Raw genomic sequence first — 130,184 nt, 5'->3', positions numbered from 1 at the left:
ATTTCTTTCTTGCATTTCCAACATTTATTATCATTGTTGTGGTAAATCTTTGCTAACTTTTCTGGTGTAAGGTACCATCTATACATCATTTTCATTATATTCTCCTTTAATAAGCTACACGCAGTAAACTTAATATTTTCCTTCCACAACTTCTCCCAATCCTCTATCATAATATTATGTCCCACATCCTTTGCCCACAAAATCATAGCATTTTTAGTTTGTTCATCTTTTGTATGCCATTCTAGCAGCAATTTATACATTCTCGAAAGTATTTTCGTCTTAGGTTCTAACAATTCTGTTTCCACCTTTGACCTCTCAATTTGAAAACCAATTTCTCTATCCATTTTAAACGCTTCATTTATCTGATGGTATTGGAGCCAATCATCCAGTTTACCTTTCAACTCCTCATATGTTTTTAATTTAAATTGGTCTCCATCTTGAATCAATAAATCTCTATATTTCAACCAACCGGTCTCCATATTTAATCTTTTACGAACCTTGGCCTCCAAAGGCGAGAGCCAATTTGGTGTTTTTCTTTCTAATATATCTTTATATCTGGACCAAACCTTGAACAATGAATTTCTAACAATGTGTCTTTTAAAGCTTCCATGGGCTTTAACCTTATCATACCACACATATGCATGCCAACCATGAACATTATCATAACCTTCTAAATCCAAAATATCAGCGTTTTCCAATGTAAACCACTCTTTCAACCAGCAAAAGGCAGCTGCTTCATAATAAATTTTAAAATCAGGTAGAGAGAAGCCTCCTCTTTGTTTATCATCAGTCAATATCTTATATTTAATTCTTGGCTTCTTCCCTTGCCATATAAATTTTGATAGCACCTTTTGCCATTCTTTAAAACAACTCAACTTTTCGATTATTGGTAATGATTGAAATAAAAACAACATCTTTGGCAATACATTCATCTTAATCGTTGCTATACGGCCCAACAAAGACAATTTCAGGTTGGTCCATGTTTCTAAATCCTTCTTAACTTCATTCCATAATTTCACATAATTGTCCTTAAACAAATTTAATTTTTTTGCAGTCATATACACACCAAGGTATTTCACTTTTTTAACAAAAGATAAACCAGTTGTTTCTTGCAATTTCTCTCTCTCTTCCTTATTCAAATTTTTATCTAATACTTTAGTTTTTGATTTGTTCAGTTTAAAACCTGCTACCCTTCCAAACTCTTGAATAACTTCCAGAGCCCTCTGTACACTGGACTCTGGATCTTGTAAAGTTAACACCAAATCATCAGCAAAGGCTTTAAGTTTATATTGTCTCTTCCCTACAGTTACACCTTTTATTTCATCATCTTTTCTAATCCTGTCAAGCAGGACTTCCAGGACCGATATAAAAAGCAAAGGAGAGAGAGGACACCCTTGTCTTGTACCTTTCTCGATTCTAATCTCATCTGACACCATATTATTCATGATTATCTTAGCTTTTTGGTCTGAATAGATTGCTTTTACTCCATTCAAAAATCCACTGCCCATTCCCATTTTTTCTAAATTTCTTTTTAAAAATAGCCAAGAAATATTATCAAACGCCTTTTCCGCATCTATAAACATAAAAATGGCTTTTTTGTTTATCTTCTGCTCCAGCATTTCCAGAATGTCGACTATATTCCTAATATTGTCTTTCAAATGCCTCCCCGGAAGGAAGCCGGCTTGATCTTGATGAATAAAATCTTTCAAAACCCTTTTCAATCTGGAGGCTAAAATATTTGCAAAAATTTTATAATCCACATTAAGTAATGATATTGGGCGGTAGTTCTTAACTTGCGTTCTATCCGTATCCGGTTTTGGTATCAGAGTGATATAAGCCTCTTTCCAAGATTCGGGGGCCTCTCCTCCATTCAAAATTTCATTGCATAAATCTTTCAAAGGTTGTACTAACCAGTCTTTCATTGTCTTATAATATGCATCTGTCAAACCATCCGGTCCTGGGGTCTTGCCCGACTGCATTTGTTGTATAGCATATTCCACTTCTTGCGTTGATATCTGTTGGGAAAGTAGGGATTTATTCTCTTCTGGGATTTTATGCAACCCAAATTTGTCCAAAAATTGCTCCACTTCCTCTTTATTTTGATTTTCTTGTTTGTACAATTGTTTAAAATATTTCTGAAAAGATTTTTGTATCTCTGTCGGGTGTTACAAATGACTTTTAAAAGTTATACTAATGTAAAAATCTGTACACGAAGCTTTAAAAATATGCACTGAAAATTTGTCCTGCATAGTTCAGTCATTTATTTTTCCAGTCTTATTCTTTATCTTATTCTTTATCTTCTTTGGCCAAGGCTTGTTCCTTCCATAGGGGCTGGCTGGTCTTGGCCTGGCATCCAGTCTTGGCATGGCGGAACATAGTCTTTCGCTCAAACAAGCTATTATGTCCTGTACATCTCAATATCATAACACCACTTTTTTTTAACAATCATTTCCCACATTTTCTTCAAATCTTTATATATCTTTTCTCTGGGGACATTGCTTGTTGCTGCTGGAATCATTCCATGCGTAACTTAAGGGTTACTTGAACTTACTTCCCTTCTCAGTATTAGCTAACTACCCATAAACTGCCTTGAGATCTTATGATGAAGGGCGGTATAATAATAATAATAATAATAATAATAATAATAATAATAATAATAATAATGGTGAGGTGAAATCTACTCTGATTGGCTGCATATCTCTGAGGGAGTTTCCCCTTTCCTATTTGGTGGTATGTCTCCCTCCTGTGGAGTAGGCCTGAAAAACAAAACCTCTCTGTTCCTTTCCCTCAAATTATATACTGTTTATGCCCATCCCCCAGGTTTCCCTCAGTGAAGTGTGACTGGGATTTTTCTTATTTCATTTTTATTCTATTCATTTCATGCCGTTCGTATACCACTTGATCTTTAAAAATCAACAACAACCCCACATCGAAGTGGTTTACAGAGACTCATTCTAGACTCAGTCTGCATCATTTCCCAGTGACTTTGCTAACAGTTGTATCTTCCCTTCTCGCAGCATGGCACCTTTGAACTGACATACCTGAAATTAAATCTGATGTTTTTTTTACATCCAAGCTGGGTTGTTTAGCCCTTTGGCGTGCCTCCTTTTACATTCGCATTTTACCTGGCCTTTTGCTGTTTTAAGCAAATTGGGATCTTTTTCAAGAAGTTGAGAAACTAGCACCTACAGTTCGGTATCCACAATGATGTCACTCAATGATGTCACTCAGCCAGTTTGTCCTTGGTCCGAAAATGTGCTGTTAAGTTGAAAACTCTCTCATAGTAGTTATTGGCATCCATCTGTGAAGTCAACCTTCTGCGCCAGCAGCACGAAAGTGACCTCATTGGAATATCACAGAAGACCATTGACATTTTGAGTAGGTGTCATGTGGTACAAAACAATTCCCCTCACATGCCAAAGAAATCCTGCAGGGCTGGGCCTTTTAAGTGGCAAATTACATAAACAAGGAGTTTATTGTGCCTAGTTTTGAGATGGCACTGTGTGGGGATTTTTATCATTAAGATAACGGTTCAGCTGACCACTGGCAGTTATCTATCTTGACTTCCTACCACATGTCAGGAACAGGTAGCCCCTTTGTTGTCTGGGAGCCCAGCAACTCGGAGCATTAATCCATACCAACTCATAGAAGTGGCAGCCACTGAAATGTCTCACATTCGGTACCAGCTGCAGGATCCGAACAGTCTCCAGGGGGCAGTCCCATGTACAACACATTGCAGTAGTCTAACCGGAAGGCGACTAGAGCCTTGATAACTGCCCAGGAGACCTGAAGAAGAACAGACTTCTAATGCCCTCAACAATTTCTCCATTGCAGATGCTGACAAGAGAGGTCAGGGATATTCAGCTAGTTTGAGACTGGTCAGCCGCTATTGTCACCACAGCTTTCCAGCACTACCCCTCCCCAGGTTTGGCTTGTGGGGATCGGGAGCAGAGGACACACCCTGACTCTCTTCCATGTGTGGTTCATCTTGATGAGCTACCTTTGAAGGTGACCCAGAAACTACAACTAATCCAGAATGCGGCAGCTAGACTGGTGACTGGAAGTGGCTGCCGAGACCACATTGGTTCCCAGTATGTTTCCGAGCACAATTCAAAGTGTTGGTGCTGACCTTTAAAGCCCTAAACGGCCTCGGTCCTGTATACCTGAAGGAGCGTCTCCACCCCCATCGTTCTGCGCAGACACTGAGGTCCAGCTCTGAGGGCCTTCTGGCAGTTCCCTCACTGTGAGAAGTCAAGTTACTGGGAACCAGGCAGAGGGCCTTCTTGGTGGTGGTGCCCACCCTGTGGATGTCAAGGAAATAAACCACCAGATGTCAAGGAAATAAACAACTACCTGACTTTTAGAAAACATCTGAAGGCAGCCCTCTTTGTTGTTGTTTAGGCGTTTAGTTGTGTCTGACTCTTTGTGACCCCATGGACCAGAGCACGCCAGGCACTCCCGTCTTCCACTGCCTCCCGCAGTCTGGTCAGACTCATGTTCGTAGCTTCCAGAACACTGTCCAACCATCTCGTCCTCTGCCGTCCCCTTCTCCTTGTGCCCTCCATCTTTCCCAACATCAGGGTCTTTTCCAGGGAGTCTTCTCTTCTCATGAGGTGGCCAAAGTATTGGAGCCTCAGCTTCAGGATCTGTCCTTCCAGTGAGCACTCAGGGCTGATTTCCTTCAGAATGGATAGGTTTGATCTTCTTGCAGTCCTGTTTAGGGAAGCTTTTAATGTTTGATGTATTTATTGTGTTTTTAATATTGGGAGCCGCCCAGAGTGACTGGGGAAACCCAGCCTGATGGACGGGGTATAAATAAATTATTATTATTATTATTGATACTATTACATAAGAGGCTGCGTTTTACAAGATGTTTTGCTGTTCCAGCTGCCCCGTTATTGTCACTGCTTTGGCACGGCAGGCAACCAAGCCTTCCATAGAAGGCCTCATTTCATGCCATCAGTTATGATTATGGGCCGACCGCACTTTATAAGGCTTGCCTTGCAGCACTCGATAGTAAACGATTGTCATCAAAGGTCTGTAGTTTGCAGTTGGCCGTCCAATCTGATGGTTATCAGACATTCTTCCGAGTTTTAGGGGCCTGGCCAATGTCATGTCAAAGAACCCAGTATCATCTGATCTGTGCTTCTCCAATTTGCTTCATGCCCCAGAGGTTCAAATCAAACCATTTGAATGCATTCCCAACCCAACTGTTTCCAACAGCCAGCCTCCCATGGCATGGGGCAAAAGCACAGGGCCAAGCCAAATGGATTGGTTCAGGCCCTTCAGCCACTTTTCTTGTCCAGCATGTAATAGATGCGGAACCGTTACCATGTAAACAGCAAATAAACACCAAGGTGCAGGTCCTGTTTTAGAGTAGATGTGCTATTCTGTGATTTAAAAGGTTCACTTTATAGAGACCACATATTCCATTTCATTTCACGCTGGGTTAATATTCATGGGGAAATGTTCTTGGTGCAAAAACAGGGGGATTTTGGGTGCAACAAAGGACTCCCACCCCCCAAAGAAACCCTGACACACCTCGTTTCAATTTTGCTGCTTTGACACACAATCCACACTCCATGATCTAGTAAATCAGGGATCACGTAGCCAACACAATATCAACACATTCTGAAGGTAACCAATTAATTTTGGCTATTTGAAAATGCTTCAAAGACAGATGAGGGAGAGAGAGAGAGCAATATCCCTTTCAATAAGATAACATTTCTGCCCCACTTTAGTCCCCCTGGAATTATCCAAAATGGGAGAAGTGACACATTTCTCTGCGGTGAATTTTCATGAAACAAGTCTCTCTCCCACACCCAATTTCAGATCAGCTTCCCCCCCTTTTTTGCTACAGTACCATTCCCCCCCCCCCAATCTTCTCTTCTTGGCAGCAGACTTGGTATTGACTTGGCCAGAGAACACTTGGATAACATTATTCCTCTGAAGCATGTATATTCATGGCCACCGGTGGGTTCTACACCCAGTACAAATCACCTTGCTTCTGACAAAGCGCTTTATATCATCTAATATAAAGCGGATTGTGGTAGGGCTGTTAAGAAATTTAGCTTAGGGTTTGGTTTGTGTAAGGCCACAGCTAATGCTGAGTAATGGGGGGCGTGTGTATGCAAATTCCTTGGATCTGATTGGTTGTTGGGGCCCCTCTTAAAGCTGCGTCCACCATTTTCTGGTCACATTTTTGCCTGGCGTTTGAAGGACGAGTGAATAACCAAAAGCCTAAGCCAACACTCGGATTAAAATTGTGTATTTAATAAACTTGTGGCGCTAAATTATTTGCCAAAAACCAAACCATAATTCTGTTGTCAGTTGTGAGTTATTTAAGGTAATTTTCTGGGAAGCCTCGACACACAAAAGGATAGCTGTTCGACTTGCACTGATGACAAGGTCATAAGCAATGCGAAGCATAGCAAGTAGAGCTAACCACATATTCAACTTTAAAATTTAAGTTTCTCGGGTCAAGAACCCCTCTTCTAGCTCTGTAACAATTTACGTAAGTTGACGGGTTTGTGGGTTCAGTCTGGATGAGTCCCTTCCAGTTCTTGGGTCCCTGTGCCCATTGAGGGTTAGATCCTAAGAGAAGAGGTTGCTGGACTGGTCAGACAAGTTTAAGACAATGGCCTTAGCTGGCCACTTAAGTGTCCTCATCAGCATCCCCAGAGAAGGAGCCAGGTTGCAAGAGCTGCAAGTAAACGATGGTGCCCTCCAGGTTAATGGGCCTTTCTTTCACCCCACCCCACTCTAACTGCTAGGTAGGAGAACAATAGCCAGTGTGGTGTGTGTGAGCAGAGCTGAGAGCAGGCTGGGAGCTGGAGGCAGATCTTAATGGTGTGAGCCCGTCCATCTTATGCTCAGGTTGTACAGATGCATAAATAAAACCATATAATAACAAATGGGGAAAAACAAACAAACTGAATACTCCCCATTTTCAGTTTTTGGATTGAAGAGAGGAATTTTCCTGTCTCCTGCTGATTTTTCACTGCTAGGTTAGCGCTATACAGCCCAGCCAATTAGAGTGGGGCAAGAATGCAATGTGGTACATGGAACTGGCTGAAATGACCGGGAGACTACGTGACTGGGGAGAAGAAGCGACAGAAGAAGAGTGGAAAGATTTTAAAGTTTATTTTTAAAAATATGCTAAATTTGTATATTGAGATTAGATTTAGAAGTTCATAGAAACTGCGGGTTTGAGAATTATGTTAAATAAATTGATGTATGAGAGATTTGAAACTGGAAGGAGTTTTAAATAATGAATTGGAAATTGCTAAAGATGAATGAGAAATGAACCGCAGACAGGGGGAACTCGAGGACGTCCCCCTTTACAATGTTAATGGAAAAGGATTATGGTATTTTGATTTTTGTTTTTTCATTGTTATTTTTGTAATGTTATTTTTTCTTGTTATTTTTGTATTTGTTGTTTTTAAATTGTTGTGTTTATTTGTAAAACCAATAAAAATTATTATATATATATAAAAGAAAGAATGCAATGTAGCCGGTCAGATTCAACTGCGTAAAGACATCACCGAGAACAATTGAGAGTATGGCTAATGATTAGCATACCCTCCAACTCCCAGACTGAAAAATCTGGGATCAGCGGCGGCGCGGCACTGGAAGTCGCTTCTACCCATGTCCAGATATGTGTAGAGGCAACTTCTGGTGCCGGCACAGCCCGATTTCCAGCGCCCAGACACGGGCAGAGCGGCACCGGAGTTGCTTCTACGCATGTCCAGACATGCGTAGAAGCGACTTCCGGTGCCAGGCTGCCCGTGTCTGCATGTCTGGGCACCAGAAATCTCTTCTGCACAAGTTCAGACATGCACAGACAGCCGGGAGCTGGGAGCTTTACAGGATATTTACGGGATATAATCAATTTGGGATAACAGTGGGAAAGGGTAACAAAATACGGGGGTTTCCCCGCGAAAAACGGGAGACTGAGCAGTTATCGGCTAATGCCTCCTGGATCAGCCATAAAACCGACCCATTCGACCCATCCCCAAATCTGGATCAGGCACTGAAGCAGAAGTCATTGCAATATTACATAACCAAAGAGTGTTGTCAGCGATGGCAAGTGAAGTTGACTGAGAGTGAGAGCCAATATAAATGCAGCCAGCCAATATTGTTATGGGGTTGGTCTGGATTATACCCTTGGGTCGCTGCCAAACTTGTGATCCTGTTTGGGTGAGGGTAGAATCTATAAGAAAGGTGTTTCCCAATCTTTTTGAGAGCATTTCGCAGCCCCCATCCAAAACCCTAAACATATCCCAAATAACTGAAGGAGAGTCCACCGCCTTCCCAGGTTGTCCGTTTCCCCGTCAAACTCAAACAGCTCTTCCTGTCCGAAAGTTCTTCCTAAAATTCGGTCGGAAACTCCTTTCTTGTAATTTGAATCCATGGATTCAGGTCTTCTTCCCCTCTGGAACAGCAGAAAACAAACTCCCTCTATCTCCCATGAGCTATCTGAAGATTGGTGACTGTCATATATAGCCATATAGCCTGCTATTATAACTCTGTGTTCAGTTTTATATATGTGATTTTTTTTTACAATGTTTTCAACTGCAATTGTTAATTGTTATTAGATGTTAGAATGGTCTGTCTGACTGCCAATAAAGAAGGTTGTCCTTTTGAAAAGGGTGCTTTCGGTTTGCTCCTGACTTCCCAAATCCTCTTGCCTATATTCCACCCTCTGTTTACTTTCCCTTGCCATTTATTATCGTGATAGTTATTGCCAAGGCTTCTGGAGAGAGAGAGCAAATGGACAAACTGCAACAGCTGGTTAATAAAGCACCCTGTTTGCCATGGGTGGGAAGGAAGACTTTCCCACCTACATATCAAAGTCTGGGGGACGGCCGCAACCCGCCTCTTCCTGCTCAACAGTAACGTTGACAGCCGTTCTCTATTTAAGGTTTTGGTTGTCCTGGTGATAAAATCCCACAACAGCGCTGCAAATAAAAATTGATATAATCTAATATAGACAACCGTTGCATAAGGACCCGGGTTTTGAGAGCCGGTTGTCAAAATGAAGCTTGTCAACCACTGCCAAATTAGGTAGCTAGCTTTTCACAGGTTCTTCAGTGGCAAGGCCATATAGTACAGTGAGAGCACATTCATTGCCTGTAGAGGGTCCCAGGTTCAATCCTTGACTTCTCTAGGGAATGTCCCCTGCCTGAGACACTGGACAGTCACTGCCAGTGACATCAGCTTCGTTGGACTGGTCATGTTGTGCAGATGCCCCATTAAAGCCTTCCAAAGCAACTACTCTATTCCGAACTTTAAAATGGTAAGCGTAATGCTGGTGGCCAACAAAAGAGGTTCAAAGACTTTCTCAAGGCAAATCTAAAAAAAGTAGTATAAACACCGACAAGTGGGAAACACTGGCCTGTGAGCACTCCAAGTGGAGAACAGCCTTTACCAAAGTTGTCATGGGATTTGAAGACGCTTGAACTCAGGATGAAAGGGAGAAACGTACTAAGAGGAAGGCACATTTGGCAAACCCCCTCACCATGATCAACTCCCACCCAAAAACCTATGTCCCCACTGTGGAAGGACGTGTGGATCCAGAATTGGCCTCCACAGTCACTTATGGACTCACTGTGAAGACCGTGTTTATGGAAGACAATCTTACTGGGCTATGAGTGATTGCCAAAGAGACCAGAGGTGGGGAAACTCCAGCCCACAGGCCAGATTTGGCTTACCTGGCCATTTCTCCCACACCACGCCCACACCTGATGTGATCTGTGACGTCAGGTGCGGTGCAAGTAAACATGGATGGATTTTTCGCTTGCACAGTTAATCCCTGCTGAAAGCAGGATTGAACTCCCAGCTAAAATGGTTGGTGTGTGGGCCTGGGGAGTTCAATCCTGCTTGGTGTGGTGCACCCAAACCCTGCAGGGTGCAAGGGAAGTTCTATTTGGTCCATGCCTCCTCCCCAGCTCCCCCTCCTATTCCCCTGGTACCCTTGGCTGTGCTTGTTTGAACTATATCCCTGCCTCTAGCCCCTGTCCTGGCCTCAGTATCATTTAGCAGGACTGCACCCTTGTCTTGGCAAAAAAACAACCACCAGGAGTGTCATGAGAAGGTGCTTACAGTGTGTCAACAGGTTTGGATCTGGACAGCCCAACCCGAGGGGATAAATCAGCCATCCCCAAACTTCGGCTCTCCAGATGTTTTGGACTACAATTCCCATCATCCCTGACCACTGGTCCTGTTAGCTAGGGATCATGGGAGTTGTAGGCCAAAACATCTGGAGGGCCGCAGTTTGGGGATGCCTGGGATAAATCCACCAGCTGCATAGAAGGCACCTAAGAGGGAGCCTCCGCTTCCCAGTCACTGGCCAATCTGACCTGGAGGAAAATGCTCATCTGTCCCTTGAATGATTGCTGTGGATTACTGTTGAGTGACGCATCTCCGGATGTGCCAAGCAAATAACTCCCGTTCAAAAGCATATTTACTGTCCAGGACCATGGATTTGCTGCCAAAGTGTACTGGGTGTGTACTTATGCACTTTTCCACGGAGAAGCTTGGAGTGAAAGACGAAAAAACAAATCCAGCAGTATCCTCAAAGAAAAAGTAATATCCACAAGTATTATTACTAGGTGTGTCCTCAACCTGCAACTTATCCTGTAGCTCCAGCTAATACTGCAAACCCTAAACTGTGTGTGCTAGGATGGGCACCATCACGTGGCTTGACTCACCATGAGAAACAACATCGTTACATAATTGTTGCGTGCCGAAATTGCTCATAACCGGATCTGATTGCTTTTGCAGACCGACTCTGTGTTACAAAGATGTGTGTAAACGTGACATGAAGGTTGGCAACATCAGCCCTGGCATGTGGGAATGCCTTGCAGAGGGACACACTTAGGTTGGGTATCCACAGCAGTGACCAGAGAAGGAATAACCGCTGGGAGGAGAGCAGAGAGAAGAAACGCCATGGTGCACCTGCATCAGCCCACCCGGATACCTTCATCTGCCCCAGTTGCAACAGGACATGTCTCTCCCCTATTGGTCTGGACAGCCACAGCAGGTGCTGTAACTCTCCAATGGCCCGGACTTTACCCCTGAAGGCGCAATCCTCCATTGTCTCCCAAGATAGATGGATACCAATCTCCTCTTTCGTGGGCTACGCTTGCTGCTGCCCCCAGGGGGTTAACGAAGAGGGGAATGGGCCCTCATGCTGAAAATCAACCCTCTATCCACCTCCGATTTTAGTGTCTTGCAAGCTGCCTTGTGAATGATAAAAAAATTCCTTCCAGTAGCACCTTAAGAGACCAACTAAGTTTGTCATTGGTATGAGCTTTCGTGTGCATGCACACTTCTTCAGATTCAATGAAACAGAAGTCACCAGATCCCCACATACAGTCATACCTCGGTTTAAGTACACCTCGGTTTGAGTATTTTCAGTTTAAGTACTCCGCGGACCCGTCTGGAACGGATTAATCCACTTTCCATTGCTTTCAATGGGAAGGTTCGCTTCAGGTTAAGTACACCTCAGTTTAAGTACTCCACGGACCATCTGGAACGGATTAATCCACTTTCCATTACTTTCAATGGGAACGTTTGCTTCAGGTTAAGTATGCTTCAGGTTAAGTACAGACTTCCGGAACCAATTGTGTTTGTAAACCAAGGTACCACTGTATAGTGAGAGGGTGGGGAAGGGCACCACTCAAAAGGGTGGTGGGAAACCGGACTGTTTATGACTGCATTTGGTCTTACAGGAAGAATTTACGACTGTTTACTACTGCAATTGGTTCCACAGGAAAAGCCAGGGGTGAGATGGCTAAAGATAGCTTTATCATGTATAATGAGATAAGAATCCAATGTCTTTATGTAGACCAGGTTTCTCCGTGGTTTTAAGTTTGGTGATAAATTGCAGTTCAGCAACGTCTCTTTCCAGTCTATTTCTGAAATTCTTTTCTAATAAGACAGCTACTTTGAGATCTTGTATAGAATGTCCTGGGAGATTGAAGTGTTCTCCTACTGGTTTCTCTGTCTTGTGATTCCTGATGTCAGATTTATGTCCATTTATCCTTTGGCGTAGGGTTTGGCCTGTTTGTCCGATATAGAGAGCTGAAGGGCACTGTTGGCATTTGATGGCATACGCAATGTTAGAAGATGAGCAATTAAATATTCCTGAGATTAATTTTTTAATTTTGTTTCGACTACACCAGACCAACACGGCTACCTACCTGTAACTAGAATTGTGAGTGATAAATACACTTGGGTCCCAGAGCAACAACTCAATCAGCACCACAGACAGCGCCAAAGGACCTCTGCATGGGGAAGGTGTCCCAAGATTGGGGTGTTTTGCTGAGGTCTTCCTAGTTGGAAAATAGCCTCCTAACATTTCCCCTGCTAAAACTAGAGAGACTTCCACTGCCACTCTTGACTCTTTTCCTGGTTCCAGCGTTAGATTGAACCAAGGAGACGAGAGGGACTGTGATGGGAGTGCTGAGAATTCCATGTATGATAAATGACTGTTATTGCTATTGTAACTTATTAGTTGCTTTTCTTACAAAATTCAAAGTGACTTCTGGTACATATTGAGATGGAAAGGAGTAAAATGGCACAGACACGACCTTGCAAGAGAGGACTGTCCACCCAGCAGTTCTGCTCATGCAACCCATCTGCAAAATGCATCCGCTTTTGGGGAACGGTTAATTAAATAATTTGTTGTTGTTGTTGTGAGTTGCGAGGTCTCACAGAATTTAGATGCTGGCAGATGGTGTCTTGTCTGTGTCTGGGTTACTTTAATTAAATAACTGAATAAATGGGTGCCACCCTCTCTCTCGAACATCTGCCTAATTCTCCTTGACTCTTTGTCAGTCAGGGCTCCCATTGGGTTGTATAAATTTGTTTATACCTCTCTCTCTTTTTTTTACTTTATGCTGTTCGCTACAATTGTCTGAACAATGGCGTCACACCATCACAACTAGGAGAGCTTTTACAGCCCTTTACTTAATCTTTTCTAAGAGCAATGATATTCATTTGTTGAATTGTCCCATAGGTTAGCTAACCTTTAGTTTAAACCAGTGTTTCCCAACCTTGTGCCTCCAGCTGTTATCGGACTTCAATTCCCATCATTCCTGACCACTGGTTTTGCTAGCTAGGGATGATGGGAGTTGTAGTCCCAAAACATCTGGAGGCACAAGGTTGGGAAACACTGATTTAAACAACTATAGTCTTATCTTGGGGAAGTTTATCCCTGACTGCTGTGTAATTTTCAATTCTTTTCAGAGCTTACAGCTCCTGTTGAGTTTTGATTATAAGGAAACCTCAGCCCCTTAACATTTTCCTTCTGAGGAAACAGATAGAGATTTTCCAGTGAAATGAGTCACTTAGCCAGCACCTCGTCAAGGTTTACTTTATTTAGAGGTTATTTTGAGATATTCATGTCTTTTCTATATCCTAGTTCCTTTTGGGAAATTTAAACCTATTATGTTTCTTTGAGTAATCATTAGTTGAGTTTTAATATTATTCACCTTGTCAATATCTCGTTTCAGGGATTTATCACGGCATAGTTTTGTTTTTGTGCAGATTATACATTTCCGTGGTTGTCTTTTTTGCCATGTTCGCTACAATTGTAGCATTATTATTGCTTATTTTTATCAATTGGCTTGGATTTTCACTGTGGTTAGCATTCATTGCCTTGTGTAATCTGTGTCTGGGTCTTCCCCATCTGACTAAAATATTAAAATGCCAACAGAGATCAATCACCTCGACCGCAAAGGGGGTGGGGGAGGGAAACACACACAAAACAAAGCCAGAATGTGAAGAATAATTTTTCTTTCTGTTTCTTAAAACAACTTTCCTGAAATCACACACAGTTATCTATAAAGGGTTTTCCCCCCTCTCCAAAAAACCTCCATATTAAAATTTCTTGAATACATTTATATATTAAATACAGTAACAACATTTCATGCAAGAATTTTTTTCCCTGTACAGCAAAACCAACTCAGTAGTATATTCAAGTCTGTACACTCCCAGAGACCTGATGATGCTCCCAATTATTTAATTAACATCTTATTTTATACAATGCTGGTGATAAAGAAGAAAGGGGTTGCCGGATATTCAATCAGCATATTGGAGAATTGTCATTTTAAAAAATAAAACAAAAGCTGCTTAAGCAGGTCCAATATGTGTGACTGATCTCTCTTTGCCTGTCTCTCTTAAAACAAAAACCAAAAAACGGTATAAATCCACAGATGAACTTTTCGGGGGTACCTGTCAGATTTTAGCCTGCTATAACTACACTGAGAATATTTCAACCTAGGCAGGGCTGGCCTAAGACATTTTTGCTGCGGGGCACCATGCATTTAAAGCATTATGATACCACTTTAAACAGTCATGGATTCCTCTTCCAGAACGACAGTTCCCACAGTGGACTAACTAAATCAATCCCTCTTCTCTGGGAACTGTAGCTCTGTGAGGGAAATAGGCGCCTCCTAGCAACTTTCAGCACCCTCAAAGAACCACAGCTCCCAGAATTCTTTGGGGCAGAAGCCATGACAGTTCAAGGCGGGATCACGGTACTTTAAATGTATGGCCAAGATGGCCTCCTTTCCATTTCATGTCCAGAAACCAGCTAGATCGGCAGCTGAATCTTCCTTTAAACACAAGCAACAGGATAGCATTGTGCCCTGGGCCTTAATATAGGGGCTCGGTGGCAGACACAGCTCTGCTCCCCAAGAGAATGGAATGGTCAGGGGGCTCTGGGGGAACATCTGTAGGGGGCTGTCACTGCCCCCTACCCTCCACATCTGGAGCCTGAGGTGATTCCCTGACTTTGCCAAAAATTAGGGCTGCCCCCTCACTCACATCCTTCGACAAAAATGCTAAAGGGTGCAGCGTTACCTCCAAGACAACAAAGGTAAATACTACAAAATCAGGCTGGAGTCTGGTTTAGGCTTTCCCTGAGAATTCCAGTAGTTGTTTCTTTTATTATTATTTAAAGGGGTCGCTACAAACTTCATAGAATTATAGAATTGTCTAGTCTCAGCTAAGATATGAGATTGGAGTCAGCCTTCCAAACTTGCCCTCCAGTACAGCAATGGGTCCAGGATGATGGGAAGAGAATTCCAAAATATCCGGAAGGGCACTGGAGCAGGGAGAATGATGCAAAGAGGCTGGATTGGGGCTTTAGAAAAGATTCTCCACTTTTAGTTTTCAGTAGAAATTGGCCATTGGTACAGCAGAGATCCTTCCCCACCAGTTTAGAATATACAAATTCGTATCCTGTTTCCTGGCCTTTGTTTACCCACTTGCTGCTTCCTCTGCCTTCTAGGATTCACCCCAGGGAAAGTCCAGCCAAGCAGGAATCACGCCACGAGAAGGTTGCTGCTGCAGTACTGTGCAGCCTATCATGCTTTGCTATCTCAGGAGCAGACGGTCTAGTACAGTTGCTGTTGGTCGGCTACAACCCCCCATCATCGCTGACCATTGGCTGGGGCTGATGGTAGTTGTAATCCCACAACTGCTGAAGGGCATCCCATTGGCTAGCCTGGTCTACCTGATGACATCAGTAAGGGTAAGTGAGAGAATGAGGGCAAGGTAAGCTGGTAAGTGAACAGCTTTGCAAGAAAAGGCATCAAAAAGTTTATTTGGGGGGGGGGAGCAGTTTCAAACTCACAAAAGAAAAACAAACCTTTGCATCATTTTTCTCTAAATATTCATAGCCTAAAAACTACAGTTCTGAGATATCTTTGGGTTGGGAAAGATGACAGATAAGTAGGTTTAAACAATGTTTTAAATTTAGCAATGGATTTGCATGTTATATTAAGCCTGGCTTAGCACCAACATGTGGAATCCTAGAGAATGGGACCCTTTGGCCGCTGTCCCATGCTAAATCAAACCATAATTTGGCTTAGCATGCTCTCTGAACCTGGACTCCTGGTTTAGCTCTCTACAGGCTAAACGTGAGCAGTACCCAAGGACTGTCCTAGGAGTTATGGCTTGTTCTTTGTCCAGGAGAGTTAAACGACAAGCTCAGGTTTGGACAACAAGCTAAACGAAACCATGGCTTAATTCAAACCAGCAGCAGAACAAACCAGCAGCAACTGCAATCTCCTCTTCGGGAGCCAGGGCATTCACCGTAAACCATGGTTTGCCTTAGCACAACACATGGACCAGGTATCTATAAATAAAGCAAACAAATGCATAGCCCAAGTTGAGACACAGAGGGGCTGAAACTCAATTAGCAAAGCAATAACTATAGGAACGTGACACACACAATGGGTTGCCACCTTCTTTCCTGGCACTGCTGCTGTGCATTTAACAATATGTGCCTGTGACTTAATTTGTCTGTGCATGACAATCAAGAACATCAAACAGATCCAGCGTTTGTTAGCCTGGAGATATAAGGAAGTTTTTCCCCAGCTTGCTCAGCCCTCATTCACCTTCAGGGGTTCCCCTCAGATTTGGTTAATGCATTCTCAGTTCTGCAGTTGCTTATTCCAAATGGTCCACGGAATTTCTTCTTGGCTTAATGTGACCAGTTTGAAAGGTAAGACACATGGGTTCTGATATGTGTCTCAAGGGTCATGGAAACCCTTAACAAGAAAAAAGGTGGCAGGATAATGTGGCAGGATAATGCACCAGAATCCACCCCACCCTAAAAAGATTTTGTAGCAAATTAAATTGTGCAAGAATTAGTCACGGCAAACACTCCAACTTTTGCGGCGCTAGGATGAACCTAAAAGTGCCACAGTAACATCCCTGAGATGAAGGTGCAACACCCACATTTTTAAATGTTATGTTAGTATGGTGGCAACAGTGCCCCGTTGATAGCATTCACTGCCCTAGTGCAAAGCAGACCTACCCAACCAAACGTGGTTGAAAACAGCTTAAACTGGAATTGCATCTCTCACATAAAAACAGCAAATGAAAACACAGCATAAACACAGAATCCTCAACCTTAGGAATTGTAGTTTTGTGGTGTACAGACACCATTCAGCATTCAGCCCCCCACAGGACTCCCAATAATTCCCAGGGTTGTTAGACTGAAAGGCAGGATAAATGAATGGGACTGAAATTAACTCAGACCTTTGGGGTTGCAATTACACCCCCAGGGCACTTTTCGCTGCAGAATTTACACAAAGATCTACAGCATAGTTATGCCCTTCCAGGTGTTTAGGACTTCAAGTCCCATCTGCCCGAGTTAGCGCAGCTCTGCTGGTTGATGGGGGTTGTGATCCCAAACATCTGGATCACAACCAGGTTGTGCAAGGCTGACCTAAGACAATGTTCAGTAGTAAATAATGCCCACATATTTCAGCCACTTACCATTGACCGTTTTCTTTCTGCGTTCCAAAGAAGCATCTGGGAGAAGATTAAATATCCCAAGTTTTGCCATTGCCCCAAATTATCTACAACTCTGGCTCAATTTATGTGCCCAGACAGTTTTCTTTTGGAGAGTCCAGGGGAAATTTATCCCAAGAAAATGATTTATTTTTGCTACTGGGATTATTTCCTTTTTTTAGTCCCAGACAATGTTAGTAACAAAAATGTCCCACAGCATTTTTCAACAAAAACTGATCAAAGGAAACAGATTCCTTAAGAACTTAAAACATCATTATTTACTCAAGCTTTCCCAGTTCTTGGGCTGATCTGACTTCTGATGGCTTTAAAACAGATTGTGTTAAGCCAATTTTGTTATCTTCATTGCCTAGGTATGATTCCCCCCATTTGATTCACAGCATGCAAATTTATAAAATAAATACATAAAAGAATCTTCTTCTGATAGCGCATTGTTGATTGGATTTAGGGGTATTTGACTACCTTGAGATACATTGGAATGCAACTTGGGGTAGGGGAAAAAAATCTCCAAAGCAATTTGTGTGATTTTCCCCTTATGGGTTTCAGGTGAGAGTTAAATTAAGTCAGAGCATCAAGGGTAACACTTAATGCTACCTTTTCCTGAGCAGGGGTGGCGTCTGTCAAGAACTCTCCCTGAAACTACCACAAGCTCACTTCTTTTCCGAGACAGAAAAATACAGGTTTTTAGGGCACTGAAGATTTGGAGGGTGGGGAAGAAGAGAAAATTATAGGGGGGGGGAGATTACATTTTGAAGAAGCAGACCTTTAAGGATCTGGGCTCTCCTGCCTTCATGACATTGCAAACTTCTACCCCCTAAGCCATAATTTAGCTGTCCAGTCTTTCCACCACTATGTACAAGGGTGGAAGGGGAAGCTATGTAAGAAGAATAAAAACAAAACTAAAAATAAAACCAGGTTGTTTGTTATTTTCCTTTTCTTTAACGATTCACCCGCATTAAGTCCGACACTTTTTCAAAAGCATGCATATTCCTCGTTGGCTTCTGGTGATGTTCAGGCATGCAGATTCTTCAGTCCCAGTTAGGAGCTGAGGGTTCAATTGCGGAGAAATTGAGTTCCTTTTGGTGTCGTTTCATTTCTTAGTATCTCTTCCTGGTGGTCGCGATGAGAATGAGTGGAAATGAGAGACAGGAAATGATTATCGGTTTTCCTTTTTTTAAAAGATAACATATTTCCCCCTACCTTTACCATAATGCTATAACTCAGGATGGAGGGAACCCCACGAAACTGATGGGCAGTTGAAGGAGGGTCCCCCCGAAAAGAAATACAAGTCATTCATGCAACAGATTGCTGCTTTGTGCAACTAACTGCCTCATGAGACTTATTTATAAAAATATGTATATACTGCTACTAATTAAAAACATCAGAGCTGTTTACAACAATAATATGTAAAATCATACCATAAAATCTGAAAAAGTTAAAATCAGAAATCAGCTAGTTATTGTGGAAAGATGTATTCTTAATCGGCTGCATAATAGAAAAACTTTCAGCAGGAGTTTAAAAGTTGGCAAAGAAGGTGCCTGCTGAATCTAGTGGCAGAGTGTTCTACAGGACCAAGCCAATGACACTAAAGGCTCAGTTTCTTGTTGTTGTCAAGTAAGCCGTGCCAACCTGAGGAACGACCAATGAACTTCCTGCAGATGAACTCAGGAATCAACCTGGGATACAAAGGTTCAGGCAGTGCCTAAACTACCCTTGGCCTAAGTCGTTCAGGGCTTTGCAAGGTTCTTTAACTTGGCCGGATAATAGATGGAAAACAGCCAGTGCAGAGGCTTTAACAATGATGTCACAGGTTGTCAGCTAGATGCCCTATCAGCAGTCTGGCTGTCACGTTCTGGACCAGTTGACCTTCTGAACCACATTCCTGGCAAGGACCACAACCTCAAATAGCTGGGAAAGGGCCATTAGACAAAAACTGCAGTACAGGATAGACCCCATCAATGGCCCATGACCGATGAATGGAACCTCAGGGGCAGTGTTACTTGCTGCAATAGCAGGAGATAGCTGTTGACTTCGTGCTCTTTAGCTGTGTCCCATTCTAGGTTCTGCAGCACTTGCTGAAACAAGATCTACACTTGCTGAATCGTGTTGAGCGTTGGTCCTGGCCTTCCCCTTCCTAGTAGCCCATATTGAGACATGTGGGTCTCCAAATGGCATGGGGCTTGCTCTGCGTTTGTTTTTTTTGGGGGGGTCTCTCTAAGTGGCAAGTGGAGCATAGAATTATAGTGCTGGAAGGGACCTCAAGGGTCATCTAATCCAACCCCTTGCAATGCAGGAACCACAGCTACAGAATCCCTGACAGATGGCCAACGCAATCTTAGTTTAAAAGCCCCCAAAGCACGAAAGCCGCCTTCCGGACAGAAAGGCAGGTAGCAGACAGAATTTCTCTTTGCTTAAAAAGCAAAACAATGCCAGAAACCCTCCTGGAGGGGGGATGGGTTTGGTCTTCTCGTAAAGCATTCTCCCCCCCCTCCTTTACACATGTCAATTTGGCTCCAAGGTAACAACAGCAAAAGATTACCCTACAAGGCCATATTATGACAGGGGGAATGACAGGCTCTCAGCATCCAAGGCAGACACAAAGACTCTGTTCTATGCCACCGGTAATGAGTCACTATGGAGATCCTGCTGTGCTCCAAAGGGGCCTTTTATGGCCTCCAAGAGAGCAGGTTACATTGGCAGGCAAAAAGAGAGAAAAAACGCCACAATCGATTTAAGAGGATTTGTAAATTCCTACAATGCAATAGCAGGAGTGGGAAGCCAAGAGAGAGCTGGTACCCAACCTGCTCTGAATGGGGTTGCATTCTCCCCTAAGGATCAGATTTACACTTTGTGTGCTGTCTCTGTGTGGGGATAGAGCCAGCTCTGTCCCTGGAAGGCCATGCGATTTATCTGTGGCACTCACAGACCTTCTAGCAGCCAACTACGACCCCACCTGGACAGGAGCAGCTTAGTCACGGCTATGAATGCTCCAGCAACCTTCCATTTAGACTTAATTGCATTTTTTTAAAAAAATTAATTCATATAATTTAGATGCTGCTTGATTGCAAGGGGGAAAAAACCCAGACTGGATTTCAAAAAGATTATAAAGCAGTACAGTAACATAAAACAGTTAAGAACAGCTATTTATAAAATAAATAAAACCAACAATAAGATAAAAACAGATTAAAGCACATGGCAACAGTCTGCATATGTGGACAGGCTTGCCAAAAAAGAAATGCTTTCTTTTTGCAGGTACCCAAAAGAGTAGTGTGAAAGTACCTGCCTGAGGCCCCTAGGCAGGGAGTTCTAAAGTCACTCAAAACGACTTCTAAAGAACGACATGTTTCTCATGTAAACTGTCCATTCCTACAGAAGTGAACCTCACTGAGCTCAGCAGGACTTACTCCCAAGGATCATAGCTGTCAAGTTTTCCCTTTTCTCGTGAGGAAGCCTATTCAACATAAGGGAATTTCCCTTAAAAAAAAGGGAGAACTTGACAGCTATGACAAGGATGAGTCCTGTTTCAGAAACTTGTTAAGAGTTCTACAAGTGTCAGCAATCATATAGGTCAGGATTTCCCCAAACCTGGGTCTCCAGCTGTTTCCAGACTACAATTCCCATCATCCCTGAACACTGGTCTTGCTAGCTAGGGATGATGGGAGCTGTAGTCCAAATTTGGAGACCCAAATTTGGGAAACCCTGATATAGGCAGAGGTGATCCAGCGGACAAGGTGGACTTGGACCTTCAAAAAACATTTCAACAAGGTACCTCACCCAAGACTCCTGAATACCAGTTGCTGGAAACCAAAGGGGTGCGGGGAGAGTGTTCTTGTACTCGTGTCCCGCTTGCCGGTTTCCCACTGGTGCATCTGGTTGGCCACTGTGAGAACAAGATGCTGGACCAGATAAGCCACTGGCCTGACCTTGCAGAGCTCTCCTTATGCTCTTAACCAGGCATCCCCAAACATCGGCCCTCCAGATGTTTTGGACTACAATTCCCATCATCCCTGACTACTGGTCCTGTTAGCTATGGATCATGGGAGTTGTAGGCCAAAACATCTGGAGGGCCGCAGTTTGGGGATGCCTGCTGTTATCTGTGCTGATACATTGGCTCCCAGTACGTTTCCAAGCACAATTCAAAGTGCTGGTGCTGACCTTTAAAGCCCTAAACGGCCTCAGCCCAGTATACCTGAAGCAGCATCTCCATGCCCATCGTTCAGCAAGCCTCGGACCTGAGGTCCAGCTCCGAGGGCCTTCTGGCGGTTCCCCTCACTGTGAGAAGCGAGGTTACAGGGAACCAGCCAGAGGGCCTTCTCAGTGGTGGCTCCCGCCCTGTGGAACGCCCTCCCATCAGATGTCAAGGAAATAAGCAACTACCTGACTTTTAGAAGACACCTGAAGGCAGCCCTGTTTAGGTAAGTTTTTAATGTTCGATGCTTTATCGTGTTTTTAATATTCTGTTGGGAGCCACCCAGAGTGGCTGAGGAAACCCAGCCAGATGGGCGGGGTATAAATAATAAGCAGCTGTTGGTCTATTATTATTATTATTATTATTATTATTGATACTATTACATAAGAGACTGCGTTTTACAAGGAGAGGACTGCCAACCTCGCCACAGGACACACTCACCATCTAAATGATTGCGGGAAAGGTACTTGAGTCCTTCATCCAGCAGGATAACCGGCAAGGAGATTTTCAGCACCGTTACCCATTGGGGCCAGCTAAGTGGTGTCACCTGGAAGATCAGCTGGGAAGCAAGGAGAAGATACGTATCACACCTGTCCTTCGAGGCAAGTGCCGATCATTATGTAACCAATATGGCACTGTCCAGGCACAGGAATCAGCAGACTTGCAGTGGTAACCCTGAGGTTTATACCACTGCATAGTTTTTTTTATAGAAAAAGATCCCCAAGCATGGCGACACTTCCAGCAGCTCAATGAGGTTGTTGAGTGTCTGCAGAGGGAAACATTATTGGAAAAGGGGAGGAGAAATGGAATGGAGTTTCGTGGAGGAGGGCATAGCTTTGTAACTGGAACCACGAATGAGAGTACGTCACAATGCAATATTTTTCTTGCTGGATAATATTTTTGCTTGGTGGGGGGGGGGACACAACAACCTCTAAATGTGAATTTAAACAAACATATACAATGCATAGCTGCCAAGTCTCCCGTTTTTTGCGGGAAACCCCCATATTTTGTTACCGTTTCCCGCTGTTATCCCAAATTGATTATATCCCGTAAATATCCCGTAAAGCTCCTGCCAGCGGCCATGTCCCGACTCCTGGCTGTCTGCGCATGTCTGGACATGCGCAGAAGCGATTTCTGGTGCCCAGACCTGCAGACACGGCAGCCTGGCACCGGAAGTCGCTTCTACGCATGTCTGGACATGCATAGAAGTGACTTCCGGTGCCGCTCTGCCCATGTCTGGGCACCGGAAATCGGGCAGTGCCGGCACCGGAAGTTGCTTCTATGCATGTCTGGACATGCATAGAAGCGACATCCGGTTCCGCGCCGCCACGTAGAAGCGACTTCCAGTGCTGCGCTGCCGCTGATCCCGGATTTTTCAATCCGGGAGTTGGAGGGTATGATACAATATTAGCCCACAATGGGTCTCCCAGCAGGGAGAAAAACATATGGGGAAAGTTTGCACGCAGGAAGTTGTATGATTGATGCCTGGCGTCTCCACTTCATCAAACAGAAGCTTCATGGGGAAGATCTCTAACTGAGACTCCGGAGAGCAGCTGTTGGTCTAGATTAGGAATGTAGAACCTGAGGTCCTCCAGATGTTTTTGGACTCCAACTCCCATCAGCCCCCAGTCAGCATGGCCAATACTCAGGTGTCATAGGAGTCAGAGGCCATCTGGAAGGTCACAGGTTGCTCCATACCAGGGGTTCCTAAACTTTTTCAGGCCGCTGCCCCCTTGGTTCCATAAACTCATCTCCAGTGCCTCCTCTCCTCTCCTCTCCTCTCCTCTCCTCTCCTCTCCTCTCCTCTCCTCTCCTCTCCTCTCCTATCCTATCCTATCCTATCCTATCCTATCCTATCGTATGAAAAAGCATTATTGAGAACAGCGGTTTCCACTAAGGAAGACAATAACACACACAAAAATCAAAACAGTAACAACTAATTGCACATTTATTCAAAAGCCAAGGAAAACTAAACTAAATTTTAAACATCAGTTCAATTAAATGGATCCAGTGATGCCAACTTTTCAAGGTCTGATGCTCATTTGCACCTCCTGCTGGCCTCTTAGAACCGCTCTTTAGAGCTCAATCGGAGCAAACAGCAATTTGGTTTTCCCCTGTATTGCCATTTGTTCCAATCTATCGCTAGAGAGTGGGTATTTCCTTGGAAGGAGCTGGGCAAGTGGAAAAGTGCTTAGACTCATGCTTTCTAGGCATGGCACAAGCGGATGGTGTGGGTGGGCCCGTAGTGCCACACCCCCCCCCAAGTTAATCCCACTGCCTGCTTCCCAGGGTACAGTCCACTTAGGGAACCACTGCTGTACTAGGACCAACTTCCTGCCTCAGTAACAAGGCAACTGGTTATGTGTACCCTGCCAGGTCCAGTCCTGAAAGAGACCACATGTGGACCCAGCCTGCTCGGAAAGTGGGAGAGCGGGTAGCATCTTTCCTTGGGGTCCGAGGCTTCCCCTCTCTCATGGTGTCTGGGTGGCCAGATGCCAAAGAGGATGGGGCGAGGGTTGCCTCCTGCACCTTTAATAGTAGAGCAGGAGGCGGGGATTTCAGGCACAGGCAGGCTGGGTCTCGTCTGCATCTGGCAGGCCCTCCAAAATGCAGGTTCTACCTACTTTTTCTGCACGTGATGCAGAAAAAGCAGAGACATTACCTTGCCAACAAAGGTCCGTATAGTTAAAGCTATGGTTTTTCCAGTAGTGATGTATGGAAGTGAGAGCTGGACAATAAAGAAGGCTGATCACCAAAGAATTGATGCTTTTGAATTATGGTGCTGGAGGAGACTCTTGAGAGTCCCATGGACTGCTAGAAGATCAAACCTATCCATTCTGAAGGAAATCAGCCCTGAGTGCTCACTGGAAGGACAGATCCTGAAGCTGAGGCTCCAATACTTTGGCCACCTCATGAGAAGAGAAGACTCCCTGGAAAAGACCCTGATGTTGGGAAAGATGGAGGGCACAAGGAGAAGGGGACGACAGAGGACGAGATGGTTGGACAGTGTTCTCGAAGCTACCAACATGAGTCTGACCAAATTGCGGGAGGCAGTGCAAGACAGGAGTGCCTGGTGTGCTCTGGTCCATGGGGTCACGAAGAGTCGGACACAACTAAACGACTAAACAACAACAACAACACCTACTTACAGGCAATGGCTTCATGTAGAGGATCAGGAAGTGCAGAGCCATGGATATGACAATGGCCCCCAGGAGCCAGAGGTTCAGCCAAGGAGGCATCCTGAGCAGCGACTGGTTTTCAGACACACTGTGGGAGAGATGGGGTGCATTCAGATGTTGGGTATATTGGGTTAGTTTTCCTGATTATAATGCTAGAGCTTCTGCCCTGATTCCTAATGTTCCTTTCACACTGCAGCACCTGTTGAGTTATGGAACGGTGGTTTTTTTTAAAAAAAAAAACCAATACACCATCTAGTCACACTAAATCTCATTTACGCTGGTGGGTGTGACCAGAAATATCATAGGAAAACTTTGCTATCCCCCCCCCCCTGTTTTTGCACATGCATCCTTCTTCCCCCATAAAAAGGATAGGAGAGAACGTCTGCCCGTGAAACCCATGACCCAAATTAAAGTCCAACGTGCTATAATACAAACGTATTATAATGATACTTTTTATATTGGTGGTAATGATGAAGATAACGACGGTGGTGGCAATGCACTAGTCAAACCTCGGAACTTGAACGACTCCATTGCCAAACGTTTCAGTTCTCGAATGCCGAAGTGTTCCGGTTTTTTAACGTTCCTTGGAACTCGAACGTCTGACGAGGTTTCCGCTTTGCAAAAACCTAGTTGTCAGCCAATCAGAAGCTGCTCTTTGAAACCCGAACGTTTCGAAAGTTGAACAGTCTTCCGGAATGGATTATGTTCGAGTTCCAAGGTTTGACTGTATATATTTTGGAAAGTGGTTTTCAGGTTTTGGTCTTTGTTTGGATGCCACTTGGAATCAAGATGGGGGACCAAAACCTTTCAAAATTGCAGGGTTCCCCCCCCCTCTTTCTTAGAATTCCTGTGAAACTCTAGGCGTTTTCCACTAGTAGTTACAATATATTATGCCACAGAGCATGCTCTGCCCAAATGACTTTGTACTTGTATGATTCAGAAGCCCATGCATATGTCAATGTTCTCTGCACATCTACGCATGATTTACACATGATGCAGAAAATCCCCTTCCTGGATTAAACGGGCCACAGACTGTACCTGTGTTAGCCAGTTCCCATTTGCTGGACCATTTCTGCTTAATTTCATACCCAAACCAGTTTTTAAGGGAAGGAGATGCTTGGCCGGCAATGCCATACCTGTTGAGTGCATTTAACATCTCAATGGTCACCAGCACAGAGAGCGCCATGGTGGTCGGGTAACGCGATTCGAAAATGTCACAGTCAACGCCTTCGAAGATGGGGTTGTCCTCTGTGCATCGCATGAAGTTCCTCTGTGGGCAGGAGAATATAAACACAAGTCTGGAGTGAGGGGCTGCCACTGCTCCCCATCTTTCACCGCCACTACCAACGGGTTCCGGAGGAGCCTTTTGCTACTAAAAATTGAATTACTTTATTCCCTTGTTTTGCTAGCAGCAGTCACGAAATAGCTGTTCCTGTGGGTTGACAGCAAGAACGACTAGGCTTCCTTGATAGCTATGCTCTGCTTCCGTGGTCTGAGGCAGTAATGCTTCTGAATAACAAGCTGCAGGAGGAGAGAGTCCCCTTGCGCTGGGATCCTGCTCGTGCGTCGGCCACTGTGAGAGCAGGATGCTGGATTAGATGGGCCAGATCCAGGCTCTTCTGATATTCTTACGTGTTTTCCCTGCACTGGACTATCAACTTACCAGCTGGTGGAAGGTAACTTGTGGTCCTTCGGGGTCATACAAGAACCACCAGGTAGCTGAACCCACAGTGGCAAAGCCAACATACACTGCAAAGAAAGGAGGAAAAAGTAATTGACCACACAGGCTAAACTCTGTGTGCTATCGTGCTGCCTTCAGAAGGCAGCCAAACTCCTTCGACAGTAGCCATATCCTCCGAGCAGGCTTTACAGGGCAGCCCCACTCTGGGCATCATTTATTTGTTTCAAAGGCTACTTAATCAAAAGGCTCTCCTTGGGCAGCTTCTGTTTACTGGCATTTTTGATGCTGCAACCTAAATACCACAAGCTTTATACTCCACCTCCCGTGGGACATGTCTGGCAAGTGGGCAGGGCCCCTGGCCTGTCAATCACACCACATCACAATGATGTCACTTTGGCACAGCACAGCTGTTAGGGAGGGAAGCCCAGGCAATCAGCTGATTGTTGGCGCTTGGAAAGGACGGGTCTTTGCAGTTGCCGCCAACCAGCTGATGGGAGGTGTCTACAATTTCTCCTTTTGCTCAAGCGGCTTCTTTAGCTGGCCTACATTGTGTAGTGGGGGGAAGGCATAGGGCAGGCATCCCCAAACTGCGGCCCTCCAGATGTTTTGGGCTACAATTCCCATCTTCCCCGACCACTGGTCCTGTTAGCTAGGGATCATGGGAGTTGTAGGCCAAAACATCTGGAGGGCCGCAGTTTGGGGATGCCTGGCATAGGGTGAGCGGGGCTTGTTTTGTCCAAAACATGGGACAAATGGAAGGCCAAATTAGACCCTCGGTCAGAGATGCCCCAATACTGCTATTCCCACTTATCTGGGAGTAAGTCCCATTGGCCCCAGTGGGATTTACTTCTGAGTAGACCTGTTAACTGCCTTGTTAAGATGCTGAGCATTATAGCATTATAGAACATTGAATCAGCAAACAAAGCCCCGCCTAGAAGGCTTATAATCTAACTGCAACAAAGATGTGATCGGAAGGAAGCAGGGAAGGCGAGATATCTCTCACTCTCAGAGTAGCCAAGCAAAACCCACCAGAGTAGCTAAGCAAAACCCACCAGGAACTGACCCAGACATTTTGCAGTTTTCCTCTTTGGAGTTCGTGATGCAATGACAAAACATTGATACCCATTTTGTTTCAGGCCGTGCTATTTTTAGTTACTTATTATTAAATAAATTTACTCGTCACTTTTTTTGCCATGGCAACTCAAAGCGACTTACAAAAAAAGCTTAACCCCCCCCCCAAAAAAATAAACCATAAATACATTAAAACCGCGTAGGAAAGTGGGAATACATTAACATATCCTATCCACTCTAGAAGGCCACAGGTCATTAGGAGCCAAAGGACTGGTTAAAAAGGAAAGTTTTCGCCTGGCGCCTTAAGACATATAATGACGGCGCCAGGCCTGGGGAGAGCATTCCACAAACAGGAAGCCACCACCGAAAAGACCAATTCTGGTATATTATTTCGTTTTATTCCTTTTCACCCTATTATACACCATTGGATAATGCATTTCATGTGGCTCTGATCGTATTTCCTTGACGCTCATCATTGGCTGTAACTACGGAGATTTGGTTTAGAACGCGAGATACACCTGAGATAAAATCTCACTAGCCTTTTACTCGCACTAAGGGGTGGCGAGGATGAAGAGGCTATGATGCTCTACCCTTAGCCCCGCCCCTGGATTCTGATGCATTCTGGGTAAATGTCTGCAGAGAGGAACCCCATGGGAACTTCTAAACTCTGTGCTGTGAACGGGGGAGTTAAATCAGTCTCTCCAAAATTCTCCTCTTGCCCCTAATCCCTAGTGTTGAACATGGCCTGGTTTTTTTTGGGGGGGGGTTCTCACCTCCAATGGCAAGGTAGCGGAAAAAGAGCCATCCGCTGATCAGAGGCTCCCTGGGATTCCGTGGCAGCTTGTCCATGATGTCAAGGTCAGGCGGATTGAAGCCGAGAGCCGTCGCTGGCAGCCCATCGGTCACCAGGTTGACCCAAAGCAGCTGGACTGGGATCAACGCTTCGGGGAGGCCAAGGATGGCTGTCAGGAAGATACTGGGGAAAAGAAACACACAGAAATTCTACCAGGCCTTGATTTCACTCCCAGTGCTTTTCTTTTTTTATCACACAAGTGATAAACCTCCGGTCTATCAGATTTAAGGGAATCATAGAATTGTAGAGCTGGAAGGGACTCGAAGAGTCATCTAGTTGAACCTCCTGCAATGCAGGAATCTAAACTAAAGCATCCATGACAGATGGCTATCCAGCCTCTGCTTAAAAACACCCAAGGAAGGAGAGTCCACAACCTCCTGAAGGTGACCATCCACTGTCAAACAGCTCTTACCATCAGAAAGTTCTTCCTGATGTTTAGACAGAATCTCCTTTCTTGTAACTTGAAGCAATTGGTTTGAGTCCTACCCTCCAGAGCAGGAGAAAACAAGCTTGTTCCCTCCTCCATGTGACAGCCCTTGAGATATCTGAAGATGGCTATCTAATCTCCTCTCAGTGTCTTCTTTCCCAGGCTAAACATATCCAGCTCCTTCAACCATTCCTCATAAGGCCTGGTTTCAAGAAGCCAAGAACTGGAAACCTCCAGGCTTCCCCATTTGTGATGTGAAATGCAGGGGAAGTAGAGATGCAGCTGGAAAGCAGGATTGAACCCCCCACCTATCAGCTGACGCATGGCGAGTTTACTTCTTTATTATTTCCATTTATAGACCGCACTGCTAGCTAAAATATCTCAAAGTGGTTGGTGCACACAATCAGTATGATAAAACTATGTCAGACGAGTCACATAACGAAATACATAGACAATATCTACAAACATAATAGGAAATGAATAGAATTGGAGAGCCCTACAAGGCGGTATAAATTCCAAGCCCTACAACAGGCATGCAATCATTCATCCCATCCATAGCTGTCAACCCCCGGATTTGAAGATAAGGAATCCTATGGGGATGTCAACCTGCGGATATGAAAGTAAGGGAATTTCCCGCAAAAAAAGGGAACGTTGACAGCACTGATTCCATCTTGTCCACCACCCTATTTCACACAACCACCACAAGCATTCACTAATTCCAGTACTATTCCTATCAACCACTTACCGGTATATATAGATCACTTGCCCTCGACAATATTGCAACCAATGTACAAAGTACCACTGCCAAGCATATACAAATTAAGCACATCCCTAATATCAGAAGTAGTAATGGACTCGTGCCCCCCTCCTGCTGGACCATCTAATACTCTCCTCCCATCTCGGTCCAGTATACCTGAAGGAGAGTCTCCTCCCCCATCGTTCTGCCCGGACACTGAGGTCCAGCGCCGAGGGCCTTCTGGCGGTTCCCTCGCTGCGAGAAGCCAAGTTACAGGGAACCAGGCAGAGGGCCTTCTCGGTAGTGGCACCCACCCTGTGGAATGCCCTCCCACCAGAGGTCAAAGAGAACAACAACTACCAGACCTTTAGAAGGCATCTCAAGGCAGCCCTGTTTAGGGAAGCTTTTAATGTCTGATGGATTTCTGTATTTTAATATTTTGTTGGAAGCCGCCCAGAGTGGCTGGGGGAACCCGGCCAGATGGGCGGGGTATAAATAATAAATTATTGTTATATTATTATTATCTATCACCTGAGAGGCACCCAGTTCTCTATCAGAATCATAATACCTGTTCTGCTTAGTTCCCTGTGGTGAAAGCTCTGGTGTACCTCAGCCCTTCAAAAAACAGGACTGAACTCCCTGCCCATCAGCTGATGAACTGGTGTGCAATCCTGCATTCTGCCCACATGTCAAAGTCAGCCCATTTGTGGGGGAGATAAAGACCTGGCTCACTGGGGGCCCCCTGCTTTATTATTATGTAGCTTATGAATTAGGAGTGGAATCCATGCTCAAGCCAAACTTGTCCGCTGGGAAGCACCCAACGGACGAAGCAAACAAGGCGCATTTACGTAAACTTGGATGGCTTTGAAGGCACCCTCCCAATATTTTGGACTACAACTTCCATCATCGCCCGTGACGATTGGTCATGCTGGCTGGTGTGAGTTGGCACCCATCTGGAGGGCCACAGGCATTCCTGGGTCCAGAATGGAGGGAGCAGGCGCTTACCAGACCACTTCTCCGACGTTGGAGGAAATGAGGTAGCGGATGAACTGCTTCATATTGTTATAGATGGCACGGCCCTCCTCCACGGCTGCGACGATGGTGGAGAAGTTGTCATCGGACAAGACCATTTCCGCCGCTGACTTTGCCACCGCTGTGCCGGAGCCCATGGCAATGCCAATTTCGGCTTTCTTCAACGCTGGGGCATCGTTCACTCCGTCGCCGGTCTGGAGCACAAAGAAAAATCCTCATCATTGGAAGGAACATAGAAGAGCCTGTTGGAGCAGGCCAACAGCCCATCTAGGCCAGCATCATTTTCTCACAGGGGCAAACCAGACATTATAAAATACGTGTTAGATACAAATTAGTTAAAATGCACATTTAGAACCAGCAATTAAAATCCAGTTTGCCCTGACAGCAGCCCATTGGGCAGCACTGTCTGCACCTTAATTTCCAAAGGTTCCTGTCTGAACAAGAAGGACTTAGCCAGGGGTCAGCAAACTTTTTCAGCAGGGGGCCGGTCCACTGTCCCGCAGACCTTGTGGGGGGCCGGACTATATTTTGAAAGAATATATGAATGAATTCCTATGCCCCACAAATAACCCAGAGATGCATTTTAAATAAAAGGACACATTCTACTCATGTACAAACACCAGGCAGGCCCCACAAATAACCCAGAGATGCATTTTAAATAAAAGGACACATTCTACTCATGTAAAAACATGCTGATTCCCGGACCGTCCGTGGGCCGGGTTTAGAAGGCGATTGGGCTGCATTCGGCCCCCGGGCCTTAGTTTGGGGCCGTGGTCTTAGCCTACTCCAGGCTTCCTCAACTTTGGCCCTCCAGATGTTTTTGGCCTACATGATCCCTAGCTAGCAGGACCAGTGGTCAGGGATGATGGGAACTGTAGTCTCAAAACATCTGGAGGACCGAGGCTGAGGAAGCCTGGCCTACTCTATTGGGAGAGAAGAAGAAGAAGAAGAAGAAGAAGAAGAAGAAGAAGAAGAAGAAGAAGAAGAAGAAGAAGAAGAAGAAGAAGAAGAAGAATTCTGCAGTATGTGAGCAGCCACAGAAAAGTCCCTATCTTGGGTCACCACCAGCTACACCTGTGATACTGATGGGACTGGGAGAAGGTGTTCACCTGAGGATCTTAGCACCTGGGAAGCTTCATATAGGGAGCCATGATCTTTCAGGTGCCTTGGGCCCAATCCCTTCCCACCCAAGCTATTTCCCAAGATTATCTGCAGGTCCAGCAACTGGAAGAGGATTTGGAGCCAGCTAGGTACAAAATCTGATTCGGGAACGTGCTTGGAGGCTTCAGGTGCAACGAGACAGGCAGGGAGTCCCCATTTCCAAAGCTCACCATAGCTGTGATTTCATTGAACGACTGCAGGTACTCCACTATCTTGGACTTGTGGGCAGGCTCCACGCGGGCAAAGCAGCGAGCAGATCGGCAGGCGTTGCTCTGGTCCTCCGGCGAGAGGTCGTCGAATTCCCTCCCCGTGTAGGCTTTGTCCGCCACCTCTTCGCTCTCTGAGAAGATCCCAATCCTCCGGCAGATGGCCACGGCCGTCCCTTTGTTGTCGCCAGTGATCATGATGACCCGGATGCCGGCTTTCTTGCACATCTCGATGGACAGCATCACTTCCTTCCGAGGAGGGTCCAGCATCCCCACGCAACCCACAAAGGTCAGGTTGTTCTGCAGGCCGGACGAGAAGGGAGGGATCAGTCCCCTGAAGAGTGGTACCCACCAGACTTTCTATAGAGGGGAGCTCTTTTTAAGAAAGGCCCGAGGGTGCCTAGTGGTTATAGTCAGGAATGGCTGAGGGACAGAACTGGGTTTTTCCCAACGCCTCCCCCGAGGAGCCACTCAGGGTTCAAAGAATTATCAAACTGTGTTGGCTATGAGGCCGAAGGCAGATGTTGTCCCAAACAACCAGCGAACACGAAGCTGAAGAAGGTGGATATCAACAATGATAGCTTAAAAAAGGTAAAGGGACCCCTGACCATTAGGTCCAGTCGTGACCGACTCTGGGGTTGCGCGCTCATCTCACATTATTGGCCGAGGGAGCCAGCGTATAGCTTCCAGGTCATGTGGCCAGCATGACAAAGCCGCTTCTGGCAAACCAGAGCAGCACATGGAAACGCCGTTTACCTTCCTATTTATCTACTTGCATTTTGATGTGCTTTCGAACTGCTAGGTTGGCAGGAGCTGGGACCGAGCAACGGGAGCTCACCCCGTCACAGGGATTCGAACCGCCGACCTTCTGATCAGCAAGCCCTAGGCTCAGTGGTTTAGCCCACAGCGCCACCTGGGTCCCCATAATGATAGCTTAGGGAGCCTTAAAGTCTTTGTTTATGAACTGCACACAGCCCTTAACCCTGCACCTCATGCTCTGCTCCAACCACCTCACTCCATCCTAAGCCAGGCTGCTCTTTGGTCTCCTCCTTGACTCTGCCTTACCTCGTAGTTGATGAACTGGCTGGAATCGTCCAGACGCATTTCCTCCTTCCGGGGAGGGTGGTCTTTCGTGGCCAACGCGAGGCAGCGCAGAGTGTCAATGCCGGTGCCCCACTCCCGGATCTTGGAGAGTATCTTCTCCTTGGTGGAGAGAGTCAGGGCAACTCGGTTGCCACCGACGCGGATGTAGTTGCAGCGCTCGATAACGCTCTCTGGGGCACCCTGTCAGAAAGGTTTGGAAGTCACAGGACAGGCCCATTAAGAGAGGCAGAAGGCAAGCAAACGGGTAAGAGATCGGAGGACAACCAGCCCAAGAGCTGGAGGGTTCCCTAGCACTGGGCTGCATTCCTCAGGTGGGATCCATTAGCACCCAGAGGATGGAGAGCCGACTTGAAGGGCCAGGGCTAAAATTCAGTGTGAATTATTTAATGGGGATGGATGTGCCGCCTACCCTCTTCAAATTCACAGACACAGTGTGGACCACCTGAATGATGCTCGCAGGCTCCTGGTGGTACATGGACTATGGTTTGGGCACCTCCTGCTTTATTGCATTTTTGCTGCTGTTTTAAAGGTTTTCATTGTACATTTGTAAAGTGGCCATTTTTAGTTGTAATAGCTTAGCGATTTTTTTTTTATTAAGTGAGAGGAAAATGGTCTTAAAACTAAGCCCTTAAAAATAAGCAATTTCTGTTCACTTTTTGCAAACAAAAAACACACTTCAAAAATCCAGAAGTGGTGAATCATCTGGTTGAGGGTTGTATGCCGAACCACCGGTAATAATAATAATAATAATAATAATAATTTATTATTTATACCCCACCCATCTGGCTGGGTTTCCCCAGTCACTCTGGGCGGCTTCCAACAGAAAAATAAAACACAATAGTCTATTAAACATTAAAAGCCTCCCTGAACAGGGCTGCCTTCAGATGTCTTCTAAAAGTCTGGTAGTTGTTTTCCTCTTTGACATCTGTTGGGAGGGCGTTCCACAGGGCAGGCGCCACCACCGAGAAGGCCCTCTGCCTAGTTTCCTGCAACTTGGCTTCTCGCAACAAGGGAACCGCCAGAAGGCCCTCAGTGCTGGACCTCAGTGTCCGGGCAGAATGATGGAGGTGGAGACGCTCCTTCAGGTATACTGGACCGAGGCCATTTAGGGCTTTAAAGGTCAGCACCAACACTTTGAATTGTGCTCGGAAACGTACTGGGAGCCAATGTAGATCTTTCAAGACCGGTGTTATGTGGTCTCGGCGGCCACTCCCAGTCACCAGTCTAGCTGCCGCATTCTGGATTAGTTGTAGTTTCCGAGTCACCTTCAAGGGTAGCCCCACATAGAGCGCATTGCAGTAGTCCAAGCGGGAGATAACTAGAGCATGCACCACTCTTGCTAGACAGCCTGCAGGCAGGTAGGGTCTGAGCCTGCGTACCAGATGGAGCTGATAGACAGCTGCCCTGGACACAGAATTGACCTGTGCCTCCATGGACAGCTGTGAGTCCCAAATGACTCCCAGGCTGCGCACCTGGTCCTTCATGGGCACAGTTACCCCATTCAGAACCAGGGAATCCTCCACACCTGCCCGCCTCCTGTCCCCCACGAACAGTACTTCTGTCTTGTCAGGATTCAACCTCAATCTGTTAGCCGCCATCCAATTTAGGAATGTTGGGCTGGATTGGTCTGACGAAAAGAGCAGCAAATTCAGACCCCCATCCCTACCTAGCAGGAAAAGTTATTTTTTTAAAAAAACCAGTCTTAGTGTGAATATGTCCATTTGTGAGCTGAATTCACAAATGAACACTGGGCATTGGATCCACGGTACCTCTGCATGAAAATAGAGACTTAAAAGTAAAACAAGTGTGTGCTATTTAGGGAATTGCTTTTCTGCCTTTTGGAGAAGAGAAACGTTTTTCTCCCTGTCATAACACTGGGATTCGTGGACATCCAATGAAGGTGAATGTTGGAAGGACAGAGAAAAGAAAGTCGTTCTTCACAAAGAGCACAGTGAAATGGTGGAACTCCCTCCCACAGGAGGCAGGGATGGCCACCAACCTAGATGTCTTTAATAATAATAACTTTTATTATTTATACCCCGCCCATCTGGCTGGGTTTCCCCAGCCACTCTGGGTGACTCCCAACAGTATATTAAACAGAATAAAACATCAAACATTAAAAACTTCCCCAAACAGTGCTGCCTTCAGATGTCTTCTAAAAGTTGGATAGTTGTTTATATCCTTGACATCTGACGGGAGGGCATTCCACAGCGGGCGCCACCACTGAGAAGGCCCTCTGCCTGGTTCCCTGTAACCTCACTTCTCACAGTGAGGAAACTGCCAGAAGGCCCTCAGAGCTGGACCTCAGTGTCTGGGTTGACAATGGGGGTGGAGACACTCCTTTCGGTATACTGAGCCAAGGCCGTTTAGGGCTTTAAATGTCAGCACCAGCACTTTGAATTGTGCTCAGAAACATATTGGGAGCCAATGTAGATCTTTCAGGACCGGTGTTATATGATCTCGACGGTCACTCCCAGTCACCAGTCTAGCTGCCGCATTCTGGATCAGTTGCAGTTTCTGAGTCACCTTCAAAGGTAGCCCCACATAGAGCGCATTGCAGTAGTCGAAGCGGGAAATAACTAGAGTATGCACCACTCTGGTGAGACAGTCTGCGGGCAGGTAGGGACTCACTCAGCCTGTGTACTAGATGGAGCTGGTAAACAGCTGCCCTGGACACAGAAATGACCTGTGCCTCCTAACAGAGGATTAGGCATAATCATGGAGGAGTTGGCCATCAATGGATACTAGCCATGATGGCTATGCTCTGCCTCCAAAGCTGGAGGCAGCAATGCTTCTGAAGAGCATTTGCTGGGAGCCATAGGAGGGTAGAAGGCTCTTGCACTCGGGTCCTGCTTGTGGGTTTCCCACTGGGGCATCTGGGTGGCCACAGTGAGAGCAGGATCCTGGACTAGGTGGGGCATTGTCCTAATCCAGCAGGGCTCTTATAATGTTCTTAAACAAGCAATGTAGCTTTGACCTCCAGTGCAGTCCCCCTTGCATCCCAGGGATGGGTAAGGAACCTGTGGCCTTCTATTAGACTCCAACTCCCATCATCCCTGGGCAATGGACCATGCTGGCTGGGACTGATGGGAGCTAGAGTGCAGCTAGCTCTGGAGGTGCAACTGGTCTCCCTATAGCAAGGATGCTGGCTTTTGAATTGTCTGTTTCCCTCCCTATATCCTCTTGCATATGAGAAGCTCTGCTAAGGGAGCGGTTGTAGAGGTAGCCCAGTGCTAGTTTAGCTCCCTGGGAACTCAGCCGATGCCAAGCATTTCCTCTAGGTGGCGCTGCTTTGCCAGTCTTCAAATGCCGCGTGTTTTGCAGAAGGGGGAAGCTTGGACAATGGAGCAGAGTTATGTGGAATACCGGGAACCCTGATTAGGTCACTACGGAAACCCAGGCGGAAAGGGGAATCAGGGACATAGACAGAACAACCCCATAGCTGCCAAGTTTTCCCTTTTCTCGCGAGGAAGCCTATTCAGCATAAGGGAAAATCCCTGTAAAAAAGGGATAACTTGGCAGCTATGAACAACCCTTGTGCTGCGGCGACAGAAAAGGCTTCTTCACAGTGTGCACAACCTACGGGGCAGCTCAACTGCTCTCTGGGGACAGAATAGCACCATCATGTTAATGCCACTGCTGAAGGAAAGGTGGGGTATATATATGTAATGAGTAAATAAGTGAACGCCACTTCCCTGGGATTCCATGTTCACTAAAACCTTATCCAAGCATTGCCAGGATTCAGCCTTGCCCAGAGCTAAAACCTTGGAGGAAAAGCAGCGGAGAGCAGGAGCCCCCAGGAGCAGGCATGGTCAACAGTGAGGGACAATGGGGAGTTTGAGTCCGCCAATTGTGGCTGGAGTACTGCAAATTGTTTTACTTTGTCATTACATTATGTATTTTTTTAAAAAAAAATTTTACATTGTAAATGCATCTGTAAAACCGGGCACCTTCTTCTGCCCCAGCTGCAACAAAACATGTCTCTCTCCCGTATCAGTCTATAGCTACAGCAGGCACTGTAACTCATCCCCCACTGGCGCACTCTTCCACTGCGGTATAGAAATTTAATTTTTTTAAAAAATAATTTGGTCTTGATGGGGCTACTATTGTGGTTGGTAACTAGGTGGCTTATGGGAACAAACTCCCTCCAGCCTAGGGTACCTTGCTTGCGGGATTTGAACTGGTATTGGTGTGCAAAGCCCTATGCAGCTTGAGACCAGGATACCTAAAAGATTGTCCTCTACACAACCAACCAATCGCTGTGTTCTGCTGGAGAGGGCATCCTATCAGAAGGTCTGGTCTGCACGATGTCAGAGCTCAGTGGCATTTAGCATGGCAGCACCTACCCTCTGGAACTCCCTCCCAATGCTCAACAGAAGCCCACACTGCAACATTCTGTTGCCGCTCCCCTTTTGTTGCCAGCTGGCGAAAGATCAGCCACAGCATTCTGTGGCTGCCAAGTGGAGCAGGACTCTCTGCCCACGAGTTGGTACCTTGACGAAGAGCTTGCTCCCAGAAGAGTTGTGGTTGGTTGGCATTGGCGTGCAGTAAACTGACATGGACTTGCGGTCACGGGAAAATTCAAGGGTGCACTCCTTCTTCATCAGCTGCTTGATCACCTGAAGAGGGAGGAGGTAAGAAAGTCCTCGAAACTTCAGTGAGGTGGATTTCCTTAAACAGGACATCCCACCTCAAAAAGGGTATTGTAGTGTTGGAGAAGGTTCAGAAAAGAGCAGAGAAGCTCAACACCAAGATTTCTAGGAAATTCCTAGTATTGGGGTCCTACTGTTGTGTGTTTTTTGTGGGGGTCAGTCTGGATGATGCCCGTGGACCCCTTACTAAAGACATCTGCTGTGAGGCACATTATCCTCAATCCAATTAAATATTACCAGCATTGGATAAAGCCTCAGATTTACTCTGGTTGACCCTTGGTGCGTTCAGTTTAATTGAATAAACGTAATGCCATTTCCTCACAAAACCTCATCTTTCTAGTCTTCAGATTCCCAGCTGCCTATAGCTGAACCCAGCATTCAGAGAAAAATCTGGACGGTTGCCAGGACTCAGATCTACATCCAGTATCCCACGGGCATCTGGTTGGCCCCTGTGAGGAAGGGATGCTGGACCAGATGGGCCAGTGGCCTCTAATCCAGAAGAGCTCCTCTTATATTCTCATGAGTTCCAGCACCAAGGGTGTTCCTGCAAGCAGGAAGGCAAACACTTGAGAGGCGCTCCATTTGCTTTCTCAGGAAGGGGATGGATGACTCAATAGAACTTGCATTTGCTTTGGGCTTTCAATCAGGCAGGTGTGCAGTGCATCTCAGGTGATGTTTTGCACAGGGATTAAAAGGGATCACGCAGCCCACAACTCAATGGAACAATTTAACGAACGAAGAGATCCATTTCGGCGCCAAGGCCCCTGCAAAGAGCCGAAAGGTGTTCTCTGGTGCTATTATGTTACCCTCCATAATTCCCTCCCCTCTCAACCAGCTTTTCTAGCCTCCAAAAGTCTTGAGCAGCTCCTAAATGGCATGTCTGATAGAAAGAGAGTGTGGGCAAGCGAGTAAGAGACAGAGAATGAGCGAGTGTGTTTGACAGAAGGAGAGAAAGAGAGATTGGGGGGGGGGGAATGAGGGAGAGAAAGGCCAGAACTCTCCAAGTGTCCCTATTTTCCAGGGACAGCCCCAGATTTACAGGAGCTGTCCTGGTTTCTGGCTTGATCCCCGGAATGTCCCGCTTTTCCTTAGGAAATCCCTATTTTAATCACAGAAATGTTTGGAGGGTATGAAAGGATGGAGTGGGCAACCTTTTTTTCTTTCAAGGAACAAATTATCTTGGGGATATTATGGAGTTGCCAGATTTCAAAAATCCAGACGCAAATATTTCCCCGGACATTTAAAGCGATCCTGCCCAGACAGCTTTCGAAGGCTGAATCCTGGCTACGTCCGAGAAAGTCTGGACGTATGGCAACCCTAGGATATTCTATCAGGAGCCACACATTGGCTGTGGGTGTGGCCGAAGCCAGTGGTGGGTGGAGCCAGAACCAAAAGAGGGCAGGTCACCCATTTTCTTTCTCTTTTTCCACCCCTTCTCTCCCCCTACTCTCTGCCACCCCTTTCACCTCTCTTTCCAACACCGGATCACTCTGGACATAGGCCCAAACTGAACTCTGACTGAGGGACTTTGAAGTTCTCCCATGGGCTGCTTGTGGCCCAAGGGCTGTAGGTTGCTCACCCCCAGTGTAGGAAACAAGCCTAAGCCACCCTGAACTTCTCCTCTCTGGCTGCCCCAGCTGAGCGGAAGGAAGCGGAAGGAAAATTAACGCCCTACGCACTGTATTGCACGCGTTGGCCCTCTCGACTTTGGAGAGGCTGCTGGTATCCGTGTCGAAAACGTTCATCTTCTCCACCAGGCATGTCAAGGCTGTTTCTGTGGCTTCGCCCACTTTTTCGTAGACTTTCTTGGACTGGCAACAGGAAGGGAAAAGGGGGAAGCAGAAGAGAAAGATGCAATATAGTTCTCATAGAACGCAGTGGTGTGGGTTTTCTGGAAATGTGTGTTCCTTTCTTCTTCTTTTAAATAAACTTTTATTAACACTTTTGACAATGCAACGGAAGACAATGTGTGTTTCTGAACATCACTCGCTCTCAGTCCAGATTACCTCACAGAGTTGTTGTGAGGATAAAATTGGAGCTGTTTGGAAAGGTTTGGATATAAGTGTACAGTGGTGCCTCACAAGACAAATTTAATTTGTTCTGTGAGTCAATTTGTTTTGCGAAAAATTCGTCTAGCGAATCCCATTGAATTTTTTTTTTTGCCCATAGGAACGCATTAATTGAATTTCAATGCATTCCTATGGGAAACCGCGATTCGCTAGACGAATTTTTCACAAAATGAATTCGTCTTGCGAGGCAACCTCCGATCGCAAAACCCATTCATCTAGCGAAAAATTAGACTAGTGGGGCATTCGTCTAGCGAGGTACCACTGTAATAAATATTACCTAATACAGTCGTACCTCAGGTTATGACACCTCAGCTTACGAACACCTTGGATTACGAACTCTGCAAACCCGGATGTATTTTCGCCATGCACACGTTCTGCGCATGCGCAAAGTGCAGAAATTGTGCTTTGCGCATGCGCAAAATGGCGCTTCGGGTTGCGAACTGCATCCTGGAACACGGATCGTGTTCGTAACCTGAGTTACAGATATTTTATTTCATAAAATTTATATACCACTTTATTGTAACAAACAAACATCAAAACAGTTTACAAAATGAATAAAACAATAAAATTATTATTATTATTATTTTAAAAAATCTATTGAAAACATTCAAAATCATAATAATAAACGAACTGGTTTCAAGCACAACCCACCTCATTGTAATCTAGGGAGGAGTCATTGCAAAGGGCACAAATTGTGGCGAGTTCCACCAGGCCGTCAAACTGTCCACAGCGAACAGGCCTGTCATTCTTGAAACTGCCATTTAAAAGTAGAAGAATATTGTCATTATTAACTATCGTTATCTATTGTTGTTACAATACAAATACCTTTACTGGCATCACAAGACAAGACATTTCAAATCACTAAGATAAATTTAAAAGGGACATGAGTTATTGTATTGTTGTTATTGTTATTTGTATACCGCCCTATAGCCGCAAGTCTCAGGGCGGTCCACAAGATAAAATCACAATATAAAAGCACAAAATACATAATAGATATAAAAGCAAGAGCAAGCCAATAATCCCCCCTCCCCAACACATTTTAAAAGGGCATAGGATGTCAAATCAACCCCAAAAGCCTGGTTGAAGAGGAATGTTTTCACCTGGTGCCTAAAGGTTTAAATAGCATCCCACAAATGGGGAGCCACTGCAGAAAAGGCCGGTTCTCATATTGCCGCCCTTTGGCCCTCTTGTGGAAGAGGCACATGAAGAAGGGCCTCAGAAGATGATCTCAGGATCCGGGCAGGTTCATATGGAAGAGGGGCTTTCCTTGAGATATTGTGGTATTATATCTTTGCTCATCGCCTTTAACAAAGCGTCACCACACAACTTACGAAACAATTGAAATACAGAATAACTTCTCAAACACTGGTAATCCTTAACACAGAATAGAATGTAAGCACAGTAAGTGTTCATCCATCAAGAAGAATAAAAGGGATGAACTTTATACCCTCATTTGAAATCAAAACAAACCAGGACTCTTTGCACCAGGAGATAATGAACAAAAAGATGGAACCATTTGTTTATTTGCTTTTATTATTTATCTATCTCTAGGATTTCTGTCCTGAGCTGCTATATAAATAATACAGTGGTTCCCAAACTTTTTTCTTTCTCATGGACCTCTTGAAAATTGCAGAGGGTCTTGGCAGATGGCTTAGCGATTTTTCTGCCCAGTGTAGCAATTGCAATTTTTAATAAAATTGTATTTTATTAGCATTCCATAAAACTGACTAAAACCAGTGAGGGGGACAGGAGTCTGCAGGATTATTGGTCATGACTTGTTACCATGAGATGATACTGTTTAAATATATTGTGCAGACGGGGTCCCTAAGGCCTTGGTACTGAGGCAAAATTCTGGAACATTCTAGGGGGCAACCGGCAATTTGGAGTGCTGGTCGCCTGACCGTTCTGGTTGCCTCACCTCAAAAAGGATATTGCAGAGTTAGAAAAGGGAGACTAAAATGATTAAGGGGATGCAGCGACTTCCCTATGTGGAAAGATTTGCGACTTCTTAGTTTAGAGAAACCCTGTGTAAGGGATCGTCCACACTTCTGCCTGGGTCCCGTGCATGGGTGTGAATGGTTTGCCTTTGCCCTGCTGCTTTCTCTCAGAAAACCAACTATTTTCCAATAAACTTGATTGCCTTTTGTTCCAATTCTGCGCTAAAGATCGGGTTTCCTCGGTGGAAAGCAGTAGGGCAGGGGTGGCCAACTCCCAAGAGACTGCGATCTACTCAAGGAGTTAAAAACTGGCAGTGATCTACCCTCCTTTTTGGGGTTCAGGTCAAAATTGTTGAACTTTTTTTAGGAAGGAGGAAGACCAATTGGGGGGGGGGGTTAAGGTCAAAGTTGTTGAGTTTTTTCTGGGAGGAGGTAAAATGTTGAGCTTTTCTTAGGGGAGCCACAGTTGTACAGCTTCTTTGGGGGGAGCCAATGATCTACCAGTGATCTACTGCAGACATCCAGTGATCTACCGGTAGATCACGATCTACCTGTTGGACATGCCTGCAGTAGGGCAAACGGAAGTGTAGATAAGAGAGATGGCAGGATAGAAGTTTACAAAATTATGTGGGACACAGGGAAAGTGCATAATAACACTAGAACTTGGGGAAGTCCGATGTGGGAAGATTCAGGACAGATAAAAGAAAGGACTTCTTCACACAACGCATAGTTAAACTATGGAACTCACTCCCACAGGAGGCAGGCATGGCCACCAACTTAGATGGCTTTAAAAGGAGATTACACAAATTTATGAAGGAGAGAGCGATCAACGGTTACGATGGCGATGCTCTGCCTCCAGAGTCGGAAGCAGCGACGCTTCTGAATCCCAGTTGCGGGAAACCGCAGGAGGTCCTGTTTGCAGGTTTCCCAGAAGAGGCATCTGGTCGGATCCTGTGAGGACAGGTTGCTGGACTAGATGGGCCCCCGCTGGCCTGATCCTGCAGGCGCCCTTAGGTTCTTAACTTGCTCCAGCTTGCGCCTCATATGGAGCTGTCTGGCCTGAAGAGGCAGCTTCGTATGCAGTGCCAAGCCGTAACCACTCAGAAATATTGAAAACGGACTTTGCACGTTCTCAGAGGCTCTCCTCCCATGAAGCTGCCCTACACTAATCCAGGCCTTTGGTCCATCTAGTTCAGTACTGTCTGTTTTGACTGGCAATGGGGTCTTCAGCAAAGGTCCTTCCTGTCCGCTACTACATTAAGCAGAGGGGTGCTGACCCTCTGGTCCCCCACCCCCAGAAGCAGAGTCCTTCCCAAATCCCAGGCTGAGGGCTGCCCACCCCCATCCAGACGGCTGAAATTAGACCCTGAGCCTGCTGCCCTATTAAATCCCTGTGGAAAAGCCATTTTTGGAAGGCCGGAAGGAGGCCTTCTGTCAACGAGCTGTTTCAAACGGAGTGACAAATTGTACCCTTTCATGAGACATTAGCAAATGTCTTGGACTAAGCACAGCTGTGATGGAAAAAGTTCTTTGCTAATTAAGGGATTGTTAGAGTCTCGGGGGGGGGGGGGTTAGGGGAGAGAAAAGTTTATATATCGAAAAGGAGAAGGGAATTAACACACCATTACACTCAAATAATTCTAGATCTCTTGCCAGGGTTTTGTTTTTTCCGAAACTCCATAGGAATGTGGAAAACAGAGCAGAGTACTTTAGCTTCCTTGTTTTTGTTTTTTCAAAAATGTAAGTTTCTAGAATGTGTGGCCACAGAGATCTGCTCGAAAGTTTTCTGGCTGCTAAAAATTTAGAAGCCAGGGGGAGCCAAATAAAATTTCCACTGGTGCAGGTGAGTGTTCCGCTTAGCTCTTCAGCCCACAAGACCAGAGTTTCAAAAATATTGCAGAATAGAGAAATAAGGTCTAGAAATTTACATATTAAGTACCCAAATACTGAGATTCTCTGCTCTTTTGTTGCACTGACATTCACACTTCTCCAAATTTTGCAGTGCAGTTCTCCAACAACAACAAATGTGCAAAGAAAGGATATATGAGGGGAAAGTGTGTACAGAAAATTGTATGCAACAGCGAGGGAGAATAGGTTGCAAAATATATGTACCAGGCAAGATTGCATACAAATGTTAAGAGAAATATCCATGAAACTGTATATGGATTTTTGTGCTGATGCAGAAATGGGGCAAACTGAAGATTGGAGAAATAGGAAACGGAGAGAAACCGATCCTTATGAGGTCTGTCCCTCCCCAAGTATAAATTGCCACTATTTACATGGTGGATCCTGCTTGTACAACCCTTGGGTGAGAGATGTGGATCCCCACAGATCCTGGAGCTAAACTTCAGCTCTTCTCCCTCGCTCTGCTTAGGCTCCGCCCATTCCAAAGCTATTTGCTTCTACATTCTTCCAAGTGGAGCTTTATTCCACTTGCTGTTTCCCATGGATGTGCCTCTTAAAATAGCCCAAGAGTCAAAACTGGATAACAAAGTGACTTGACCCTGGTGATTTACAGCCTCATGAACTGCATCACGAATTCCGACTGGTTTGGAGCAGGATCTGAAGAGCTTATATTCCCCTAATGGCACCAACCCAGTGCTCCATGGCAAAACTAAATTCAAATAAATTAAAATGTGGAACACGAAGAAATTAATGGTTTTATGTTAAGTCATAGGGGTTGACTTCTTTGGAAGGTGTTGGACTTCCCTTCATTGGAGGCTTTCTGACAGAGGTGGGATCCCTCAGCTGTGACTCCTGCGTTGCAGGGGGTTGGACTAGATGACCCTCAGGGTCCCTTCCGCCTTTATAATTGTACAATTCTATGTCTGTTATTGACAACGGGTCTACTTTGAGCATGGCGACCACTGGAAAGAATGCAGAATTTTTAAGTGAACATGGTTACATGAGGACCAAATCAGGGAAATTGTTTTTCAAAAACCAGCCATAGAATATCTAGCGCTCAAACCCAGAAGGCCTTAGAAGAATTATCTCCGGACTTACAGAATAAAGATGTCTGGCAATTGGCTATCCCTGAGAAAATAACTCATAACTTAAAGGAACAAAAGAAAAAGAAAAACAGGCAAATTTGATGCAGTACAGAAGAGTGGTCATTCTTTCAAAATGAAACAGGTCTTAAAAGAGAAACTCTCCAAAGCATCTTTGCATATATGGCTATCCTGAACAGCACAGCTTGAAATATAGTCTGGGAACAATTATCCATGATGGATTTTAAAAAGAAAAAACTTTTGTGCTGTTCCCGATACATTATATGATGGAGATTTGGATCATTTGCATGGGTTAATAAGAATAATTTATGTTAATGTGCCATCTGATATCTGTTATGGGGGTGAGGATGCTGTGTTATATTTTTGCTACTATATATATATATTTTAAAAACCAGGAGATTTTTTATTTTAAAAAAGGAAAAAATGGTAATGAAAGGGCAGGGATAGTTAGTTCAGAGCTGTGCGGAAAGTTAGATCAGAGGTGTGGCAAAGGAAGAGAGGGGGTTTAACCCAAGGATGGAAAACCTCCAGGTGTTATTGGACAGTAACTCTCAGCAAGCCCAGCAAGCCTCAAAAATTGCCCATCCAGCTTCTTCTTCTTTTTTTTAAAAAAAAATATATATATCATGGAACTCTCCTTTTAACAGCTTGTTAGATCATAGGGATTTTTAATGTTTTAAGTAAGGGCAGAATAAGCCTCATGTGCCCCCTTTGTGAAGGATGAAACCCAGACCATCTGGACATCAATGCACATGGCAGAATTGGCGATTGGTTATTTTGTGTGTGTGTATGTGTGGTAGGTGGGTTTAATTGGAAGATGGCGGCTGGAAAGTTCCGGAAAACCAAAGCAAACAGAAGAGGCGTTTTGCAAGATTCACAGAAGGGATCTTCCTGTTCTCTCTCCACGCCACATGGCACATCCTGGGGCTAAAGAATAAATTTAATGCTGGGTGTCCCCAGCACTGCCAGCCCAGAGCTGCAATTTTAATTTTATGCATTTAAAACGTTCTTAACCTTGCTTTTCAAATTTGTAGAAATTTCGGAGGAGGATTACAATCTACTAGGGCCCTAGGCCTTTTGGAAAGTTGTTTATTCACTATGGACTTGGGACGCCTCTTAAGATATTGAAATCAAATATGGCATGATGGTTTCTGAGATCAAGGATCAGGTTTTCATCTATGTTCAGATACAATTGGACACCATTTTGAATCAAGATGGCAGAATGAGATCTTCCAATACTGCCTTGATTTTTTTGGTTTCTTAGAATTCCTGAGCAAAGCCAAGTGCAAGGCTTGCTAGTAAATAAATGAAATTAAAATTAAATATCTAATCTAATTAAATATACCCTGGTTGGCATTCCTTTCTGAGCCTGCCTCTAGATACCTTTGCTAGCTCTCTACTTGATAAATAAAGCCAAACAGAAATGCCAAGTGCTTACATTTGTCCCTCCGGCGTGTACGTAGACCCGGAGATAGTGAACTCATGTAGGCTGCAATGGATTCCTTCTATCTTCTCAACAATGAACATCTGCAATGAAGGCAGAGAGAGGGAGAGAGGAAAAGGTGAGCAATGAAAGGAATCCCACAGTGTTGAGTAGTAATTTTTCAAAATGTAGTAATACTTCCATTCTCCCCATTTATTCATTTATACCTCGCCTTCCTGCCAAAAAGCGCATCTTATACACAACCCACTAAAACAGGCTAACAAATGACACAAAAGGAAACAGCGTTGGGGGGGGGGTAGAGGGGGGGAAGCAAACTTAGGTGGTGATTATTAAACTGTATTTCTTGCAATTCAAACATTGCTCTGTGGCAGTGTGGAAAATGAAGCCATAGGCAATCCCTCAGTGCTTCTTGGAGCACCACAATCACAGCAAGGCAAGTTCTGCAGGATCCGCCGACAAAGGAGGAGGCCCTCACTAAGGGACACTTTGCTCAGAGCACCATCAAAGCTAGAGCAGGTCTAACTTCTGGTGCAGGCATGTTCAGAGGCAGCATGTTTCCCTATTTTTATTTTGGTTCAGACATCTCACCAAACCATGCCTGGCACAAGTTATGGTGTATAAAGTTCTCTTCACCATTTTAAGCTAAAAACCTTTTGCGGTAGGTTAGGTTGAGAGCAAGAGACGGACTGTCACATCACAAGGTCACACAGTGAACTCTGTGGCTGAGTGGGGACTAGAACCCGGATCTCCCCAGTCTTAGTCTAGCACTCTAGCCAGGGCCAGCTCACCTATTAGCCTAGGTGAGGCAGCCGCCTCAGGCAGCAGGCTGGGGACAGCTGTGAGGGGTAGCAGATCTGGGTCCGTGAGAAGTGTGTCACTCCCTGCCTCCTGCACTTGTTGCCTGTGGGCTCTGCCTCACAATGTCCTCCTTTCTTGGCCTCCTTTTTTCTTCAGTGCGCCCAGGCTTTCCTAGATCGCTTCCAGTAGCCTTAGGCAGAAGAGGCAGGGGGAAGGCAGCGACGGTGTTGGGGGAGGAGGGCACAGTGGCATACCGTGGGGGAAGCCACAAGGGAAGTTGCGCCAGGAGCAAAATTGTCATAGCTGTCAAGTCTCCCATTTTTCGCGGGAAACCCCCGGATTTAAATCCATTTCCCGCTGGTCTCCCGAATTGAAAAATATCCCGTAAATCCCCCGGATTTGCAGCTCCTGCCGGCGCCGACAGCCATGTCTCGGCTCCCGGCTGGCTGCTCGCTCACTTGGCTTTGGAAATCGCCTCTGCGCATGCCCGAGCATGCGCAGAAGTGATTTCGGGTGCCCAGACATGAGGACACAGGCAGCTCGGCACCGGAAGTCGCTTCTGCACATGTCTGGACATGCGCAGAACCGATTTCTGGTGCCGCTCTGCCCATGTCTGGGCACCGGAAATCGGGCAGAGCCGGCACCATGCGTAGAAGCGACTTCCGGTGCCGCGCCGCCACTGATCCCTTATTTTCCCTTATTTTCCTATCAGGAAGTTGACGCCTAAGAAAATTGTTCAGGGGCACAAAATTTCAACTCCTGGTGCCGCCTCAATACAGCTACATGCTTCCATTGCTGAACTCCATTGAAAATGGCTTCTCCTTGAGAACCGAGAAGTAACCTCTCCAGACAACGGAACGTCTCTTCTTTTCTTATCTCTGCGGCTATGATCTCCCGGGTGACATGGACGCCATTAGGCGGTTCAATGCGCATGCATATTCTGTCCATTTTCCTCCCTCCACACGGCTCCGGGCACTGGCAACCCACGCTACACCGAGTGGGCGCCATATTCTGTTTTGCCTCAGGCGGCAAAATGTCTTGGGCCGGCCCTGCTTCTTACCATTATGCTAGCTCAACTCTCTCACCTTATGTGCACTAAACATTCCTGACAGTGAAGAACTACGTTTTTCAGCATCATTAGTTCTGCTCCGGCAAACATTTCCGCTGGAGCCAAATGAACGGAGAGGATCGAGGGAGGAATTCAGCAGAGGAACAATTTGGTGAGCAGCTCCACTAATTAATGGGAAGTGCAGCTTGGCGTTCCGGTCCATGTGCACAACACTTCAGCCAAGTGAATTTACGGGGGTTTTGGAAAGCCCACTGTATCTACAGAACACCCCCACCTCACCCCGTGCCAGATGAGCAAGAGACACTGCTATGATTTATGAGAATAATAATAATAATATTTATACCCCGCCCTTCCCAGTCAAGACTGAGCTCAGGGCAGCTAACAACAAGAATATCAAAGCAAACATAAAAGAAACAATTCAATCAAAATACAGATTAAATACAATGTTAAAAATTCAATTATAAAATTAGGAATCTACAAATGGAACCTCATTTAAATATCTGTAGGATAAAACTTTAGGGGAGGGTAACACCGGGGTCAGACTGAGTCAGTCCAAAGGCCAAGCGGAACAGCTCTGTCTTGCAGGCCCTACGAAAAGATGACAACTCCCGCTGGGTCCTAGTCTCCTGAGAGAGAGAGCGTTCCACCAGGTCGGCGCTAGTACTGAGAAGGCCCTGGTCCTGGTCGAGGCCAGTCTAACCACCTTGTGACTCGGGATCTCCAGTATGTTATTAGAAGGAAGAGGATATCAGAATTACTCCACAAAGGCAGCACGGGTTGCCAGTGTTTCTCTTTTAGTTGTGCTCCTGTGCTTTGAAGCAGCGCATGCAAGAAAAACGATGGGTGTCAGGAGCTCCTATGATCCGTGTGAGGCTGCCTCGTGTGGTGATACTTTGAATTGCAGGCAGCAGCTTCTCAGCAAAGGACCCTCAGGCCCTAGACTGACTCAGCCCTCTCAGGTGTTTTCTTTTTACACAGACACACCCCCCCCCCACTGTTAGGAGAACCACACATACCATATTGAGTTCCCTAGAGGAAAGCTGGGTAATAACTTTTTATTAATAATAATATTTTATTGGGAGAATTTTAGTTTAAGAAAGAAAGAAAGGGGGAGGGGAAATCTCTTTTTTTCCTGAGAGATCTCAGTGGCCATTTTGAGCGCAAGGTACATGCCTAAGCATCACCGCCCATTGTGAAGGAATCCCACCCTCCGGAAATCAAGCAGGGAACAAAGCCCTCTGCTCTTTGTGTTTCAAGGAAAGGGCTGAGAATATACCATTTCAACTGTATTCAACTTCATTTTCTAAAATTAGGCAATAGAGAATAAACAGCAAGCCTTGCAGGGACTCAATCTTCCGTGGGCAGAGGGAAAAGCTCATTAAAAACCGCTGGCTCCACCACCACCACCTTTTTGTCCAAAATATCTGTTAGAGATGGGTTAGTGTCTGATTTGGATGTGTGTGTGGAACATTCCTATGCTTTTCAGATATTTTCATGAGCACCGCAAGTATGTCCACCAGATTCAAAGGAATACACAAAAACATTGACACCTGAGGGGTCTCAGAGGGCAGGAACGGCCAGTGGTTGGGACAGAAAGGCCTGATCTCGTTCTCCCAATGCATGCTGGGAGTGAGTAAGATGAATGCAGAGACCAAGTGGGGTGCCTCAGAGGGGTTTTTGGCTCATCGGCCCCTGGGCCTAATTGCCTGTGATTTGGCAGGCTTCAACTACTCTGGAGGGGTAAGCAGCCTGCAAATTTCATCCACTTCTGTCAAAAGGTGTGGAGGAAAGGTTAGAGCAGGCACCCCCAAACTGTGGCCCTCCAGATGTTTTGGCCTACAACTCCCACGATCCCTAGCTAACAGGACCAGTGGTCGGGGAAGATGGGAATTGTAGTCCAAAACATCTGGAGGGCCGAAGTTCGGGGATGCCTGAGTTAGAGAGTTCTTTTGTTTCTCATGAGTAAACTAGAAGGTCAGAGAAACTCTGGGTCAAACTGGGCAGCGGTACAAAGCACCCTGGATCACGGCAGCGCTGATTTGGGGACCAAACCAACTTTTGTGATCAATGCACACACATCCTTGTAAATAAAACACAGGAAGCAGAATCTGGTCATGGAGGAGTGGACTGTACCACGTGTAGACTTTGACTGGGGGAATACATTCTTTTTTTTAATGAAGCAAAATAATTAGATCCGTCAAGGAGAAAGAACCCACCTCAGGACATTCCCCAATTTTTTGGTTGCAGAATATAAATCACATAGGGGGAGCATTCGATAAGCAATTCCTCACACATAGCTGGATATGAGAAAGCAAAAAACCACAACAACCCACTTCCACCAATTCTTCTGAATGTGCTGGCGCCAACCAGAAGAGAACAAAATGAAGGAAAGAAAAAAAAGTAAGATGGAAATAAAAATGAGCTCTTTTGAGTTGTATACGTTTGAGTCTTCTCAGCCCCCAAATTCCTGGTTACTTCCTCCTGGCTTTTGTTCAGTGTTACTGGACTGTCAACACTGCTGAAACCTGGTTAATGTACCAGAACATACCTGGCCTGCAGGATGCATTTCGGGGAAGATGACAGATTGAGCAAAGTGAAGGGGGGGCTGAGTTGCGACAGACAAAACCAGCTTGCAATTTCATTTCATTTTTTAAAGTAACCCTTTTTCATATAATCATAGAGTTGGAAGAGACCACAAGGGCCATCCAGTCCAGCCCCCTGCCAAGCAGGAAACACCATCAAAGCATTCTGGACATATGGCTGTCAAGCCTCTGCTTAAAGACCTCCAAAGAAGGAGACTCCACCACACTCCTTGGTAGCAAATTCCACTGCCGAACAGCTCTTACTGTCAGGAAGTTCTTCCTAATGTTTAGGTGGAATCTTCTTTCTTGTAGTTTGAATCCATTGCTCCGTGTCCGCTTCTCTGGAGCAGCAGAAAACAACCTTTCTCCCTCCTCTATATGACATCCTTTTATATATTTGAACAAGAGAGAGAGAGAGAGAGAGAGAGAGAGAGAGAGAGAGAGAGAGAGAGAGAGAGAGAGAGAGAGAGAGAGAGAGAGAGAGAGAGAGAGAGAAGACCAAGAAGCAGCTACAGAGACATCCAGGGAAGACCTAAACAGCTCTGTATTTTCTGAGCATATTCAACATGTGTCATGAGGACTGTTCACACATTACATCCCGTGTGCTTGTGTGTACAGCTGCCTGAACGCTTGTACATATCTTTGGGTACATAACAGAACAAAGAAAGCCCTGCTGGATCAGGCCAATGGCCCATCTAGTCCAACATCCTGTTCTCACAGCGGCCAACCATGCCTGTAAGGAACCAGCAAGCAGGACCCGAGCACGAGAAGCCTCTCCCCTCCTGCTGCTTCTAGCAGCCGATATCTGTCCTAAATCTTCCAACATTCAGCTTTATGGGGTGACCACGGCTTCCAGTGGCTCTGCAGCTTGACAGTACAATATCGGAAAGTCGGTATGCCCTAACCGAAGCCACACCTCTCTTTTTCTTGGACGGTTGTGAGAAAAGACCTTGAGTCGGTTCCTCCAGATGAGTGAGCTTTTTGCTCCTTTGCAAGTGGAGTTTTCCATCTTTTTGACGCAGCTGTTAGCTTGCATCCTTAAGCCTTTTAAAGTAAATGGAGCTTTGTGGAGCTGGCTGCCCTCCAGCCCCTTTCAGACTGGATTGAGTGCTTGCCCGTCCGGTTTGGGGATTAGCCCCCTGCTATTTCTGCTCGGGTGTTTACATTCATCCTGGAAAGATGTTCTTTTTATTTTTTTAAAAAAAGCACACACAAACCGTGCACAGAGCAGGATACCTGCTGGATCTCTCGCCGCTGAACTCTTGAGCCCTGCCTTCGGTTGCGTTGGCCACCAAATGCTTTGTAACGAGGAGAGGGAGCGGAATGCAGAGCTCGGTTGCCATGGGATACGGCATTGCCTTTCTGAATGCCACAGGCCAAATCCTGAACCCTTCCATCTAAAAATGCCCAGGCTGGTACATGAAGTGACGAGAAAGTCAGGAGAAGATCCGTAGCTCAGTGTCGGAGCATCTTCTTTGCATACAGAAGACCCCAAGTTCAATTCCTGGCACCTCCTGGTAGGGATGGGAACACCCCCTGTCTGAAACCCTGAGAGTCAGTGTAGACCAGGCACCCTCAAACTTGACCCTCCAGATGTTTTGGGACTACAACTCCCATCATCCCTAGCTAACAGGACCAGTGGTCAGGGATGATGGGAACTGTAGTCCCAAAACATCTGGAGGGCTGAGTTTGGGGGTGCCTGGTGTAGACAATGCTGAGCCAGATTCCTATGTCTTTAAAAAGAGACAATCCATAGATGGGTACATGGCATACCCCTGGGAACCTCATCTCTGCTGAATTTTCCAACAAACAACTGGATTTTGTAGCCTACACCCCACTCTGCTAGATCTAGGGCAGACATCCCCAAAGTGCGGCCCTCCAGATGTTTTGGCCTACAACTCCCATGATCCCTAGCTAGCAGGAACAATGTTGGGTCAGGGAAGATGGGAATTGTAGCCCAAAACATCTGGAGGGCCGAAGTTTGGGGATGCCTGATCTAGGGATTCAGGTCCGGCCTGAAGCCTCCAGCTTTGAAGGCTTGAATCTTCAAGTGGGCAAGAGTCCCTTTAACAACAATTTAAAAAAAATTAAGAAGACTGTGCATGCGGCTTGATAACCATAAGACCCCAGAGCCATAAGTGGTACACCTCTGCCCTGCGACCTAAATCTCTGAGGGAAGATGCATCTAATCTCTAGCGTGCATGCATATAAATGCAAAATGCATGTACACTAAGGTTCCATGCAGTCGCAGCACCCAGGCAGCCATTTCACACCCTGCAGATGCTGAGAGAACTGGGGTGCCACAAGCACATCTCAATTCTTGTCAGGGAAATGTTGGAAGGCCTTACTGCCAGAGGCACCTGGGAATGCTGAAGGGCTCCGATTTCTGTGACAAACCGGGTGCACATCTCCCGGACTAATGTGAAGATCGGAACATGATTATCATTCAGATTTCACACTTCTCCGAATTCCGCCACGTAGTTCTTGGCTCAAAGCAGTCTCCATTTGCATTGAAAAATAAAATAAAATCCATGCGTTAGAACAGAATGCATTAAGAAATGTGTACAATGAGGGGGAAAATCCACATGGGAACCTCAAAAACAGGGGTTGCTTGGAGACTTCTTGGAAAGTTCAGTTAGTACGAACTGCAGATGCTGGGTGGATAATTTGGCAACACATCCTGACAGTGCTTGAACAGCTGCAACAACTACTGGTCTGTTTCTTAGCATCACACAAAATTCCATGGGGAGAATGTCTTCCCCACATTAGCGTCTCTCCCACCTCAACTGCCAATCAATGTGGGATGAAGGCATTTGGACCTCTCATCTGTTCAGAGTGAAGGGTGAGTATCCAATCCTGGCAACCCAGGAAATGTGTGCACATCTGAGGGGACACAGGAGAGGGAGACAATGCAAACAGGAAGGAAGAGCAAACAGTCTGTGGTGCATTGTGGCGTTTTCAGTGGATATTTACGTTAGCGAAGTCTCTTAAATACCATAGATGGGAGTGCAGAGTAAAAAGAAATCCTGGTATGCTACACGGAAGAAACGGAACAAGAACAGTGTATGATCTGAGGAGAAAGGAACAGAGAGGGTTTCGTATTCTTTTGTACATAGCAGGAAGACTTAAAACCAAACATATAGATGAAAAACTTCCTCAGAACTAAACAGTCAACAAGAACAGGTGGTACCTCAGTAAACATCTTCCTGGTTGCTAAGAAGTACTTCCACTAAACAGAGAAGGAAGAGCAAACAGTATTTTGTGCATTTTTGAAGGGATATTTATCATTGCAGGCAAAAGTAGGAAGCACTCGTGGGTTGCTGCTCATCTAGTTATTCCCATTAACTTATCCAGCACGTCAATTTCTTATTTCAAATATCCATTCGCTCTACAGGCCAGACCTCCAGCTCAGGCGAACATTTCTGAAGGGGGGAGAAAAAGCAACACGATAACATCCTTTTATTTCTGGGAAAAAAATATTTCTCATCAGAGAGGGAGAAGGAAGATAGAAAACACAGGGCCTTACACCTCTCTCTCCACCATCCCTTTGAAATGCTGAGCCTAAATCAGAAGCAGCAGCCACTGCCAAAGTCTTATCATTAATTATCTCATCTCCTACTCAGCAACCTGAACACACACTTAAAAGCTTGCCAGCTAAATACCTTGTTGATGAGGTGGGGAACTCAAACAGAGCGATAAAGGGATTTGCTTAATCGACAAAAGGCCCTGCACCTCATACAAAGAGGCCTCCCGTTTTTCCCCCAAGAACAGATTAAATGAGTCTAAGGATGAGGGTTCAGCTATCCTCCCCCCCCCCCCCCCGCCAAAAGGTGTAGAAACAAGGACACAGAAATATTGACCAATAACGATACATGCTACACAAGAGGACATGCTCACCCTATAACATTTAAAGGACTAGGACTCCATACCTTCCCCAGCAACATTCCTCAAATGAAAACAGGGACATTCCCTTCTACATCAGAGTCGTCATCCCCCTGCATCCCGTATAAAAAAAAGCCGTAGCAGGATTTCTAAGCATTTGCGCAATATAAGCCATACCCCGAAAATAAGACATAGTGATAGGCGCAGTTCTGGAGGGCGCCAAGGAAGAGGCCAGGCTGGACACGTAATTAAAAAAATAAGACATCCCCTGAAAATAAGCCACTGTGTGTTTTTTTGAGGAAAAATAAATATACGGTGTCTTATTTTCGGAGAAACACGGCATGAGCACTGCCAACAGAATATGGGGCTGGCTGAGCTGCCCCAAACGGTTTTCCCCAAGAGGAGTATGTAACAGTACCGTACCAGCAAATGTATCGGTTATATGTGTGAACCTCAGAGGATATATGGCAAGACTGTGGGGCTTCCATCAGTTCGCCTTGGGCGTCATAGGAGGCACCCACACCAAATGTTTACAAGGTGGTACCTCCATGCCAGTAACGTAGTCTCTATGGTCAGTGGTTGGAGGGACCGCCGAAGGGCCCCTGTGCGCCTACATGAGCTGGGCCCCCTAAGGCCACTCCTGCCGCCACGACCACCATAATTGAGCAGTACCGGCTGGCGGAGCTGAGGAGTGCGCCGACAGCAGCTGGCACCCCCCACCTCCCCTCCTCATGGGTCCTGCTGCGCCACCATGAGGGGCCTGGGCCTCCTCCCCCTGCCCCCTTTCCGTGCTTGCAGAATTAAGGACTCTGTGTGACATAGCGAGAAGCCACGATGGCTTAAGGGTTTTCGTAACAGTCGCAGCATTTTGGGGGCACTTGGAGACCATTGACAGCCATGGCTTCCTGCAAAGGATTCTGGGAGCTAGACAGTTGTTAGGAGATACCCTACCCCCCCCCCCCAAAGGACCAAAAATGGTTTAACGGTCCATTCATATTCACAGGCGACTCGATGGATTGTAGCTCTGTGAGGTGGATTCTGGGAGCTGCAGTTTGTTAAGGACGTTGAAGATTGTTAGGAAACACCCTCCCAGAGCTACAGTTCCCACAGTTCCCTGTGAAGAGGAATTCCACTCTGGAAATTGTAGCACTGGGAGCGGAATACGGGTCTCCGAACAACTCACAGTCCCCTTTACAAACCACAGCTCCCAGGATGCTTTGGGGGAAGCCATGATGGTTTAAAGAGGTTTGGCACCCTGGTCTCGCAGGTCCTAATTGACACTCCTCGCCACTGAGGCGGCATGTCTTCACAGGACAGTGCTGATCTAGGAGTTACCCTCAGGCTATGCATCTTCCCCATCCTCCAATAGGACACAGGAACCACCCACCAAAAGCGGCCCCTTCTTGTCACGTCTGAACGATGCCTTTAGATTGACAGCTTTCTTCTGGGTGACCGAGAGGTCAGTGCTAAAAACAGGAGCACGAGTCATCAGGAACGAAGCTGTCCGTGCATGCTAATTAAATTTGGTGAGGTGGGAAGAGGCGGGTGAGTCATATCTTGGAAGTGTTGCTGACCCAAAGCCTACTCAATCCTGCAGAAATTGTACAGGGCGGGCTTTAAACAAGTTGCAGCCCTGATCAATCTGTGATTTATTTATTTTTTAAAAAGGCATTTCAGCAAATCTTGGAGGGCCACAAGAGAGTTCTGTCATTAATTAGTCTTTTAATTAACTCTGCCCAGGGCTGTATCTTCTCTGGCTGATTAAAAAGAAATTCAAATTTTTGCATCAAGGAAAAACCAAATCTTCAAAACAGGTGGCAGAGGGGAGGGGAGGGCTGTCCTAAGACATTTCGATGCTGTAGGCAAAACATCCCGATGATGACCTGTCCCTCATGCTTACTGTGGATGTGATTTCCATAGTTAAACTATGCACTCCATGAAGTACTTGAGGCACCAACAGGCAATTAGTTTCAAAGAGGCTTCCCTCACTGAAACCGAGATTGTTGTCTTGCGTGGGGCAGAGGTCCAAAGAGAGACACCCCCCCCCAACAAGCCGAATCAGAAAAGGTTTCTTCAAGATCTGTCCTCCAAATATTCTGCAGGCCCTGGAAATCACCAAATTTTGCGTTCAGTAGCATCCAATAAAATTCTGAGACCAGACCCTTCCTGGCGTTCATTTTCAAAAGCTGCCAATGGTCTAGGAGCCATTTGCTATGCAAAGCTGTAGGCCTGTAAGCGCTGTTAGCCATTGCTTTCTACAAATCAACTTTCCAAGTTTCCACTCCTTCTCTGCAGTAGAACCAAGCTAACCATTTATACAGGATTCTCCCAGTTTACACAATGGTAAGGGCAGGATGTGAGCCAAGCTGTTTAGTGACAAATAACATCTTCCCTGGAGAAGGGGGGTGTTCCACAGCAGCCAAGCAAATATTTAACTTCGTAATCAAGTGTGCAAGCCTACTAACAATTTCCATATTCCTGCTATTAAGCCTTTGCCTTTATTTAACCAGGGAACTCCTGATGGTTAAACATTAGCTAAGAATTTGAATCTTCTCCCAGAGACGTTGGGTGCCTGGAATAATAAATATTTATCCAACCGATCCAGCATGTCACTCTTGGAAATTCAGACAGCACCTGTCCTTAGAATGGACTTGAATGCGGATTCTCCCCTGCAGGTGCAAAAAAATGACGTCAAAGCCCCAGCAACTGGGGATCTAAATACCTGAAGGAATGATTCTGTTGATATCTGCTTGCCTGGGTTTTAATGTCTTCAGTGGAAGGTCTTTAGCGCTGCAAAGGTGGGTACCTATTTTTTTGGCCCAAGGACCTCAGAATATTTCAGTTCCCCATCCCTTGCTTGACCAATGAACCAAGTAAGTATTGCAGCCTTACTCTTAAAATGCTTATTTGTTTCATACAATGTATACACTGCCTGATTATTATTTTTAAAAAAACACATAAACCCTCAAAGCATTTTACAGAAGGAATAAAGCTATAAAAGTTATAAAAAAAACAGCTATTTTAAACATTCAAATATAACTAAAATCAACAATGAGCTAAAAACAGATTAAAACACATGGCAACATTCTACACGTCTGGGTAAGCTTGTCTAAACAAAAATGTTTTTAGCAGACGCGGAGACGAGAAGAGTGAAGGTGCCTTCCTGATGCCTTGCCTTGCTATCGTTAGACTCAAATTTAAACAATAACCTTAAATGCAGAGGTTTATTATTTTTCCCCTGTTATCGGCAGCCCGGCGATTATCAATAGCCTGGTACTGGAAACAATCTACAGACACCCCCATTGAAATCTGGTTAAATGAAATTTGGAATGTGGCTCTATCTGGCCGCAGAAGGGTAAATAAACGCGCTTCAAGGATAGACACTTTTTGTGAGACTTGCCTTCGTTTCTTTTCCTTTATAAATGAGACAGAAGATACCATTATTCCACCCTCAACACAAGAATCTCTGTGGCAAGGCTTCTTGAGTTGATAATACATAAATAAACATATTGCTTGTGTACTGCATACTGCATATGAAACTTAATATGAAACAACCACTGGACAAGCTATGGTAGTTATATGTTCTTGGATTTAAATGAAAAACAATAAAAATATGGGGGCGGGGAGAGAGAAGAAGCCCCTGATTGGTAGATTCCATTAGCAAGCCAGGCTCTTTCCTTTGCTAGAATCAGGGAAAAATCTGCCCCAGTGTACCCAACTCTGCAAAGCAGCTTCCTAGAAAGATGAGCTGTTCCCTCCCACCAGCGGATTAGTAAGAGATGCTTCTACCACTGTGCACGACCCCATCAGTTTTGCATAGAACGGCTTGCTGCCTCCCCCACATTCATTGGGAAAGAAAAAAAGGAATTAGCACAGGTCATTCATGCAGCTGCAGCTCTCAGGAAATACTTAAGAGACACCTCCTCTCTATCACCGCCACCACCTGTCCCAGTCCAGACATTGATTTGCTTCCTACTCCCAAAGAAACACATCCTTGCAAGCGTTACATTCACCAGCTGGAACAAAATGAGACACGTGTTTCCAGAAACGGGCTCCGACATGCATCTTTGGGTTAAATCTTCTTGGTGACAAATGCAAGGCGTTTATGTGGGAAGGGGTTTACGGAGTACCTGTTAAGATCTATGTTGAAGAGGTGCCCCATGGATAAAACCAGAGGGAGTTCCATTTAGTCTGCATCCTCCTCCTCTCAAATGGGAAACTTGCAAGCACCAGATAAACTCTCCCCTCCTGTGGCTTCCAGCAACTGGTATTCTTGTGCTCGGGTCCTGCTTGCCAGTTTCCCACATGCATCTAGTTGGCCAATGTGAGAACAGCATGCTGGACAAGACAGGCCACTGGCCTGACCCAGGGGCCTCTTCTTATGATCTTATGACTCCCCCCCCCCGTTTTTGCAAAATCGCGTCTCCTCCGCAGCCTTCCCAAACAGTAGCTAAGGAGGTCAATCACTCAAGTCAAGCAAGCTGCTCCTTTCTTGTTAGGTAAAAGGTAAAGGGACCCCTGACCATTAGGTCCAGTCGTGACCGACTCTGGGGTTGCGCGCTCATCTCGCATTATTGGCCGAGGGAGCCGGCATATAGCTTCCAGGTCATGTGGCCAGCATGACAAAGCCGCTTCTGGCAAACCAGAGCAGCACATGGAAACGCCGTTTACCTTCCCGCTGTAGTGGTTCCTATTTAGCTACTTGCATTTTGATGTGCTTTCGAACTGCTAGGTTGGCAGGAGCTAGGACCGAGCAACGGGAGCTCACCCCGTCACAGGGATTCGAACCGCCGACCTTCTGATCAGCAAGCCCTAGGCTCAGTGGTTTAGCCCACAGCGCCACCTGGGTCCTTTCTGGTTATTCGCCAGTAATTCAAGTCCTAGCTTGAGGTGGTGCAGTCCTCCTGCAGGGACTGTGCCACCTTCATTTTTTGCATTTGCCATAACGATGAAGCAGAAATCTTACCAGCAAAACAAAGTTCAACCAGGCTTAAAAAGTTTCCTGCAGCAACGCCAAGAACGCCCCGGGGGGGGGGGATTATTGCAATTTTCACAAGGAAACCAGGGGGCAGGACTGTGCCCATGACTTACCCTGAACACGGACATCTGATTGGTCGTCAAAGTGCCCGTCTTGTCAGAGCAAATGACCGACGTGCAGCCAAGGGTCTCCACGGAAGGGAGGCTCCTCACGATGGCGTTCTTCTTGGCCATCCGGCGGGTGCCCAGCGCCAGGCAGGTGGTGATGACCGCCGGAAGCCCTTCGGGAATTGCCGCCACAGCCAAGGCCACGGCAATCTTGAAGTAATATATCGCCCCACGGAACCAAGAGCCGCCGTGCACGGGGTCACTGAAGTGGCCGATGTTGATGACCCAAACGGCGATGCAGACCAGGGAGATGACTTTCGAGAGCTGCTGGCTGAATTCGTCCAACTTCTGCTGCAGGGGGGTTTTCTCAGGCTCGGTGGCGACCATCTGGTTCCTGATCTTCCCAATTTCAGTGTACACTCCCGTGGCAATGACGACGCCAACCGCTTTTCCTGCAGCGATGTTGGTACCCTGGAGATAAGAAATAGGGCTGTTTCATGTGTTGTTATTTTTGCTACTATTCCTCAGCAATTAGTGGAGGTGATCAATGTTTAAATGGGGTTTCCAAGGGTCTGGATCAGGCTCCCCCAGCCTGGTGCCTTCTAGATGTTTCCAAATGATAACTTCCACCAGCCCCAGTCAGGGTTTAGACAGGGCTTTTCCCTGTGGAAAAAAGGATTCTTTGTTCAACCACGCTGGTGTAGTTCTGTGAGGGGAACAGGGGCCACCTAACAACTCCAGCTCCCAGAATTCTTTGGTGGAAGCCATGACTGTTTGAAGTGGTATTATAGTGCTTTTAATGCAGGCATCCCCAAACTTCGGCCCTCCAGATGTTTTGGACTACAATTCCCATCTTCCCTGACCACTGTTCCTGTTAGCTAGGGATCATGGGAGCTGTAGGCCAAAACATCTGGAGGGCCGCAGTTTGGGGATGCCTGTTTTAATGTATGCTGAGGATGAGGCCTGCATCAAGCTGAGCTACACAAGCAGCCAAACCCTGTAGCGGAGCTCCTGTAGTTCTGTGGGGGGAATAGGGCCTGTTCAGACAAACTAAGCTCAAATTCGCACATGTAAAAAGCACTGTTATACCGCTTTAAACAGCCATGGCTTCCCCCAAAGAATTCTGGGAGCTGGAGTTTGTTAAGGGTGCTGAGAGGCATTAGGAGGTTGCCCTATTTCCCTCACAGAGCTACAATTTCCAGAATCCCTTGGGGAAAAGGGGGTTCATCGTTAAACCACTCTAGGGACTGCAGCTTTCTGAGGGGAACAGGGCACCTCCCGACAACTCTCAAGCACCCTTAACAGTCCCCAGGATTCTTTGGGGGAAGCCATGAACGTTTAAAGTTGCCTCATAATGCTTTAAATATCTGGCGCAACTGTGGCCTAATTCTGAGGTGGAAGAGTCACCCAAAGGTTGCTTCTTCACTGCCACCAGGCCTTCCCCCCCTTCATGAATTGCACAGTCCTCCATGACATGGCCTCCAAGAATTCAAATTAATACATCCCCCTCCCAAAGACTAGCAAGAGATAACCTTGTCCTCCATGAATTGGTCTAATCCTCTTTTAAAGCCCTCTAGGTTGATGGCCATCACAGCCTCTTGTGGCTACTTGAGGCATGAGGGTACTTACGGAAAAAAGCATGTTCTTTTTATCCTGGTTGACAGCCCTGGGGTCAGGGACTGGATCTGTGTGTTTGATGACAGAAACAGATTCACCTGCGAAGGAAAAATGATGTTGAGCATAATTGCAAGGATTTCAAACTCGTACAGAATAAGGAGAAAACAGAGACAGGGGGAGGGAGGAGGGAGGGAGAAATATGTATATCCCTTTTTGTTCCTGGGAGGAAAGGTGGGCTATATATTTAATAAATACAATAAACATCTAGCAAAAAGCAGGGTAGGCAGTGATTCCTGCATTGCAGGGGTTTGGACTATTTTATGAATCTATGACCAGCTGAGTCTCCCGTAGAATCATAGAATTATTAGAGTTGGAAGGGACCACGAGGGTCATCTAAGGCAGAAATCTTTTTGCCCAACGTGGGGCTCGAACCCACAACCCTGAGATTAAGAGACTCGTGCTCTACCAACTGAGCTAGCTAAAGGTGCAGGTAAAGAACCCCTGGACGGTTAAGTCCAGTCATAGGCGACTATGGGCTTGCGGCGGTCATCTTGCTTTAAGGTCAAGGGAGCTGGCATTTGCCCCCAGACAGCTTTCTGGGCCATGTGGCCAGCATGACTAAGCCACTTTTGGTGCAACAGAACACCACGATGGAAACCAGAGCGTACGGAAACACCGTTTACCTTCCTGCCACAGTGGTACCTATTTATCTACAGTACTTGCACTGGTGTGCTTTCAAACTGCTAGGTTGGCAGGAGCTGGGACAGCAACGGGAGCTCACCCCATCATGGGGATTCAAACTGCTGACCTTCTGATCAGCAAGCCCTAGGCTCTGTGGTTTAGACCACAGCGCCACCCGTGTCCCTCCTGAGCTATCTGGGCTGGTTCCGCTGCGCCCAAAGTAAAAAAGATAAATCAGGGGAGGCAGGGTGCCTCAGCAGGTACCAAGGAAGGTTCTCAGGCTAGCATAGGACAAACACAGACACACAGACACACACCAGTGAGAATGGACTGGTCTACTCGTAACGTCGTCGACTTGATCTCAATGATCCGGATATCGGCAGGCACCTTGTCACCAACTGTGAAAGGAAGAAGGACAACAATATGGTTCACAAGCAGAAACTGTTTGCATATGATAACTGATTAAACAGGGGTGAAAGGAGACTTCCCCTGTTCTGATTCCTTATTGTTTTGGTTAGCTGTGCCATGAATTCCAGTGCGGTGTAGTGGTTAGAGCGCCGGACTAGAACCTGGGAGAGACCAGGGTTCAAATCCCCACTCAGCTCACTTGGGTGACCCTTGAGCCAGTCGCTCACTTTCAGCCTAAACTACATCACAGGGTTGTTATGCGATAATATGGGTGGAGAACTACATATGCCACCTTGAGCTCCCCTGGGGGAATACTGTATATATGTAATGAATGAATGAATGAATGAATAAAATAAAATAAAATAAAAGCCACTTCTCCTGGATTCCAGCTTCACTAAAGCCTTCTTAGCGCATTGCCAGGATTCACCCTGCCTAGAGCTAAAACCTGGGGTCTCCTTGGAGGAAAAGCAGAGGGCGCAGAAGACCCTAGCAGCCACAGCAGCCAGCATGGCCAATGACAAGGAACGATGGGGATTGGGGTCCAGCAAGTTGCTGCAACTCTAGATATACAAAAAGAAATTGTGGATTGGCTAGGGAACGATTCTTTGCAGTTCATCACCCAAGAAATTAGGAAGCACAAGGCAAGAACAAACCCACACAAAAGCAAGGAAGATCATACCTGCCACCTCTACAATATCTCCTGGGACAATGTCGCGTGCTCGGATCCGTTGAACTCCGTTCCTATCTGCCCTGATCACCTTCCCCATTTCTGGTTCATATTCCTTCAAGGCTTCAATCGCACTCTCTGCATTCCTCTCCTGCAAAGACGGGCAGTTTTCACATTAATTGGGGAGGGGGCTGGAAATGGGCAGTCTCCCGCTCCCCCCCCCCAGTTAGCAGCTTTCCATAAGAACCTTCAAAAAAAAATTGAGATCCGTCAATGAGTTGCTTGCTCCAGGTATCTATTCTCTTTGGGTGCCTATGCCCCTCCAGGAGCAAGCCCTGTTCTGGTGGCCTTCTCTCCTTTGTTCATTTGGCTAGCCCACCCAAAGGTGCGTCTCTCAGACACCCAGTAGATCGCTGTGGCCTGCAGGGGAGCTTCTCCTGCAAAGTCCATAGATCTCAGGAGCCCCACTCTGCAGGAACTCTGAGCAGGGCCTTAAGGGTGGCTGCCCCTGTTCTTTCTGTGGAATAGCATTCCTGTCAACAGGGCCCCCACTCTGCACCTTCTGGAAACAACTGAATACATTTCGTTCCAACAGCCTTCCCCAGCTGGATAAAGGATACTTTAGCACAAGTATCCGTTTGTTGGGGTTTTAGTCTTGCTTTAAAGGCATCCGCTTTTGCTTTTTCAAGCCTTTCTTAATTATCTTATGCATAAATCACCTTGAGGCGGCAGTTTAAGTGTAATTATTAAGTGTAATAATAACAAATTAAGTGTAATAATAACACTGTGCAACAGCAGGAGTCAGAATCATAGAACTGTAGAGATGGAAGGAACCCCCGGGGATCCAATCCCCTGCAATGCAAGATTATTTTGCCCTACACGGGACTTGAACCCACAACCCTGAGCGTACGGGTCTCATGCTCAACTGGCTGAGCTACGCGCGCCACGCCGGTTGCCCTGCCCACTTTGGCCTCCAGCCACAGCTGCCACGGACAGGCGGCCTTCAGGAAGTTGCGCCCGTGAGGGAATGCGGCCCCCGGCCTGGGAAAGGTTACCCTCATTGCATGATGGGAAACAGAGGCACTCCGAGCAAGGCAGCCTCCCCCAAGGTGCCACCGTACCTGCCACACCCCCACCACCGCATTGGCAAGGAGGATCATGATAATAACTATGGGTTCCACGAAAGCCGTCACTGTTTCTTCCCCTTCCTCAAACCAGGCCAGGATCTGCAGAGGGAAGAGAGAAAAGGAAGGGCCATTTAGCTCAGTGGTTAGAGCATTTTTATTTCATTTTTTTACTGAATTTATACCCCAGGTTTTCTCTCCAAGGAGCTCAAGGGAGCGTACAGAGTTGTTGTTGTTGTTGTTGTTGTTGTTGTTGTTGTTGTTGTTGTTGTTGTTGTTGTTCTTCTTCTTCTTCTTCTTCTTCTTCTTCTTCTTCTTCTTCTTCTTCTTCTTCTTCTTCTTCTTCTTCTTCTTCTTCTTCTCCTCCTCCTCCTCCTCCTCCTCCTCCTCCTCCTCCTCCTCCTCCTCCCCCTAATTAATCCCCACAAGCACCCTGTGAGGTAGGCTAGGCCGAGAGGCAGCAATTGGCCCAGGCTCACAGCTTTTTGGCAATGCCTAAAATACTCCATGGCTTCCACTGACCATTGGGCAGGGCACTCTAAGCTTTGAAAAGCTAATCTGAATACTGGGCTAAAAAGTAGGTTATTTATTTAAGTGCTGGGTGCTTTCTGGCACACCAAATTCTGTGTATTTTCCCCCAGCTGGAGGTGCAGTAATGGCAGAACCCAAACCATACAGAAACCCTTTCCAGCCTCGTATTCAGTCCAAAGAGAGACAGTGGTCACCAAACAGAAATCTACTTAACTCTCTGTTACTAGTCAGTGTGTGTGTGTGTGTGTGTGTGTGTGTGTGTGTGTTTTAACTCCACTTTGGCTGAATTTCCCTCGGGAAATATTCCTTGAGCAGCCACAGAGCATAATTCTCCCTTTTTTCTTCGAGGGGAAAAGCCAAGTCGAAAAGCAAAGAAACAGGCGCCTGTCGTGTTAATGCTACGCTTGGAGAAAGAGCAGACCGATTTGTGCAAGCGCCATTGAATTCCCACCGTGCTGTTCAGCTCTCTGTATTTTCATTTTTATCAGATTAAGTAATTGGCTGTTAATAAGGAAACAAAGCGTGTGGGGGGGGGGAGAGAGAGAGAGCAAGGCAACCCACCAGGACTTCTAGCTCTTTCATTCAAAATATTTTAATTCTGCAAACTGGCGGTGGGGGAAGTTAAAGGAAAAACTGGATATTGTAAAAAAATTAGATTCGGTTTTCGGAGGTTGTTTAAAGCAAGCCACAACTCTGCTCGAATAGCACATGTCCCTGATGGTCTGCCCACTTTCTCGTGGTCCCTTGGAGTGCTAGTGGTGGAAGCATCAGTAAGAGGCAGTGTGGTATAGTGGTTAAAGTGTTGGACTAGGACTTGGGAGAGACCAGGGTTCAAATCCCCACTCAGACCTTCAGCCCAGTCACTGCCTCTCCTGTCTAACCTACCTCACAGGGTTGTTGTGGGGATTAAATGAGGAGGGATGGAAGGACCCAGGTACGCCAAAGGTGAGATATGAATGCAGTCAATAAACAATACTGTCCACAATGATTACATTTACACATTCAGGCAACTCTCCACTTACACAGGGGTTACGTTCCCTTGCATATACGCGAAAATAGTGGAAACACTGTCTAAAAGGCCTCTAAACCTCTGGAAACTCTTGAAAAACCCTTGAAAAAAAACAGACTGGCATGAATGGTGGCAAACGCCCCCACAATCACTCCCTCCAAACATTTCTCAAACTCAAACTCTCCACACCCCTCGAAGGTTCATGGGATTTTACTAGCAAGGACTCCTGGGATTGCTAACCATTTCTCCGCTCTTTTCACACCATTTTTTTTTTACAGTTCTCCTGTTCTTTTGGGGCCATGTTTGCCCTTTTTGTGCCCTTCTGCAGTTCAAATCTATTTATTTATATCCTGGCACTGTGCGTATATGCGGCTGCGCACAAGTTGAGTGTGCGTTGGTGGGGAGCCGCCTGTACAGCAGTTTCTCTTAAAACTGGATTATGATGCTCCCCTTCATAGCAACCTCAGCTGACCAATAGCAACAAAATGGGGGCACTGGGGGTCAAGGAGGAGGCAACCTGTCACAGTGGCCGGATGGGACTACTTCAGAGTAACGACTCTACACCGCTCTGCATTTTATCTTTTTATTGGTGCTGCGTATTTACAGTGCTAAAGGTAGAGCTATTTACAGAGACACATCTTTTCAGCTTGAATCAGTACCTCCGAATGGCGTTTGGCGCGTCTTTCGCCAGCATAACAACTTGGGGAGACCCATCCTCTTTCCCCTACGCTTTTTGCGCAATTCCGGAGTTGGGGGGATGGGTCTGCCCCCCTTTCTTCCTCCTTCCTGTCCCACCTGGGACGATGGCTCCTCTACCCTGCTAGAGCCTTGGACACCACTTCCTGTTTCCCCACTTGAGCTGGAGCTTTCCCTGCTTTCAGCCGGGCTCTGGGCTGGGCTGGAACTCAGGAGGGGAGGGACTTCGCGATAGACCCTGTCCCTCACATCCACCCCCCTCCCAAGCCCCCCTTCTCCCCTCCCGAGAGGCTGCATGGGTGTCGGCGACGACTGAAAGCCTAAAAACTCCGTGCTGTCCGAGCCGGTTGGTGTGAATACCTCCCCCCAGTCCCGTTGGCTCCCTCCTTCCTCCTGGGAAGACTGAAATCCCAAAAAGTCCGTGGCCTCGGAGCTGGTGGGGGTGAAAATCTGTTGCCAGTCCACCTCTTCCTCTGACCGGGTGGACCGCGGAGACGCCCACACCTCTTCCTCCGGGTCCTCAAACTCCGCTTCCCATCTCCATGGCGAACTGCTCTCTGCGACCTCCTCCCCTTCTCCCTCCCCCTCCCTTTCCATGTGCCAGGGTTTGGGCCTGTGTGGGAAGAGGGCGTGGAATTCTTCCACCAAGAATTCTTCCCGTATCTGAGTGGCTGGGACCCATTCATTCTGGGATGGCGGGGCATCCTCCCATGCCATGAGGTACTCCAGGCCCCCCACCCCCCTTCGTGAATCAAGGATGGCCGTTGCTTCATTGAGTGGCTCCCTGCCTCCTCTCTCCCCCCCTCCCTCGGGGGGCTGTTCGCTGCCTCGGAACCTGCTACTTTCCCTGTACGGCGACAGCAGCGATCTATGAAACACTGGGTGCACCCTCATGTCCTCTGGCAGTGCCAGCCTGAATGCCACCGGGTTTACCTGTTGCGTGACCGTAAAGGGGCCCAGCCGTCTGGGTGCCAGCTTTTTGCACCTCCCTCTGGTGGGAAGGCCCTCCGAGGACAACCAAACCTTGTCCCCCACCCTGATGACCTCCCCTTGTCGCCTGTGGCGATCTGCCCCCTTCTTGTACGCTTCCTTGGCTCTCTCTAAGTGTTCTCTGAGCTGCTGGTGCACCGTCTCCAGTTCCTCTGCCCAATCCTCTGCCTGTGGGCCCTCCTCCTCCTCCTCCCCCTCCCTCTCCGGGAAAGATCTGAGGTCGCGCCCGTAGTTGGCCTTAAAGGGCGACACCCCTGTGGAGACGTGCACCGCATTGTTGTAGGCAAATTCTGCTAGTGGCAGGCGATCCACCCAGTCCGTTTGCCTCTGGCTGACGTAGCATCTCAGGTACTGCTGCAGAATGGCGTTGACCCTCTCCGCCTGTCCATTGGTCTGCGGGTGCCGAGCTGTCGACAAGCTGACCTCCACCTGCAGGAGGTTCATGAGCCGCCTCCAGAACCTGGAAACAAATTGGCGGCCTCGATCCGAAATAACTCTCAAAGGTAATCCATGCAGTCTGAATACGTGGTCAACAAACAGTTTGGCCGTCTCTTCTGCAGAGACCGCCCTGGCACACGGTATAAAATGGCACATTTTAGACATGAGGTCCACCACCACCAACACTGCGGTCTTGCCCCTGGACGACGGCAGGTCGGTGATGAAGTCCATGGACACTACTTCCCACGGCCTGTGCGGTGTGGCTAATGGCTCCAGCAACCCTGCTGGTGGTGTTCTGACCACCTTTGCTCGCTGGCAGGCGTCACAGCCCCTTACATAGTCCCGAACATCTTCCCGCACCCCTGGCCACCAGAAGTGTCTCATGACTAGGTGAGTGGTTTTGTCCCTTCCAAAATGACCCGCCGTCGGGTTGTCGTGCATCTGCTTGAGGACCTTACCTCTGAGCTGGTTGGTGGGCAGGTACAGGGCTCCCCTGTAAAAAAGGAGCCCCCCGCGTTCTGCAAAGTCCTTTGCCTGCTCCCTCCCCCCTCGCAGCTCTCTGAAGATGCGGGTGGCAAACTCATCCGCTGCCGTAAGTGCTGTGAGTTCTGCCTCGCTCACCACTGCTGCTCCGCAGGACCATGCTGATGGGGGGAAAATGTGTCGGGGTGCCGGTGGCAACTCCTCCTCCATGTACTCCGGCTTGCGGGAGAGGGCATCCGCCCTGACGTTCTGCTCCCCCGGTATGTAGTGGATGGAGAAGTTGAAGTGCGAGAAGAACTCTGCCCACCGTATCTGCCGCTGGTTGAGCACTCTGGCTGTTCTCCAGAACTCCAGGTTTTTGTGGTCCGTGCACACCTGAATGGGGTGCTTGGCGCCCACCAGGAAATGTCTCCAGTGTTTAAACGCAGAATGGATTGCGAGAAGTTCCTTATCAAACACCGTGTAGTTGCGTTCTGGCTGTGTCAGCTTTCTAGAGAAAAAGGCACAGGGTATCCACTCTCTGTTGGCATCCAGTTGCAACAGGATCGCTCCCAAAACTCTGTCTGAAGCATCGGTCTCAACGTGTAGGGGCGCATCCTGCACCACGTGGAACAGGTTCTGGTCTGAAGCGAACACCCTCTTGAGGCTTTCGAACGCTGCTTGCGCCTCCTGTGTCCACCTGAACTTCTGCTTGCCTCTCAGGCAGTCAGTGATGGGAGCCGTTACCCGCGAGAAGTTCTTGATGAACTTCCTGTAGAAGTTGGCGAAGCCTAGTAGGCGTTGGGCATCTTTGCGCGTCCTGGGGCTGTGCCAGTCCAGGATGGCCTGCACCTTGTCCTTGTCCATCGCTAGCCCCTTGTCTGACAGTTTGTAGCCCAGGAAGTCCACCTCTTTGGTGTGAAACTTACACTTCTCCAGCTTCACATACAGGTGGTGCTCCTTCAGGCGCTGCAACACCTCCCTGACATCCTTCACATGCTGCTCTGGGTCATTGGAGTAAATAAGGATGTCATCCAGGAAGACCAGGCATTTCTTGAAGAGGAGGGACCCCAGGACGTGGTGCATGAAGGCCTGGAAGCATGCTGAGCCCCCTTGCAAACCGAAGGGCATCACCAGATATTCAAAAGAGCCCAGAGGCGTGAACATCGTGGTTTTCCACTCATCGCCTTCCCGGATCCTGATCAAGTTGTACGCCCCCCTCAGGTCGAGCTTGGTGAAGATCTTGCCCCTGCGTGCCGCTGTCAGCAGATCGTCCACTCTGGGCATTGGGAACGCCACCGGTTCTGTCATGTTCAGGCGCCTGAAATCCACCACCAGACGGCGCTGTTGTGTGTCTTTCTTGTCCACCCAGAAGACCGGGCTGCCCCCTGCTGCCTTGCTTTCTCTGATGAACCCCCTCTTGAGGTTCTTGTCTATAAACGCACGCAGATCCTCCAGCTCCTGATCTGACATGGAGTACAGCTTGGCTGGGGGTAGCGTGGCCCCCGGCACCAGGTTGATCTGGCAGTCAAACGACCTGTGCGGGGGCAGGTGGTCGGATTCCGCTTCACTGAAGACCTCCTGCAGGTCCCAGTACGGCTTGGGTATCGCCTCACCACCCTTGACGTGCATGGTGGCCACCGTGGCTATTGGAGGCCCCTCCCCTGGTTGGTGCTGCATGCAATGTTCCAGACAAAAGTCCGATCCAAACGTGATGCATCTCTGGTGCCAACTGATGGAGGGGTCATGGCGCGCCAGCCAGCTCATGCCCAAGACGATGGGGGGGTCTGAGATGGTGGTGACGTTGAATGCCAGTGTCTCTGAGTGTCGCCCCACCGTCATTCTCATGGGGGGGGGTCTGGTGGGTGATGGCCCCTCCCAGCAACTCCCTGCCGTCAATGGTGGAGACGTGCAGGGGAAAATCCAGCTGCAGAAGTTGGATCTGGTGCGCTTCTGCAAAGTTTCTCGAAAAGAAGTTGGCCGACGCCCCCGAATCAATTAACGCGAGGACCGTCAGGGGATACCCATTAGGGAGCGTTAGCGTCACTTCTAGAACCACCCCTGCTCTGGGGGGGGTGGGCTGGCGCTGTTCCTCGCTGTGCGGGTGGGTGGGTTGGGGCTGTTGTTTGCCGATTGCGCCTGGCTGCTGCCCCTTGTCTCCTGCAGCCAGGCTGTCTCGTTTCCCTGCTGTGGTGCTGCGTCAGTGGGGGAGGGCACAACCGTTCCCGCCTTTCCTTGCCATTCCCTGCGATGTGGGCAGTCTCTGACGAGATGCTGAGGGGAGTTGCAGAGAAAGCAATTCCCGCCTCTTCCCTCCTTGCGTCTTGGCGCCGCTGGGGTTTGAAAAGCCCCCCCCCCCGCGCGCGCTATCAATTTGCATGGGTTCCTGGTCTTGGCTGGCCCCTGGCATGGCGTGAGATGGCTGTTGGGGGAGTGGCTTCTCCTGCGACCGTGGGAACCAAGCCCGCTTTGCGCGCGTTGCTTGCTTGTCGTTCCACCGGGATTCCTGTCTCACCCCCACCGCCAGAGCCGCTTTGCTCAGCTGATCCATATTACTGGGCTTTGGACCTCTCGAAAGCTCATCTTTCACATCCTCATTCAACCCCAGGTAGAACGCCGCTTCCATCGGAGGCGAGTGCAGTTCCCACCCCAGTCTGTGCACCAGCATGGTGAATCTTGACCAATATTCGCGAACTGTCATTGTTCTTTGTCGTAAATTATGCAGTTCCTCTTTGGTCTGGTCCATATGGCTATCAGACGCACACATGGTTTTTAAAGCCTCTAAAAATAGTTTGACATTCTTCATGCAAGGATTTTTTGTCGCGATTAACGGTCTAAGCCACTCCCTGGCTGCCCCGGTAAGGTGTTCCACAATAAACGCTACTCTGTGCCCATCATCAAGGAACTCATCATGGTGCAGCTCAAGAGCATACACGATCTCAGTCTCAAAGCCATGATATTCCCTCGGGTCTCCATTGAACTTGCTTACTAGGGTCCCTGCTCTCCTTCCTGGCAGCACTTGGAGTTGGGCTCCCCCTCCTCCCTTGTTTTTCTCTGCATCCAACTTGTTTTGGAGGTCCACGGCTACCGCCCTTAACTGCTGCTCTTTCTCCTGAAGTGCTCTCACCTGTTCAGCAAGGTTGTGCCTGTCCTCTTTGACTTTCTCCGTTTCTTGCTTAGCCGCCTTTAATTCCCCCTGTGCCTGCAACGCCAGTTGCTGCAGGTCCTGCTGGGCTTTCTCCGCGATCTGCCGCCATTTCTCCGCTTCTGGCGCGCTCATCCCGGCAACTCCAAAGTAGCCCAAAAAAAGATTCGGAGGTAGCTGTCACAGTGGCCGGATGGGACTACTTCAGAGTAACGACTCTACACCGCTCTGCATTTTATCTTTTTATTGGTGCTGCGTATTTACAGTGCTAAAGGTAGAGCTATTTACAGAGACACATCTTTTCAGCTTGAATCAGTACCTCCGAATGGCGTTTGGCGCGTCTTTCGCCAGCATAACAACTTGGGGAGACCCATCCTCTTTCCCCTACGCTTTTTGCGCAATTCCGGAGTTGGGGGGATGGGTCTGCCCCCCTTTCTTCCTCCTTCCTGTCCCACCTGGGACGATGGCTCCTCTACCCTGCTAGAGCCTTGGACACCACTTCCTGTTTCCCCACTTGAGCTGGAGCTTTCCCTGCTTTCAGCCGGGCTCTGGGCTGGGCTGGAACTCAGGAGGGGAGGGACTTCGCGATAGCCCCTGTCCCTCACACAACCCCACAGGTTCAGGAGGATCCCAAGATTGGCACGAATACCAAAAACAAAATCTGTAGAGGGAAAAGAAGCCCTGAGGAACGAGCTGTCACAATGGCCCCAGAATGAAGTCTTGGGCTCAGAGACTCACTGACTTGACATCAGGAAGGAGGATTATTTGGCAGCACACTTACAAAGGAAACGAAGGCAGCCAAGAGGAGGATCCGAACTAGGAGGTCTTCGAACTGCTCTAATATCAGCTCCAGGAGCGATTTTCCTAGGGAGAACAATGAAAAACAACAGCCAGAATTATCTTCAGTCCTTCGACAGTGCAAAATCCTAGCCGCTGACTTTGCCCCACAAACCCACCTCTCCACCCCAATAATGTACAGTGGTGCCTCGACGTACGAATGTAATCCGTTCCGAAGGCACCTTCGTAGGTCAAAAAATTCGTAAGTCGAAAAGCGCCATGGGAAACGCGATTTCCCATAGGAATGCATTGGAAACGGAAAAATTCGTAAGTCGAAGCAACCCCATCTAAAAATTCGTAAGTCGAAAAAACCCTATCTAAAACCGCTGCGGTTTCCGTTCAGATGTCGAGAAATTTGTAAGCGTGTGGCCATTTGCCCTATTCGTAAGTCGAAAAACTCGGTTGTCGAGTCGTTCGTAAGTTGAGGTATCACTGTATGTGGGTTGTGTCCGATTTACTCCAGAGTAGACTCGTTGAAATTAATGGATGTGGCTAACTTAGGCCCACTCATTTCAATGGGTCTACTTTGAGCATGGCTAGCGTTTGGATACAACCCTTAAGGTATAATGTCATATCCACCTGACTTCTGAGCAGACAACATTGTGCTTTACGGCTATAGTGCTGTGCCAGTGTATCCACCTGGGATTGGAGAATATACCACTGAACTCGCCTGATTTAAGGCTCGTCTACATGAACAACAGATAAAGTGGCCATACTATTCTTGTGTCGTACCACCAGAGTGCTGGTGGAGGAGAACAAAGACAAAATCTCTGGCACACAGAAATTTTGAGTGCCAGGCTAGAATCCTCCCCCTTGACATGCTAGATTTCTATATGCAGTGGGTGCTTACATAGATGGTTTCTGGAGACATTTTACTGCTCCCACACAGTGCATTTTGGGATGGCCAATAGTCAGGGGTGGTGGGAGACAACAACATCTCAAGGGTGCCACGCTGGTATGAGCTGTCTGAGCATGGAATAGATGCCTCATCTAGTCCCAGCCCCTGCAATGCAGGAATCGCAGCTCAAGAATCACCGAGCTCTCCTTCCTTCTCCTCTGGGCATCTCTTTCCTCTGCCACCCCACACCGCGTATAACAAAGCAGCTCTTCATGACCAAGCTGGATAACAGGAAGTCTGCGTACCTTCTTCAGCAGGGAGTTCTGCAGGTTTTCAGTGGAGAGCAGCCACGGACAGGAAAGAGTGGGAAAGAAAAAGGGCAGTCATTGATTTGCAAAAAAAACAACAACAACATGCACACAATTCAAATCTCTCATCCTATCGGTGTCAGACGATACATTTACACACTCAGTGTTTCCCAAACCTGAGTTTCCAGCTGCTTTTGGACTACAATTCCCATCATCCCTGGTCCTGCTAGCTAGGGATGATGGGAGTTGTAGTCCAAAAACAGCTGGAGACCCAAGTATGGGAAACCATGCGCTAGGACACACCTGAGAAGTGGGTGGCCTGGTGTTGGCCTGTGCACTTATGTCTTCAAAAATGTTGCATCCGTGTCCGGAGGTTATATATTTTGAAGCATTTCTAACCCACTCAGTAGTTTCAAAATCTCCAAGCATTGCACACTATATGTACAATATGAAAAGGAGCTGCTGAGCTGCATCGAGACATGTGCAAAGCTCTGAATAAAATCGACACTGACTGAATCTTTGCCATTTCAATGCTGCACAAGTTTGGGGTGTTCTTGAAAAGTGGGTGGTTGCCTGGGCACCCCACATGCCACTTCATCACTTCTCACTCCTCTTTCCCCCATTGAACACTCTCCCCAATTCCCCCAAAGATAAACCTCCCCCTCCCCAATGTTTTCCAGAAGGGAGCCTCACGGGGTGGCCTGTTTCCACAGCAACCACCATCCGTCGTGACTCCTGCTAATGCATTTAGCAGTGCTATACGGTGCTTCAGAACATTCAAAGCACCTCACAAGCATTCTCTCTCACCACAACCACTTTGTAAGGTAGGACCGTAAGAATGTTAGAAGAGCCTGCAGGATGAGGCCCAGGGCCCATCTAGTCCAGCATCCTGTTCTCACAGTGGCCAGTCAGATGCCTACGGGGGACCCGCAAGCAGGACCTGAGCACAAGAGCAACTCTCTGCTCTTGTGTTCATCACTGCTTCTGTCTCTTTAAAAGTCATCCAAGATGCTGACCATCGCTGCCTACCGAGAGAGTTCCATCATGGGCGTACCCAGGGCAGGGCAGGGGGGCACCTGCCCCCCCTAGAAGCAGGGCCGGTGGAGTCGTGGGAGGCGCACGGAAGCGGGCCTTCCGCCAGCATCGCAGCCGCGGCCCCAGAACGCAGCCAGGAAGCGCGCCATGCCTAGCATTCAAGGAGCTGTGGTTAGGCGGCTGTATTTTGGGGGGCAACCACTAGGGGGCGCTTTAGGGACCCAAGGGCTGCAATCCGTCCCGCGCCGCGTTGCTGCCGAAGGCGCGATAAGGAAGAAGGAGGCTGCGCTCCCGGCGGCGGCAGACAATGCTGTGGATGGCGGCCGTGGGCGAGAGCGGCGCTGCCGGTGGGGCTGGTGGGCAGAGGTGGAGACGGAGGCGGAGCACAGCCTGGCGGGGGCGAGTTTGGCGTTCCCGCCCACCGTGCCGCGCCCTCCCTCCAGCTCCCCGTCGCGCCCTCCGACAAGGCCAAGCGCGGCGGGGAACTAGAGAGCGCGGCGGGAAGCTTCAACTTTATATAAGTTGAAAGCCACCCAGAGTGGTGGCAGCAACCCAGTCAGATAGGCAGGGTATAATAATAATAATAATAATAATAATAATAATAATAATAATAATAAAGAAAAACAGCACATCCCTATTTTCATCGGTGAAATGTTGGAGGGTATTTTTTAAATCTGTCCTGAATCTTCCAACATTCAATTTCATTGGATGTCCACAAGCCCCAGTGTTATGAGAAGAAGAAAACCTTTTTTCCTGTCCACTTCATAATTTTATAAACATTAGGAAGAACTCTCTGACAGTAAGGGCTGCCTGGCAGTGGAACGGTCTCCCTCGGAAGGTGGTGGACTCTCCTTCCTTGGTGGGAGGTTTCAAGGAGAGGTTGGATACTTTAGTTGAGATTTCTGCATTGTAAAGGGTTGGACTAGATGACACTCAGGGTCCCCTTCCAACAATTCTATGATTCAGCAAGAAAATGAACATTTACCGGTATATCAATATCTGCCCCTTCCTCCCCCCCCCAGTATCTCAGATTGATGTAGTAACAAAGCAGCAGGTTAAAAATTTGCCAAAATGAGTCGGAGTAGAAATGAACAAATGCGCCTGTACCTGCCCATCCTCTTCAAACTATGCAGCAAATTTTAAATGCAAACAGCTGAATCATATTGGGGGAGGGGAGCCAACTCCTGGCATCCACCAAATTGCTCATTTTTTACTCTTTTTTAAATGATTAGCATTCAGTGAATGAGTTCACAATTCATAGCAGGCTCCTGAATGACTCACTACTGCAGACAACACCGAACCTCTTTATGAAAAGAGGAAAGCCTGCAGAAGAGAGAGCGAGAGTGTCATCAGAGACAATTTGCAATTTCACTTTCGGTGGAAGAACGGAGCAACAATGAGCAAGGCAAGCCACGCAGAAGACATTCACAGCGCCAGCGGAGGCAAATATTTGCTGTCTCCAAAGCAAAGGTTGGCTCTCTAATTACAGTGGTTGCTAACCCCTGGGCCAGATGTGGGCCACATGTTTGTCCCTAAACAAAGTGTACCCACAGTTCAAGAAGGATACTGATAAGCTGGAACGTGTCCAGAAGAGGGCAACCAAAATGGTCAAAGGCCTGGAAACGATGCCTTATGAGGAACGGCTTAGGGAGCTGGGTATGTTCAGCCTGGAGAAGAGAAGGTTAAGGGGTGATATGATAACCATGTTCAAATATATAAAAGGATGTCATATAGAGGAGGGAGAAAGGTTGTTTTCTGCTGCTCCAGAGAAGCGGACACGGAGCAACGGATTCAAACTACAAGAAAGAAAATTCCACCTAAACATTAGGAAGAACTTCCTGACAGTAAGAGCTCTATGATTCTATGATTCTATGATTCAGTACTTGCCCTCTGGTTTTGGCAACGACAAAAAGAAATGGAGGTAGGCACAACGTTGGGGTGGCTTGGGAAAAACATAAGAACGTCCGTTTGGGTCACAGCTGTCCATGGAGGCTCAGGTCAATTCTGTGTCCAGGGCAGCTGTCTATCAGCTCCACCTGGTCCGCAGGCTGAAACCGTACCTGCCCGCAGACTGTCTTGCCAGAGAGGTGCATGCTTTGATTATCTCCTGCTTAGACTACTGCAATGCGCTCCTCGTGGGGCTACCTTTGAAGGTGACCCGGAAACTACAACTAATCCAGAATGCAGCAGCTAGACTGGTGACTGGGAGCGGCCGCCGAGACCATATAACACCGGTCCTGAAAGGCCTACATTGGCTCCCAGTACGTTTCCGAGCACAATTCAAAGTGTTGGTGCTGACCTGTAAAGCCCTAAACGGCCTCGGCCCAGTATATCTGAAGGAGCGTCTCCACCCCCATCGTTCTGCCTGGAAAATGAAGTCCAGCGCCGAGGGCCTTATGGCGGTTCCCTCATTGCTAGAAGTGAGGTTACAGGGAACCAGGCAGAGGGCCTTCTCAGTAGTGGCACCCGCCCTGTAGAACGCCCTCCCACCAGATGTCAAGGAAATAAACAACAATCTGACTTTTAAAGACATCTGGAGGCAGCCCTGTTTAGGGAAGTTTTTAATGTTTGATGTTTTATCATGGTTTTAATATTCTGCTGGGAGCCGCCCAGAGTGGCTGGGGAAACCCAGCCAGATGGCTAGGGTATAAAAAATAAATAAAATTATTATGATGATGATTAGGTACGAAGAGCCTGCTGGATCAGGCCAATCATAGAATCACAAAATTACAAGTTGGAAGGAACCCCGAGGGTCCACTAGTTGAACCCCCCGCAACGGAGGAATCATTTAGCCCAACGTGGGGCTCAAACCCAAACCATGTCTCTGCAACTAAGGGTCTCATGCTCTACCAAGTGAGCTATCCGACGAGCCAATGGGCTATCTTGTTCTCAGCAGTGGCCAGCCTGATGCCTGTAGGAAAGCCGCAATCAGGATTTGAACTCAATCACTGCAGTTCAGAGCATTTTCATTTGCAGCAACAGACCTGCATGACCACCCTTGCTGCAAATCATTTGCATATTGACAAATTGAAATATCTGCTAACCCGATTGAAATCAGACATATTTTTTCCCGATGGCTGGAAATGTTTCAGATCGAGAACAGGCAGCAACCATTTGTCCAACTGATACACGACCACTGACACACGGGTCCTTTGTTACACTAAAAATGTGACAATAATATTTTTTTTCTAAATACAAACATTTCGCCTTTCTCGGTATCGTTTGGGAAATGCTACTTTAACACAGAAGGAACGTGGGGAAAATCGGCTGCAGGCACACACAGGTTAAGTTTCTCTAAGATTAATTGGGTCTGGGAGTCACTTAGGCAACTGGAACTCCAACTCCAGCTGGTGTTTGACTAGCGCTGACATTTCAGCCTCCGCCAAGTCAAACAAACGTCCTTTTGCAATGGGAAGACCTCATCCCGGCATCCCTCACAAGCAAATGTGTGACAGGCAGGTGATGGGAGAGGATAAACATGGGCAGGGATATTTGCATTTCGTACCTGCAAAGATAGCCTGCCCTGTTGCAACCTGCCTAAATCAGACCGGATATATACATTTGCATCTTGCAGGAGTCAAAGAATCATAGCATTGGAAGAGACCACAGGGGCCATCCAGTCCAACCCCCTGCCAAGCAGGAAACACCATCAAAGCATTCCTGACATATGGGCTGTCAAGCCTCTGCTTAAAGACCTCCAAAGAAGGAAACTCCACCACACTCCTTAGCAGCAAATTCCACTGCCGAACAGCTCTTACTGTCAGGAAGTTCTTCCTAATGCTTAGGTGGAATCTTGTTTCTTATAGTTTGAATCATTCTGCTCCTGTTAGCCATAAGGAGGGGGGAAAGATAAAAGCAAAACGCCTTGGACAGAGGAAATTCTCCTGAACCTTTCTTTCCCCCACCCCTACTGCTTTGTGGTGCAGATGTCTCCTGGCCAATCTTTGCAGTCATAGGGACTAGAAGCTTAAGGCTTGTTAAGTTCTTTCTTTAATGAAATAAATAAACATATTATGGCATGATGCAAAGCAGTGCATGGGGGTGAGGTGTAGATAAGGAGTGCTTCATTGCACTTCCTTTGAAGGAAGATGAACAAGTTAACACCCATCACCATATGCTTTGTAGCAGCAGGTTTTTGCTGCTTTGGGTGAATTAATCGACTTTTTGCCGATTCTGATGGAGGCCGACGTGCCTCCTCACCTCATGATCTTTAAAAAAGGAACTGCGAGATGAGAGTGAGAAACAAATCCGAATGGCGGGACGGAGGGAAGTCAGAAGCTTGGCAGAGCGAATGGATTGAGAAGGGTAGATTTAAGATGAAATGTAATTTGTTTTGTTTATTTGGAAAATTTAATAAAAAATATTTTTAAAAAAACTAATGTGCTTGGCCTTCAGATTTTGCACTTCTCCAAATGTTGCAAAGAAAAAAAAGTACCACAATGCATTATAATGCTTCTTTTAAGGTAAAAGATTCAGCAATGCTAAAATAAAATACGATACCTAAAATGCAAATTTCAATGTGGAATTTGTTACTGGAAACGGCATTCTGAAGGCAAAAATTGATCAGACTTAAGAAGCTGACACAGAGCAGAAATATGCATAGACAAGGGGTGCCAGGAAAGCTGTTTCAGACCAAGGGACGTTTTTCCTCTAGGCAACATTCAGGGAGCCACATACATTGGTGGGAGGGGCCAGATGCAAAAGTAGGAGGGGCTAGGAAAGCAACTTTTGCTTTTGCACAGTAGGCGCATAGTCACTCAGACACATTTATTTATTGCACTTCTGCCCAAGGTGGCATACCTAGTTTTCCTCCTCACAACAACCCCGTGAGGTAGGTTTTGGCTGAGAGTGAGTGACTGGCCCAAGATCGTCTAGTGAGCTTCATGGCTGAACGGGGATTCGAACCCTGGTCCCCGGAACCGCAGTCTGATACTCTAACCACTACACCACCACCACTGGCTCTCTTTCTTCTTCCAGGCAAGCAAGAGACAAGCCGACTTCCTCCTCCCACCCATTCATGGATCTCTCCCTACCTACACACTGCAAATCAAATCGTAGCAGGGATAAACTGTCAAGGACAAGGAGGAAAAAAATAACAACAAGCGACACCATTTTGGGGAGGTTGCTCCTGGTTGCGTTGTCTCTGAAAAATGAATTGTTCTTTTCACCAGCTAAACCCCAGCCCAAACATATTAAAGGGAGAGAAAGCACGTCACAAAAGGAGAATGCCGTGTGTCAACCGGAGCTGACAGCTGAACACAACATGTCACCCTGACTTCTCCCTCAGTTCTCAGCTCCCAGTTCCCTTTGAGGGAATTTATGGATTAAAATAATAGCAACAATACACAGACTGTTTTAATGCATATTTTTGCAGGAACACAAGCCGTCCAGGTTTCGGGCTTTATCAACATCTTGTGGAAGAGGGAGGAGCGATTCCCTATGAGGAACGGTTGCAGAATTTGGTACTTTCCAGTTTAGAGAAAAGGCAAATAAAGAAGTGGCGGGACAGATGGTTCTCAAACTATACAGGGCATGGAGAAAGTGGATAGAGGAAAGGGTTTGTCCTTCTCTCGCAACACTAGAACTTGTGGACATCCAGCGAAGCTCAATGTTGGAGGGATAAAGGAAAGGGTCAAATTCATTGGGATGGCGCCAGTTTCTTGGATTATGACAAAGGCAGAGAAACTGCTTCCCACCAACCCTGACAACAAAAATATCCTCCCCAATGAGGCTTGCCTGGCATCTACATTAAGATCCATTTGGCATCAGATGAAAACCTGTCTGTTCTCCCCTGGCCTTCTCAAACTACATTTTTATGTATTTTCTGTACAAATTGTTTCTTTGAATGCTCTCATTGCTGTTTGTTTTTACGGCAGGAAAGTCAACTTTTAATCAATCTTCTTATTGTGGATTAAAACAAACTTTTCAATGAATGGTTTCATTGTGCATTGTTTGAGCCTCACAAAAGGACACTGTTGATTTGGGTGGCCCTCCAGTGTTCTAAAGCAGGGATTGGTCACTTTTGGACCTCCGGATGTTGTAGCTGGCGCTCATTGGAACTGGTAGGGCAGAAGGCAGGGAAGTTAACAGTAGGTGGCGCCAGAGGCAATGACAGGCAGAGCCAGCTCACTGCAGCTTTGTTCCCATCTGTAAGGAGGAGCCTGCAGTCAATCACACCATGCAAGTTGTAGTTAACTCTTTGTTGGCAAAAACAGGATCTGCACAGAATTGTCATGCCTAATTAGCACATCAACTAACCTCTGTTCTGCTCTTTTCATTTATTTGCACGTTCTCAGAGACTGGGGTGGGGGGAGAGGAGCTGGTCTCAGCAAAAGGGGGAAACTCCCTGGCCTCCTCAGCCACCTTTTGATCCCCTTCCTCTCCAGCCTCTGCTTCAGCCTCAGAGACTGAACTGCACTCTGCCACAGATTCTTCTTGCTCACTAAACCTTGTTGTCCCTCCAGCCTCTGACTCCTCTTCCGCTCCATCTTCTTCCTCTCTCCAGTCCAGGCTTCCCCAAAATTTGCCCTCCAAGTGTTTTGAGACTACAATTCCCATCATCTATGACCAGGGGTCCTGCTAGCTAGGGATCACGGGAGTTGTAGGCCAAAAACATCTGGAGGACCGAGTTTGAGGAACCCTGCTCCAGTCTGACCCAACACCTGCTATCTGGCTTATATAATGGAGATGCTGGTGATTAAATTTTTCTTACCAAAAATGGGCACTCTACCACTGAGATATAATGGACCCTTCGCATAATCTTGCCTTAGGGTTGAGGACTTGCTATTAGCTACAGCAGTAGCACATCTTCTCTCTTAAGGTTTGACTACCTCTCCTAATACATATTTTCCTAAGGATGTCATAGAATCATAGAATCACAGAGTTGGAAGAGACCACAAGGGCCATCCAGTCCAACCCCCTGCCAAGCAGGAAACACCATCAAAGCATTCTTGACATATGCCTGTCAAGCCTCTGCTTAAAGACATCCAAAGAAGGAGACTCCACCACACTCCTTGGTAGCAAATTCCACTGCCGAACAGCTCTTACTGTCAGGAAGTTCTTCCTAATGTTTAGGTGGAATCTTCTTTCTTGAAGTTTGAATCCATTGCTCCATGTCCGCTTCTCTGGAGCAGCAGAAAACAATCTTTCTCCCTCCTCCATATGACATCCTTTCATATATTTGAACATGGTTATCATATCACCCCTTAACCTTCTCTTCTCCAGGCTAAACATACCCAGCTCCCTAAGCCGTTCCTCATAAGGCATCGTTTCCAGGCCTTTGACCATTTTGGTTGCCCTCCTCTGGACACGTTCCAGCTTGTCAGTATCCTTCTTGAACTGTGGTGCCCAGAACTGGACACAGTACTCCAGGTGAGGTCTGACCAGAGCAGAATACAGTGGTACTATTACTTTCCTTGATCTAGATGCTATACTCCTATTGATGCAGCCCAGAATTGCATTGGCTTTTTTAGCTGCTGCATCACACTGCTGACTCATGTCAAGTTTGTGGTCTACCAAGACTCCTAGATCCTTTTCACATGTACTGCTCTCAAGCCAGGTGTCACCCATCCTGTATTTGTGCCTTTCATTTTTTTTGCCCAAGTGTAGTACCTTACATTTCTCCTTGTTAAAATTCATCTTGTTTGCTTTGGCCCAGTTGTCTAATCTGTTAAGGTCATTTTGAAGTGTGATCCTGTCCTCTGGGGTATTAGCCACCCCTCCCAATTTGGTGTCGTCTGCAAACTTGCTCAGGATGTCATCACGGTGCAGTTCACACCATCTCCGACAGGTGGCGACATGAACTGCAACACGATGGCAAACTTGGCTTTTGGTGCTGCCAAATCATCGCAACAGTGTTGGCGGGGGGGGGGAGGGGACTAGAGGTGGAGGTGGGCAGCTGAGGATGTTGGGCGATCAGCCACGTCCAGGCTGGCAGGTGGCCCAGGGCAGCAAGCGGAGATTTGGAAAGGTATGTGTGGAGAAGGGAAAGGGTGGCATTTGTGAGAGAAGTGGTCAGGGGTTCAGCCCCTAGTATAACACAGGCATCTCCCCACTTTCGCCCAGTGCCAAAAAATAATAAATCAATTTAAATGGCAAAAAGATAGAAAAGGGGCAAAAGCAGCCCAAAAAGAGCGGGGAAACGGCTAGTGATCCCAGGAGCCTTTACAACTTCAATCCCAGGAGCCTTTGCACTGCCCTTTGAGGCCTGTGGAGAGTTGGGAGTTTGAGAAAGAAGGGGTTTTTTTTTTACAGGCTTTTCAGATGATGTTCCCCACTGTACGCGATTTCACCCGGGAACGTAACCCCAACGTAAGTTGAGAGGTGCCCGTATGTATTTGCTGCAACAAAGCAATTGTGTTGGCAGCCTGGTCGGCCCTTGTGCAGCCTCCCACAATGCCCCAGGGTTAGCGGCATTCCATGGCATTGTGGGGATGCGGGGACGACGACTGCCACAAGAACAAAAAGGATGCAAGAAGAATATCTGGAGGAAATTCAGCAAAGGCCTCTGTTTTGGAGGGTAGTCGGGGGAGAAAAATACTGCTCAAAGACTTCTAAACCACCAGCTCCTGACGTGCTACAGCTTTCAGGAAATCCTGGGCCCTATTTGCCTGCTCACACCCAGCTGCACAGTGTTTACTCTCTTTTTTTGCTTACCCGCCCTCCTCTTTTTCTGTTGCATTTGCAATTTTGCAGGCTCCACCCACGAACAAGAGACAACAGCTAGCCCTGCGTGAACTCTCTCTGCTTCCTAGCCGAATAAAGGGCACGCCTAAAAAGGGCTGGGATATCGCTTTCTGCCACAAATCCAGGGAACCCCTTCTGCCTCCGGGCTAGGCTAGCCCAATCAGGTTCCAGGAGGGAAAGCAAAGCAAAGCAAAATACCATTTCCCCTCAGCCCATGTCACAACAGACAAAAAGGCCAAGATCAGCCCAGGAGATCTCCGCTGTCGGTGCTAAAAACGGCAAACAGTTTCAGGTCTCTTTCTCCTCCCCCCCCTTTCCGCGAAGGCAGGATTCAAATAGAACAACCAAGGAGCTGTCTGCCCCCCCCAACCCCGTTTCAAATGCCTCACACTTGCAAGAGGTCCCCCAAAATGCACATTAGAAGGTCGCATTCTGACCCCCCTGTGACAGATTCACGGAGAAGTCTGAAACGAGGGTGGTTTTGTCCAACGGTTGCCAAAGCAAAACAGAGCATAGAGAATTTCCAGAGAAATCCCCAAGGTGCTTTAAAAAGAAAAGGGAAAAAAAACGTATTTGAATTTTGAAAGAGAGCCAAACAAAGGAAGTCAACCCAATGTAATAGACTCAAGCAGGAGCCGAGCACTTTTTGCTTATTTCTCAGTACAGCACACTACTTCCTGGACAGACCTAGTAAGCAAGGAGGCAACCGTCTACCCCAGTTATTTTGGAAAATAAGTTTCCTCCCACCTCCCAAGAAAACTGGACCTCACTTTTGCAGAGGGGCAATTTTGGAAAGCTGGGGTGGTGTGGGATTTCCAGCTTCAATAGTGACCTCGCCCTCCCCACAGGGGCATCTGAAGGAACCTCTCGCCTCAAGGAGAGAAAAAGCAGTAGCAGGTTTTTCTACACAAAAAATGTCTTACCCATCCTGCTGTAACTCTTGTTGTTTTTTTAAAATGACACTCCCTGTTGTCATCACCCATGGGTAGGCAAACTAAGGCCCGGGGGCCAGATGTGGCCCAATCGCCTTCTAAATCCGGCCCGCAGATGGTCCAGGAATCAGCGTGTTTTTACATGAGTAGAATGTGTCCTTTTATTTAAAATGCATCTCTGGGTTACTTGTGGGGCTGCCTGCCTGGTGTTTTCACATGAGCAGAATGTGTGCTTTTATTTATAATGCATCTCTGGGTTATTTGTGGGGCATAGGAATTTGTTCATCCCCCCCCCTCAAAAAAAAATATAGTCCGGCCCCCCACAAGGTCTGAGGGACAGTGGACCAGCCCCCTGCAGAAAAAAGCTTACTGACCCCTGTCATAACTGTACGTAAACCGCTTTGCGAGGTCTGCCGGGAAAGCGGCACATACTGTAAATAAAATAATAAGTAATAAAATAAAATTGATAGTAATAATTTGGGCCCAGGAAAAAAATAATTTTTTCCTGGTTGCTGTCTTGGACTTCCTACAGTTGGAGCTGCCAACTCCTTTTGACCCAAGGGCCACATCTATGCTTGGCCATCCCTCTGAGGGCCACATGCCACCAGGGGGTGTGGCTAAAGGGGGTGTGGCCAACCAGCTCTTGCACACCTGGGAATCACAAGCGGGGCGAATTGCTGCTATTGCACTCTGCTTCCAGGCTTCCCACTGGGGCTTCTGTGAAAACAAGATTCTGAACTAGACATTTCGCCTGATCCAGCATTTCGCCTGATCCAGCAAGGCTCTATTTATGTTCTTATTTATTCTGCGCCCCCTCTTTTGTTTTTGCCACCACGGCCCAAAGTGGTGGGAGTTCGGGAGCAGGGGCGAAAAAGGGGGCACATTATCTGTCGCCCCTGCTTTGCAGGCTCAGGGGTGCTAGCTAAAAGGACCCAGAAGGCTGCAACGTTCAGCCAGCAGCAAAATCTTACAGTTGGGGAAACTGCAGCGAACCCTCCCAAAAGTTACCCACAGGAAACCGCAGCAGCATTTCCCGCGATATCAGGCCTGGTGCTTTTCAAACAGAGGTCTCCCTTAAGAGGTATTTTCCACCTCCGCCCTCCACAACACACACACACACAGAGTAAGTTCACACACAAACTGGACTTTTGTTTAAAGCCTGGCAAGGAAAAGTAAAACAAGGGTTGTCCCGGGAAGGTTTCCGCCGAAGCTGATAAAGTTGTGACTTGCTTCTACCCCCCCCCCCGCCCCCTTGCCCCCACCTGTGCGCTTGAACATGATAAGATCTCGCTAAGCAGCTTGTTTTTTTTTGCAAAGGGACGCCAAAAAAACTATAAACTAAAGAAAACTAAAACTCCTGAGCTCCATAGTGGAGTGGGTCTGAGCTAGCTATGAAGTTTCCAGTAAGGGAAATAAATGTAAAAAGATTTGACACACACACACATACACACACAAAATTGCATGCAAGTCACCAGCTTACCAGCAAGATCGGCTTAGGCCTGGAATGGGCAAATCTGTCTTTTTTTATGACCCATGGCATCTTGGCATGTTTTGACCCATCATTCTCTTCCATTTCTACACTAACCAGCATTTTTTATTTTAATCCGCTCATAATATGTAATACCATACCTATCTAAATGCAGATAGTCTGCCCAAATCCTTCCTCATGCAATATTTAAGACAGCTAGTCCAACCCCCACAATGCAGGAATCACAGATAAATAATCCTTGACAGATGACCCACCTAACCTCTGTTTGAACCCCCCCCCCAAATGAAGCAGAGTCCACCACCTTGCAAGGTCATACGGTCCGCTGTCGAAACAGCTCTGATGTAAGGAAGTTCTTCCTAATGCTTAGTCTGAATCCCCATTCTTGCCATTGAATCAACTGATTCAGGAGCTACACTCTGGAGCAGCAGAAAACAAGCTTGCTCCATCTTTCCATGTGAAAGACCTTCAGATACTTGAAGGCAGCTCTCATATCATCTCTCAGTCTTCTCTCCTCTAGGGCTGAACATCCCCAATCCCCTCAGCCATTCCTCCTAAGGCTTGGTTTCCAGGCCTTTTTTTTATCATCTTGGTCTACCCTGTCTCCTCACCTTCCAGCTTGTCAATACCCTTCTTACGTTTTGGACTACAAGTCCCGTCACCCACAACCAGTATGGCTCAACTCCTGCCCCCACCCCCAGCATGGATTTATGGCATCCTGCTCACTTAACTGCTCTATAATTATTTTGGCCCTGAGTTTTAGTGTTGTGTACAAAGGAACTCTGTTATTTTATTGCTTTCTCTTTTCATTCTTGTGCACTGCCCTGGAATCTGCTTGCATGAAGGGCACTTTTGCGTGTGTGCGTAAGACACACATGGGGGGGGTGAGCTGTGCCCCTGTTCACTCAGCTCACCAACCCCCTGCCATTCCCCCCAACCCCCTAGAGTCTAGAGCCTAGACAAATGGTTCCCAAAGTGGGCAACACCATACCCCTTGGGGACAGCTGGATTACCTAGGGAGCGCTAAGAGTTTCCAAAAGTGTCATAAAGAGTCTTTCCCCCATTATTCTCTCATCAGCAACTGGCATTCACGGGTACACTGCCCCTGCACAGGGAGGCTTTATCTCAGCCAATAGACCCTAATAGCCTTCCATGAGTTTTCTCTAATCCCGATTTTTTTGTTAATGTCTGTCAGGGGGTTGTTGCGGCTACTCTCGAGTAAAGACGCTCCTGCCTGTTGATGTCTTTAAGAGCTTTATTGTGCATACTATTTACAGTGCAGAGACAAACATGACTGCCTAGTCTGATTCAGAAACCGGCAATGGCGCTTGTCTGCTCTTGCGCCAGCATAATAGTCTGGGAACCCCAAAACGCCCCCCTCCTTGCCCTACGTCTGGGTGCATGACCCGACGTGGGTGCCGGAAGGGGCTGTGTGCCTTCACCCATCCTTTGGCTGGAGTGTTGCAGAGGCTCCGACACCTTGCTGTGCTGTCCTTCCTCCACTGCCAAGCTAGGTCTGTGCCGAGGCTCTGACACGTCTTGGAGCCCCCTCTCCACTCTGCTCCATTCCTCATTCCCTCCTCCTGACCCGCTGCTTGCGCTGTCACTGGGCGAAGGACTGGGGGAGGGTCCCTGTAGGGAGTCCCCCCCCCCGACAATGTCCTATCGGAAATTCAGCAGGACTAAAGAAAACCTGTGGCCCCCTTTCACATGCTGCTGGGTTAAAACTCCCATCACCTCTAACCACTGCTCATACTGGCTGGGCATGGTGGGAGCTGCAGGCCAACAACATCCAAAGTACTTCATGTTCCTCCCCATCCCTGAAGCACAACAGGTCTACAGAACTCCTGGTTCATGCATGCAAGCAAGCCAGGCAGCGGAGACATTTCTAGGTGTTATCAAAATGTGCGTCTTCCTGCACACACAATTGGGTTGTGGGGGGGAGGGCACAGAAAAATTGCATCTTTGCACTGTATTCTGGGAACAGGAAGGAGCCTTGCACTCTGATAAAACCGCTTACAAATTGACAGGCAAAAGCCGACAGAGAGGCTTGTTTCCCACTCTGTTTTTTTTCCCAGCTCCCCGTAATCATTTTCCATTTTGTCACCTCCCAAGGTCAACAGCAGGACTAAAATAAGAAAAATGTGGTGAGCTGGTGGAGAAAGGCGGTGGCAGCGCTTTTTTGGGGGGGGGAGAGGAACAGAACAGCGTCGCTTTTGTCGCCTCTCTCGACAACCCGCAGAGCCCTTGTAAAAGTTGCAAAGTCCTTGTAAAAGTTGCAAAAGGGTTTAAGCACAGGAGCCGAGCCAGAGCCCAAGAAGCAGCAAGAGCAGCTGTTCCAGGGAGGAGCCTGCTGGATGAGGCCAATGGACCACCTAGCTCAGCATCCTGTTCCCACAGTGGCCAACCAGATGCTTGTGGGGAACCCGCAAGCAGGATTCAAGCACAAGAGCCCTCTCCCCTCCTGTGGATTCCAGCAACTGGTATTCAGAAACATCACAGCGAACGCAGCATATAGCCATCAAGCCCAGTAATCACTTATAGCTGCATCCTCCATGAATCTGTCTTGAGGTTGAATCCTGAAAAGACAGAAGTACTGTACAGGGGGTAGGCAGGTGTGGGGGATTCCCTGGTCCTGAATGGAGTAACTATGTGCAGCCTAGGAGTCATTTTGGACTCACAGCCGTCCATGGAGGCACAGGTTAATCCTGTGTCCAGGGCAGCTGTCTACCAGCTCCATCTGGTACACAGGCTGAGACCCTACCTGCCCGCAGACTGTCTCGCCAGAGTGGTGCATGCTCTGGTTATCTCCCGCTTGGACTACTGTAATGCGCTCTACGTGGGGCTACCTTTGAAGGTGACTCGGAAACCGCAACTAATCCAGAATGCGGCAGCTAGACTGGTGACTGGGAGTGACCGCCAAGGCAATATAACACTGGTCCTGAAAGGCCTATATTGTCTCCTGGTACGTTTCCAAACAGGGGACTCAGGTGGCGCTTGCGAATCAGAAGGTTGGCAGTTCGAATCCCCCTGACGGGGTGAGCTCCCGTTGCTCGGTCCCAGCTCCTGCCAACCTAGCAGTTCGAAAGCACGTCAAAGTGCAAGTAAGTAAATAGGAACCGCTACAGCGGGAAGGTAAACCGTGTTTCTGTGTGCTGCTCTGGTTCGCCAGAAGCGGCTTTGTCATGCTGGCCACATGACCCGGAAGCTGTACGCCGGCTCCCTTGGCCAGTAAAGCGAGATGAGCGCTGCAACCCCAGAGTTGGTCACGACTGGACCTAATGGTCAGGGGTCCCTTTACCTTTTATGTTTCCAAACACAATTCAAAGTGTTGGTGCTGACCTTTAAAGCCCTAAAGCAGGCATGTCAAACCTGCGGCCCTCCAGATGTTTTGGCCTACAACTCCCATGATCCCTAGCTAGCAGGACCAGTGGTTGGGGAAGATGGGAATTGTAGTCCAAAACATCTGGAGGGCCGCAGGTTTGACATGCCTGCCCTAAAGCCTTTGGCCCTGTATATCTGAAGGAGCATCTCTGTCCCCATCACTCTGAGCTCCGAAGGCCTTGTGGCAGCTCCCTCTCTGCGAGTAATGAAGTTACAGGGAACCAGGCAGAGGGCATTCTCAGTAGTGGCACCCACCCTGTGGAATGCCCTCCCACCAGATGTCAAGGAAAGAAACAACTACCTTTTAGAAGACATCTGACAGCAGTCCTGTAGAGAAAAACCTTTCGATGTCTCATGTTTTATTATGTTTTTATATACGTTGGAAGCCGCCCAGAATGGCTGGGGCAACCCGGTCAGATGGGCGGTGTATTAGGGTTGCCACAGGTCTGGAATTTCCCAGACATAGCCGGTATTCAGCCCCCTTATGCAGAATCCGGGCGGAAATCGCTGAAATGTCCAGGAAAATCCAGATGTATGGCAGCCCATAGTGCAGATTTGGGCGATTTTCATGAAAACTAGCTTAAAAACAGCTCAAAAACTTTGGGCAAAACTGTGTCCAGTTTCATTTTTTGAAATATGGCAACCCTACAGGATATTATTACAGTGGTATCTTGGATTAAGAACTTAATTCGTTCTGGAGGTCCGTTCTTAACCTGAAAATGTTCTTAACCTGAGGTACCACTTTAGCTAATGGGGCCTCCCACTGCCACGCAATTTCTATTCTCACCCTGAAGCCAAGTTCTTAACCCGAGGTACTATTTCTGGGTTAGCGGAGTTTGTAACCTGAAGTGTCTGTAATCTGAAGCGTCTGTAACCCGAGGTAGCACTGTATTATTATTATTATTATTATTATTATTATTATTATTATTATTATTATCCTCTTTTAAAGTCATCCAACTTGGTGGCCATTGTTGCATCCAGTGGGAGCGAGTTCCACAGTTTAATTACCTGCTGCATAAGAAGTCTTGACTGTCCCAACATTTCGCTTTGCTCAATGTCCCTGAGTTCTAGTGCACTTAGAGAGGGAGAGAGATTTTTCCCCCTCTATCCTCTTTCTCCATACAGTGGTACCTCGGTTTACAAACACAATTGGTTCCAGAAGTCTGTACTTAACATGAAGCCAACTTTTCCACTGAAAGTAATGGAAAGTGGATTAATCCGTTCCAGACGGGCCCGCGGAATACTTAAACTGAAAATACTCAAACCGAGGCGTACTTAAACCAAGGTATGACTGTACAGGTAGCTAGCCATGTTGGTCTGCCATAGTCGAAACAAAATTAAAAAATTCCTTCCAGTAGTACCAACTTAGAGACCAACTAAGTTTGTCATTGGTGTGCATGCACATGAAAGCTCATACCAATGACAAACTTAGTGGGTCTCTAAGGTGCTACCGGAAGGATTTTTTTTAAAAAAAATCACTTTCTCCATGCCATGCATAATTTTAAAGACTCCTGTCATGTCGCTTCCGGCTTGCTTTTTGCTATGTTAAGGAGCCCCGCCTGCTGCAAGCTTTCATCCCTTTTACGTGGTTTGCAAAAACCCTTGCAAACGAAACATGGTGGGAAGGTGGGGGGCAGGGCCCCTTTGAACAAGGCAGCAAAAGCCCCCCCTTCCCCCGCCTCCCACCTTGTTAGTATGCCAACTTCTTCCTGAGAGTGTGGTACCTCGGGAGTCTGGTTTTGCATAAAAACGTACCTCTCGCTACCCATGCAAAACCCAATCAGTACAATCAGGCACTTGCTATCTCAGTGGTCTATATTTTCTTTTCCAGGAAGGAAAGAACGGGTGGAGAGGTAAAAAAAGAAAAAAAGGCTTGTAACAAACTTCTTCTATTTCCTTCCCCTCCTCTACTCCCCTACTTCAGACTGCTGCTGAACAGGGAAGATCCATTTTATTGGAAGATGCGATTGTACGGAATCAAATTGTCTGATTTAATAATAATAATAATAATAATAATAATAATAATAATAATAATAATAATTTTAATAACTTTATTATTATTATTTGTACACCGCCCATCTGACTGGGTGCTGCATAAGAGGCCACACCACCAACACACACACCGGAGAGAGAGAGATGCCAAGATCAGCTTTGCTTAGGTTTTTCTTGCCCTGCAGGTGGCTAAAGGGCTGTCAAGCCACAAAGGAAGATGCAAGAAGCCTCCAGGGCAGAATGCTTGCAGTGGCAAGAGTCACACCACATTTCTCTTCAGGAGCGAAGGGGAGGAGTGGAGTCACACCCAGACGCGTCAGGCTTGCAAGTTCTTGAGATAATAGGCAGAACTGTGTTCCCAGGCAAGCAGCTCAGGCAGTGCCACTGAACTGTGTCAATAACAACAACTTAAAGCTAATACAAAACATTTAGACGGTAATTTGCAATTGATCTGAGTGTGTAATTTATATTTTCTCTTCCACCTTTTCATTAAAAAACTTTTTAAAATAATACCTATTATTTTCTCCCTTTGAATCGTCTATAGACCTAAATGCACAGATTTATGCATTTATGTTAAAGTGTTTCGTTTCCTCTTTCTTTTCCTATTTAGGTATTTGTTTCTATAGGCTCTTTTCCCTTTTAAGAGGTTCGTAAGATTCTAACCAACAGATTGATGTTTCCTCTTTAGAGGACCTCCGTTATTCATTATTTATTTCATAAAATGTACACGCTGCTCGACTGTAAAACTCAAAGAGGGTCATGGGCAGAGCCAGGACTTTTGCTGGCGGGGGCAGCCAAAGTTGTTTAGCTATAAAATTAACAATGAAATCATCAACAGGAAGAATTAACGACGACAATTTCAAAAAGTTGAAGCTAGAAATTAAAACAATTAAAACTTGCATCCAAAGCGCAAGTGATGCCACAGTAAAAGATTGCGTTCTTACAAATGTGGAACAGGTATTATTAATATGGCACCTGTAAGAGTGCCAAATCTGCCAATCGAAGCGGTCAGGTGGGTGCATCTGGAGTAATGATATGCCTACAGTGGTTTGGGGACCAGACACAGGTTTGGTCACAAAACATCAGAGGATACCTACTAGGCCAGTGATGGCGAACCTATGACACACACACAGAGCCCTCACTGCTGCCACGCGCCCCATCGGCCCATTCGCACTGTTGTTGTTTCTCCCCCCCCCCATTTGTTCTCCCGCTCCTCCTACAGCTTGTCTCCACTAGAGCTTGTCTCCGCTGTTAAAAACCCAGATCCTTTCTTGTTGTTGTTGTTGCTGGTAGCCAGAGATTGGTTTTTTAACCCGTTCTGTGCTGGGTTTTTTTGTGCTTTGGCAGACTATGTCGGTGCTGCGTGTTAGTTCCAGCGAAGGTATTATTCGTCATTTATTTCTGTTCTCTCCCCCCCCCCTAAAAAAGCACAGCAGCTTTGGGGCACCCCCCCAAAAAAAATAGAAAAGCAACTTTTGCACACACACACCCAAAAAACCTCCAAAACTTTGGTCAGCAGCTCCCCCCAAAAAGCTCAACAACTCTGGGCACTTTGTGATAAATAAGGGGTTTTGGGTTTTGTTTTGTTTGGTTAAATAATTTGTTTTTGGTTTATTAAATACAGTTATATATTACAATTATACATTTTTGTTATTTAAACTATAAATATTGCAAAATTATGGTTTTTTTCTCGAAGTGACACACCACCCGAGTTATGCTCGGTTTTTTGGCGAATTTTGACACACCAAGCTCAAAAGGTTGCCCATCACTGGATTAGGCTATTTAGCCATTGGTTGAGGACCATGTACACGACTGACAACAGATTCCAAGACATTCAAATCCAGCAGCAAAAGAGGGATAGACCTGTATTTTCCCAAGTTTTCACATCTGGAGGAGGCAGTTAACCAATATGGCTTTCCTCCAGACCTATTTCACACATTGTTCCATCGTTGCGGCAAAAATTGGAAATGTAACTTTCATTGAGCCAGCGATGCTTTCGGTGGATAGTGTCAATAATAGCATTTCGTCACTAGATGGCACTGGACTTACTGTATGTGGGTGGAGTCAGGCGTTTGTTGTGTCTGTCCTCGCAGAAGACAGAGACAATAAAGTTCTTGTCTGACTTCCTGGCAGCTGTGTTGTCCAAGTATTCCCTGACCTGCCCACTCACAGCGCTCCATACAAAGCTTAAAAAATGGGTGGCTATGAGTCGTTTTTGACCTTAATAGAAAAGTTCCCTTTGAGTATTCAAATTGGTCAGATTTGAACACTGAACAGCTGCTATTACAAAGGGGAGGTAGAAGAAAATACCACATCTAAACTGCAAGCACTTTTGTGATAGTGGGGAAACCGAGGATCTGAATTTTCACTGCCAAGGAAGTAGCTACAATAATTTTGCTCCACATTCTCCTTTTGAAACACAGCATGATCAACAGCTTTTCAAACTTTTAGAAAATTAAATCCAGAAAAGTGAAAAGTGTTCCATTATAGACAAGTTGTCTGCCCTCGCTAGAAATACCCAACACCTTCTGTCTAAATCTCTTTGAGACAGTGGTTTAGAAGACAATTAATAAATCAATGATAATAATAATTTGTAAACAAAACATTTCCGAAAGGGCCATACTGCCAATTCACAATGTGATAATTAACTATCCTTTATTACTTATAAACAGTTTAATTAATTAGCAGCTGCAGATCTCTTTGTCTGAGCATCAACATGAGCAAAATAGGTTTGCTTAATTGCTGATGGTGCCTGAAGCTCCCTTTAATTATTTGTTTTTAAAAGTTATTTGTTGCTATTTAATACAGTGAGGCTACAGTTTACAGTACAGGCATACAGTAAATATATACAGACTAGCAGTCTCATAACCTGACATTATTTGGGAATTCTAGGGGGGGGGGAATTGTGTATTTTTCAAAGGTTCAGTCCGCCATCTTGATTCAAAATGGCGTCTAGTTGCATCCAAACAAACCAAAAGTTGTTCCTTGATCCCAGGAACCACCATGCAAAATTTGGCTATAATATCTTAGGCGGTGTTGAAAGCAAACAAAAACAGCTGTCTAAAATACATAGTAGATGTTAGCTTTTGCGATTTGTGTGCATATGACAAGTTCCATGGGGTAGCCATCTTCTTGTGGCAGTTTAGTGTGACTGTGGCCTTTTCCTGCTCTTTGACGTACGGTAGTCAACTTGCATTATGCTATACACACCCTGCTCACCACAGCCATGTTGTGTGGAGCCCACAATACTTTCTAAAAATTCCAAATGACTCAACTGGCCTCAGAAAGGCTGGGGACCCCCCTGCCTTAACTGATCTTGTATTTTTACCAAGGTGTTTAAAACTGAAGCACACACACACACACACACACAAAGTGTGCAGATGTGAATGCTGTATTTTAATTCAGTTGCAGTCTCCTCAGGAGAGGAGAAAGCCAATGAAATTAACAGCTATGTCTATCTAAGCTCCATTAATTTCAACGAGTATACTGTAGGAAGGACATAGTTGGATAGAACCATATGATTTTGTACATTTTTTTTATGTTGTACAATCCTTTGGTTCTGTTTTGCGATATGTGGCAGCCCACTGACGAAAGGTGGGCGCATAGATTCACTCAAAGTAATGATTTTGTGACGAGTCTATTTCTCATGCATCAGATCTAAATCAAGTCACTTTGAGAGCTTTTAAAGCTATGGCGAAGAGGGAGGTTTGTCTCTCCAAAGTCTGCGTAACACCCAGTTAGCACCGGCAAAAATTCACTCTTCCACACAATTTGTCACGGGTGCAGCCGCCCTGACCCACACTCCCCTGCTATCTGGTTCAATCATCGCTCCTGCCCCTCAGGCGATGTGGCGTTTTGACATTTGCAAAGCACAGTTCCTAAGGACATACCGTTCGGCAGGCGCAGTTATCCGACACAGGCATGTGTCAAAGAGATGTCCGTCCCACCCGAAGATGTCCACACCTGGCACACCAAAAAATATTTCCAGCAATAGCTTCCAGCCCATTTCCTCATTGCTCTTTTCTGAGGAACATAATTTACATTTCTGAACAAAAGTCAGCGACAGACAGAAAAGGGAAGAAGCTGAAATCGTATGGACTTCAGGACATTGTCTCACCCAGCTGAGTAACATGTCCACTGATATAATTATTATTATAATCATTATTAATAATTTTATTACTTATACCCCACCCATCAGGCTGGGTCTCCCCAGCCACTCTGGGAGGCTCCCAACAGAATACCCAAAACATGATAGAGCATAAAACACTAAAAAATTCCCTAAACAGGGCTGTCTTCAGGTGTCTTCTAAAAGTCTGATAGTTGTTTATTTCCTTGACATCTGATGGGAGGGCATTCCACAGGGTGGGCACCCAGGGCCGGTGCTAGGGTTTTTTGTGCCCTAGGCGATATCACCTTCTGGCGCGCGCCCCCCCCCAAAAAAATAAAGAAATAAAAATAGAAAAAAATAAAAAGTAGAAAAAATAAAAATAAAATAAAAAACAGTTGAGAGGCGCGGGAGAGGTGGTCCTAGGCTCCCGCTCCCGTGCGCCTCTGGAGCTTTGCGCGGGAGCGCAAGCCTAGGGCCACCTCGCTGCGCATGTCAGCTGTAGCCTGTAGAGGGGCTTCAGGCCGCTCTACAGCTGACAGGCGCAGCGAGGTGGCCTCAGGCTCGCGCTCCCGCGCACCTCCGGGATGACCGCGAGCCTGGGGGGCACACACGTGCCTCTGGAGAGTGGCCTGAAGCCGCTCAGCACTGGGGGGAGGAGGGCGGTGGGCAGGCTGGCCAGCGCCCCCTAAATTCTGGCGCCCTAGGCAGCTGCCTAGGGCGCCTGAATGGATGCACCGGCCCTGTGGGCATCACCACCGAGAAGGCCCTCTGCCTGGTTACCTGTAACGTCACTTCTCACAGGGAGGGAACAGCCAGAAGGCCCTCTGAACTGGCATGCGTCCCCTCAGTGAATCACAGAACTGTAGAGTTGGAAAGGACCGCAAGGGTTATCTCATCCAACCCCCTGCAATGCAGGAATCTTCTTGTGATGCTGTGGACTCATTTAGTAGGCAATATTGGGGTTAGGAATCAAATACTGAACCAGCCCACTGGTCCACCTACCTCAATAATGTCTACAGTACACTAAAGGGCAAAGGCTCGCCAGGGTTTCAGGAAAGAGCCTACCTGGAGATGCCATTGGAGTTTGGACCTGAGACTTCTGGTGTGCAAAGTAGATGCTCTACCCTTGAGATATGGCCCCTCCCTTCAAAATAAACCAAGACTCTGGTCCTCATGGTTCTGGAGACATTGGTCTCCCCTAACCCTACCTAGAGATGCTCTTGGTGATTGGAGCCTGATCGTCCGCATGCAAAAGCTACAGCCCTTTCGTAACCCTTTGGGGTCAAACCTTTGACCTCTGTCTTAGTAGCAGTAAATGTTTCTTCACCTTCCCAAACGGGACCAGCAGAGCATGGCTAACTTCCCAAGCTAAGCCTAAGGTTACCCGGGGATGGTGGTCACTCTGATTTTGTGTTATTGCTGTTTTGCACCCCCTCTCTCAGAACCTGAGTCCAAAAAGTTTGGCAACTAGAGCCAAGGGGACCTGGGTTCCAAACCCACAACCGACCGCAAAACTTACTACGCAGTCACTGTCCACCAAGCCTACCTCGTGGGGCTGTTGTCGTGAGGATGAGAAGGGGAAGGAACATGCTAGCTATTCTGAGCTCCTTGGAGGAAGCTGTGCAAGAAACAAAAGACTCTTAGGAACTGGAACACCCCCCTCCCCAGACTTCCAGAGAATCTCAGCGTATGCAGACCCATCTATTTCTCCGGCAGCAACCATAGAAATTGGGATTTAGTGGCGACATGTAAAAAAAGCACAAACGCAACTAACCCTCCCAGTCCAAACAAACAAACAAACCAGCAGCTCATTCCTTTGGATTCATTTTCATTCCACCTCGCCCCTCTTTTGATTGTGTTAAAAATATATATGCAGCAGAGTTTTGAAATGCCAGGAAACAGCAGGTCAGCTAAGGCCACGGACAGGGACCTGGGGAGTTAAGCTGCACGAGGGCAAGAAAAACAGATTTCCGCCCTCCAAAAGCCACACCTCCACGAAAGGCGGAATAACCTTCTAATAAATAGGGCCAGGGTTGAACAGGGTTGAAATCCTTCCTGGGTGCATTCGATCAAAATTGTTGAGCTTTTTTTGGGGGGGGGACATCTCCCCCTACTTACCATACGTCCAGGCTTTCCTGGGCATTTTGCCTTTTCAGCAAAAATTCACCCAGACCCCATTTTGCCACCGTAGTTAGTTAGTTAACACCGGTCTTGAAAGATCTACATTGGCTCCCAGTACGTTTCCGAGCACAATTCAAAGTGTTGGTGCTGACCTTTAAAGCCCTAAATGGCCTCGGTCCAGTATACCTGAAGGAGCATCTCCACCCCCATCGTTCTGCCCAGACACTGAGGTCCAGCACTGAGGGCCTTCTGGCGGTTCCCTCGTTGCGAGAAGCCAAGTTGCAGGGAACTAGGCAGAGGGCCTTCTCTGTGGTGGTGCCTGTCCTGTGGAACGCCCTCCCAACAGATGTCAAAGAGGAAAACAACTAACAGACTTTTAGAAGAAATCTGAAGGCAGCCCTGTTCAGGGAGGCTTTTAATGTTTAATAGATTATTGTGTTTTATTCTTCTGTTGGAAGCCGCCCAGAGTGGCTGGGGAGACCCGGCCAGATGGGCGGGGTATAAATTATAAATTATTATTATTATTATTATTATTATTATTATTATTATTATTATTATTATTATGGCCGCCCTAGCTGCCAAATAGCATCTTAAACCTAGGTTACGGTCACCACAGCCGAATGTCTAGGTGCCTTTTTTGTTGTTTCAATGACGTTATTATTATTATTAATTTCATTTCTATGCCACTTTATATTTTAAATACAAGATCTCAACGCAGTTCACAGCACATTAAAATACGGAATACAACAATCTAGAATAAAACCAATTCAAGCTTCCAGGAAAATATTTCAGATCCTTCTCTAAGTGACATCTTGCTTTCCCCACATTTATTTACCTTCTTAATTTATAGAGCTGCCCCATAGCAGAAGTGCTGCAGGAAGCCAGTGTGGTGTAGTGGTTGAGAGTGTCGGACTAAGACCTGGGAGATGAGGGTTCAAATCCCCACTCAGTCAGGAGGCTCACTGGGTGACCTTGGAGTCACTCGCAGCCTCCTAAGCTACCTCACAGGGTCGTTGTGAAGAGAGGGGTGAACCATGTGCTCATTGGAGAAAAAGGTGCGATATAAATGCAAAAAAAATGAGCTCTTCTGCTTGCCTGCTTAAGAGAGCTGGAGAGACCAGCCAGAGGGAGAGGTGTCAGTCCCCAACCTGGCATCCAGGGATCTCCACGTGGTCACAGCTGGACCCGCTCCTGGCACAAAACGCACCCGGCTAATTTCTAACACCGGGTATACTTTACCGCCACAGAAATTGCACCACCATCCAATATAGCCATTCCAGTTTATTGTTTCCTTCATGGTAGTATAGCTTCCCAATTTCAACCATTTTCATAACCAAAAAAAAAAAGCATCCCAGAGATGAACTTTTGGCCTCGGGTTACTTTTTTTTGCTCCATGCAATGTTAACATATTGATGAGCGGAAAGAAAGAAGGAAGGAAAGTGTCCTGTGTGGGTTAAACCAGCCAGGAGAAGCAGTTAAGCGCTCTTCTTGTGACTCGCCAGGCATGGCTTTATTTGAGGACCATCTAAAACAAAAGTCCAAATTTCCATCTCCACTTGAAACATATATAATTAGGTATCAATCCTTGGTGTGGTGGCAGCCCCAAGAAGGCAGGCGAGCATACTAGAGGTAGGGCAGGATGAAGTTTCTGGAGTTCAATATCAAGTAGTCTCTGCTTAATAAGAGTAAAGATATATGAGTCCTCATATGTCAAGAGGGAATCCACTGAGAAGCCTAGTTGTCTGAGTTTGTTGGAAATATTAGAGAACCATATACAGCTTTAGTTGTCTTTCAGAAGATAGGATATCAGGCTATCTGGATCGGTATTAAAATGAATTTTTAGCCAGTATTTAAAAGTAATGATCCAACCTCTTGTCTCAAGAAGGTGTTGGCCCAATTCTGCACAGATAGCCAAGTATGGCACACATTTTGGTACTCCAAGGATTTGCCGAAAGGATGATTGGACTCCTTCTACTTTGTTGTTAAAGCTGGATATCCATAAGGGGATCCCGTATAGAAGCTGGGAGGCGGATTTTGCCTTATAGGCAGCAATTGCTGCAGGTACAAATTGATTCCCACCAAGAAAATGAAAGCGCTTGATTTGTGCAACCGAGCATCTTGCTAAATTAATTGTTCTGCTGCGATGGGTCACCCATTTTAAGTTATAGTGAAAGGTGACACCCAAGTATTGAAACAGCCTCGCTGCACCATTCAGAAAGCAGCACGTTTGTTTAAGGTATCTTGAAGCCGCCCTTCACCAGCTGGTCCCAGGAACAGAGCAATAAAACAGCCACTATCTATACAGAATTAAAGCACTCTTAAAAGGCCCTTAAAACACACAAGGTGAGTTGGCAGCAGGTGGCAGACAGCTTCAGACTGGGTGATTCATGCTGTTTCTTTGCCAAAGACCTGGGCGAGGAGATATTTGTGTGCATCAGTGCAGTCAGTGAAAAGTCATCGAGGTTTATGCATATCGCTCCTGAAACGTTTCCCACCTTTAAACTCTTGCTTTCGGCTAAAGAATCACCCCTTCGCTTTTAAAGATGGAGCCACATGGGCGCAGCCAGAACTTATGTTAGAGTGGGGCAGGGCACTCACCTGCCCTCATCCTCCGTCTGGCAGATCTGGACTGAAATTCCCCAACGACAGTTGTTTTAAATTACTTTCTTTTGACCCCCAAGCGCTCAGAGAAATCTGTCACACAGACGGTGAACGAGTATATTTTGCAAAATTACAAAGGGCTCGCCTTTTTAATCTTGTTTTTTTAAAAAATCTAAACCAAAACACAATATTTCTCGAATTTGCTGAAAACCTTTTCAGCACTTCCTTCTCAAATTCCTCCCCCACCCCCTCACAATGCAGCAAGCATTTCAATTTCAAATATTCTGATTCTTTCTACTTTTATTTAAACATTTTATGCATTTATTTGATTTAGTGGGGGCATGGATGGGGGAGTGGAACTTAAGTGAAAACTCAAAAACCCGGCGCAGATAGATTTATGGGGCGCTTGCATCCCAAGCTGGCTTCCACTTTATTTTGGGGGTAGCTGAACATCCCAAACAAAGCAGTTTGCCCTGTGGCTGGGCAGGAAAGAGAGCACCTTAACCCACTTCCCTGGACTGGTTTTTGTTTCGGAAATCATGCAGAATTCTTTCTTTCTCTAGTCTTCCAACCACAGAACTGTGGAGTTGAAAGGCTTGCTCACAGCAATTCTCTTGTGTATGGTGCGAACACGGCCTAAGTACCATTCAGAGCAGAACCTAGGCGACCAAGGGAGATCCGTTTGCAACATCCAGCCCTGCCAATGGGTGTGTGCAGATTACGAAACAATTATTTGATACGACCCATGCTTTCCACCATCTGGGAAGCAGCTGGCAGCCCTCCAGCTCGGCCCCAGCAGCTTCTCGCGAAAACGGTTAGGGAGGCTTTAATCCGACGGAAGAACGAATCTCACAAACACAGAGAGCGCGTCATGGAAACAGTTGAGAAGCCGCAGAGTCGCTCCCCCCCCCCCTGCACACACGCACCCTCAGCAGCCCCATGTCAACTCGCTCTGAGCCACAAAGTTCATCTCTTTTATGCTGCTTTCAGAAAGTCATACTCACTGCACGCTTTATATCAACGCATGCCTCCCATTTGAGGGATAGTTCTAGTTACAGCTCTAGTATCTGAAGAAGTGTGCATGCACATGAAAGCTCATACCCAGACACCACCAAACTCGGCCCTTCAGCTGTTGTTGGACTACAATTGCCATCATCCCTGACCACTGGTCCTGTTAGCTAGGAATGATGGGAGTTGTAGTCCCAAAACAGCCGGAGCAGGCATCCCCAAACTGCGGCCCTCCAGATGTTTCGGCCTACAACTCCCATGAGAGGACCAGTGGTCAGGGATGATGGGAATTGTAGTCCAAAACATCTGGAGGGCCGAAGTTTGGGGATGCCTGAGCTGAAGGGTCGAGTTTGGGGATGCCTGCTCATACCAATGACAAACTTAGTTGGTCTCTAAGGTGCTACTGGAAGGAATTTTTTTATCTGAGGGATAGGTTTCGAAAGAGAACAATCTATTCAGAACATCGTCACAGCAGGAAAAGAAAGAGTGAGGTACTGTATATATTTTGAGGGGTTAACTGGCCAAGTTGTCTCTCTTTACCCGGGTTTTTTTGCTCTTTTCTGAGCCTTTCCCGACTCTACGGTACAATATCCTATTTGAGTTGGGAAAGGTCCAGAAATGGATAAGCAAAATGATTGAGGAGATGAAGTGGCTCAGCTATGAGGAAAAGGTCACAGTGTTCGGGACTTCATATGTTAGAGAAAAGGGCAGGGAATCATAGAATCATAGAGTTGGAAGAGACCACAAGGGCCACCCAGTCCAACCCCCTGCCAAGCAGGAAACACCACCAAAGCATTCCTGACATATGGCCGTCAAGAAGTGGTACGGAAAAGGTTCACAGAATTATGTGTGGCGATGAAGCTGAATGTGGGACGATTCAGGACAGATAAAAGAAAGCCCTTCTCCACGCAGCGGCCAGTTGAACTATGGAACTCACTCCTGCAGGAGTCAGGCTGGGCCACCAACCTAGATGGCTTTCAAAGAGAATGGACACATCCTCTTCCCTCCCCATTCCATTTTCCTTTCGTGCCATGCCTTCTTAGATTAGGCGAAGGGTAGGGACCACACTGTATTTCGTTGAGATGTAAACTGCCTTGGGAGCCTTTCCAGCTGAAGAGCAGGCTATAAATGCTATGCACCAATAGAAATTGTGGGCCTGGGATGTATCAGGATCCAAGAGTGGCAAGACAAGAGGGCGTTGAAGGCTATGCAGCTTGTGCAAAATCAGAGGCCAAAGAATCATAGAACTGGAAGGGGCATCTAGTCCAATGCCTGGCAATGCAGGAATCATAGCTGCCAAGTTTTCCCTTTTCTCGCGAGGAAGCCTATTCAGCATAATGGAATATCCCTTAAAAAAAGGGATAACTTGGCAGCTATGGCAGGAATCACAAAATAATCCCTGGCAGATCCAACATCTGCTTAAAAACCTCCCACAAAGGAGAGTCTGCTGTCGAACAGCTCTTGAGTTCAGGAAGTTCTTCCTAATGTCATACTAACCACCCTGAGCATCTTACTGATCAAAGAGCAGGGTTAAGACATTTTCTGATTTATTTTAAAAGTATCAGAACCTCCGCCCCCAGGAGAGGAGACTGCTCTTGTGTTTGAGTAATCCTGCTTGCGGGTTTCCCAGAAGAGACATCTGGTTGGCCACTGTGAGAAGAGGATGCTGGAAGACTAGATGGGCCATTGGCCTGATCCAGCAAGCTCTTCTTATGCTCAAGCTGGCATGAGCAACAGCCCATCGTAAATCTCTAAACTATGCTTGGGGCACAACCCCCCTCTATCCAAATTCCCGTGTTTATAGCTGCACTGCTGCCGCCAGCCCAATAGGCTTTTAAAAAGTGAAAACAAATCTTTCCTCAATTCAAAATTCAGGGCTTGCTTAAATTAAATTATGAAATGCCCAAGGCGTTTTGAATGTAATCTGGATTTCCCCAGAGGGAAAAAAGGATTGGGAGAAGTGGGGGGGGGGCGGAGTGAATGTTTATGAATCAGATGGTTTTAAGTGTGTGCATCGGGGGCTGGAAGGTGGGCGATGTGCTGAAGAACAGAAAGTTGAGCTGGATGAGTCAGGGAGTTGTTTTCTTTTTTTAAAAAAAGCGTGTTTCTCCCCCCCCCCATGCCATCTCAGAAAGCTAAATATCTGAATAGAAAGAGGGCACCTGTGTCATTTCTTGTTGTTATAAAGCCAGGAAAGTTTTGTGCACTTTCTCTCTCATGCGAGAAAAAGAAGTCGGAGACGGGAGAGGGTCAAGTTGCCTTACCCTCCCCACCACCGCTTGATCTCCCACTGCTTGATCTCCTTCGTAAAAAAAAAAAAACACGCCAGAGGACTGTTCATACATCTGCCGCAGAGCCTCGTGTTTGGCTCTCAGAAGGCGAGATGAGATGCAAAAGCAGAAGAAAATCTGGAAAGTCTACAAACTAATTTGCTAAGGTCTGCCTTGTCCCTCCCAGCAACATTTTACAGATCAAGCTGTTCTGAAGCTTAGCTGGCACATAATAATAATAATAATAATAATAATAATAATAATAATAATAATAATAATAACAAAGCGTGATGGAAGCAGGAAGCCGGTGTGTGTGTGTGCGCGCACGCACACACACACACGGTTATGCAACAAGCAAACAATTTCTTCCTAGCAACCATTTATCACTTTTAAAAAAGAAAAAATAGGAGATTAATAAATCTGCACATAGCAGATCTGGCTGTGAACTGCTTCCTCTAAATCCTGGGGAAAGAACCTCTATTCTACAGCTCAAATGCACAAACACACACACACACACGGGCATCAATATCCACCCGTTGAAGCTCTTCCCTGGGTGCCACAAATTGAAAGCCCTGCATAACAGCCTTCTCAAGTGCTTTTGCTTAGCTGGGAAGAGTTCCCAAAATGTGATCTGGCTTGCCCTACATGGAGGGAGAGGGGTGTGCGTGTGCGCGCGCAGAAGGCTCTGAATTTTCCTGTGACTGGAATGTGACCTACTGTATATTGCTCCACCCACTTTTACCTCTGGCCCCACCCACCAATGGCAAGGAGGGCTCCCCGGGAGGTCCCTTCCAGCCCCACCACTGTATTCCTCTAGTGTTATGAGTTTGTGGGTGCCAAACCACTCTAAATCCCTGGATCCAGGAAGTGTTGGACTTTAATCAAGGCTTGGGGCGTTAAACTGGGTGCCAGACACCTTATCCTTGGAACCTGCAAGTGTTAGAAGCTAACCCAGTCAGGTGTTCAGGTTATCACCTAGTTTGATGGGCCATGAAAAAAGCAAGAGAGGGGTCTCTATATGAGATGGAAAATGGCTGGGGTCCCTCCTCTCCCTCCCTCAACTTGCAGATAGCAAAAGGGACAAAGCCTGAGTTTAAAGTGTCTGCAATGTGACCTAGAAGCAAAGCTGAGGCTGGGAATCCAGAGAGGCAGAGCTTCAGATGTTTGATTTCTGGCTACAAGAGAAACAAGACCTTTTTTGGGTTGTTAATGCTACGAACCCCTCCACCTCAGGCTCAGGTTGTATAGATGTGTCAACAAACCGTAAATCCTAAAGACACCACAGTCTCCGCTGTGCCTCATTCCCCAAAGGAAACCTGAACCCCAGGTAAACACCTGGAATCTCGCACCGCTCCAAGATTGGGGTGGCAGGCGAAGATACGTCCCACCATCACAGAAGCAAGAGCAAACGCGAGAAATGAACCCTAGGAATGTTCGCTTGTATCTCCCCCACTTCGAACAACCCAAATGAAGGAGCTATTTTAAAAGGGGGTCAAATAAATCTGAATGGGGCACCTCCAAGCGACTCGATGGGGGCAAAGGCAGATTTAGGAGAGCACGACCGGCGTGGGTGCGGAGCTTTGGGGTCGCATGTGCCACAGGGGGTGCTGCAGCTATAAGGCAGAATGGAAAGTGAGAGGCAAGGAGGCGCCCGTTTTTGGGCGCCTCACAGGGTGCCGCTTAAATTAGAGGACCCCCCCCCCCAAGGTCTGCCACTGATGGGGACTGAGCACGCTCTTTTTTATAAAAAAACAACCAAACAAACAATAATACAGTCGTACCTCTAATTACGAATAACTCTACTTACGAATGTTTCTACTTACGAATGGAGCTCCGTCCGCCATCTTGGATGCGGTTTAGATAGGATTTTTTCTACTTACGAATTTTTAGATAGCGTTGCTTCTACTTACGATTTTTTTCTCCCAATGCATTCCTATGGGATTCGACTTACAATTTTTTTCGACTTACGAATTCGTAAGTAGAGGTACCACTGTATATAAATAGTAATATACAAAATCATATATAAATAATAATAAAATAATCTATAACTTCATCACCAAATAATAATAGTAATAATGATAATAGTGTAATATAAATAATAATAAACATAATATTCATAAACATAAAAATTACCAACGGTACATAAACAATAAAGAATGAAAAAAGAGAAAAAAGGAAAAAAGGGGGGAAAGGAAAAAAGAAAGGGGAAAAAAAACATACATTCGGCTCATCATTCGTACCCAAAACAACAACAATATCCTATCAATTCAACAGTAATCCCGATCCGGTACCTATACTTCTCCCACGAAAGACTTCCACTTATCTCTATCTCATGCTCAGCACCGCCATGGGGTGGGAAACAGAACCACTGCAGTGAAAGAAAACTGGGAACGACGACTCAGGTTTTTGTCCTACACGCAGGAAAGTAGATAGAGCCCATGGATTCAACATTCACTCCTGGAGAAGCAGCGCCTTATAGAAGAGAAGAATATCATGGGAGCGCCCCCTCCTATTTGGGACATGGAGGTGCAAAAGCACCCCACAAACCGTCCCCACAAAGACATCTATTCCCTGGAATAACAAAGCACCAGCATATCTATCTGCCCCCCAGGGCAGAATTTATTATTTATCCCTTTCCCCCCTCATAACTGCCTTGAAATGCAGGCAGTTTCGGTGCCTTAAGGCCCCCTGTCACAGCGTACATTTAAAGGAGCATGTAGCAACTTTCAAGAGTCATGGCTTTCCCCCCAAAGAATCTGGGAACTGTAGTTTCTTAAAGGTAATATTTACGTTTTGTGAAATGAAATTAAAAAATAAGGGTGCTGAAAGCTAAAAATCAGTGTTAGAAACTGGGATAGAAGAGATAGGAGCCAAATGGCTCCTAGGACCTGGGTTGTGGGCGCCAAAACAGAATGTTTATTTGCCATGTGGCAACAATTTTTATTTGTTATTTTGAGAAACATGAACTAACATGCAATTCACATAAGTGACACATTTTTAGCAGAAATTGTTAATACATGTTTTCATTTGGTGTTTCAAATAATGGTACCATTATATATATTATACTGCTCTTCCAATTGAAAACCCAGAACACTGCCCACTATAATTAAAACAATCAACACAAGTTAATTCACAACCTCATTTAGGGGAAAAAGTCAAAACATGCTCACACACTGAGCAGGTAGTGGAGACTTACTGGTGGTGGCTCCGCACGAGGTAGCTATGGCAGCCATTTTTTTCTTTCAGAAGTCCACTGGGAACAATACTTTGTCATCACAGAGTACCTTTCTCAGTGAACTTTCATGGTGGGGGTTGCCACCAGGCACCTCACAAAAACAAAACCGGCAACAACAGAGTCTCCAAAGAAAATCTTAGCCGGCAGGTGGGAGACTCATCTAAAGACTCTGGGCCAAAGTAGGATTTGAACCCAGGACTCTGCAGTCCTAACCCCAAACCCCATTTCAGTGAAAGATGTATGCCTTTAAAAACAGTTGCTTTGTAGATGGGAGCTTGGTTGTTCATTTGTGGAAAAAGTCACATCCCTTGTTTTAAGCACCCGTAAGATTATGAAGAGGGCCAATTTCTCACAGTAATGTGGGTTTTTTTGTTGTTTCTGATGGGAGAAACCGCCACCAACTGGACTGTCTCCAAAGAAGCTGCCTCCAAAAAGCGTAGGAATGATTCACTTTAATTTGGCTGCACTCGATCTCTGAACGCCTTCCAGGATGCAGCAAGCTACAACCTTCTTTTAATTATAGAATTACAAATAAATACCATTCCCAAGAAACAGCGTTCCGTTAATTTATAAATGGGCTCCGCTCTGACGGCAAAATCTTCCATCATAAACAAGCCGTTCTGCACATTGTCGGGTGGAAAAGGAGCAAATCGTCAAGGGAAGACTACCTGGCCATTGTGGCCTCAGTCCAGCTTAAGGCAGTCATGACCAAATACAAGGGTACCTCGGGTTAAAAACACTTCGGGTTCCAGACTCCGCTAACCCGGAAGTAGTACCTCGGGTTGAGTATTTTACCTCAGGATGAGAACAGAAATCACACAGCGGTGTGGTGGCGGCAGGAGGCCCCATTAGCTAAAGTGGTACCTCAGGTTAAGAACGGTTTCAGGTTAAGGTTAGAACCTTTTTAGAACTAAAATATCCACCTGATGAAGTTAAACAACAGATCAACAGAGCCAGACAGATACCTAGAGAGAACCTGCTGCAAGACAGACCCAAAAAAGAAAATAACAGAACACCACTAGTCATCACATACAGCTCGCAAGCTAAAACAGTACAACGCATCATCAGAGATCTACAGCCTCTCCTGGACAATGACCGCTCCCTTTCTCAAGCTCTGGGAGGAAGACCTTTCATTGCCTACAGACAGCCACCCAATCTTAAACAACTCCTCACCCACAATAATACAACCACCAGACTTAACATGGACACTGGTACCAGAGCCTGCAATAAACCCAGATGCCAACTTTGCTGCCACATACACCCAGACAACACCATTACTGGCCCCAACAACATCCAACATACCATCTCAGGACTATTTAATTGCTCATCCTCTAACATTGTGTATGCCATCAAATGCCAACAGTGCCCTTCAGCTCTCTATATTGGACAAACAGGCCAAACCCTACGCCAAAGGATAAATGGACATAAATCTGACATCAGGAACCAGAAGACAGAAAAACCAGTAGGAGAACACTTCAATCTCCCAGGACATTCTATACAAGATCTCAAAGTAGCTGTCTTACTACAAAAGAATTTCAGAAATAGACTGGAAAGAGAAGTTGCTGAATTGCAACTTATCACCAAGCTCAAAACCATGGAGGGACCTGGTTTGAACAGAGATATCGGGTTCTTATCTCATTATACATGATAAGCGATCTTCAGCCATCTCAACCCTTGCTTTTTCATGCAAAACCATTTGCAGTCGTTTGCGGTCATCAACAGCTATCAGTCAGTCAATCACCCATTTCCACCACCCTTCTGAGTGATTCCCCCCTCCCCATCCCCACCCCTCCCCACCCCTTCTCTACATAAGTGCCTGGAAACTTCCATTTCACTGTATCTGAAGAAGTGTGCATGCACACGAAAGCTCATACCAAAATAAAAACTTAGTTGGTCTTTAAGGTGCTACTGAAGGAACAATTGGTTCCGGAAGTCTGTACTTAACCTGAAGCGAACTTTCCCATTGAAAGTAATGGAAAGTGGATTAATCTGTTCCAGACGGGTCCACGGAGTACTCATCCTGAAGCGTACTTAACCCAAGGTATGAGTGTAATTGGTTCCGGAAGTCCGTACTTAACCTGAAGCGTACTTAACCTGAAGTGATCTTTCCCATTGAAAGTAATGGAAAGTGGATTAATCCATTCCAGAGTACTTAAATTGAAAATACTCAAACCAGGGCGTACTTAAACCGAGGTATGACTGTACCACTAAAAGGCTGCACCATATCCTTAAAGCACTCTGAAACCACTTTAGACCATCACGGCTTCCCCCCAAGGAATTCTGGGAGTTGTAGTGATGCCAGAGGCATGCGCTAAACACTGTGCATGATGTCACAGGCGTGTACTGCGGCACTGAACCCGTCCACTGTTGGGCCCAAGATGGCACCTCTGTACCCTGGCAGTGACAGCTTACTTCAACACTGGTGATGGGATGGGATCTCTGGCCGCACCCAAAGACAACAGGGCAGCTCTCTCCTCTGACATCTTGCAGCCACTGCTCACCTCACCGCTGCCTGAAGCGTCTTCCTGACTCTGCCGAATGGTAGGGCCAGCTCCTTACTTGCATTTCTTTTAAAAAATATATATGTTCTTATGTTAACTCACAGCCTAACCTACCTCACAGGGTTGTTGTGAGGCTCAAATGTGGAGGAAAATAACCATGCATGCCACCTTGAGCTCCCTGGAAGAAAAGCCAGGACATAACAATGTTAAAGAAATAAAAAAATAATATATCTTTGCAACAGGTTCACTGATTATTTGGGGGCACATATTCTAATCGTTGGGGACCCAGGTGGCGCTGTGGGTTAAACCACTGAGCCTAGGGCTTGCTGATCAGAAGGTCAGCGGTTTGAATCCCTGTGACGGGGTGAGCTCCCGTTGCTTGGTCCCAGCTCCTGCCAACCTACCGTAGCAGTTCGAAAGCACGTCAAAATGCAAGTAGATAAATAGGAACCGCTACAGCGGGAAGGTAAACGGCGTTTCCATGTGCTGTTCTGGTTCGCCAGAAGTGGCTTTGTCATGCTGGCCACATGACCTGGAAGCTGTATGCCGGCTCCCTCGGCCAATAATGCGAGATGAGCGCGCAACCCCAGAGTCGGTCACGACTGGACCTTATGTTCAGGGGTCCCTTTACCCTTTATTCTAATCATTACATTCATAACCCACCTTCCCTCCAAGAGCAGAGGTGGGTTTAGGGGAGCATGGCCGGTTTGCATTTTAGCGTTGCCACTGAAATTTGAAAGCCCACCACTGCCAAGGGCCTCAAGATGGCATACATAGTTCTTCTGCTCACAACAGCCCTGTGAGGTAGGCTAGGCAGAGAGGCCGTGACCTTCCTATGAGCTTCGTGGCTGAGTGAGGACCCTGGTCTCCCAGGCCCTATACATTAACAGCTATACCACACTGGCTCTGAAGCCTATTGGTCCATCAAGCTCAATGCTGTCAACACTGACTGGCAGCAGCTTTCCAGGGTTTCCAACGGGTTTCCCCAGTCCTTCCCAACTAATACCGGGGATTGAACCTGGGACCTTTCCCATGCAAAGCAGATGCTCTTCCTCATTTCTCTACACGGTCAAGAAGGGTTTCCAATTTCAGTTTCATCTAGCCAACTGACCCAACAAAACGCAGCAGCTGTTCTTCCAGGGGTTGCCAGCCCCGGTGACTTCCAGATGTTGGCAGCTCCCTCAGCCCCAGTCAGCATGGTCACTGGTCAGCGATGGAGCTGAACTGAACGCCGAAGATTTGTAGGGTCTCAGCGGTCCCCCTCTATACCCACAGAGCTGTAGCTCAGTGGTAGATGAGTGGTAGACTTTTGCATGCAGAAGGTCCTGAGATGAATCCCCAGCATTTCCTGGTAGGACTGGGAATGTCCCTTGTCTGAAGAGAGCCAACAATCCCACTCAGTTCAATCAAGGCCGCTTCCGATATTGTTGGCTAGGAAGTTTAGAGTGCATTCGCCTTGCAGATCAGCTGGTGCTCAATCCCTCCTGATTTCCTGCGGAACTGCCAAGCACACCTGTTGCATAAGATCCCTGATCCCGAAGGGCTGGTTAACTCGCACCCAGCCCGATCCTATGCACGCTTGCTCAGAAGTAAGACTCGCAAAGTCCAGCAGCGCCTAGTAAGAGCTCACCAGATGGCAGCCGTTGATCACCTTCAACCTCCATAGCCATCCCTCGAGTCTGTAAAGAAGCCAGAGGTGGGCGCGAGTTCAGGAGCCACCAAGCTGGTCAGCGGAAAGACACCTTTCGGTGCACAAGCTGGCTGGAGAGGCCTTCCCCAATGGTGTTTGAAAATAGACAGGCGCTGGGCTCGTCTTGCGACTGGCGCAGGTCCAGTTGTGACCACATGGAGATCTAGCTTGGTGACAGACATCTCCACCTGGCTGGCCCCTCCAGTTTTCTTAAGCAGGTAAGCAAAAGAGCTCATTTACTGCATATATATCCCATATATTTTCTATAAAATATAAAGCGGTATAGAAATGAAATGAATAAGAATAATTATAATCCATTAGCGAAGAATTGGAAGAGTGAAGATCTACCTACAGTTGACGATTGGCAGTTGAAGTTGATAGAATTTATGAAACTGGCCGAGCTGACCGGGAGACTCCGTGACCAGAGGGAAGAGTCGGTGGAAGAAGATTGGAAGAAATTTAAAGTTTATTTAGAAAATAATTATAAGATTAGAAATGTATAATATAAGATTTGGAAGTATAAAGAGGTTGTAGAAGAGGATTAGTTGATTTATTATAGTATTTATTTATTATAGTATTTATTTATTTATTGTATTTATTTATTATAGTATTTAGTATTTAGTATTTATTATAGTATATTAAGATTTAGTTAAGTGTTGTTATTATATAGAGTATGAAGAGTTAAGCAAAAGTGTTAAAGAATTTTTTTTGATCAAGATTGTAATAAGAGATTTAGCATGTTGTTAAGTTAAGAAGAGTTAGAATATGTTTAGATAATCTTTTAAAAAAGAAAAAAAGATTGGAACCAAGACATGGAAAGTACTAATGATGTAATACAAAAAAACCCAGTTAGGAGGGTTTGGAGGAAGTTGACAATGTCAGAATGAGTGTTATATTTTTTTTCTTATATTTGTTCTGTTTGTAATTTTGTATTGTCTACTTTGTTTTCTATGTTCTTGTTATATGCTCTTTGGGTTTTTTTCTGCAATTTTATTATATATATATATATATATATATATATATATATATATATATATAAGAATAATTATAATCCACTAGGAGGGGGGGAATGGCGCCTAGACATCCCATTGTGGCGACCATAACCTATGTTTAAGGTGAGTTTTGGCAGTTAACTTAAATATCTGAGAATCTAACGCTGTTCCCTGACACCCAAAGGGTATCAAATCAGGCTTGAAAGAACAGATTGCAGTATGTGCCTCTACTGTACGTGTGGGGTGGCCCAGAACAAGTGTGCCCCTGGGTGCAGGAAGGTTGACAGTGCCTGATCAAAGCCATTCAGCAGAGTCGGCCCAAGACATTTTGCAGTCCGAAGCACATGTCAAAATAGTGCTCCCCACTATCTTGGGCAGCTGAGTCTTCACGCTTAGCATCCTCTATGGCACCCAAGGACAGAGGGCTAAGCATGCCCAGCTGAGTTTACTACCTCCGTCGCAGTATCTGCCACCCGAGGCAGCTGCCTCACTCCATTCAACACTAGGGCTGGCCATGCCCTCCAAATTTACAAGAACGGAGATTCCGACTAAACATCAGGAAGAACTTTCTGACGGCGAGAGCCGTTCTACAATGGAACAGTCTACCTCGGAAGATGGCGGGCTCTCCTTCATTGGAGGTTTTTAAAAGCACAGCTTGGATGGCCATCAGTCATGGATGCTTTAGTCGTGATTCTTGCATTGCAAAGGGTTGGACAAAATGACTCTCGGGGTCCCTTCCAACCCAACAATTCTATAATCCAGAGAGCGTTGCAAGAAAGGGCTTCGCTGCAGAAATACAACAGGCTCCCCTCCGTTCTACCCACCGACAATAAGTAGCCTTTAAAAGAACACACACAGAGAGACAAATATGCATCCTCTAAAAATAGGCTGCGCAGATGATCACAAATTGCTTCTGAAACTCAATTTAGTTTTACAAAGTTTTTTTTAATTAATTGCCTTTTTTTAAAAAAAACCAACAACCTGGCACAACCCATCCTCCAACTTTTGCTATTTTCCAACACGCACACACACACACACACACACACACACTTCATTTCAGCTTCATCAAAGCTATTTGCATATGCAAATATTGGTTGGGCTGCATAAGGGCTTTCCAATGAGCTTTCTTCTAATCAGATCAATATTGACTCAGGTGTGGTTGTGTTCCGAGGCTCAGTGGCAAGTTCCACCCTTCTTTGTGTAGGGATAACCAAATCTTATTGTCTCGAGGAAAGGTGGCACCCGCAGGAAACAAAGGTCACAGGTCTCTTATCCCTGAGCATCATAAAATTGTAAGGTTGGAAGGGACCCAAGGATCATCCAGTTCAACCCCCTGCAATGCAGGAATCTTTTTTCCCAACGTGGGGCTCGAACCCACAACCATGAGATTAAGAGTCTCGTGCTCTTACCATCTGAGCTATCTCACAGCAGGGGTGAGGAACCTTTCTCAGCCTGAGGGCCACATGGGAAACCTTCCAGGGGTCACAGGCCAAGCGGTAGGTGATGCCAGGATGCGATTCTTACTATCATACAATAGCAAACATTCCATCCAAGTAAAATACTAGAGTTGCTAGGTCAGGACCCTGAGATTTCAGGGCTCAGGCCTGAGACCTATAGGGGCAGCCCCTGTTGATCTCACAGGAGGCCAGCTCCAGTGATGTCATTAAGCATCACTGAGCCCTGGAGATGGAGGTTAATTGGGATGGGAGAGGAAGGTGGGAAGGAGGGCAGACTCCAGCTCCAAGAATCGATGCAATAATTTGCAGCTGGCTCCTGCCAGGCTGAAGCCTGCAATCTGCACGCACCGTCTTAATAATAAGAATAATAAATCTTAAGGAACTCTCGCCCACCTGGAAAGTCAAGCCATCCCCCTGTCACTATCTTCCCACCTTCATAGGCCAGGTCTGGCACATGGGCAGGACACCTGCCATTCACCTGACACAATTTAAGGTATCAGATGATTGACAGGTGGGTGGTCCTGCCCACCTCCCAATGTTGGCCTGCAGGGTTTGGGAGGGATGACAATCATCTGTCCTGGGTTAGAGGGAGTGGCAACCAAAGAATGTATTAGCCCAGTGGGGCTTCTTTCCAAGACAGTCGTTCCCCTCTAGATGCTTTGGGCTACAACTCCCATCATCCTCTCTGGCAACTGGCCACTCTGGCCGGGAGATGAGAGTCGAGCACAGACATCCCCAAACTCGGCTCTCCAGCTGTTTTGGGACGACAACTCCCATCATCTCTAACTAAAAGGACCAGTGGTCAGGGGTGAAGGGAATTCATAGAATCATAGAGTTGGAAGAGACCGCAAGGGCCATCCAGTCCAACCCCCTGCCAAGCAGGAAACACCATCAAAGCATTCCTGACAGATGGCTGTCAAGCCCCTGCTTAAAGACCTCCAAAGAAGGAGACTCCACCATACTACTTGGCAGCAAATTCCACTGCCGAACAGCTCTTACTGTCAGGAAGTTCTTCCTAATGTTTAGGTGGAATCTTCTTTCTTATAGCTTGAATCCATTGCTCCGTGTCCGCTTCTCTGGAGCAGCAGAAAACAACTGTAGTCCCAAAACAGCTCGAGGTTTGGGGGTGCCTGGTCCAGCAACATCTAAGAGAGCACCAGCCTGACGGCAAGAACCATCTAGAGCGGTGTTTCCCCATACTTGGGTCTCTAGCTGTTTTTTTGGACTACAACTCCCATTATCCCTAGCTAACAAGACCAGTTGTCATGAATGATGGGAGTTGTAGTCCAACAACCTCTGGGGAATCAGGGTTAAGAAAGGCTGATCTAGAGTACCATGGCTTCCTCCCCTCTAGAGCGGTCAATACTGTGAGATGGTGATAGCCTGAATCAGTACACTCCCTGACCCACACCACCTCTGCCAATCCTGGCTCTTGCACACTCCACCCTGAGTATTCATTGCATGAATGGAGAGCTGGTGTAGCACAGTGGTTAGAGTATCGGACAACGACCTGGGAGACCAGGGTTCAAATCCCCACTTGGCCATGAAGCTCACTGGCTAACCCTGGGCCAGTCTCTGCCTCTCAGCCTAACCTACCTCACAGGGGTGTTGTGAGGATTAAATGAGGAAGAGGAGAACGATGTGCTCTACCTTGTGCTCTTTGAAGAAACAGGTGGGATATACCTATATGCAATAAATAAGTAAATGATAGCCCATCTAAGATCATGATTGCATACATGGTTCTCCCCTGCCTCATTTAATCCCCACAACCACCCTGTGAGGTAGGTTAGATGGAGAGGTAGTGTCTGGGTGCCAAGGTCACTCAGTGAGCTTCATGGCCGAGTGGGGGTTTGAACGCTCATCTCCCAGGTCCCAGGGACCCTCAGGGTCCCTTTCAACTCTACAATTCTGTGCTGGAATGTTGGAAGGGCCAAGGCTCTGTGGCAGGACACCTGCTTTTCATGCCCAAAGTCCCAGTTTCAATTCCTTTCAGCAGCTCCAAGTAGGGATGAGAAGACAACTACCCACACGAAACCCTAAGGAGCTGCTGCCAGTCAGTGTAGGGAACACCCAGCTAGATGGGTTCAGGCACACACATTGCAAGAGACCAAGGGTCTGATCCAGGGTATAGAAAGCAGCTTGCTAATGTTCCTGTGTTTACTCTGCCTGTGACCCAAATCCCCCTCCAGAAGTCTCTTTCCCAAAGCCTGCTTCCAGGTCATCTGCACCCCAAAATTCACCCACACCATTCACCGAGTTACAGACTCATCAACCCCCAGCCAAGTCCCAACACAGTGCAGTTCCCCAAAGACCCAGGTCACCACTCCCTCAGATGCTCAGAACTGCATCCTTTCCAGTAGTCAAACCAGGTGCTCTGCCCTCCGCAAATCCAGGTGTCCCCTCCCTGCTCCCCCTCCCTGCCCCAGGCCTGACCAGATTCACAATCGCAGCGCCAAGCACTTCTCATGGCAGGGGGCTGGGCTAGATGACCTTTGGGGCATCTTCCAACACCACGATTCTATGATTCACCCTCCAGGTAACTCCTAAGCAAAGCAGTCCTCCAGAGCCTGCCCAGGGCCCCCAGCCAGTTCTTCCTTGACCGGGCAATCAGACCACCATTGTCCGTAACCCATGGCCGATGCAAGCCTTGCCTTTCATGCCCAAATAATCTCTGACCCCCACCCTGCCACAGTCTCCAAACCTAACCTCAATTTATCCTCTGAAGCAACATTTTTTTAAAGAAAATCAGTCGCTCCTCTTCCCCCTCCATTTCGGAGCTCTCACAATGGAACTTCCAGGGTCCAGGGCATTCTGGATGTAAATGTAAAATTACTAGGGGCAAATACAAAGGGGAGCAAAAGGCTGCTTTTGCAGACATCCCGGAAGTCTTGTGCCGACTTCTACGGAAGCAGGCTGCTCAGCTAAATGGAACCTGTGGTTTGATCTAGCAGCAGGGCCCTTCTTTGTGTGCTTATTTTAAAACTGATCAGACAAAAGTCCCGAGCGGAGGGATCCTATTAATGGCTGTCCGTTGCAGCATCTCAATGGAACTAGCATGCTTAGGGGCAGTCTATCTTTGAAAGCAAGAGCAGAGGGTTCTTGCCTCTGCCTCTTGCTGCTGCTCTCGGGCACCTGCAAGGAGCGGCTGCGTTTTTTGGTGACTGTACTATTCTCTCTCTCTCTCTCTCTCTCTCTCTCTGCCTAGTCACCTTTGGCTTCAGGATTCTACCACCCACTGCCCAAAGTGGATGGCACTCCCATGCCCCACACAGCCACCCTATCCAGCCCCACATAAACCCCACAGGACACCCAACCATTAAAAGTACCTCCCTTATCCCAGATCACACACCCTGTTATAAACTCTCTGTTTAGGCGGGCCCCTTTCAAGGTAGCCCCCTATGTGAAAAACAAAGGGCTGCACCCAAACAGCATAAGAGCCAACTCCCAGCGGATGAGGTGCCTTTGCCCCCCAACGTAATTATTTGAAGGAGCTGGCTGGAGCCCTCAAAGTCGATGGACATTGTCATTCAAATGGTGTGTATGTGCCACATCATGAGATGATTGTGCAGGGCGGAAATCAGTAGGATGCATCCATTCAAAGCACTCTTACACCACAGTCCGTCTTGCCCCCCCCCTGCCCCAAGGATCCTGGGAACTGCAGTTGAAGGATGTTGCCATTCTCAGCACCCTTATACTGTAAACTACAGTTCCCAGGATTCTTTTTTGGGGAGGGGGCGAGCCATGCCCGTTGCATTGGTATCAAAGCGCTTTGGCTGCATGGCGTGGCTGGGACCTGAAACCATAGGTTTCAATGGGTCTACTCTGAGTAGGGCTAACCCTGGCGCCAACCCCCAAACCCATCCTGATTACATCGCCGTTCTGAAAGCCACCATGGATGGCATCGCGGTTCTCCGGCGGTAGGGAGCGAGGCGGCTTCAGCCCCAGGAGGACTCACCGTTGGCGCCGTACTTCTCCCGGTTCCGCCGCACCTGCTCCGCGCTCAACCCGCAGCTTTCGCGCACGCCGAAGCGCCGCAGCACCTCCTCGGCCGTCGAGCTGTGCGCGCTCTCCATGACGCGCGGCTGGAGCGCTCCGGCGCCCGCTCGCCTCGCCTGGCTGTGCGCTCCGGCGGCGCCCGCCCGATCCCTTGAACGCTGCCCGGTTACCGGACCGGCTCCGGAGGAGGAGGAGGAAGCCTGATGTGCCTGGACAACAATGAAGAGAGGCAAGCTGGCCGCAGGTTCCCACCTACTCCAAAGCCAAATCGCGCAACCCGGATTGCAATAATGATAATAATAATAAACCCGGGTCGTTTTTTCTCTCTCCAAGTCCCTCGGTCTCAGCCTGCCGCGATCTCGCAGGGACTCCTCCGAGCCGAGCCCAGCCGGGGCACCTTCCGCTTGGCCCCGCGATCAACCCTCTCCGCTTGCGCGCTCACAGCCGCGGCACCCGTCCGCAGAGCCTGCCCGGGCGTTCCGCTACTGCCACTGCCATGCTGCGCCTTGCAAAGTTACTTTCTGTCCACTCGGGTTTCCCTGAGCCAGGCCCCGCCCTCTGCCTCCAGCGCCTGGCCTCGCCTTCCCCCAGGATCGCTCGCCTCGATCACCTGCGATCGCTCGCCCTTTTTGTACGATTTTTTGGGGAAGTGTTATTATTGTGATTCTTTAAGCCTCGCTGCTGAGCGCGCGGCGGCTCCTCCCTCTCCCTCCTCCAGCCTTCCCCATTCACAAGCTACCTGCCGCCTCCCGATTGGTTCCGGCACACCCTTGATACCTTCCTGCCCTTCTGCCATTGGCTATGAGAGGCGTTCCGATTTGCATAGGATTTCTCTCTTTTCCCCCACCCGGGGGAGGGCGCTTTTTCGACCCACCCACTTGTGCCTTTTAAGGTTTTTTTTTTTAAGGAATTCCCATCGCTGCAGCGATTGGGGGCGGGGCACAGTTGCACCTGTTGGATTTCTGCCTGCTATACACCTGCTATTAACAGTCTCGCGCCGAAAGCTCTTGCTGCTGGAAACAGGGAAGAAATCTAACACACATACACACACACACACACGGAATGAGAACTAGATCCTCTGTGTGTAAAATTAATTCAAAAGGGCACTTCAAAATCACAGGGAAAGGGACTTTTCAATCTTCATTTTAACTAAGTAAACACACACACACACACATTTTTTCAAACAAAGCAATGTCATGAAACATGTATTTCGATATTAAATGATTGCAGTTTCAAGAAACTTGACATTTAAATTTTAATTTAAAATGTTCAGATATGGTGGGATATGTTCCAAAATCAGATATGTTCCAAAATCCCTCTCAGCCTCAATCTCTGGAGTGGTTGAAATAAAGCAGATGACAGCAGGCCAGGTGTCATACAGGGAATACCAATCCCATTCAGAACTATGTTTACTTGTGCATTAACTGTCTCTGTGAATGACATATTGCTTGTGTGTCATCCACTGTAACAGGGGCTGGGCTCTGCAGGCCAGATCCTTACCTAGCACCACCCCTAGGGGCCAGCTCTGACAGGTAGGTGGGTGGGACAAGTCACCTGTCAATCACCTGATGCAGCCAATAATTGACAGGCAGGTTGCCCTGCCCACCTTTTGCTCCATTCTCTTATGGAAAACGCCTTATTAGGAAAAGTGTTTTCATATTTCCATTTGGCAGGGCAGTTCTACAAGCAATAGATTTTATTTTTTTTAATCTTCCATTTGTTAACTGACACCACCATCAGTCTGAATACCAAACGTTCCTCGAATGTTTCCCCAGATTTTTTTTAGTTCGGTGGCACTGTTAGGATCCAACATTTCTCCGTAATGAATGGGATCTCTGTGGTGTAAACAGAATTGTCAGGATCAGACACTGATCATTCTGCAACAGGTCCTTCATCAAGTGGAAGGAAACACTAAGGCAGGCATCCCCAAACTTCAGCCCTCCAGATGTTTTGGACTACAATTCCCGTCATCCCTGACCACTGGTCCTGTTAGCTAAGGATCATGGGAGTTGTAGGCCAAAACATCTGGGGGGGGTCGTAGTTTGGGGATGCCTGCACTAAGGTGTTGGTAACAAGTGTGGTCAAGGTTGTCAATAGCACTGAATAGTGTTGTACACCACCCCAATCTTCGAGCGGTGCAAGATTTGAGGGGTTCCAGTTGTTTCCCCAGGGTCCGTGTTTCCTTTTGGAAATGAGGCACAGCGGAGACTATGGCGTCTTTAGCAGGCATCCCCAAACTTGGCCCTCCAGGTGTTTGGGGACTACAACTCCCATCATCCCTAGCTAACAGGACCAGTGGTCAGGGATGATGGGAATTGTAGTCCCAAAACATCTGGAGGACCGAGTTTGGGGATGCCTGGTCTTTAGGATATATGGTTTATTTACACATACAGTATATGGAACCTGAGCCTGCGATGGAGGGGCTCACAGCATTAACACCCCAAGAGGGTATTGCTTCTCCCATAGCCAAAGCCTTGGATTCCAGCAGAAATCAGGCATGGTGCACTCTCTCTCTCTCTCTGAATTTCCGGCCTGCAGTTTTTGCACCTAAGTCACAACACATTCTAACCTCTCTAGAGTAAAAACAAAAAAAAAATATTTTCCCTTCCAGGAGCACCTTAGAGACCAACTAAGTTTGTCATGGGTATGAGCTTTCATTGTGCATGCACACTTCTTCAGATATGAACACACAAAAGCTCATACCAATGACAAACTTAGTTGGTCTCTAAGGTGCTACTGGAAGGGGGGGGGAAATTATTTTGTTTCGACTACGGCAGACCAACACGGCTACCTACCTGTAACTCTCTAGAGTAGAAAGGCTTTAAACTGTCCAGGGAAGGGTCCCACCCATTTGCTGTCTCACACAAACCCCTTGATATTTTGTTCTCTTATTGGCCCATCAATCAGAAGGCTAGCCTGGCTCGTTTATCTTTAAATGCCTGCTGGATCCAGGGATAAGAACCCTAGCTCCCAGTTTATTTAAATTCGAACACCTCCTTGATCTAGGAATTTGGAGTGGCCTGGCACCCAGACACCCAAAACCTGATCTGTATTATTATTTGTTTGTTTTATTGCATTTATATCCTGACTTTTTCTCCAAGGAGCTCAAGGTGGCATGCTCACAACAACCCTGATGATGAGAGGCAATGACTGGCCCAAAGTTACCCAGTTAGCTTCATGACCAAGTAGGAAGATTTTAACTCTGATCTATCCCAGGTCTTATTCCAACATTCTAAACACTGCACATTATTATTATTATTATTATTATTATTATTATTATTATTATGCACTGTTCACCAGCAGGTCTCAGAGTGGGTAACAACACTTAAAATTTCTGCACTAAAAACATATTAAGAAAAGTAATAAACATAATAATCAGATTTTTTTTTCATTTAAAAATTATCATAGGAGCCTTCTGAGAAGGTATAACGACTCAATTCAACCTTAATCTGGATTCAACATGCATCATAACTTTTCATTTTTAAAAACCTGGACAAATGACCATTTTACTGAATTGTACTGTTGATAGAGATCAACCACATTTCTGATTGTGATTCATTTACTGGCTGCTACAGTTGTATTGGCTCCATACAGTAAACCTCCTGTCTTGCCAATGGCTACAAAATGGTATATGAAGTTTTCAGAGTCAGCTGAAATGAAAAGGGAGACAAATTAACAGGCAAGAAACAATCCCTCAGCCTCCTGTCTCCACACGACAGAGAAATGCTCTCCTTTTCTGATATACTGGAACAGTGTAAGACATGGCAGAATCTCAAAGACATTATTTTTAAAATGGCAGGGGAGGGGGGATATTGGAAGAAAACCATCTATTTTAAATTTTTGCTTCTACTCTGCTCTTCAGCCAGGGCTGCTTACATACAATCAAAGCAAGACAGTTCCCTCCCTCAACTCCAGTAGGGAGTTAGAAAGAAAAAGGCCAAAGTTGAGAGTTGAGTTATGTGAGCTAGAAGCTGGAAGCAGGGAAGCAGGCTGTGAATAGGGTTGCCAGACTCAATAGAGGACAGGACTCCTGTGCCTTTAATTGCCCTGCTCTCTTTTGAGTCTGGAAACCTTAAAGAGAAACCAGCAGACCCTTTGCTTGGAAATTAAACAAAGGGTCTGCTGGTTTCTCTTTAAGGTTTCCAGACTCAAAAGAGAGCAGGGCAATTAAAGGCACAGAAGTCCTGTCCTCTGTTGAGTCTGGCAACCCTAGCTCAGTGTTTCTCAACCAGTGTGCCTCCAGATGTTTTGGGACTACAACTCCCATCATCCCTAGCTAGCAAGACCAGTGGTCAGGAATGATGGGAGTTGTAGTCCCAAAACATCTGGAGGCACACTGGTTGAGAAACACTGCCCTAGCTGTGAAGCCAGAGAGACAAAGCCATGCCTGATTTCTGCTGGAATCCAAGGGTCTGGGCTATGGGAGAAGCAAGACCCTCTTGGGCTGTTACTGCAGTGAACTCCTCCATCATAGACTCAGGTTGCATTTATGTGCAAATAAACCATATGCCGTAAAGGCACCACAAACCCTCTGTAAGCACTGGGAACCCCTGGAATCAGACTGCTCGGAGATCAGGGTGGCATGCAACAATCTCTTGTGAACGCATATGGCTCCACCCTCCCAAAAACAGCCATTCACAAATTATGATGTGATAGTGTTTTTATCAATAATTATATGCTTGATAACTGTGTGCGATGTCAGAAAACAGGTGAGCTTCTGTTTTCCAGTCAATAGATGTTTTGAATTGATTGTATCGTGTCATCCTTTCTTTCTTTCTTTCTTTCTTGCTAGATACATAGAAATGCAGGTTGTCATCACGCGAATAGGAAGCCATACCAATAAGGAACAGTGTGTAGGCCCAGGTGAACAGCAAGATTTAACAGAGGGGTGGGGGAGGCAAGTCGCTGTGTAAAGCAACTCTGTTAAATATGGCTGAAGAGTAAAAATGTTTTAAATAAAATAGTTCAATAAATACCCTTTGAATGCAGATGTATTGCTGATCTCTGCAAGCCACTCAGAGAACCTTTACCCCCCACCTGGCAGAAGAGCAGAGTAAATACTGTATGGTTTAAATAAAATAGTTTAAATACATAGAACCATAGAATTGTAGAGTTTGAAGGGTCCTCTACTCCAACCCCCTGCAATACAGGAATCTCAACTAAAGCATCCATGATAGATGGCCATCCAACCTCTGCTTAAAAACCAGCTTGGTTTCAGAAGAAGAAAGCAAAGACTGCCTCAGGTGAGGCCAAACAATAAAAGGAACAGAGTACAGTATTTCTAGCTGAGCAGAAGAAACAGCAGTCTTTATCCAAGAGAGTTGGATCTGGCTGTCTGACACCGTTTTGCAAATATGAGAGAATCTAAGAACAGGAATGTCTCCCTCTTATAGTTTAACTTTTCAGGGTTGAGGAGCTGGACTGCTAGTGAAGAGGATGTGTGAGTTCTCCTTTCTTTCAAAGGGAAGGGTGTTTATTTTCCTGCTCTCCATCCCTGCCTGCCTGCCCCATATCTGTGAGATTCTATTTTCATATTGCTAGTGGGAGGAAGGTTCAACGGCTCTGGAAAGCAGCAATGAAGGAGAGGAGGAGGAAGGGGCAGCAGCAGCAGCAGCAGCAAGCATCCTTCCCAGCATGCTTTGCTGCAAGCAGCGTCCACGGAAACCTCAAATAAAGGCAGCAGTGCAACATTGCAAAACTTGTGCTTTTTAGATGCTTCCACCTGAGCCCAAATTCGCCCACAGCACAGCAGAGCTGTAGAAGCGGCTGTAGCTCAGCGTTGTGGAATATCTGCTTTGCATGCAGAAGCTTCAATCCCTGGCATCTGCACACACACCCCACTAAAAAGCTTACCTTGGCAGGTGGGCCATTCCTCATACTGGGGGGTGGGGAGAGATGCAAACTGTTGAGCATATCAACACCTTACTTTTTATGTATGTAGGAAGAAAGGAAAGAAGGCAACTGTATAATACGTTCATTCAGAACTCTTCCACATTTATTGATTATTGCAAAATGAAAGCTCATCCATTTTCTGACATTGTACACACTTAACTGAATGGACATATCATTATTGACGAAATACATCATCATTTGTGAAATAAGAAGAGCCTGCTGGATCAGGCCAATGGTCCATCGTGTCCAGCAACTTATCCCCACAGTGGCCAACCAGATGCTCTAATAGGCAGCAATGGAGGAAGCCGCTCAGGCGCCTGGGGACGGGGCAAGCCACCCATAGGGGAGGGGAGCACCGTGCGGCCTCTGGCATCTGCCTGCCTCTTTCCACTTAGCTGCCCTACAGCTGGGGGGAGGTAGTGGGCAGCCTGCGTGCGCCCAAGCCGCCACGTCACTCAGAGGAGCGGTAAGTGCCGCCCGGCATTTTGTCACCCCCCTCAGGGGTGGCCCGCACCTACCACACCCCCTTCCTCCGCCCCTGCCAATAGGAATCCCACAAGCAGGATTCATGCATAAGAGCCTTATCCCCTCTGGTGGTTTCCAGCAACCAGCATTCAGAAGCGTTGCTGTTTCTGACTGTAGATGCAGAGCATAGCCATCATGGCTAGTAACCAAGGACAGCTCCCTCTTCCAGGAAGTTACCCCTTTTAAAGGCATCCAGGTTGGTAGCCCTCGCTGCCTCCTGGGGGAGCGAGTTCCACAGTTTGCATTGCACTGCGCAAAGGACTTTGCAAACCAATGTGGATGTGTGAACTGGGAAAACTGGAGAGATTTACCTGTCCCTAGTTGTAAAGGTAAAGGTAAAGGGGCCCCTAACCATCAGGTCCAGTCATGTCCGACTCTGGGGTTGCGGCGCTCATCTCGCTCTATAGGCCGAGGGAGCCAGCGTTTGTCCACAGACAGCTTCCGGGTCATGTGGCCAGCATGACAAAGCTGCTTCTGGCGAACCAGAGCAGCGCACGGAAACGCCGTTTACCTTCCCGCCGGAGCAGTCCCTATTTATCTACTTGCACTTTGATGTGCTTTCGAACTGCTAGGTGGGCAGGAGCTGGGACCGAGCAACGGGAGCTCACCCCGTTGCAGGGATTTGAACCGCCGACCTTCTGATCAGCAAGCCCTAGGCTCTGTGGTTTAACCCACAGCGCCACCTCGGTCCCTAGTTGTAAGCGAGCACAATTTGTGACATTGGACAACTTAATTACTGCTCACAGGACGCGTCTGTTAAGGCATCGGCCTTGGCTTCCAATTTCCTGGCTTTGGAGAGCTTAAAGCTAAGGCAGACAAGATTAAAACTACCCTTAAAATCAACAAGGTTTTCAAATCATCGAATGTATTATAAATACTCAATGTACTTCGCACACATTATTTCCGTACTCTTTACAACAACCCTGCAGAGCAGAGCAGGAATAATAATCATAGACTCATAAAACTGTAGCATTGAAAGGGACCCAATGGGTCATCTAGCCCAACCCCCTGCAATAATTAGTACTGTAGTAGTATTCCTATATTTCGGAGGGGACACCATAAGAAGTAATTTGCCTAAGCCTATACTTGGCCAATATACAGGTGAGGTAAGATTTGAACAATGCACCCTGGTCTGTTAGTGTGAAGGGCAGCTGTGCCACCAACCTCAGGTTTGCCCTCAGCCAATCCCTCCATCCCTTCCTTCTTACTTGCAACCAATCAGGGGCTGGCTCCGCCTGCCATTGTCTCTGGCCCCACCTACTGCCTCCCCTACCGGTACCTGTCCACTGAGACACCAGCCACCCTAGCATTTGAATCCTGGCTCACAGCTCACATCCAGGCAAGCTGCTATATGTCACACGCAGGCTACCTGAAAACCTTTCACTAGCGATTTGAACCTGGGACCGTCAACATGCAAAGCACTAAACTACGGCCCTGCCTTTTCTGAGGACAAGCACCTGTTGGGAATCAAGCAAATTAGTCTCCATAGGGGCTGGCTGGTCTCATTTGTGTAACGAGCCTCGTGCTCCCAATTTGCATGGCATACAAATTCTGCAACCTAGATTCTGAGAACTTGCATACGGCACACACACGGCACCGCCTCTCTCTCGGTCTTGCCCATCCTTGTTTTAGGAACAGCTGGCGAAAGAACTTAAGAATCGCCTGCTGGATCAGGCTCCGAGCCTATTTGGCCAAGCACTCTGTTCTCAAAGTGGCCAACCAAGTGCCCCAATGGGAAACCCGAAAGCAGGACCCGAGCACAAGAGCCCTCTCCCCTCCTGTGGTTCCCAGAAACAGCTATTCAGAAGCATAGCTGCCTCCAGCCGTGGAGGCAGAGAGCGCAGCCGCCATGGCTAATAGCCATCAATAGCCCTCCCCTCCATGAATTTGTCCAATCCTCTTTGGAAGCCATCTGTGTTGGTGGTCATCCTTGCCTCCTGCGGGAGCGAGTTCCACAGTTCAACTATGCACTGAGTGAAAAAGTCCTTCCTTTTATCTGTCCTGAATCTTCCAACATTCAGCTTCCTTGGATGCCCCTGAGTTCTAGTGTGTGAGTGAGTGAGTGTGTGTGTGTGTGTGTGTGTGTGTGTGTGAGAGAGAGAGAGAGAGAGAGAGAGAGAGAGAGAGAGAGAGAGAGAGAGAGAGAGAGAGAGACTTTTATGCATTCATTTTCTCGCATGCATAATTTTATCCTCTATCCTCTTCTTCTCCCCCACTGATGGGAGTTGTCGTCCAAAATATTTGCTTGGAGAAGGTTGTTCTTTGGGAGGGAGGTGAACCCTGCAGAACAACCAAAATAGCAGCTCACCATTAAGCAAAACAACAACAACAACAACAACAACAACAACAACAACAACAACAACAACAACATAGGACTGGTTAGGGATATTTGGAACCTCTTGAGCTCCCTCCTCTACTGGAAGCAACATCTTTTTTCCTTTAATAATAATAATAATAATAATAATAATAATAATAATAATAATAATAACAACAGCAGCACGATTTCTCCCTGGGTAGTTTCTTTTGCGGTTTGCATTTATACCTGAAGATGCCTTATTTTGCCCTCATGCAGCTCAGTTGTTTGTGTCTGTGTGTGTGGGGGGAGAGTTAAGTTCTCACCCCAACACCTGCCTTTTCCAAGTGCCAAGCGCTTAACTTGCAAGGATTTCAAGTTCACCCTTTCATCTGGCAGCCATCCAAGGTGATCAGGTTTCATTAAAATATGTTTATGGTGGGCAAAAAAATCTGTTTATCGTGAGCTGAAAATCTGTTTGCTCAGAGCCAGCTCTCCCCACATACACACCGACACTTCCCTTCATTAGTATGTTTTGTCATGGAAACCGCGGAAAGAGAGCTTGCTACCTTGGAAATGTCATGTGTGGCATTGCTGGGGGAACCCAGATGTCTCGTGGGCTCAGTGTGGGGTAGAATTGTGCCCTTCCACTTTTTCCTTACCGAGACATTCTCCTCACCTCTGATTTCAAGGCCGTTCCTTCTCCCCTCCACCTCACAGCTCTGACCTTTGGGCGTGCTGAGCTACGCCTTCATTTGGGTCGACATGAACTATTTCCTCAAACGGCAAGCTTGTTAGCGTTCGAACTGACAGGCACCCAATGAGAGAAAAGTCGAGGAAGAGGCGACATGATACGAGTGTATAAAATTCTGTGTCGTGTGGAGAAAGTGGACAGAGGGAAGCTTTTCTTCCTCTCTCGTAACACTAGAACACGTGGACATCCATTGAAGATTCAGGACATCTAAAACTCATTCTTCTCACAAACCGTGGAACTCTCTTCCGCAGGAGGCAGCAGTGGCCACCAATTCTGATGGCTTTAAAAGAGGATGGGGGCTTTAAAATTCATGGAGGAGAGGGCCATCCTTGAAGGCTTCCCTTTGGGGTACCGGGTTGTCCCCTGTGAGAACAGAATGCTAGACAACATGGTGGGTCCTTGGCCTGCTCCAGCAAGCTCTCCTTACGTTCTTAACTTAGATAGGTTCTCTGTGTTCCTATCTGTGTTTTCTATTCCCTTCATTTCTGACATTCTGTAGCCAAACTGGCCCTGCCCACCAAGTGAGGAAATGTATCAGCAGGCTGGGGAGAACACCCCCCCAAAAAATATCTGGGGGGTGGGGAAAGCAGTCCAATGAAGACAGAGTGAACTCAGTGACCAGAGAATGGACTAGAGTTGCGGAGTTCTGAAACAAGGAACACCCTGCACTGCAACATTTTATTGCAGCTCCCACTTATATACTATTGTTGTGGGACGGCAGCGGGGTCAGTCTGGATGATGCCCTGAGTCCCCTCCAATTCTTGGGATCCTGTATCTGTGGGGTAGAATATATGGGGACAAGCTTTCCAAACCAGATCCTTTGCCTAGGTTTTCGTCTGACTAGTTAAGCACCACAATTAGCATAACCGAAGCACTTGCTCTGCGCTATGGAACAAACGGATGGGCTCAACCTGCCTCTCTCAGCTACTAGGAAGAAGAACAAATAGCCAGTGTGATGTTTGTGAGCTGAGCTGAAAGCAGGCTGGAGACACAGTGGCCTTGCTTGCTCTGTGCTGGATCCCAAGCTGTGACCAACAGAGAAGCAAGATCTATTGGGGTGGGGTGCTGAAGCTGCACTTCCATGCAGCAGCTAAAAAAGCCAATGCAATTCTGGGCTGCATCAATAGGAGTATAGCATCTAGATCAAGGGAAGTAATAGTACCACTGTATTCTGCTCTGGTCAGACCTCACCTGGAGTACTGTGTCCAGTTCTGGGCGCCACAGTTCAAGAAGGATACTGACAAGCTGGAACATGTCCAGAAGAGGGCAACCAAAATGGTCAAAGGCCTGGAAACGATGCCTTATGAGGAACGGCTTAGGGAGCTGGGTATGTTTAGCCTGGAGAAGAGAAGGTTAAGGGGTGATATGATAGCCATGTTCAAATATATGAAAGGATGTCATATAGAGGAGGGAGAAAGGTTGTTTTCTGCTGCTCCAGAGAAGCGGACACGGAGCAATGGATTCAAACTACAAGAAAGAAGATTCCACCTAAACATTAGGAAGAACTTCCTGACAGTAAGAGCTGTTCAGCAGTGGAATTTGCTACCAAGGAGTGTGGTGGAGTCTCCTTCTTTGGAGGTCTTTAAGCAGAGGCTTGGCAGGCATATGTCAAGAAGGCTTTGATGGTGTTTCCTGCTTGGCAGGGGGTTGGACTGGATGGCCCTCGTGGTCTCTTCTAACTCTACGATTCTATGATTCCATCTTGTATAAATGTGTAAATAAAGCCATATATCCCAAAGACACCACAATCTCGGCCTACTATATCTGAAGGAGCGTCTCCACCCCCATCATTCTGCTCGGACACTGAGGTCCAGAGCCAAGGGCCTTCTGGCGGTTCCCTCATTGCGAGAAGCGAAGTTACAGGGAACCAGGCAGAGGGCCTTCTCGGTAGTGGCACCCGCCCTGTGGAACGCCCTCCCACCAGATGTCAAAGAGAAAAACAACTACCAGACTTTTAGAGGACACCTGAAGGCAGCCCTGTTTAGGGAAGCTTTTAACCTTTAAGAAATTAGTTTACAGTATTCTAATATTTCTGTTGGAAGCCGCCCAGAGTGGCTGGGGAAGCCCAGCCAGATGGACGGAGTATAAATAATAAATTATTATTATTATTATTTTATTATCATCATCGCCATTGACCTTCATTCCTAGGAAACCAAACCCTGGGTAAAACACCTGGAATTTCTGAATTCTCTCGCTGCTTGGAGATTGAGTTGGTGTGCAACGCTACTCATTTCCAAATCCTCATAAAGAAGAAGTCCACAGAAGTCCATCTGAGGGAGTTGGCTTGCAAAAATAGTTACATCCCTGTGGTGTTTTCTTCGCCTTGCAAGTATTTATGCTGCAGTCTGGCCTAGGGGGTGGTGGTGATGGAGGAGGAGGTGGTGGTGGAAAGGTGAACAGTGAGGGTGAGAAGAAGGAAGTTCTTTCTTTTGGCTCAGAGGCTGGAACAGCCAGAGGGGAAGCCACATCCTTATATCTCTTCCATAAACAAAGCTCAAAAAGAGAAAGGCAGATCTCGAGAGAAGCTCATGTCTTTCAATGCACCTTTAACGATGCTGCAGAACCTGTTGGATGGCATCATAAACGTCTCCAGAGACTGACTGATCGATCGATAAGGTTGCTAAGGGTGCAAGTGTGCATAGTGTTTTCCGAGACAGGGAAACTGAAAACAGTGTCCTCTCAAGGGCCTGAAAAAGTGCTAAACTGCAGAGTTGCTGCCAAGATCCACCGTGCGATTGAGGGTGTCTTCTCCCACAGGTTCCGGTGTAGCTCCGCCGCATGGAGCCCTGCACTTTGATTCAGTCCCCTGGTCTCGCCTAGGATCTGGGGGTGATTATTAGGTGTCACAGAGCAAGCGGGTCAGTAAATCACACGGTTCAAAGCTGGAGTGAACTCTTGATTAGCGAAACGCGATCTTCACAGACTTGACTGAGTTTCAGGCCTAATGCGTGGAGCAGCTCGTGCCTTGTAGCTACTGTGGCTAAAAATCCCCACCTCCCCACAGCTACCTATGTTTCCTCCTCTCCAGGGCTTCTTGCAAGCAATCAGAGACGATGCCTGCATGCAACCTGCCTATGCTCTGCCCATTTCATACCTCTCTTGGTTCTAAGAGTCAGGGGGAGGGATGCTTGTTGCAGCAGGAGGGGGAGAGAGAGCCTTGACTCTTCACTAGCCTGACTCATCTCTGCCTCGTGACCTCCCTTCTCCCTGTGACCACCCATCGTCATCCCACCACCATTCCCCTGGATCTGAGCCTTTTCCCTTGGTGCTTCCCCAGCTGGTTCCTCCCACCATTCCTCTTTGTCCAACCAGCCCATGACATCAGGTGGCAGTGGGGTTGTGTGGATCTGTGGTCCTGGCCATGCTGCCTGGGGTGGCCGGAGCCCCGCAATGTATCTGGAGGGCCACATACGATGTATCTGGAGGGCCACATGCTGCCTGGGGTGGCCGGAGCCCCGCAATGTATCTGGAGGGCCACATACGATGCTAAGTCACACTTAGCAAGCAGAGCAACAACGGAGGAGGAGGAGAAGCAGTAGCAGAAGTGGCAGGGCCAAGAACGAGACGTTGGGGTCATAGAAGATAGCTCAATGGTGATGTTGGCCCAGTGGAAAAGGTCAATTCCACACAAGGATCATTAGGAAAGCAATTGAAAGTAAAACGGCCAATATGCCTATGCCGTCATACAAACCTATGGTACAACTGCATTTAAAATACTGCGTGCAGTTCTGGTCTCTCCACCTCAACGAGGATATTGCAGAGTTGGGAAAGGTTGGTCATAGAGCAAGAGGAATGGTCAAGGGGATGGAGAGGCACCTCGAGGAGGAAAGGCTGCAGCGTTTTGGACTTTTCAGTTTAGAGAAACAGCAAGCGAGAGTCGATAGAAACTTATACAATTATGCATGGCATGCGTGCAGAAAGAGGACAGAGAAAGGTTTTTCTCACCCTCACGTGACACTTCAACTCGTGGGCATTCGATG

The 130,184-nt window shown here is 47.0% G+C and overlaps 1 protein-coding gene across 1 annotated transcript; it reads right to left on the bottom strand.

The window, feature by feature from the left end:
- Positions 1-13,786: 13,786 nt before the first annotated feature.
- Positions 13,787-117,472, bottom strand: ATP2A3 (ATPase sarcoplasmic/endoplasmic reticulum Ca2+ transporting 3). Its single transcript, XM_035139148.3, has 21 exons — positions 116,700-117,472; positions 73,245-73,262; positions 72,046-72,128; positions 63,991-64,095; positions 62,882-63,020; positions 62,112-62,192; positions 61,126-61,211; positions 59,503-59,967; positions 46,075-46,163; positions 40,343-40,445; positions 39,302-39,433; positions 37,464-37,589; positions 32,932-33,150; positions 31,831-32,166; positions 30,473-30,693; positions 28,225-28,427; positions 26,363-26,448; positions 25,836-25,969; positions 24,670-24,787; positions 21,962-22,079; positions 13,787-18,441 (listed from the first exon to the last, which is right to left on the bottom strand). The coding sequence occupies exons 1-21, from the start codon at positions 116,815-116,817 to the stop codon at positions 18,422-18,424; spliced, it is 3,000 nt and encodes a 999-aa protein (XP_034995039.3). The 5' UTR covers positions 116,818-117,472; the 3' UTR covers positions 13,787-18,421.
- Positions 117,473-130,184: the final 12,712 nt, after the last annotated feature.

This window comes from Zootoca vivipara, chromosome 14 (genome assembly GCF_965207765.1).
Source record: "Zootoca vivipara chromosome 14, rZooViv2.hap1.1, whole genome shotgun sequence".
Lineage (NCBI taxonomy): Eukaryota > Metazoa > Chordata > Lepidosauria > Squamata > Lacertidae > Zootoca > Zootoca vivipara.
This window is presented reverse-complemented; position numbering and strand designations above follow the sequence as displayed.

Bases quoted from the DNA above. Each gene is read 5' to 3' on its own strand.
- ATP2A3 (XM_035139148.3), bottom strand. From the start codon at position 116,817: ATGGAGAGCGCGCACAGCTCGACGGCCGAGGAGGTGCTGCGGCGCTTC. The intron at 30,694-31,830 runs GTGAGCTTTGGA...TTTGTGCTCCAG, and splicing joins TCAATGAAATCACAGCTATG to ACCGGCGACGGAGTGAACGA. The intron at 28,428-30,472 runs GTAAGCGCCTGC...TCTTTTCCCCAG, and splicing joins AACGTCGGAGAAGTGGTCTG to TATCTTCCTGACAGCCATCC.